The sequence below is a fragment of the Mya arenaria genome, chromosome 17 (genome assembly GCF_026914265.1).
Source record: "Mya arenaria isolate MELC-2E11 chromosome 17, ASM2691426v1".
Classification (NCBI taxonomy): domain Eukaryota; kingdom Metazoa; phylum Mollusca; class Bivalvia; order Myida; family Myidae; genus Mya; species Mya arenaria.
The window spans coordinates 37019083-37163261 of record NC_069138.1 but is presented as its reverse complement, the minus strand read 5'-3'; the positions used below and the strand labels follow the sequence as shown (position 1 = coordinate 37163261).

Sequence of the window (144179 nt, the reverse complement as noted above, 5' to 3'; positions counted from 1 at the left end):
TCATCTTTAAACTGCCTTTCGCATAAACTTTTCTGTGCATCATCTATTTGAGCAGAAGCAATGTCTAGATATTTTCTGCTAGGGTCAGAAAAAAGGAGTGGCCTTAGCAGGTAGCCGACCCTGCCGCGTCTTGTCATGAGTGGTATTTCTCCTTTTTCATTCGAAAGTTCAACCTGCTGATGTGCAACGTGTAACGATAACAACGCACAGAATTTCTTTTCTTCACAATTTTTCGACCTAAGCACAAATGCGCCTAAAGTCCCTGACTTAGGTTCTGTGTATATTTTATCGCCTACGGAGTGACAAAAATCCTTTTCACTGTTTATGAAGTGCATTTTGTAGTCAGCGACATCCAAACCGGCTTTCTGCAATTTCTTTCCTACAAGTGTTATTGCTTTTTTCTGATACTTGGGATTGACCTCATTTATATACACATTTACCTTACCTAGCGCCTGACCATATCCTTGAACATTGGAAATACCTTTCAAGGCTGACTTGACCTAGTATGAGTAAAGTTACATTACGTAATGTATAACACAGCTCATAAAAACAGCACAGTTCACACTATTAAATAATATAGATGAAACTTGCACATCGAGCATCCTGGTTTGTACAGTACGAAATATTCACTTCTTCAAGTTATGCTACTGACAGTCGAAACCCGTTGACTCAATATTACTGGGACCGGTCAAAATGTTTCTTGCCTCGCGAATGTCGAGCCAAAGGGGAAATCGTACAAATAATGAAATCAAATCGATCTTTTGACATACAGTTCAAACCAAAGATGACATCGAGCCAAGCGATATCGAGCCAACAGGTTGTATATAATATATGAGCTTATGCTTAGTACAACCGGTTCAATATTCCTCAACCGCATTTACCTTTTTGATATTCCCGCTTATATTCTCTTCTGGAAATGTAGGTTTTTCATCTTCAGGAACACCGTTGCGTGCATATAGCGCTTTCAATGAGCATAATTGTTGGTCGATCTGGGATTTCTGACTTGCTACTTTCTGAAAGAAAGTTCTTTCTATGCCTGTCAACAGAAGTCATATTTCATTAGTTTATATCATATATTATAGCTGTATATTTTATTAATACACTTAGCTTTTAACAGTTAAGTAGCAAAATTATTAGTACGTGAACTTGTATGTATATTCACGCAAAATACGAGTAAATACAAGGCTATAGTAAAATGAATTAAACGTTTATATTCCTTTAAAATACGTGTAATCTTATTAATTGTAATATATGAAAAAGCAGTCACAAGGTCTGATGTTTTCATACTTCGTAATTTGTATACTGTTCCGCTGGTGCTTGTTTTCGCACCGGATACTTCCTCTCGGTCCATATTTCTGCTTATACTGAGTCCTAGCTTTGTAAGTTCAGACTCGATAAACTCGTACGATCGCTTGTTTTCAGTATTTTCACATACTTGGCTCTTCAGCAAAACCAAAGCCTCTGTTTTCTTTTGAATTGCCTTCATGGCGATACGTTCTAGGAGATCGTCAAGTTTTTCAATAAATACATTAGTATCATTTGTGTTTGTAACATCAAAAACCATCTTATTGGAATTTTGAACGGAATCTTCGTGTAAGCCATAGAATAAACGTCCAACATTAGAACAGCGTTTGAACTGCTTCATTTGAATACTCTGTCTACTACCAATATATATCGTTGAAAAGGTAATTTCTTGGCTTAGACTCAAGGATCTACAACCACCGTCAACCTTTTGCCGGATAGTGTGAAAGATTTCCTTCAAATCCATTGTTGTGTGGTCAATCATGAATATCAATCGGACTGAGTCTGCAGAACTTGGTACGAATTCTCGATTGCCGTCAGCGATGTTTGTTATTCCCAAAGCAGACAGCAGCGAATCCGTTGTTTTGTTTGTTTCACGAACATCTGTGCACGCATGTATGTAAACTGAAAACCACTTGTGTATGTCTTTGTCAATTATCGTCGTCTCTGATGCAGAGCTATATTCTGACATAAACAAATGGTAGAAAATAATAAGCGTTCTGTGAAGTTTAACTGATTTATAAACATTTAAATGATGTTCTCTTTTCAAGTTAAAGGAGCATTTAACAATCAGTCAGGCTCATTTTTATATGTATCACCAGACAATATAATAGATAGAGAATGACAATACCATTCGACGAATCGGCAGAACGCAGCTGTCTGGTGTGTGATGTTTTCGGTTTCTTCCGTAAAGGCTCTGATTTGTCCGTGTTTCCATCTGTTATTTCCTTTCTCATCGAATTCAAATGATTGACGAAAAGGCTCAACTTAGCCTGTTCCCGTCTCAACCAGTTTACAAATTTTGAAATCATTCTCTCGTATAAATCAGACGAGGTGCTCATAGCATTGGTGCGTATCTATAGTAGCAGTAGTTGAATAATAATAATTATTATTATAAGTAGAAGTAGAAGTAGAAGTAGTAGTAGTAGTAGTAGTAGTAGTAGTAGTAGTAGTAGTAGTAGTAGTAGTAGTAGTAGTAGTAGTAAATTTGTTTCATATCCGAGTGTGTTTTTTTAATTGAACTATAGTTATTTCAAATGTTTCACATATGTGTATACCATTGACTTATTTCATCAGATATTACCGGTACAAAATGTAAAATGAGAACACCGTAAGTTTATACCTTCTGAATTGTCTCTAAAGCTTCTTTTGTAGCCTTCCTTTCTTTTAGGCAGTTGGTATCTGTAAGAAGTGATTCGAAAATGTGCAAGTTGCAGTTCATCTGCTCGTCTGTCATGTGTAGTGATGTTCTAAATGCCATGCCTCTTGAAACTGCCAGTGCCTGTAAAAATAAAAGTATTTTTTTAGAAATTCAATTGGAAATTAAACAGGAATTTGAGAAACACTGGACATCTCGCATTTTGTTTTTACCTGAACGTCATATTCCGATGTGGCCGAATGTTTTATACATGTATTAAAATCATTTGTTTAAATCGAAATTACAAAACAAAATCATACTATTATATGTTAATTGATAAACTTGCATAACAATTCCAATGTAATGTGTATTACTGACGTTATTTTCAATTTAAACATATATCTAATATTTTACATTCTACATAAATCTTAAATTACTGTACGAAATACGTAACATTATTTCTGCAAAAATGGATAGAAATATACGTATTAGAAAATTTTCACTCAAAAGTTACAATATGTAGCAGTTGCATATAAAAAAGTCAACACTTGCATTGCTTTACATCTGTTACCATATAACTTACCTTGATCAAACTATTTTCTGACTTTGTCGGATTGTGTTCAAGTACATTTTCAAACATCAGGCAATTCTGTATGACACTAACTATGCCATCGAAATCTGTTTCATCTACCGATTTTACATTTTTATATCCGTCAGGAGGGAGAAAACATTTTGCAATTTCCCAAGTGTTTTCGCACCACAATGAAGGATCTGTATTTTTTCAACGAAGGCGATTGAAAGCAATGGCGTTTGATAATATACTCCAAGATACCATTACAAAGTCGATTTGGACAAGTTTTTGGTCTTTTGACGTGGAATTTGCAAACTCCATTTTTTGTACCAACAAACGTCATACGTAGGTCATGGCATAAGGTCAACAATTGAACATTGTGAACAGCTTACAGACTTACGAAGATGGTTTTGTTTCACGACTTCATTTCTTGCAGATTCTTTGAAATCCAGCATTACATCCTCTGCAAAATCTGCTAAGCATCTTGTCGTAGCGTTTAGGCCAATAATGGTTTTGATCCAATTTTTTCTTCACTTTTCCTTAGCACTTTAACGTCAATATTCGATGTCATCATCAAATTTCCCTTTTAAAATAAAACAATAAACAGATACGTAAAATACATTAAACACTGTGTATGATTACCACCTTACATGAATTTTCTGTGAACACAAAAGCGAGCCATTTAGTAGTAATTGCATTGTTTAAAATGTTTTTGATATCGAAACAAATCCATTAATCTATGTTAAGTATTTCCACTTTTAAACGTTACATTATCAGAATGGATTGAAATTAAGAAAATCCAAGTGTACACGTCTCAAACGCCATTTTATAGTACACTTGTGATAGCTTCTAATGAAAATAAAAATCATTTTAAACTACTAACAGTGTGAGAATTATACCGTATCAGCAACCCTTATTTATAAGACATCATTACACTATGGCAAAGGTTCTCCGAATGTGTAACCTTGTAATTACTTATACTTCAAGAATATCAAATAATCAACTATGTATCTGCACATCCATGGATATTCAATACTCAAATAAGCATGTTGTCTCTTTCATGTTCAAAATTGTAAAAATCTTAATAAGTTGATTTAATTTCTCAGGTTCTTTATGGACAAAGTCCCTGTTGTTTGTTAAAATTTGTTTTAGTTAAATACTTATAAAAACGTGAGGTAAATTTCCTTATAATCAAACTGTTTTGGTTGTCACCTTTTTAACCGTCCAAGATAAAAAAGTTCAATGAGGGAGATTAATTCATAACATGTTAGTAAGTCATATATTGAAAATGATTGCAACATGTAAATGAATACGTTAATCCTTTATATGTCAATCATATACGTCGTTCTCTGCATAGTATAATTGTCCTGTTGATATATTGTTATGTTAATGTAATGCAAAACATCTGTAAAGTTTACGTGTTTAAATTTGTTCTGTTCTGATCTGTTTTAGCAATTAACCTTACATTCATTTTTTGTCAAAAGTGTGTCTTTTACGACGCATATAAAATAATAAATTTCACATAAAATATAACCTAAACAATTACGTACATATCAATCGTGGACATAAGGCAATAGAGGATATTTGTTTATTTCAGTGTAAGATCGTATTTTATTTCACGAGTGTCATAGAAAAACATATTTTCACGAGTGGCGAACCCCTTTTTGAAAAAGGGTGGGCTTTACGCCGCTACCCGTGGGGCGCCCCTCATGCATAATTAAAGCTGTCAACTTTTTTACTTTCGGTTTGCTGAGAAATAGTTCTCTGCTATTCATTCTTATAGCTTAATATTCGATCGTTTTTTATTGCAAAGCTTTATGAACAGTAAAAAATGAAGTATTATTAGTGCACAAATGTTCCAAAAAATAATGAAAACACTTTTTATTTTAACCAAATTACTACGCCGCTATTTATAGAATGAAAACTTGGAAGGTCAAATGTGTTAGCAAAACAAATGTGGATACTCATTGGATTTTAAATATTCTTCTTAGTTTAAGACTGCATATACGCGTGTTTTTATAGTAAGTTAATATACAGTCATCTTACTGTCAGAGACCAGTCTGTTTCGCTTTAAAATATTTGTTTTCCAGAAGAGTAAATGCCACGCTAGTTTGTTGACACATTTTGAGATGTGGGTGGGGTAAAAATATCGGATCTATCTGTAAATTGTTGTGTGAAAATATCAAATTGATATTTTCACTGTTGTTATTTCACTGTTAAAACCCCATATTTCATCTGAAAGCATGAAAGAAAGTAAATTCTTCTTTTACGCAGTATTCAAAGAACTATTTAAATTTAATCCACAATGCAAAAACCAACAGTGTTCTAGATTTTGGTTAAAGACGGTAAACTCGCGTAACAATATATCCACATTAAATTAGAAATCTAGTTTGATTGACAATTTTTAAACAACTATCCATCTTCTTACCGTTAAACAATGTCAATGCTTCTGAAATTTATCTACGTCATCATTTACGACGTTCTCTTATCTCCCGCCAGTCCTCCATTTAGATTCTTAATCATTGTTAGTAATGAGGTTTTAAACTTTAATACTATCATTTGATAAGGAGTGATGTGTCTCTACTGTATGTAATTAAAGTGACACTCCTATTCAAATTCAATAAATACGCATGTATAACAAACATCAATTTTGACTGATAAACCTTTAACTTCTTACTAAATTATGCATTTATGGAAAATATTAATTACTGATAACAAGATTCGAACTGTGTATTTAATAGCAGAAAGCGCAAAAATATTAAATGATTGGTGAATGCTAAAAGGAATACTGTTATCTACTATAGTCTCATAAGGTAAAAATATCGTGTTTTATGCTCATTTCTTTCCAATTATACTTGGTACCCTTCATAAGAACAATTGTTTTCGACATTTGTTCATCCTTTTTGGAATATCAAAACAATATTATTAAATGTGGTAAATCTTATTGGGGAGTAAGAGTGCATCTTTAAGTAAAAGGTCGTATAAAATTAATCATAATGTACCGTATAAGTCCGCCCAAACTTGTTGATTCATATCTATTATACATTTGCAGACATCAAAAGGGACCAAAAGGGTCAGTATTAGCGTACATTTTAATAGGATATCAACTGCTTATAGACATTTAATTCTTCTTTTAAGAGTATTATGCCATTGACAAATCCGAGCCAAACAAATTAAACTAGTTGTCTAACCGCTACACTAACCTAAATAATAATATTTGCGCTTTATGTAGCTATTTCGATATTCAAAGTGAGGAATTTGAGGAATTCCGAATTTCAAGACAATGACTGAAAAAAACTTGGAATACAACGTTATTATCTCTGATTGTTCTGTAAAACGCAGACTGAAGAATTCTTCTATTTTTGGAAAGATGCCATTTGCGCAAACGATGATATTTACATTTATGATGGCAATTTTAGATCATGGTTATGTTATTCCTTTTGAGACCGAAGCTCCATCATTTCAAATTCAAAACAATAAGTCAGCTTTGACAAATAGTGATTTTGTTGTATCTACTATATTTAGCTAATAGATAAAAGGTGCGCGAAGGAGGTTCAGTTCGAACCATACAATGTAAATCCTTTATCGATTGTTACCAATAATGCTTAAGAAAAACAACGTCTTATTTTAGATCTAAGTGTTCCACTTATACTTACGTTAAAAAGATAAGATTAAGTTCGAAGATTATAAAGAAACACTTGGGTATATTGTTCCAGGGGGATTTATGTACACATTTAATATAACCAGTTGATACCACCATTTTTCTATAAGGCCTAACCATCATAAATATTATTCAGTCCTTCCCTTTGGACTCAGCTCTGCTCCAAGATTATTCACTAAAGGGCTGCGCCCTCTCGTAAAGTATTTAAGAAATGCTGGTCTTAAAATAGTGATTTTCCTGGATGACGGTTTGGGAATAAACGCAGACTTTTGCAGTTCTCAGAGGGACTCCGATTTATTTTTGAAACTTTGTCGAAGTGTTGATTTTTAGCAAATTTAGACAAATTTAATTTAAAACCAGTGCTGATATTAGAGTGGCTAGGTTTTATCTGGAATCTCACTAAAGGTTGCTTTTAAATTCCGACTCGCAAAATTTCTAACGTAAAATAATACATAGCCTCCTCGTAGAATGGCTCAGTTGTCAGGAACAATTGATTCTATGGCTCCAGTTTTGGGCAATGTTGCTTTACTTAAACCTAAAACATTTTTTCGACGGATTGAAGCTAGATTAAGTTGGGACGCTAAGCTTGATAGTTGGAAGTGTTTTCACGGCATAGTGATTTGGAAAAAGGTTTTCTCAAAGGAATTTTCTAAGACTTTATTTCAAGTATATTTTCCAGCATCTGTGTTTTTTCAGATGTGTCTGCAGTAGCCAGGGCAGCTTTTGTTGAATATGATGGAGTTAAAGCTCATATGCATGGACTAAAACCGTGAAAGCTTAAAGTTCTACCTACAGGGAATTGTTAGCACTAAAGTACTCTTTGAACTGTTTTTAGATTAAACTCAAAAGTAAACGGGTCATTTGGAGCACCGGTAGCATAATTTGTGTAAGTCTTATCAAGAAAGGCAGTATGGTTCCATAATTGCATTGTCTAGCAGACCACATATTTGAAATTTAAGTGGATCACGGAATATCTTTGGAACCAAAATGGATTCCAAGAGACACGAATTGTATTGCTGATTTTAGTGGAATAATCGATAACGACGATTACGGTGTCTCACCAGATTTTTTTAATATTTTACTTTTTATAACTGTAATCGACTAGAAATTTGGTCAATTAGTATTAACTACGCGAACAATTGTTTTACTTAATTCACAGTCTACGGGTTCAAACTATGTATTGTTTGTTTTACCTTACTACGAGTGTGATCTTTGTATCACCACAATACATGTGTTGTTTGCAGACCTATATGAAACTAAGATCTGGAGTGCAGTCTGTCAGAAATCCTGTGTGTTTGCACCAGAGCTGTTCTCAGGAGTGTTAGACGTATGTAATAACGGGTGTGAAAGTTCAACTACTCTGAATTACAAGTTAGCATTCAAGACATCATTAAGTGGTGTGAGTATTGCACTTTGACTGCTCTCTGCCAGCATCGTTTGTTAAAGGTGCTGTTTTTTTTTATATATTTCACGTTTTTTAAAAGGACTCCAAATGCAGTAAATCAAAATTAAACAATATACTTTATGCAATAAAATGGTCGCATACTATTGCAAACGTAAAAAGCCCTTGTGATAATGATTGGCAAAAATTATGTTCGATCAGCATCTTAACTCGTTTGTAAAAAGTAACCGATAACATCAGACATTTTAAAACTCTTTTTGCAACGGTATACTTCTGCGGACAGTTTTCTTGCTGATTTGAGAATAAGCTGGTTATTCTTACTCATATTTGCTGGATTCTTACGTTTTTCAGAAATGCTTGTTTTAAAAAGGTCATTCATCTTAATATTTGATACACATTGTGACATATTTGTCACAAAATCTAAATCAGACGTTATTAAGTATGGGAAGCATGTAGTCATAGCTAGTACAGGAATATCCACACGTCAAGTAGGGATACTATAACGCTATTTGAAGTCAGCATACAATGATCCTTTGTCATCTGATTTTTTATTTCGACAAGTCCATCTTTGCAAATCACGTAAAATGCATGTTCTGGGACCAAATTCTGTAAAGCCACTTGCCTATTATACTTCCAGATATATGTTTAATGGGAAATATCTAGTTTAGGTTTTGATGCTTCTAAATTTGGACTATATGCATTTCGTTCTGGGGAAGCTACAACTGCAACTAACAACCAACCAAAATTTCAGATAAGCTATGACAAAGACATGGCAGGTGGAAATCAGTCTCGGCAAAAGATGGTTATGTTCAAGATATTCTTAAGGATAGATTGATCGTCTCTCAAATATTTAAACGTGTAAAATATATAGAAATATACCATGAGTAAAGCTAAGAAAATCGCACAATTGTTATTTGTTAATGTTTGAAAATTTGAAGGCTTGTGACTGATTTCACATAAAAAAAATAGTTTTCTTATTAGAATGTGACGTATCGATATGCATAAATTACTTTATGGTAATAAAGATTATAGCGGATTTAACTTCTTTAATGCAGTATATTAATTATTTGGGAAATATTATATACATTATAATATATATGTTTACATTGTTGTGGAAAGGCAAGCCAGAAAGTGTTTCGCTAAACAGTTACATATCAATAATTTGGCGAATTAAAAACCATTTCTGGTTCTGGTCTGCAAGGGGCTAATTAGGTTACGTGTTGTGCTTTACAAGTGGTGGAATACCAACCACAGTGCCATTTTGTGCAGTGATATGCAAATGGTGACTACTAACCATTTTGTGCTCTGCAAGTGGTGGAATATTAGTTACACTGTTAGTAGCTGAGGGGGGGGGGGGGGGGGTATGTGATATACACCCCCAGTGGTTTCATACCAGTGTAACAGTGTAACGAATATATCTCACCGAGTACTTTTAATAATTAGATTATATTAAGGTATAATATATTTGTTATAAAGATGACGCTTAAATATTGTCTCAAAATTATACTTTAAGAAATACAAAAAGTTTATGTAATCAAGTTTATTTAGAATAAATACTATAACAATGTAAACATAGTAATAAAATTGTTTAACAGCATATATAATTTCTCAGTAAGGTTACATTGAATTATAACTGTACAAGAAAGGTGTATCACAGTCAATAAATGTAATAATAAGAAAAACAACAACAGTTTAACAATTTACTGTTTTTAACACTTATGTTTTAACAATTTCTTGAAGGTAACTCCTCAGCCCAATTTAAGATTTCTTGTTGCATCGAAGCGTCTCTTCTGAATTTAATTTTAACCTTTTTTCGATAGATTCGTCACTTGTTGTGCTTGTAAAACGTTTTTTATTCGCCTTATTGTAACCAATGACTCATGTAAACAGTCGGTTTCACTCAACAGATTGCTTGAATAAAATGGATATTCATTAACGTGCATGAGTTAGCTCCCCTACAGTGAAAAGATAAGCCGAAAGAGAAGTTACAAATTTTTTTCGGCCGCCATTTTGTTACGTCTTCTGTGGAGTATGAAAGTTACAGGGGTAGTATGAAACATACTGGAAATTACAGGGGGTATGGATAATACACGTCGTGCACGTGACCGCTCTAGGCCAATCGGATAGCGTCATTCATGTAGGTGGTGAGATATTACAAAATACAATTTGTTGTGCCCTGCAAGTGGTGGAATACCAACCACATTATTTGGATACCAACCACTTTTTGTGCTCTGCAAGTGGTGTAATACCAACCACAGTGATGGGATACCAACCACTTTTTGTGCTCTGCAAGTGGTGTAATACCAACCACAGTGATGGGATACCAACCACTTTTTGTGCTCTGCAAGTGGTGTAATACCAACCACAGTGATGGGATACCAACCACTTTTTGTGTTATGCAAGTAGTGGAATACCAACCACAGTGATGGGATACCAACCACTTTTTGTGCTCTGCAAGTGGTGTAATACCAACTACAGTGATGGGATACCAACCACTTTTTGTGCTCTGCACGTGGTGTAATACCAACCAGAGTGATGGGATACCAACCACTTTTTGTGCTCTGCAAGTGGTGTAATACCAACCACAGTGATTCGTTCGTTTCATTTTACGACATAAGATATTCTACATATCTTCTATCGATGACTAGTTCTTATTTGTTAACTCGAAAATTGCCCCCAATAATACATTTTATTCCTAGTGTTGTGTTGGTTGTATGTTTGGGCGTTAGAAAGAATTTTGATAAGTGAATAATTGTTTTACTCACGAAAACAAAGTGAGTAAAAAGTATCATTCGCTCTCTAATTGTTTTTCTATTTCTACTGTATTGTTAAAGAAACCGGTTTGGTACAGCGGGAAATGTTTTAGGCAGGAAATGTTCTCGTGCTCTGTTTTATAAGCACCGTATATAAGGAACTTACGGGGCGTTGACCGTCACTCGAGATTTTATTGGCAGCTTGATATTTAGTTGCAAATTGTGAATGTTTTTTTTTTCTTTTCAGGGCTGTGAAAGATGTTCAGATGCTTTATGCTAACATATATTCCTGAACTAATCTTTAATTATTTTTTTAGAATCACGTACGTGTCTTGCAACGCGGTTTCAGTAAGATTGGTAACAATGAAAACCATATCCGATTTATTCAGATTTGAATATAATATTGTTTAAATATCGTAATAACACCGTACTGTACCGGTGTCGGAAATGATCAGACTTTACTCCATATCGGATTCCTAAGGGTCCGAAAATGACGGGCGCCGGCTCAAAATACGAAGGTTATCAAGACGGTAAACACCTTATTTTTAGTTTTGTGTTAGTTGTTTGTTTGGGCGTTGGAAAGAATTTTGTTCAGTGAATAATGTTTTAACACAAAATAGCGTACGTCGGATTGATTCGTTGTTTGGATTTTAGGAAAAGTGTAGTTCAACATTATACTTATATTTGTGATCAGTTATCGTTTGTTTCGGAAATTTAAACAAAACGTTCAGAAAAGGCAACGAGAGTTAGATGAAATAAATTTTGTTTGAAATATGATGAATAATATTTTGATGAAACTTTAAGCATTTAATTCGATCGTATGTTATAACGCTTTCAGTTTTTTGATATCTCGATCTTTTAATCTGAATGTCACCATTCTGTTTATATTTTTACATAGCGACAAGGGGAATCACTCCGTTTTCTACGTGATAAATCTCAGAACATATAAACATGATATATTCGCTTGGTATATGCAATTTCCTTAGCAGTGATATCCCTTGCTGTATATATTGTAATGCATAGAAAGGAAACATTTAAATAGATAAAAGCATTACGAGTAAACTATTTTATTTAGTTAAACGGGTATTAAGTTAAAGCAAATGTTTCAGTTTTAGTACGTAAAAAACTTCGAAGCTGACGAGCTAAATTGTAGAGCTTTGTTTAAGGATGGAGAATCGCAGTGTATCGCAATCGGGCTCCAACATTCCAAATGCTTGTCAATTAAACGTAGAGAATTTAAAATATTAACGATTGCTTTCTTTTCGAAATAAGTTTTCGAAAACCGATGGTCATATATCTTGCAAAACAATACTATAACAGCTTATGCTCAAATGCGTGTGCTTAAGGTCTAAATCGATAATAGTCAGTCTATCTAACGAGAGAAATGTTTTGCCTTAGGTGTACCTTATTATTGAAGATGACTGATATCGGCTTTACAATCAGTAATTGACATTCCAACAAAGATTCTAATTTACGATTTTATTTGTATTAAAAGACATTAAACACTATTCAATTTAAGAAGATATATTTAATTCCAATTAATAATCAGTTCAGTAAAACAATAACTATTCATCCAGTAAATGACCAGTGATTCGTTCCAAACCAAACAAGAAAAAGAATTTTGTTAACATTAGAATAAAACTCTCGTTTTGTATGTTTATGATTCAGATAATGATACATAAATATGGTTAAAGCGAAGTTTCGAATATATAAATGCTTAATTTAGAAGTTCAGTAAATGTTGCACAAAGATATAAATTACCGTTAAAAACCTAGTAAATGCGCCTGACATATAAATGTGTTGCTTCGCCCAATACGTGAAAACGTATAGCCTTTGTCTTTAAAATGGCATAGAGGGCGTGCAATATTCTGTGAAGCGCGTATCACCACAAGTATGTCAGCCAGAATGGTGTCACTTTACAGAAATGTTGTAAAGCATATGAAGTTGTCCGCCAAATGTTTTGAAAGTCGCTTCCCCAATATGTACAAAGATATGGCCCTTTTGAAATACGTTGCATATAAAAGGAACTACTTTTGTCGCGCATATCTCAAAGAGTGAGAGCCAGACTTCTAAAACTTATGTTTACCAGCATGTGAATATGTGCATCTTGGGTTTACTTTGTGGAAGTATGCCCCTTACACATAATTCAAAAATAGGCATAATTATACAGCACGGAATGTAGGGATACATACTGAATAGGTGACCAACAAACGAGGTTTCTTAACTTCATTCTACTAGCAGTACATACTGTTAGGCCGTAAAACTACCAGAGAAAAATACAAATCTAACGTCTAGGTCCAAGATAGAAATTGTGATCGCAGCAGCACTTAATCGATTAAGTTGCCCGTTTTTCAGGTTACACTCAACTTATAATTCCACAACAATACTAAGCAGTATGCGATATAGAATTTATAAAAAGCCAAAAACTTTTGCCAAAGTTAAGAAATACACTAAGAGTTCAAAAACGCGATTTTCGTAGCTGTTTAACCTCAGTTTAAACCTAAATGTGTAACTGTTGAAGAAATAAAGAAAATAAACCGTTTTGATTTCACTTTTTGCATTAATATTAGTTAAGACGGGGAGCCTACGATAGGTATTAATATGATGAAGTTTTTGGATTAAATTTTTAGGATATTGATTTCTGATTGTTTTCCTAAAACAAAAACAACTTTCTTTCTAAACATGATATGTGTTCAATAATGTAACGTCTATATAGACGTATTACCTCCTTGCGTGCCTCTCGTAGTCTTCAGTAATGTGACGTATGCTTTTAATTGTAAGAGTGGTTAATTACTAATAGAAAACAAGGACCCTGTTTATTCGTCCCAAAATTAGCCTCTAAATTTCTTAAATTCAGAAAAAAAATCCAAAACAAAAAAGCAATAATTATTGCTATTTTCGAATAATTTTTAATCAACTGATTGTAAACAAAGTGAAGATATATCGACCAATAATTGCAGCTTCGCCCTGAGATTGAACCCCCTAAATATAGCTTTGGAAAAAAACAGTTTCGGAACTAGCACGTATTCTGTAATGATAGATAGTTTGTTTAACTATGAAAATTTCTGACATAGCCTAAAGAAGTTGGACGGAGATAACCGAGTAGCTACGAATCGTAAACAGCATAAATGTTTATTGTTGACAAAGTTATATTAGCGCAGACCTGTTCATAGGTCCATTGTATTATCAACAAATAAAACATATTGACGATTAATCCTTTCTACCGTTCGGAATATTTACCTCTGCCTGGGGGAAGGATTATTATTGTTGTTGGTCCCAGCTTCTGTTGAACACAGAACTCCTAAATAATAAACTGTAAGTTGTATAAATTAGCTGTTGTTGATCTCAAAAATCATTTAAGACATCCCGGAAACAAGAAAACTTCAATGCTTTTCATCATTCTGATAGTCTTATAAGTCATTGTAATAACCATAATGTCTACATAAGTGTGCAAATATTTCGCTTTAATTATAAACTTCACCATAAATATATATTGAAAGAAAACTTGACACATACTTTTGCAGAGTAATTTGTAAGTGATTTTGGTCAATTTCATTAATAGGTCAATGGCTTTACCTTTTGTATAACCGGCACAATGTCAAGCAGAGTTCAATGTGTACACTAACGTTTGATTATAGGAGATACACATAGATATAGGATGAGGAAACAAATGTTTGTGGGGGGAAATGCCCTACATATCTTTTTGCAGTCTAAATTGATAGGTCAAGGGGCATAGTAATGGTCTAACTGCATAATGCACATACTTATTATATTGCTACATACTAAACATAAAGGTATTGTGGGCAATTATATATACTGTATTCAATACGACTTTGAATTGTTTTCTAACGCAATCGAGTCAATGGCGGTCAGTTTCTCTTTTTAAACTCGGCAGAAAAAAATGCAAATTTCCCGCATTCGACATGGACTCTGATGTAGCGCCCTGCAAATTGATCTACATTGCATGAATCTCTCTGAATCACCACTCTGCAATTGTGGATATATGTTTAACTGAAACGAATCGTTTTCTTAATTGATTACCACTTATAACAACAATATATTGAGAGGTACTTCGATAATCATTTATAGATATATTGGATTATGTTTATGTAGGTCTATTTAATTTATTTCAGTAAACTTAATTATTACTTTTGCTAACCTGCGTGAATAGAATTCATGTTAAGCTGTTGTGCCAATGAAACGAATCGTTTTAAGCTTTGACTGAGTTAAGTGGGTGTACTAGAGCAGGAAACGTTTATCAGACTGATAAACACTTCAGTAAGACCCACGCTGACAGCTTTAAGACCAAATATTGTTTATGTCAACATTATATTAAGACGTACTTCGACAATCCTTTAAATTATACAAATATATTATATTACATTCATGTAGGTCTATCTAATTTATTTCTTAAAAATCAATTTATACTAGAGCAGGTAACGTTTATCAGACTGATAATCACTTCAGTAAGACCCACGCTGACAGATTTAAAACCAAATATTTTATCTTCATGTTAACATTATGTTAAGAGGTACTTCGACAATCTTTTAGATTTTAAAAATATATCTTATTTTATTTTATAAAGGTCTATTTAATTTGTTTCAGTAAACTTAGTATATCTTTTAGCTTACCTGCGCCTGTAGAACTCATGTTGAGCTGTCGTGCCATCAAGTGTCCTTCGTCTGAAGACGAAAACTATTGGCTCTGACTTGCCGATTAAGTACTGAAGATTTTGCCGAACGCTTCTTTGCATAAACCTCTCTAAATTGTTTTGATTTCAAGTTGATATTTGTATGCGTAAAGTATTCTTTCCCGTTGGAAACATATACATGACTTTATAAACGTTCAAGATCAGTTTATAAATATTGATGAAAAGTGCATAAGAATTCATGAAATTTTCATTACTACAATTCATTAACTGTTCATGGAAAACGCATTGGTAAACGTACATGACATTTTGTAACAATTCATGAACTTTGGGAACAGTTAATGAATATTTCAAGACTTGTTATGCATGCATGAAACATGAAGGGAATATTCATAAACGTGTTCATGAACAGTTCATTTGAATCACACTGGTATCTAGAAGTGTTTATGAACTCTTCATTGATAGCTATACACTTCTTGATTCCAATTATGTTCTTGAAATATTTTGGAACAGTCATATAACACTTTATTATCAACATAAGTTCTACAAATGTTTTCAAAATGTTCTGAAGTCGAGTTTTATTACATTTGTAGAGATTTTAAAACAAATCTTTTATATCTTGGAACAGGAATATAACACTTAAGAACTAAATTTGAGATCTGTAACATTTGTAGAACTATTCAAGATTTTAAAATGATATATTTAACTCAATTATGATTAAGCTAATTCTGAATTATTCTCTGAGCTATTAAAACATTGCTAGAACCAAACACAAAATTTTATATATGCTATGATATATTGAAGGTAGATAGTTAATTTTGAATATAGGTTCAATAAGCCACCTGGCCCGTGAGAAAAAACAAAATACATGAATTAAGATTAACAAATAACATAGCAAGTGGCGCATGTAAGGATTGTTTAAATGTTACGAAAGTTCTTACAGGTAACGACGGACATGATTAGAGACAACGTAATACTTAAAGGAACAAGTCGACATCATAAACGGAGAAGTTGTTCATATACCTATAAATACCTACAGTGCCAACATAGTGCAACATAGAAATCTGAGAAAAGGGAACTTTTTACGCATTATACATTTGCACATTTCAAAGACAAGAATATCAATCTTCAATATATACAAGCCAATGAATAAATTTACCAATACATAAAATGAAATGTAACGCAACATAAAATAACAAAAAAAAAATGAAAAATAAAGGTGGTTTATCTTTGTAAACTTTTTCTAAATTTAATGTGTAGAAGTAATAAATTTGTTAAAATGTTAATGCCCCTCACTAAAGACCTGATTGCGTCGCATTGCAACGTTTATTTGTTGTTGTTTTTGTCAAGTTTATGAACCAGTTATGTAATTTATAAACATTTATTGTCTCATCTATTAAAGTATTATTATGATTGAACTTTGTGTTCATGAACTATTATTTCATAACCACCTTCGTGAATGAGAAAAAGTGTCATTTTAGGCTCAACGACAAGGACACTCCGAGTGGGCCTACATGTTAGTGGATATCTTATTAATCAACGAAAAACGAACGCATTTAGCATGTAGAATCGGCTTCTCTACCATAATTATTCCGAGGACATCTCCACGGGCCTACATTTTATCATATATTTATCACGTTTGAATTGTCAAAAGATATATGTTATAATAACTTCACTCAGCAGCTCAAGTTACAATAATAAACAATGGCTGATTTCACTCACGACAGTATCTGGTTGTTATCTAATGACATGATCAACAAAGGAATTGTCTGTTTTAATAGTCAGTACACTGACATCACTGATCTCAGTTTCGGGCAACGGTAAAAACATTTAGTAAACATACCCCCAGACACCCTACTAATACATTTAATACCTGATGGTCTAATGTTTATTTACGATATTTAAACAAGGCATCAAATAACCCTACAATCTATAAGATGTTGTTTTTCAATTATCCGTTGCAAGGGTAAATACAAAAAAACAGATGGCCTATGGTGTCTAGATACCAATCAGGAGAAGAGTCTAAAGACAAAAATCATTCTAGTTAAAATATTCAGCGTTCGCTTGTTATATTATGTATTATTCTTTTCCGAAACCTGTTTTGTAGCGAGTCCATGGAAATATTATCGACGATGTTTGTTCGACAGAATTAAAATGTTTGCATTCAGTTTTAAAAACAGGATCCGGCGTGATATGATTCCTTTTTAGAATAAAAGAACAAAAACATTATTAACTGATTATTAAATCAACTTATTATTATATATTATCAAGACAAGAAACCTATTTTTCTGTGAATTTTTTTGTGGTAAAGTTATAACTTTCGGTCTCCACATGATTTCCATGTAAAGTTCAACCCCAAATACCGCTTTGTTGCAAAATAGTGATTAAATGACCTATTAGTACGTAACGCGAATACTTTATTTACACTTATTCCCATTCTGACTTCTCCGAGACGGATAATTGTTTTGTTTTTCTTGTCACGCTTATGATTTCTTACCATACTGTAGTCGGAAAAAAGCACACGTCTTGTCAGTTGCTAATCGGGAAATAACTGGAATGATCGAATAATGGGTGGACATCATGTATCTCCGGTCAATATTTGTATTGTTGTTAATCGACGCATTCCCATACAGTTCCTCATTTGGCAGTGATGGACATTATCAATTTTGTGATTCTTCGGAAGCTACGAACACAACTGAATTAGCCTTATATTTAAACAACGTAAACAAATCAAATGTTTCGAATCCAAACGATTTAAGCGTGGTTTATAAAGAAATAATCATAAACTCTTCCCCGCCCCGATAATAATTGGTCATGATGTGGCACTGTTTTGCCTGTGTTTTTTGTCCATGAAGTGTTATTAAAGATTTATTTTTTATAACAAGGACGCCACAAGGCGGAGCAATACACACCAATGATAAGCAAGTCCTAATTGAAGCACCAATGGCAACGCTAAATGCCATTTGTTTTGATATTTTCCGAACTCTTAATTCCTATTTAATGTTATTGAACACGATGTTATACACAGCTTATTGGCCAACCTCTCTTTGCGAGACAAACCTCGCAAGTAATTTAAGACCGTGGAATAAAACAAAATGTAATAAGTTGTAATTTGTAGGTCTTAACATCAGAACATTGACACTGATGCAAGACAAAAAAGAAACTATCTTTAAATGAATTTTTAAGATATGTTTTATGTTATGAAAAATTGGCCATTACTTCTTTCCAATACATATAAGACCGTTTACCTTTACCCACAATTAACATTTTCGAAAGATACTTTATCTGTATGTTCTAATTAATGCTCTTAATAGTCCCTATCATATTGCAATATTGAATTAAATTATAACCCTCCTTTAAGACTGTATTGTTCTTAAACATAGCAGATAAAACTAGTTTTGTGATAACACGGACACGTTTGAAAAACTGATAATATTCAAATAAATGTTATGATTATAATGAGAGGCGTTCCTTTCCCAATCAAGGTTTCGACTAACGGTCTTAACATTATTACGGTTACACCAGATTGGTACCAAAAAAGTTTTTTCTGTAACGAAATCTCAAGACAATTATCTTATGGAATGTGTTACGCTTTCATATGATAATTGTTTTAAAAAGTACCAAAATTAAAAAAAAAAATATGTCTGTATGAGATCGAGTTCGAGCCCGTGTCGCCAAAATTGCAGTCCAGCGTCGTATCCACTGAGCTACTGCGGCTTACTCTTATTCGGTGACATAATTAAGCTATACACCTACCTCGGTAATATCACGAGATAACAACGACTAGCCAATCACGCATAAAGAATGAATTCTACCTGGTAGACATACCCAGTAATATATTTTAATGGAAAAATTCGAAATAACTGCTAAACTCAAATTAATTGTAATCTATGTGGTACTCCAGTTAGTAAATTTCAATGCATTGTACACATCGATGCAAATTTGATGTCAGTTTTCGACAATTTTTTTCGCTTTTTTATCATACGGCAGTCAGTCTATACAAATGTCATTATCTGTCACATGTATTACCTCATTACGTGAGATAGATAGAAATGTTTGCAATCTCGGATTGCATATTCGTGAGGATTGTTTCTATTATATGTACAATGCATTGACTGTGTCACCACCATTGATTTGGCCCAAGATTTGTCATTTTTTTACGTGAAATGAAAATTCCGAACTTTTGCGAATATTTACGATGTATTAGCCGGCTTATAAAATTCGCATATTGTACATTTCCAATATTGCCGAACCACGCAAAAGTTCAGTTTAGGGTGGTGTAGCAATGTGCCAGGGAATGGTAATAGTCTGCATATATTTCAGAAAGAAGAGAATCTCCGAAAACAATGGCTTCGTGCATTCAGATGACGGGGTCTTCGTGTTCAAGGGCCGGATGGCAAGATCCCTCGAAAAGCGGTTCTGCAAACGCACGGCAGGTGTGTTCTGAACATTTTGAGTTCACAATGTTCACAATGACTTTCAGAACTAAATAGAGTCTGGGTCTAGCATATAGATCTGTTTTGATAGTCGAAGCTATCCCCACACTAAGCAACATTGACAAAGGCCCAGCAAGACCGGTTGTGCGCAAACGAAATGTGAGAAGGGTATGTTTAATATTTTGTTCCATAAATATGTTTTTTTAATATGTTTCGTATAAGAATCAACGTATTTCAATAAATTAATAAATAATAAACTTCTCGGTTAGAAATCGCTGACCAATATTGTGTAATTAATACCATATAGTGTTCTAGTAAACGTATAAAATTCTCTTTTAAAAGACTTTTGAGGTTTTTAAGGACATACTATTTTAAAATAAGAACAGATAGACTACTTGTTGCTTCATAATAACATTTTTTATAAGTAAATTGCTGTATGAAATAAGATACTCACGTGATTAACGCTTTAGAAATTTCGAGAACATACTATTTTAAAATAAGAACAGATAGACTACTTGTTGCTTCATAATATCAATTTTTATAAGTAAAATTGCTGTATGAAATAAGATATTCAAGTGATTAACGCTTTAGAAATTTCGAGAAATTAGGACCTGTGGACTCCGAAAATGTTTTGGGTCATAAAATACTGTAAACAAAGCTTGCATGACACAGCATTTACTTGATACACAATTAAACATCGAACTGATATAAAATCACTCCAATATCTCTTGAAACATTGTTTAAAATTTGCCATTATTGCAACGTTAAAAATTTTATATGAAAAAGTACAGTAGTCGAAAGTCTAAACATAAACCCCGTTTCACTGCACAGGGTCAACGACAAAGACATAGAACACAAAGGCAAACAATCACAAACCAGAATTAAATTTTCATTCCCCCTTTACAATATATTTGGGTTATGTCCACGAACTTCACGAACAGCCCTCGTACGTAATCTATCATGCATACTTTGATCAAATTATCTTTTATCAGTTGAGTTTAAAACATGATAATGTTTGGATATGTGTTAGAAATAAATGAGGTTTAAGTTAGTTTTCTACTTATTTAACAATAAACTTCATTAAAATACTCTGACACACTGGATTAATGTATTCTCAGTGAAATGTTTCATATGTAACATATTTTGACTTCTCAATTACTAGACTTGAGATATTAATTATTTTGATACTTCTGTATATTTTTTTCAATGAATTTCTTCAATCGTGTATCTTTTGAATCAATGTTTGCCTAAAACTCGTAGTAAAATTGTGATTGAATTTTGTTTTTAAAATACGCGTTTGTGATCTTTCTGGTTAATGTGTTAAGAATTAGATGTAACCCAGGGAAAAAGGTTATTATTACCTGCGTTCATTACCTAATGCGAATGTTTTTGAGATATCATATTTTAACTGCGCAAATATACGACCTGAAAATTGATCGTTATCATCAAATACTTTGATATTATATAATGATAAACTGCAAACCAATGAATATGCGTTCGGACAGCAATCTTATCAAGATAATGGCACAGTTTCGTATGATTACGATTTAAATTTAATTCTAAGCGTCTGTCAGAAGTAAAATTGAAGATTTATCTTTTTAACCTAAATTAGCCAAATTGTTTACTTCCAGCCGCACTTTTATACAAAATACATATACATATCTAACTATAACAAAGAATAAATTGTTAAAAAAATCGATCATACGATATCTTTTTTGATAAACTTGTGACAAGTGTTAAATATTTTATTATATAGGTGTATAAATGTCTTCAGTTAAAAATAATGAACAGATTACCAAGTAAGGAAAGATATGGTGGATTGGTTCAGATACAATGTGAATCATACTGTTTAGATAAATATAAATATGATCATTTAAGACACTGAAAAACATACGCTGACAAAACGAATTTGACATTTGTATAAAGATTATGCAATGCTAATCAAGTTCAATCGAAATAGTTAAAAATGCATTCATATTAAATATATGGATCTACTTTTTAAAAAGTCGAGATAACGAACATTCGACACATCCGTTATGGATTACACAAAACAGATATTAAACCACAATAACATACACTTGTACATTGTAAGAAAACGGTATAGCACATATGAACACAACTTAAAATAGCACATTCGTTATGCCTGTTTGTGTTCTACATGCAGTATAGAGAAACTTCTGCGTCACGTAACTTTCAATGTTGTCGAATTTGCCGATGATGTCATCGGCGTCCTTGTGCGTTTCAATGAAATACAATAAATGTCTCTTTAATCAAAACTATACAAACAACTTTAATTATTCACACTTACCAATAATCCTCCATTTATGACAGGTTGTTATTATGACACACACGGTTATTTAGCGACATGCCAAAAACCGTCATGAATATTTTCGCAACTACAACTCGATCTACAGTTCGACATAGGAAACATAGAAAATGTGTGAAACTAGACCATAGGGACTGAAATAGGAGGTCAATAGCGAAAAATCGAGATAGAAAAATCGACAAAAGCAGATTTATTTTATATAGAAAAAGAAGGAATAAATTCTGGACCGGAGAAAAAACTCGACACAACCGGAAAGTCGAAATATCCGACGTCGACATAACGAGTTTGGACTGTAGACAGAAAATAACTAAATTTTAGTGGCATCAGCATATATTTCTTTTGTAAAAATACTTTCCAGTGGTAATGCAAACGGAATTGTGCTGATAATTGAAAACAAATATAATACAGTAAAATAACTAGATAAAATAAGTTCAATTTGCTAAACTCTTTATTTTTCCATTTAAAACATGTTGCAAACGACAAATGTCTTACTTTCGAAACATATTGTACATCAAAACTTAAACAAATTGTTTGGATATATGGCCTTTCCCCGGCAACGTTCTATTGTGGAAAGCCTTTAAGTAAATTAGTGTTTTTTTTCTTCTTACCAAATTTGCCGAACATTGATTTCAGATAGCTTTGAAACTGCTTTAGACTGATGAATATATAGACTTAATTGTCTTGATTGTATGTGGTAATGTTCGTTCTTCTGGATCTAATACAGAATTTCAAAATTGAATGTACATTTGATATTACGAGTAATAATAGTCTTGGAATAACCACGGTAGGTGGCGCGTGTGGAGAATTTTAAACTTTTTAAATGGAAAATATCGTTCACGTTATGGATTATCTACTTTTAAGACTTAATTTAAATGTTGTTTTTGTCTGTTTCAGGACATATTTTTGGATCTTAGAACAGGTGGTAGAAACCGTCAGAGACTGCATAAAATTGACTTGATATATTATGTATTTAACATAAATGACTTCATCTTAATTTGTTTTACAATCTTTTACTGAAACTGCCACTGCCATCGTTTCATGAAAAGGTTGGTACCCGTTCTCCTGAATGGTAATCTGTATAATAATTGTAGGAATTCATTAAAAACATGCTTTCATATACTGGAAGAATTCACAATAAAATGTAAAGTCGCCAGCAACCACTGGATCAATAACTAGACCACATTCGCGTACGTTAAAATATATTTGGATGTCCTTATAAAAGGTTGATTTCTAAAAATACAACAAAAATACACTATCACCTATGCAGTTTATTTTATGTCCGATTTTTAACCTGTGTTCAATACCAATGATAATCATCGCTATTGGAACATGCTTATCAAGTTGGGTATTCAATTTGGCTTTCAGAGATCGCGCAAGAAATGACGTCACAGATGAGGAGAGAAAACGAAAAAAGATATGAAGACAGCATGGCATCTGAGCCTCTTACAAAGAAACACAAAACGGTGTACATAAGAACACTGTGTTCTGCCAATTTATTCAATGGTATGGACATTCTTTTATTAACGAATGACTAATCATTAATTAATTATATTTACTTCTATTTTTAATTTAAATGTTTTGTTTAAATTTTAGAACATGGCAGTACATCGCGGACGATTACTATTGTAAAGGATATGCACAAGCGGTTTCCAGTGTATAAAAATGCATGCACTGATGTTTATGAGATTACCAAAACAACAGATAATTTGTTGTTTAGAATGGGATTATCAACTACTGTTAAGGGCAATGGTATGAAAAGGTCGGACTTTGCGAAAGCAGTTCGCTTGATATTTACATTTGACAACAATACACCAGATTTGACGGAACTCTTTGGGGGCATCCAGAAGGAAATTACCGCTGATTTTCAAGTCCCTGATCGCATCAACGAAAGTGAACATTCAAGCATATATATTGGTAGCAGAGAGAGTATTCAAATAAATGAGTTCATGCGCCATTCTAATGCTGGGGTTTTGTTATATGGCCTTCAACAAGGAAACCTTGAAGATTGCGACGAACTCATTGTTGATGTTACAAACACAAAAGACACAAAAGAGTTTTTTGAGACAGTTGACGATATCCTTGAACGTATCGCCGTTAGAGCACTTAAGCCAAAAGCAGATGCGTTACTTTTGCTACAGACCCAACTATTTGAAAATACTGAAAACGAGCAATCGTACGAGTTGCTTGAGTCTGAGCTTAGAAAGCTAGGATTCGGTATTAGCAGAAAAATATTCAAAGAGAACGGTTGGGATTCAAGAACCAGCAACAATAGCGCCGTTTACAATTTACGAAGTATGCGTTATTTCAAGATCTGCTGCTGTTTTCTTTATTATTATATTATAACATCGTTTTCAGTAGTAAATATTTAGGGATTATAAACACTTTGTGAAAAGGATACGGTTTTTGCTTCTAGTTAAGAATTAAATTACATTTCATAGTCTTATATCTTTATATTCGTACACAATGGTTGCGTAATTTTAAAAGATACCTTTTCTCATTTTAATTACTTTGGGGAGTATGCATCGTTTCCAATAATAGTTTTGTTCAGCTCAACTAGCTCAATTACAAAATATACCTCAAAGTTGCTGATTCTTTAAGATAAAAAGAGTTAACCAAATCATGTTATCATTTGCAGGCAAAGAAAAACATTTCTTACAACCTTTGGAAATTGATGAAGAAATATGTCGATTGAAAGCGCTATATGCACGAAGCGGTGTTCCGGACAATGAAAAGCCTACATTTCCTGAATGCAATAAAACATGGAGTATAGACACAGTAAATGCGTCATATCATAATAAATCTTGTTACGTTTATAATAAGGGTATCGTGAGCTGAGCTCAAAATAATACTCGCATTCGTTTAAAATGTCAAACTTTCGTTTAGTAAAAGGTAAGATATTTATCTGCTACGCATCATTTATTACAATTGAAGTAGTTTTCTAAACTTGGTAGCTAATGACGTGACCTATTTTACATTTGTTATTTTTCTATAGGTCAAATCAGCTCTGAAAGGATTTTCACATTTACAAGGATTGGGCAAAGGATTTGGGAAGTTGAATGTGTTTATGAATAATGTTAGTTCCGAGCAAAAAGAAGAAACGATTCAACTTGTCGGTAGAAAACTACAGAAAGTAGGTTTAGTTGCTACTGACTACAGAGTCCACTTCATATGCGATGTAACGCAATTTTGTCACTCCGCAGGAAGTTGTATTTACAAAACGCCTAGTTCCGGAACATTAGGCGCATTTGCGTTCAGGTCCCAAAACGGTCAAGAAAGGAAACTGTGTGCCTTATTATCGCTACACGTTGCTCAGAAGCAGGTGAATCAGGCGGATGAAAGTGGAACAATTTCACTTACAACCAAACACGGCAGAATCGGTTACTTGCTTAGGCCGCTCATTTTCCCTGACCATAGCAGAACACAACTAGACATTGCTTCTGCCCAGATAGATGATGCACAGATTAGATTATGCAACACGCAGTTTAAAGATGAACATGGATATGTTAGACTGTGTACACTGTTCGATTTCGAAAAGGACGATCTGCAATTCCTAGACGGCATGCTAGTTCATTTTTGGGGTGCCTCAACTTCGCCAGGACTTGGAAAAATAAAAGAACATAGTTTTCACCAGGAAAACGGTTTGCACATCATATTAGAAAACAGAGTAGAATTGTCGGAACCATTTTGCAAAAGCGGTGACAGTGGCTCGGTCGTTTGCGCTTTCTGCAGAAAGAAACGATTGCTCATAGCTTTGGGAATGGTTATTGGTGAATTCAAAGAAGGAAACGATTCTACAGGAAATCGGTATCTTGCACTTCAGCTACAAGCAGGCTTGAATCAACTGTCAACATTGCAAGAGGCAACTTACAGGCTTTGTACGGGGCATATGGACGACGTTTGAAAATGATGGTTTGGCACAATTGAAACTATGTTATTACAAATATCATAAGTTTGTCCAACAAGGCGGCTTTTGGCCTTGGCCACAGTCATCATTAACATCATAACTCAGTTGATCTAGGCAGTCATAGTGTTTCTTTATTATAAATCTTAAAATCCATTATTTCATAATTTTATCTAATATTTAAGTGGTTATTGAATTGCCCACACACGCACACATTCACACGCACACACACACACACACACACACACACACACACACACGCACACACACACGTCCCCTTTTCTTATTTATGTTTTTACTATATGGTTGTGTTGAAGAAAAAAAGTATTTCTTTACTATTAATGGTTCTATCAGAAAGATGAAAAATGGGGAGCTACAAGTAATTTTCTAAGAACTAGATAGTTCAAACGCCAAAAAAAGGCATGCTCGCAATAAGCGAAAGGTTGTTCAGGTGAACAAGATACAATCTTAAACGAATATCTTAAATATGACCTCCCTTATTTTTTGGGATACATTTTAGCAAGGTATTAACACAATGATATTTTTTCGTGATGGACGGAATGCTATATAGCACAATTATTTAAAATTGGTGTAAGTTTTCGACCAAACATGATAAAACATTCACTCTGTTAAGCGCATAAGGAAAATTACTTACTCTATTAATTAATAGCATACTTAATTCTTGGGCAAAACAGTACTTTTTATACATTTAATTTAAAGCAGCTTTTTGTATTATATTTACCTACTGGTTCATAAAATGATAGTTTCATTACTAGACTGATTATAATCATCGTTATTATCCTTGCTTAGGCGAGCTATGTCAGGTGGCTGTCTTTAAATGACTTTATCGTACTTTTTAAGAAAATGCATGTTTAACTTCGGCCATATATATTCGTTTGCAGGTGATGTCTTTTTCCGGGCGTTGAACACTTCAAACTACTTATTTAGTGTATGTGTTATTTTTTTTTTGCATGCTTCATTCATTTCAGGTTCATGCTTGCTATGATGAAGTAAACATGTTAATTTTGTAATGTTTGATAAATGGATGGACAAGTGTGATATTATAGCCGTATAAACTAGTTTTAGGCCCTAATAGACTATTGTTCAAAGGCGGCAATCCCTTCATTTATCGGAAAAAAATATTTGATGGTGTGTAATCTGTTATTGATAGTTTTACCTGTGAATGTGGTGTTGGTTCGTTGGTCTGTTTAATTCATTCTTTGAGTCCTTGTCTTTGCCGTAATACGTCGTTAATATTTGATTGTTCGGTTACTGGGGTTTCCCCTGTAGTGGTCATTGAATTATTATCTAGTCATGTTCATATACATTACATGACGTTTTTTTCCAAAATGCATTCTTCTCTACTCGACCAAAACAATGATGATACATTAAAACTTGTATTTATATAACATATTGTTTATAATGTATAAGTGTTTGTTATGTTTGTAATACAAGTCTATACTTGATCAGTAAATTTTGTTTGGCGTTTAGCATCCGTACTATGTTTCATTCTTTGTCTGATAAGAGAATATGGTTGCAACTTAATGATTGTTTAACCGAGATTGTATGATGAGTTTTATTTACATAACAAAATATTTGCATTTGTTTTAACAATTTAAATAACAAGGTTAATACCATACCAAATCCCAACATAACTTGCCGTAGACAATATATAGATTGTTCGATGGCTTTGATTAATATCAATCGTTCGTAAATGTCGTTTGAAAAGATTTATAAATGGCCAAACATGGTCTACTTTAAAACCTCATGTGCCCTATCAGAAACATCTCGTGCGCTGCTATTATGGGACAAGGTGGGTATGTACATGGTTTCGAATAGGCAAGGACGTTATAAGTTCTAAATCAATAGGCATATATTCGTCGTTCTCTTGTCTTTCTTTAAATGAACAGTTAAAGAATTGCGTATTTATTGAATGATTTTTCAAGTCCAACACACTTTCATTGTAATATTTATGGAAGTGCAAAATCTTGTTTTTCATTTTCTTCCGATTAGTTTTAAAAATGAAAACAAAGTGACTTAATGAATGGAAATATACACAGATCTCTTACAGCTTAACGTTTTAGGATGACGAATCTCAATTCAGTTAATTAATAGAAATGTAGAAAAATAACATGAATTGCAAGTGCGTGGATATCTTGTAATGAATTTATAAGCACTTAACTAATGTTTGTACGTCATAATGAATTGCATTTGACCAAACAATCAGTCCATTCTCAAAGCAACGGTTTTCTGGTTTGCTAATTCAAATGCTGTATCTCTTTTTAGGTGGCCAACCATTATTTAGGTGGAACTTAGATGCCATGCAATGATGCTTTTATTCCCTAAACGTTTAAGTACATCAATATGTCGATAAATTAACCAACATTTAACAGTGCGCCTTTTCCATGAATGTTTGACAGGGGTATTAAGGTGCATTCACATAAAACAATACAAAAGAGCAGCAGATAAATCAATTTGACATGTTACCTCAACACTAAATACGTCATTCGACAAGCTGAATACCAATGAATAAAGCTGTGTGAAGTTAGCTAAACATACGACATTGGACATTGGACATTCAAAATCGAATGTTGTGCTGGCACGACATTGGACATTGGACATTCAAAATCGAATGTTGTGCTGGCACGACATTGGACATTCTAAAGTGAAAGTCGTGCTAGCACGACATTGGACATTGGACATTCAAAATCGAATGTTGTGCTGGCACGACATTGGACATTGGACATTGGACATTCAAAAGTGAAAGTCGTGCTAGCACGACATTGGACATTGGACATTCAAAATCGAATGTTGTGCTGGCACGACATTGGACATTGGACATTCAAAAGTGAAAGTCGTGCTAGCACGACATTGGACATTGGACATTCAAAATCGAATGTTGTGCTGGCACGACATTGGACATTGGACATTCAAAAACGATTGTCGTGCCGGCACGACATTGGACATTGGACATTCATAACCGAATGTTGTGCTGGCATGACATTGGACATTGGACATTCAAAAGTGAAAGTCGTGCTAGCACGACATTGGACATTGGATATTCAAAATCGAATGTTGTGCTGGCACGACACTGGACATTGGACATTCAAAAGTGAAAGTCGTGCTAGCACGACATTGGACATTGGACATTCAAAATCGTATGTTGTGCTGGCACGACATTGGACATTGGACATTCAAAAGTGAAAGTCGTGCTAGCACGACATTGGACATTGGACATTCAAAATCGTATGTTGTGCTGGCACGACATTGGACATTGGACATTCAAAAGTGAAAGTCGTGCCGGCACGACATTGGACATTGGACATTCGAAATCGAATGTTGTGCTGGCACGACATTGGACATTGGACATTCAAAAGTGAAAGTCGTGCTAGCACGACATTGGACATTCAAAATCGAATGTTGTGCTGGCACGACATTGGACATTGGACATTCAAAAGTGAAAGTCGTGCTAGCACGACATTGGACATTCAAAATCGAATGTTGTGCTGGCACGACATTGGACATTGGACATTCAAAAGTGAAAGTCGTGCTAGCACGACATTGGACATTCAAAATCGAATGTTGTGCTGGCACGACATTGGACATTGGACATTCGAAAACGATTGTCGTGCCGGCACGACATTGGACATTCAAAATCGAATGTTGTGCTGACACGACATTGGACATTGGACATTCAAAAGTGAAAGTCGTGCTAGCACGACATTGGACATTGGACATTCAAAATCGAATGTTGTGCTGGCATGACATTGGACATTGGACATTCAAAATCGAGTGTTGTGCTGGCACGACATTGGACATTGGACATTCAAAAACGATTGTCGTGCTGGCACGACATTGGACATTGGACATTCAAAAAAGAAAGTCGTGCTAGCAGTTAGCACATTCAAATCAATGTATGACATGTTTTATGAATGAATGGTTTTTTTTACCGACTTGAAATTAGTTTTGATGGCATGCAATATTCGGATTTTTTGTTTGTTTGAGATATTGTCTTGAAATTATTTGAAAAGGGTCAGAGATCACAAAGCAATGAACCATTATAAAATTTATTAACACCAAGAGAGCATTGTCATGACCATTCCATCGCAATATTTGAAACTTAAGCATGATTCAGATATATATGATGTCACATATGCAGAGAAAGATTCAAATGAATATACTTATAAATGGTCGTGGATTATATGTAGACAAACAGTGATAATGCTTTCAAAATGGCATATTTTAATAAGCTTAATTGTTTAAACACCACTGCTACACATCTAGTACCATTTATAAAGGAAGTGAAGATAATTATATCCACAGTATATAATGACATATGGAAAATATAGACATGCATTGATGATTCCTACAAGTATAAATGTAATCGTCCGTACATCTTTTTTATCTGGTTTTACGTAAACACAAAAAAAATATTGTCAATGAGTCGATAAAGTAACCTATTCCTGCCTGTCGACTTGTTTTTTTATCGACTCAGTTAGTCGAACATGCTACGTCGTCTTCATTTGGTAAAGTTTATATGAAATAATTGTGTTCGATAAACCTTTTTGATATTTATAAGTCGACAGAATTACACAAAGCGTTTTATAATCAATCGCATCGACATTAAAGAATTCAAAATGACGTCTTCATCACATACGACATAAGTTCTTAAAGGTTTTACAGAATATACAATTTATACATGTAAAATGTGACACCAGAGCCATTGGAAATGACATCTTGGGAAGAACTGACAATGGTTCAAATATTGCGATGGAATCGTCATGACAATGCTCTCTTGGTGTTAATAAATTTTATAATGGTTCATTGCTTTGTGATCTCTGACCCTTTTCAAATAATTTCAAGACAATATCTCAAACAAACAAAAAATCCGAATATTGCATGCCATCAAAATTAATTTAAAGTCGGTAAAAAAAAACATTCATTCATAAAACATGTCACACATTGATTTGAATGTGCTAACTGCTAGCACGACTTTCACTTTTGAATGTCCAATGACAATGTCGTGTTAGCACAACATTCGATTTTGAATGTCCAATGTCCAATGTCGTGCCAGCACAACATTCGATTATGAATGTCCAATGTCCAATGTCCAATGTCGTGCCAGCACGACAATCGTTTTTGAATGTCCAATGTCAAATGTCGTGCCAGCACAACATTCGATTTTGAATGTCCAATGTCCAATGTCGTGCCAGCACAACTTTCGATTTTGAATGTCCAATGTCCAATGTCGTGCCAGCACAACATTCGATTTTGAATGTCAAATGTCCAATGTCGTGCTAGCACGACTTTCACTTTTGAATGTCCAATGTCCAATGTCGTGCCAGCACAACATTCGATTTTGAATGTCCAATGTCCAATGTCGTGCTAGCACGACTTTCACTTTTGAATGTCCAATGTCGTGCCAGCACAACATTCGATTTTGAATGTCCAATGTCCAATGTAATGCTAGCACGACTTTCACTTTTGAATGTCCAATGTCCAATGTCGTGCCAGCACAACATTCGATTTTGAATGTCCAATGTCCAATTTCGTGCTAGCACGACTTTCACTTTTGAATGTCCAATGTCCAATGTCGTGCCAGCACAACATTCGATTATGAATGTCCAATGTCCAATGTCGTGCCGGCACGACAATCGTTTTTGAATGTCCAATGTCCAATGTCGTGCCAGCACGACTTTCACTTTTGAATGTCCAATGTCCAATGTCGTCTTAGCACGACTTTCACTTTTGAATGTCCAATGTCGTGCCAGCACAACATTCGATTTTGAATGTCCAATGTCGTGCCAGCACGACTTTCACTTTTGAATGTCCGATGTCCAATGTCGTGCCAGCACAACATTCGATTTTGAATGTCCAATGTCCAATGTCGTGCTAGCACGACTTTCACTTTTGAATGTCCAATGTCCAATGTCGTGCCAGCACAACATTCGATTTTGAATGTCCAATGTCCAATGTCGTGTTAGCACGACTTTCACTTTTGAATGTCCAATGTCCAATGTCGTGCCAGCACAACATTTGATTATGAATGTCCAATGTCCAATGTCGTGCCGGCACGACAATCGTTTTTGAATGTCCAATGTCCAATGTCCTACCAGCACAACATTCGATTTCGAATGTCCAATGTCGTGCCAGCACGACTTTGACTTTTGAATGTCCAATGTCCAATGTCGTGCCGGCACAACATTCGATTTTGAATGTCCAATGTCCAATGTAATGCTAGCACGACTTTCACTTTTGAATGTCCAATGTCCAATGTCGTGCCAGCACAACATTCGATTTTGAATGTCCAATGTCCAATGTCGTGCTAGCACGACTTTCACTTTTGAATGTCCAATGTCCAATGTCGTGCCGGCACAACATTCGATTTTGAATGTCCAATGTCCAATGTAATGCTAGCACGACTTTCACTTTTGAATGTCCAATGTCCAATGTCGTGCCAGCACAACATTCGATTTTGAATGTCCAATGTCCAATGTCGTGCTAGCACGACTTTCACTTTTGAATGTCCAATGTCCAATGTCGTGCCAGCACAACATTCGATTATGAATGTCCAATGTCCAATGTCGTGCCGGCACGACAATCGTTTTTGAATGTCCAATGTCCAATGTCGTGCCAGCACGACTTTCATTTTTGAATGTCCAATGTCCAATGTCGTGCTAGCACGACTTTCACTTTTGAATGTCCAATGTCGTGCCAGCACAACATTCGATTTTGAATGTCCAATGTCCAATGTCGTGCTAGCACGACTTTCACTTTTGAATGTCCGATGTCCAATGTCGTGCCAGCACAACATTCGATTTTGAATGTCCAATGTCCAATGTCGTGCTAGCACGACTTTCACTTTTGAATGTCCAATGTCCAATGTCGTGCCAGCACAACATTCGATTTTGAATGTCCAATGTCAAATGTCGTGTTAGCACGACTTTCACTTTTGAATGTCCCATGTCCAATGTCGTGCTAGCACGACTTTCACTTTTGAATGTCCAATGTCGTGCCAGCACAACATTCGATTTTGAATGTCCAATGTCCAATGTCGTGCTAGCACGACTTTCACTTTTGAATGTCCAATGTCCAATGTCGTGCCAGCACAACATTCGATTTTGAATGTCCAATGTCCAATGTCGTGCTAGCACGACTTTCACTTTTGAATGTCCAATGTCCAATGTCGTGCCAGCACATCATTCGATTATGAATGTTCAATGTCCAATGTCGTGCCGGCACGACAATCGTTTTTGAATGTCCAATGTCCAATGTCGTGCCAGCACAACATTCGATTTTGAATGTCCATTGTCCAATGTCGTGCTAGCACGACTTTCACTTTTGAATGTCCAATGTCCAATGTCGTGCCAGCACAACATTCGATTTTGAATGTCCAATGTCCAATGTCGTGCTAGCACGACTTTCACTTTTGAATGTCCAATGTCCAATGTCTTGCCAGCACAACATTCGATTTTGAATGTCCAATGTCCAATGTCGTGCTAGCACGACTTTCACTTTTGAATGTCCAATGTCCAATGTCGTGCCAGCACAACATTCGATTTTGAATGTCCAATGTCCAATGTCGTGCTAGCACGACTTTCACTTTTGAATGTCCAATGTCCAATGTCGTGCCAGCACAACATTCGATTTTGAATGTCCAATGTCCAATGTCGTGCTAGCACGACTTTCACTTTTGAATGTCCAATGTCGTGCTAGCAGGACTTTCACTTTTGAATGTCCAATGTCCAATGTCGTGCCAGCACAACATTCGATTTTGAATGTCCAATGTCCAATGTCGTGCTAGCACGACTTTCACTTTTGAATGTCCAATGTCCAATGTCGTGCCAGCACAACATTCGATTTTGAATGTCCAATGTCCAATGTCGTGTTAGCACGACTTTCACTTTTGAATGTCCAATGTCCAATGTCGTGCCAGCACAACATTTGATTATGAATGTCCAATGTCCAATGTCGTGCCGGCACGACAATCGTTTTTGAATGTCCAATGTCCAATGTCGTGCCAGCACAACATTCGATTTTGAATGTCCAATGTCGTGCCAGCACGACTTTCACTTTTGAATGTCCAATGTCCAATGTCGTGCCGGCACAACATTCGATTTTGAATGTTCAATGTCCAATGTCGTGCTAGCACGACTTTCACTTTTGAATGTCCAATGTCCAATGTCGTGCCAGCACAACATTCGATTTTGAATGTCCAATGTCCAATGTCGTATGTTTAGCTAACTTCACACAGCTAATGAATAAAGGGATTGAAAAACGTTACATAGCTGTTCATCTGAAGAACTGATTTAATCGTTGGATGACCACAAAGAGCTCATTTAGTTTAATCAAATGTCGTGAGAAAAAATATTATCAAGATTTAAAATATTAGGAAGACTATCCCCTTTAAACGATTTCGATAATGCACCGAATCATACATTTAAAAAAAATCAATAACTATATTATAGAGTTACCTTTTTGAACATTTTCTCTTATATGAAGTTTAATTACCAGCTCTTGTGTCATAGTCATAAGATGGTACTCGCTGTAGTTTGTATTGAATGAGTGTGAGAAAAAAATAGTTATATTAACCTTTGCAAGATTTGTTGTTTACGTTTAATGTATCCGATGTACAATTAAGTTGGTCATTTCATCCAAGCATTCGCAATAATGTTAAATGTGACTTGCACCCACAAGCGTCTATCATATTGTAATTGTGGTACATTTGACAGTGCATTGTTTATTGAATACGTATGTGTGAAATAAATAACCAAACATAAATTACAGACACTATTATATTAGTGCAATTTGTAGTTTTGTTCTTCACTTAAACTTAAATCGGACAAGAACTGACTCATTTCACGACCAAAAGGGGATTGTTGTATCATTTTGTTTGGGATAATACTTACGTATTTCCCTTCACACATTAAACGTGTTCAAACATTAAGCAATACACTTCAAAAGTTCACAATATTTTATCTAGAATCGCACACATAACGTTGACAAAGTAGGTTCAGAACATATGTTGACCGAAATAAAATCACGTATCCTGAACAGCCAGCGCAGGTGCTCGTAGGGATTTCCCAGTTCATCAATAAGTCGATGCGCATTGGCTTTTTGTTAAATTTCAACAATAGTAGACAATAAACACTATTTGATTAATTTTGACCTTACCCCACGCTATTAATTATCTAACACGCAGTTCCTTTATATCGGGATCTTGGAAACCTGACCCGATTAGACTGGTATTTGTGCATTCTTAAAGATATGGCATAAAATAGAACATATCTAAACACATTACAATTCTTTTTTATGACGTTCTGCCAGCATTGATAGAGTTGATTCATAGTTAAATAGTACAATCAGTTATATCAATATTCTGTTTTGTATAATATGTACGTGTGAAATGTTTGGGGTTTTTATTCGTGTTCTTTTTATTTGTCATCTTTTTAATTTGTGTGCATTTCATTCTATGTACGTATATTGTTCATGGTCAAAGGATTATGATTTGCCGATATGACCTATAAAACTTGAAACTTGATATCACACAAAAACTTTGTTAACGGACAAAAGAGGACATGAAAAACTACATATTGGGTAATTTTGCGAATGCACTGCGTTCGAAAATAAGCTCTTCCTGCCATTCGTAAGAATATGAAAACAAAATGACAGAGATAAATAATTTAAATCATGTATTTGTTGTCAGCTGTATTATCCTCATTTGAGCATATGTCAAAATCAAATCGGTCAATCCACACGACAACATAACTCGGTTGGTGCATAAGTTTTTGCCGTTCGATACGGTGTACTGTCCTAGGTATTAGTAACTTTTTACACAATTTACCCGGCCATGGCAGTAGAATGTGAATGGTCACACGGTAGGGCACCCTTCAGATATGAGATTTTACTCAATAAATAACGTTCGAAACATTTTGCGTGCGAAGCGCCCAATAATTAAGTTTTCATACTAAAGCCATTTTAAATATTTTGTATGTAAACAGTGTTATGACTTTATTAAGAAATTCGTATTAAAGAACACAATCCACTGGGAAGTGTTATAGTAAATCACAAAATATATGTAAACCGTATTAAATATAACGCGAGCTATGTATCTAATACCATGCAAAATCCAAATAACAAAATCTTTAAAAGTTACAGTTAAGTCCCTTTGGTATATTGAAATTTATTCTTCAGAGTCCATTACCATAACGGACGATTAACCAGAAAAGCATAAACGTATATGCGTTCAAATATATTCGATATTATCAACATTTACTAGTATTTCAAATTACTTTTAAACTTCCCATGCAAGGACCAGATAATATGTTTTGAATTCAAAAACGCGTTTCTTTCACACAGAGATCACATGACCAGGGAAATCTGACTCCTCAACGATCATACTCTCGGTACATGAGATTAACCCCGTACCCTTCGGAGAGTTGGACCAATCAGAATTTTGAATGCAACGTGCGCTGACAAATCAACTTACTCGACGCCGCCAGAATGTGTGCGTGCGTGTGTGCGTGTGTGTGCGTGCGTGCGTGCGTGCGTGCGTGCGTGCGTGCGCGTGCGTGCGTGTGAGTGCGTACGTGTGACTGCGTGCGTGTAACTGCGTGCGTGTGAGTGCATGCATGTGAGTGCGTACTTGTGACTGCGTACGTGTGACTGCGTGCGTGTGGGTACGTGCGTGTGACTGCGTGCGTGTGAGTGCGTATGCGTGATAGTGCGTATGCGTGATGGTGCGTGCGTGCTTGGATACGTAATTGCCATTTTCTAACGAAACCAACGTCGTTTTAAATTAAAGTATGAATTAATTGTACTCTTTTTACGTCTTTATTGTATAAGAAACTGCATATAGAATGCCAGTTAAATGAATTATTGCATACATACTTCAGATTTCCAAGATTTTTTTTATTAAGTTTAACGGCTTAATTGAAATTACTACGCGATCTACTTAGTAGCAAAAAGGAAAGATTTCTGACATTATTAACCGTTCATATACATCCGAGGATCTCCGAGCTTTTTTTCGATGGGAAATGACCGAGGTGTTCCGATTATGTGTTTAGGACTCATAATAAAAAAGTATGGTAAAAGAGAGATGATTTAGCAATTTATTATGTTAGTGTTATGGTTCTTGTGTACTGCACTTGTATATATTGTCCTCTGTCTACATTTTAATATTCTTTAAATCCCATCCGATTTTAACTTATCCTCGAAACAAGGATGTGGCGGGCGGATGGACAGGCGGACTAACGGACGGACAATGCAGCAACTGTATGCTCTCCCATTTGGCAGAGATTTTGGAAATAATCATCTAATGTCTGCTTGGCCTTCATGCAGTGAAAGGGTTTTATTTTTTACATGGAAAAAGAAAATTGTATTTTAGTGTCGTAGCTTTTATTCCCCTTTCTCTCGGCGTCACATACATTATCATATTCTATTATTTTTAACGGTTTTGAAAATAATATACATACACGTGATCCACTCGACATTCCATGATGGGAGCTAATTAACTTCTTTCAATAATAACGTCAAGATTAGATTGGCCTTCAATCCTTATCTCCCTTACATTTGGATGTTATGTTCTCATATATATCAGCATGTCTACAAAAGAGTTTTCCTAAGGTTGTTATACGATGTGAGCATCATTTATTCAAATGTTGTTTATGATTTTATTGTAGAATCCTATACCAATAGTTAAGTAATGGATCGAGTGTTAAGAATTGGGGTAGTGAATATAAACTCTGGTGTTTATTGATTGTTTAATCACAATAAATTAATTATATATATTTCTTAATTGTTGCTCTTTGATGTCTTGTTTCTCGTTGATTTTCATTTTCACTTACAGGGAATTGTCTTATGTTACCCATACATATCACGGCACTTGTGTTTCACTCGCATTTCTAGGGAAAGATATCGTTTGTTCATCAAGCTATTGCATGTGTGAACGGTTTGTGGTGTTTATGTTCCTCATTCAGTTTCATAATGGGTTTCATATTGAACCTCGATACAGAGATTATTATTACCTGTTTGTTTACTAGGCTTGTCATTGCATTTTATTGTATTATATAACTCACACAAATCACCCATCTCGTTTTGCATTTGCCGTTCTAAGGCTGTACTCCTATCATCAAATGTTGATGAAGCTATGACATGTGTGGACTGTTTGTGGTGTTTGTGTCTCTTGTTCAGTGTCTTCATGACCCTTATCTTGTGTCTTTAAACAAAGATTATACTTAAGTGTATGTCTACTCACACAATACACTAAACTTGCATCTGTCTGACAGATCCAAGACGGTTATCCTGTCATTTATTGATTCAGCTATATTGATGCATACTTTTTGTGGTGTTCTTACGTTCGTGTATCTCGTTAAGTGTCTTTTGGTCCAAACCGTGTGCCTCCAAACATGATTCATATCTTGTGCCTCCAAACATGGTCCAAACCTTGTGCCTCCAAACATGGTCCAAACCTTGTGCCTCCAAACATGGTTCAAACCTTGTGCCTCCAAACATGGTTCAAACCTTGTGCCTCCAAACATGGTTCAAACCTTGTGCATCCAAACATGGTTCATACCTTGTGCCTCCAAACATGGTCCAAACCTTGTGCCTCCAAACATGGTTCAAACCTTGTGCCTCCAAACATGGTTCAAACCTTGTGCCTCCAAAAATGGTTCAAACCTTGTGCCTCCAAACATGGTCCAAACCTTGTGCCTCCAAACATGGTCCAAACCTTGTGCCTCCAAACATGGTTCAAACCTTGTGCCTCCAAACATGGTTCATACCTTGTGCCTCCAAACATGGTCCAAACCTTGTGCCTCCAAACATGGTTCAAACCTTGTGCCTCCAAACATGGTTCAAACCTTGTGCCTCCAAACATGGTTCAAACCTTGTGCCTCCAAACATAGTCCAAACCTTGTGCCTCCAAACATGGTTCAAACCTTGTGCCTCCAAACATGGTTCAAACCTTGTGCCTCCAAACATGGTTCAAACCTTGTGCCTCCAAACATGGTCCAAACCTTGTGCCTCCAAACATGGTCCAAACCTTGTGCCTCCAAACATGGTCCAAACCTTGTGCCTCCAAACATGGTTCATACCTTGTGCCTCCAAACGTGGTTCATACTTGAATTTTGGACTCTGGCCTTGTTCATGTAGTTTTCATTGTATTATATTTTCCCCACTGACCGATGTGAATAACGGTACCGTTTTACTACTTATAACCTGGTACAATATTGTTCTCGCTGTATTTTATGATTCAAATAAAATCTATTTATGTGTTACAACACATAATGGCCAAACGGCTGAAATTTATTTCAATGCAAACTTTACCTGTTATCGTACTTTTGAATAACTGTTTAATAACGTTACTGTAATTCGTATATCATATTAATGAAATCGTGGTTCAACATTTGGTCCTCATCTTCACACTTCAAGGTATCCAAAATATACATTTGGAAGGCGACTGATCCTAGACATTATGTTAGAGAAGGCGTTACCGTAAAATATAACTAGAAATAAAGTTTTTGTATTCTGCTGCAAAAGGCGATTTTCCAGGTATAAATAAATAGCTTTGGTACCCATGATGCTGAGTGGTTTATTTTAAATGATCTTATGTCACTTCTTTGAAAAGGATTAACATTTATAGTGGGCGTGCATCGGGTGCCGTACACATTCGCTAGTGTGTGAAAATAAAATATCGTAAATCTAATCAGAACTCCAAGTTTCTTCAAATGTCTTCATCTCCAAAATATAAATTATCTATGAATAAAGAATGTATGTTACACAATTGTTTGAACACAGTTCCGACATGGGCTTGAATGTGTGTGCGTATGGGATGTGTCGTCGGAGCATAAGTGTTGTTATATATATATAATTTTCATTTATTGTAATTCTGAACTGTGTCCTGTTTAAAGATGAAAATAACCAATGTTACGACCAACGTACAAAGTACATGAATGATACCTGTATACACGAATTTGTCTTTCTCGGAAACCGATTCAATTTATCCGAGTAATCGAGTACCCGAGTACTCGATCGGAAAATTGTCCGAGTACTCGAGTAACAATTTTACTACTCGTTGCCATCCCTTATATATATATTATTGGTAAGAGTTATATAAATATGGCATCAACGTACGAAATCACACATTTCATTCCATATGTTTCACGTTTTGAGATACAAATTGATATAAATTGCTAAATGTATATTCATTAAAGTGTTTTTCTTAATGAAATGATAAATTAAGGATGATTATATAAAGTATGCATTGTTAACAGCTAGTGACATTTGCATAAGATGTCCTCCTTGCGCCACTTGATTTATTACGAAGGTCCACCCACAATGGTAATGTGACGAACAGCGGTTGCGTTAAATAATTATGTAATAATGCGTTTAACATATGCCGATTTGATTAGGAAGGCACACAGCAGTTACGTTTAATGATTATGTAATTATGTTTAATAATATGCTGGTAATACCAGCCACAGTTGTTATATGACGAACAGCAGTTGCGTTTAATGATTATATGATAATACGTTCAACATACGCTGATATGGTCAGGAAGGTCCACCCACAATTGTTATGTGACGAAAAGCAATTGTGTTTAATAACTTTTTTGTAATTGTGCGTTCAACATATGCTGGTATGATCAGGAAGGTCCACCCACAATAGTTATGTGACGAAAAGCAATCGTGTTTAATAACTTTTTTGTAATTGCGCGTTCAACATATGCTGGTATGATCAGGAAGGTCCACCCACAAAAGTTATGTGACGAAAAGCAATCGTGTTTAATGACTTTTTTGTAATTGTGCGTTCAACATATGCTGGTATGATCAGGAAGGTCCACCCACAATAGTTATATGACGAACAGCAATCGTGTTTAATGACTTTTTTGTAATTGTGCGTTCAACATATGCTGGTATGATCAGGAAGGTCCACCCACAATAGTTATATGACGAACAGCAATCGTGTTTAATGACTTTTTTGTAATTGTGCGTTCAACATATGCTGGTATGATCAGGAAGGTCCACCCACAATAGTTATGTGACGAACAGCAATCGTGTTTAATGACTTTTTTGTAATTGTGCGTTCAACATATGCTGGTATGATCAGGAAGGTCCACCCACAATAGTTATATAACGAACAGCAATCGTGTTTAATGACTTTTTTTGTAATTGTGCGTTCAACATATGCTGGTATGATCAGGAAGGTCCACCCACAAAAGTTATGTGACGAACAGCAATCGTGTTTAATAACTTTTTTGTAATTGTGCGTTCAACATATGCTGGTATGATCAGGAAGGTCCACCCACAATAGTTATGTGACGAACAGCAATCGTGTTTAATGACTTTTTTGTAATTGTGCGTTCAACATATGCTGGTATGATCAGGAAGGTCCACCCACAAAAGTTATGTGACGAAAAGCAATCGTGTTTAATAACTTTTTTGTAATTGTGCGTTCAACATATGCTGGTATGATCAGGAAGGTCCACCCACAAAAGTTATATGACGAAAAGCAATTGTGTTTAATAACTTTTTTGTAATTGTGCGTTCAACATATGCTGGTATGATCAGGAAGGTCCACCCACAAAAGTTATGTGACGAAAAGCAATTGTGTTTAATAACTTTTTTGTAATTGTGCGTTCAACATATGCTTGTATGATCAGGAAGGTCCACCCACAAAAGTTATGTGACGAAAAGCAATTGTGTTTAATAACTTTTTTGTAATTGTGCGTTCAACATATGCTTGTATGATCAGGAAGGTCCACCCACAAAAGTTATGTGACGAAAAGCAATTGTGTTTAATAACTTTTTTGTAATTGTGCGTTCAACATATGCTTGTATGATCAGGAAGGTCCACCCACAAAAGTTATGTGACGAAAAGCAATTGTGTTTAATAACTTTTTTGTAATTGTGCGTTCAACATATGCTTGTATGATCAGGAAGGTCCACCCACAAAAGTTATGTGACGAAAAGCAATCGTGTTTAATAACTTTTTTGTAATTGTGCGTTCAACATATGCTGGTATGATCAGGAAGGTCCACCCACAATAGTTATATGACGAACAGCAATCGTGTTTAATAACTTTTTTTGTAATTGTGCGTTCAACATATGCTGGTATGATCAGGAAGGTCCACCCACAATAGTTATATGACGAACAGCAATCGTGTTTAATGACTTTTTTTGTAATTGTGCGTTCAACATATGCTGGTATGATCAGGAAGGTCCACCCACAAAAGTTATGTGACGAAAAGCAATCGTGTTTAATAACTTTTTTTGTAATTGTGCGTTCAACATATGCTGGTATGATCAGGAAGGTCCACCCACAAAAGTTATGTGACGAACAGCAATCGTGTTTAATGTCTTTTTTGTAATTGTGGGTTCAACATATGCTGGTATGATCAGGAAGGTCCACCCACAAAAGTTATGTGACGAACAGCAATCGTGTTTAATGTCTTTTTTGTAATTGTGCGTTCAACAAAAGGTGGGATGATTATGAGGCTTAACCCACAATAGTTATGTGACGAAGAGCAATTGTGTTTAACGACGTTTTGTAATTTTGCGTTCAATATAAACTGGTGGCAATGATTGTTAACAGCTAATGACATGTGCGCAAGATATCCTTCTGACCCCTCTTGCTTGATAAGGAAGGTCCACCCAAGATGCTTATGTGACGAAAACCAGTGTTAAATGATTTTGTAATTGCGTTAAACATGCTTGTTTAATAATTAGATAGCTACTTCATCATACGCTTTGATATGCATATTTTAACACTCATTTAAAATGTGCTTTTGTTCTAAATAATTTAGTGCATTAAGTAGAACCCTTTGTCTAGTATCATATGCGCAATTTTAAATTGTATTGAGATCAACTTGTTTTTCAAAACGCCATGACCACAAGGTGCCATCGTCGAACAGTAAATTGCCTAAGTGTGTAATAAAACAAAACGTTTATTTTCACTATATTTATAGCGAGTTAAATCTGTTTAACAGTTATGAAAACGATCTATTGCATGCGTTAATACGAACTGATATTACATTGTTGTCAAACTAAAACAATTTATCCAGGTAAATTCACTTTGGTATTTCTTCGTTTTCCTTGCCAAGCCTGTGGTATTAATTGGGGCTTTTTCCTTTCCGTATCTCCATTATGAATCTCTCGTTGATTTTTTCGGAAAATAACTATTCCTTAAGAACTGCTTGTGACAGCATATGCCAACACCAGGGTTATGCAAAGAAGCGTTCGAAACAGCATTTCTCCTCTTTAAGTTACCCTGTAATTTAAAGAACAACATTAAATTATATTAACAGAGATTTGGGCAAGCGATTCTAAATGTATGGTATATCAAATAATGCATGATATTATGTATTCTATAAAATATCACTAAGATGTCTAAACATGAATGAAAGTAACTACAAAAATAGTGACATTCTCCATAAACACTATTGACATAATACATTAATGTGATCTAAAAAGATTATAATGCAGGTGTAAAATGAATATATTACTTCGCTTAAATCAGTAGAATTAAGGTCTAGTTTTTCATTCACTTGTTATGAACAGTTAACAGTACATTGGCAAGAAAACGACAACATCAAATGTTTGTTCGATTTTGGTCATTATACATTGTATAAGAGTGTATATTGTTTGTTTCGTCTCTACTTCAACTCCCATATTGGAACGGTTACTGGAAGAAGAAGCAAAACCGTTCAACAACTATGATGCGGTATAACCACGTGCTAGTTGCGAACGTTGTCCCATTCGGAATACCTCGGCCATTCTCCATCGAAAACAACCGCGACTGTATATTGTCGGTTTACAATGTCAGAAATCTTTGCATTTATCTACGTTACCAGTAGATAGCGAAGTAATTTCAAACCAAATTCCTTTTGAAACTTTATTTGAAATTATCTGGTAAAAAGCCATTTAGGTATGACGGTAAAGTTGGAAGGTAGTTGGTAGTTGGGGATTCGAATATTCTACAACCTACTAGTTGCCAGTAGGGGATTCGAATATTCAACTACCTGCTAGTTGCCAGTTGGGAATTCGAAAAATCAGAGTTAAATGTTGATGTTGATATTAAGCTACTTGACTATTTCCAGTCGGTTATTCGCGAGTATCCAATTGGTAGTTGGGGAATCAGATTGTTTTCTTCTTATTTCATGGATAGAAGGTACACATGTACAAACAAACAAGCGAATTGTATGTTCATGCATCTACACATATGTTTCTTCTTGTAAAACACTGGTTTAATTCACCTGTATTCGTACATTCGCCAGTCGGATATTCGACCATTTCCAGTCGATTATTCGCGAATATTCAACTACCAACCAGTTAGTAGATGGGGACTACCAACTACCTTTCAACTTTACCGTCATCATTTAGGTCCTTATTACTTATTTTTATAGATATACTGAATTTTAGTTTAGAAACACAATCATGTATTTGGTAAATGCCATTAAACAGTTCGAGTGAAGAGTCCATATATTAAGTGCTAAACTTTCTTATGGAATAATATGTGTTGTATATTTAATAGGGATGGCAACGAGTACCCGAGTACTCGATCGAACGTCCGAGTACTCGAGTACCAAATCACTACTCGAGTACTCGGAAAAAAAATATTAAAAAATCACAAAATACACGATTTACAGACAAAATATCAGATCTGGTTAGTTGCCAAGAGGACAATTTACGGTCCCTCTAATCCCCGCTGTGTACACAATTGACCTCAATCAATTAGTTGACAGTTGTTGTGATAGTTGCAAACTGTCAAAAAAGACCCCTATTTCAAATTAGCACTGATGTCAATTAGCGAAGTTTTGATAGCGGTACTTTCACCTACACAATTATATTGTATACCAATTAGAGATCTTTCACCAAACAATGGACGCTTACGAGCGAAAAAGTATCGACCGTTAGTCGTTACGATAATTGATTGGCGTATTTTAACTATTTTTGCAATGATTATCACAATTGATTGGTTGATATTTTAAATCAAGCATTATGAATATTAATGAGTTAAACAACAATTACACAGTACGAAAAACTATAATTAAAAAAAATAATTGTAGAGTAAACAACTGAACTTCGTGTTGAATTTCGTTTACTATTTTTATGTATGCTATCAATTTTCGTTCATTGTAATTCTGATTGTTGTTCATTTCTGCAGCATACTTGTATAAAATGAAACGAATAAGACAAATTAAAAGCCTGAAACAACATTTGTTTTCTTTTTATATCATTTTTTGTTATAAATTATAACTTATAATACGTAATGAAAGTTTACTTTAAAGGTGAAAATGACCAATAATACGACCAACGCACAATATACGTCATTAACGATACATGTATACACAATATTGTCTTTGCGAACACTTTTTCAATTTTTCCGAGTAATCGAGTACCAGAGTACCCGATCGAACGATCGTCCGAGTACTCGAGTATTAATTTTACTACTCGTTGCCATCCCTAATATTTAAGGATTTACCAGAAGTCCCTTTGAAATCGGAATATAATTCTAACGTTACGTATTTTTTTAATTATATATACTAATTAAAAAAAATACGTAACGTTAGAAGGATAAGTTTATAAACGCATTAGATATTGTGTAATTGTTCTGTAAATTAGATATATTTCATGCTGGGGCAAAATTCAGCTGATGGTGGATTTTTGCCAGTAAGAAATTATATTAGTATACGATTGCCTGTGCATATATTATCTTTTGTCTCTTAAAAACTTTACAGTTGCGAATCTCGGCGTTGACCAATAATGGCTCGTGCTTGTCTGTGCATGCTCTTGCTGCTGAAGTAAGCCTTTACCAGTCAGTATGTGTTGACAAAAAGGCATTCCAGAAATCATCGCCAGCATTCGGTTCGCGACCTGGATCACCAGCATTCAGCTTGCCACCCGGATCACCAGCATTCGGCTTGCCAACCCTATCACCAGCATTCGGCTTGCCAACCCTATCACCAGCATTCGGCTTACCTCCTGAACCATCTGTTTCACCAGCATTGAGCTTGCAACTTGGATCACCAGCACTCCGCTTGCCAACTGTATCACAAGCATTCTGTGAAATGAAATATAAAGATCAACATTAAAAAAACATTCAAATTTGGTATATATCTCACCACAACTGCAAATATCACCGCGCGACCGTGACGTTTTATAAACACGTGTGAATTGTTCAGTCCGGCTGTTCTAGTTTTGGAGACATATTAGGACCTAGCGTTTGGTTGTGTGTATGGTTTTCCAATTGAATTATGACGTTACCAATGAGATACGAATAGTGTAAGCTAAACTCTGTCACAAGTGACAATAGATATATTAGTGATATATGCATGAAACCTTCTTCAATGCAACAACATGCAATCAACCCCGGGCTTCCCTTCCGCCTCAATAGCCATGAACTGACTCTTGTCCTAGTCAGTGTCAGGAAAGAAGTCGCTGTCAATGACTGCTCAGCCGGCGGGCACATGGGCATATACCCCTTCATCAGAAGACGGACAGCTCTGTCATTAAATCCTCCCTGGCTCTGCACACTGCTCTCCGATGATGAGGATGACCAACTCGCCGTAACGCTATGTGTACTATGTCCAGCATCCCCAAATGGCCCGACTGCATCTTCCTGTGGAGCCGCCTCCTCCCCCAAAACAATATCATCAACATACTCCAATTCTTGATCTTTTTCCCCTATATTTCTTTTCTGCCCTCTTTCCTCTTTAATTATCTTTACCCCCTGCTCAGCATAAGACTCCTCGCTTCTCTCTTTTTCCCTCGCTTGTCCATTGATCACTAACTCTTTTCCACATTCTGTCCTCCTTTCTTGACTTCTTCGCCCAGTTTTACAATCTTCATGTTTATTATGTTCTGCTCTTTTGTCGACAACCTTTCGCTAGTCCCTGTTTGGTGTTATCTCCCGTGACGCACTTTTTGAACTCTTCCGCAGCTCTTTATTAATTTCCATCCCGATCTTCATCCCGCTGCCATGCTGCCATCCGTTCTGTACGTTCATTTCTGTCGGGAAATGAATTAGCCCATTCCCTCATTGCCTTCCTGGCTTCATACGCGGCACGGGTACCATAATCTGTGATATACTATAGTAATTAGCTACCCTGATTTTAATCCTCTAGATGCTGCGCGAAGTAGAACGCATAAGCCCTGTAAAACCTGTCCTTGGGGAGTTTTCACCTCTGGCTGCACAACCTTCACATGGACCTCACAGTCTCCGATCCTGGAGATATACATTAAAATATTGTGTAATAACAGACTTACGGCCCATCTTATCAAAGATTGTACGACCAAATAAAGTAAGATAAAAAAACTTTAAGCTAAATATTTAATAAGTGTTAAAATCAGGTTGATAGGTTTACTTGCCAAAGCAAATATACTTTGCCTGAACTGACTACTAAAGTTCTTAGATTAGAATAAGATATCAAAACTACTGAGAAATATTAATTCGAAAAAGCGATCGTACAATAACTGTGCTGATAAGAGGGTCTCTTTATGCGCAATAATTATAAAATATTGTTCGTTTTACAGTTGTTCATAGACAAGCTTTTGATTCAGAGTTGAGCAGATAGATCACTACCGGGAAAATTAAGGTTATGTCTATACCTCAGACCAAAGAGACAGTTCCTCCAACTCTAGAAGTGTCCACTTCTCCTACGACTTTTGATTAGTATGTGCAATTTAATAGCACGATAAATTGTCAAGTTAAGATCGTAAATAGGACATTTAAACATGGTATCGGTAGGGTAGACTGTTTAAGGTTTTCGGAATTAAGATCTTTAGAAAAATATATATTATGGTATGATATATTATCGGGGTTATGATATTTGAAAATCCTTTAGAAGATGGTGCGCTAGATTGTCTGAGTTAAGATCGTGGATAATACTCTCTGACACGCTACGATAAATTATCGGGGTTAAGATTGTTGGTAAGACATTCTTACACGTTTCGATAGATTGTCGAGGTTAAGATCGTTGATTAGACGTCCTTACACGTTTCGATAGATTGTCGAGGTTAAGATCGTTGATAATACATTCTAACTTGTTTCGATAGATTGTCGAGGTTAAGGTTGTTGATAAGACATTGTTGAACGTTTCGATACATTGTCGAGGTTAAGATCGTTGATAAGACGTCCTTACACGTTACGATAGATTGTCGGGGTTAAGATCGTTGATAATACATTTTTGTCGTTAATAAGACATTGTTAAACGTTTCGATAAATTGTCGAGGTTATGATCGTTGATAAGACATTCTTAAACGTTTCGATAGATTGTCGGGGTTAAGATCGTTGATAAGACATTCTTTCACGTTTCGATAGTTGTCGAGGTTAAGATCGTTGATAAGACGTCCTTACACGTTTCGATAGATTGTCGGGGTTAAGATCGTTGATAATACATTCTAACTTGTTTCGATAGATTGTCGAGGTTAAGGTTGTTGATAAGACATTGTTGAACGTTTCGATACATTGTCGAGGTTAAGATCGTTGATAAGACGTCCTTACAAGTTACGATAGATTGTCGGGGTTAAGATCGTTGATAATACATTTTTGTCGTTAATAAGACATTGTTAAACGTTTCGATAAATTGTCGAGGTTATGATCGTTGATAAGACATTCTTAAACGTTTCGATAGATTGTCGGGGTTAAGATCGTTGATAAGACATTCTTTCACGTTTCGATAGTTGTCGAGGTTAAGATCGTTGATAAGACATTCTTTCACGTTTCGATAGATTGTCGGGGTTAAGATCGTTGATAAGACATTCTTTCACGTTTCGATAGATTGTCGAGGTTAAGATCGTTGATAATACATTCTTACACGTTCCGATAGATTGTCGAGGTAAAGATCGTTGATAATACATTCTTCCACGTTTCGATACATTGTCGAGGTAAATATCGTTGATAAGACATTCTTTCACGTTTCGATACGTTGTCGAGGATAAGGTCGTTGATAAGACATTCTTACACGTTTCGATATATTGTCGGGGTTAAGATCGTTGATAAGACATTCTTACACGTTTCGATAGATTGTCGGGGATAAGATCGTTGATAATACATTCTTACACGTTTCGATAGATTGTCGGGGTTAAGATCGTTGATAATACATTCTTAAACATTTCGATAGATTGTCGGGGTTAAGATCGTTGATAATACATTCTTACACGTTTCGATAGATTGTCGTGGTTAAGATCGTTGATAAGACATTCTTTCACGTTTCGATAGATTGTCGGGATTAAGATCGTTGATAATACATTCTTAAACGTTTCGATAGATTGTCGGGGTTAAGATCGTTGATAATACATTCTTTCACGTTTCGATAGATTGTCGAGGTTAAGATCGTTGATAATTCATTCTTACACGTTTCGATAGATTGTCGGGGTTAAGATCGTTGATAATACATTCTTCCACGTTTCGATACATTGTCGAGGAAAATATCGTTGATAAGACATTCTTTCACGTTTCGATAGATTGTCGAGGTTAAGATCGTTGATAAGACATTCTTACACGTTTCGATATATTGTCGGGGTTAAGATCGTTGATAAGACATTCTTACACGTTTCGATAGATTGTCGGGGTTAAGATCGTTGATAATACATTCTTACACGTTTCGATAGATTGTCGGGGTTAAGATCGTTGATAATACATTCTTAAACGTTTCGATAGATTGTCGGGGTTAAGATCGTTGATAATACATTCTTACACGTTTCGATAGATTGTCGGGGTTAAGATCGTTGATAATACATTCTTTCACGTTTCGATAGATTGTCGGGGTTAAGATCGTTGATAACACATTCTTAAACGTTTCGATAGATTGTCGGGGTTAAGATCGTTGATAATACATTCTTTCACGTTTCGATAGATTGTCGAGGTTAAGATCGTTGATAATTCATTCTTACACGTTTCGATAGATTGTCGGGGTTAAGATCGTTGATAATACATTCTTAAACGTTTCGATAGATTGTCGGGGTTAAGATCGTTGATAATACATTCTTTCACGTTTCGATAGATTGTCGAGGTTAAGATCGTTGATAATACATTCTTAAACGTTTCGATAGATTGTCGAGGTTAAGATCGTTGATAATACATTCTTTCACGTTTCGATAGATTTTCGAGGATAAGATCGTTGATAATACATTCTTTCACGTTTCGATAGATTTTCGAGGTTAAGATCGTTGATAAGACATTATTTCACGTTTCGATAGATTTTCGAGGTTAAGATCGTTGATAAGACATTCTTTCACGTTTCGATAGATTGTCGGGGTTAAGATCGTTGATAATACATTCTTACACGTTTAGACAGATTGTCGAGGTTAAGGTCGTTGATAATACATTCTTTCACGTTTCGATAGATTGTCGAGGTTAAGGTCGTTGATAATACATTCTTATACGTTTCGATATATTGTCGGGGTTAAGGTCGTTGATAATACATTCTTTCACGTTTCGATAGATTGTCGAGGTTAAGATCGTTGATAATTCATTCTTACACGTTTCGATAGATTGTCGGGGTTAAGAGCGTTGATAATACATTCTTTCACGTTTCGATAGATTGTCGGGGTTAAGATCGTTGATAATACATTCTTACACGTTTCGATAGATTGTCGGGGTTAAGATCGTTGATAATACATTCTTACACGTTTCGATAGATTGTCGGGGTTACGATCGTTGATAATACATTCTTACACGTTTCGATAGATTGTCGGGGTTACGATCGTTGATAATACATTCTTACACGTTTCGATAGATTGTCGAGGTTAAGATCGTTGATAATATATTCTTACACGTTTCGATAGATTGTCGAGGTTAAGATCGTTGATAATACATTCTTACACGTTTCGATAGATTGTCGGGGTTAAGATCGTTGATAATACATTCTTTCACGTTTCGATAGATTGTCGGGGTTAAGATCGTTAGTAATACATTCTTACACGTTCCGATAGATTGTCGGGGTTAAGATCGTTGATAAATACATTCTTACACGTTTCGATAGATTGTCGGGGTTAAGATCGTTGATAATACATTCTTACACGCTTCGATAGATTGTCGAGGATAAGGTCGTTGATAATTCATTCTTACACGTTTCGATAGATTGTCGGGGTTAAGATCGTTGATAATACATTCTTACACGTTTCGATAGATTGTCGGGGTTAAGATCGTTGATAATACATTCTTACACGTTTCGATAGTTTTTCGAGGTTAAGGTAGTTAATAAGACATTGTTAAACGTTTATCTATGAATATGAAAGATAGCCAATTGTCAGATGATATAAACATGCTTTGATCCACTGTCATGTGTGAATTAAAAGAAATAGGGCAAGTAACAATTAGTAGGCACTTCCGAATTGATGCAATATGCCCTTAGTATACCTGGTAACTTGAAAAGACATACTAACATGGTTCAAAACATTGCCTGGTAAAACAAACTTTTATGGTACGATAGAGTGTCGGGATCAAAATTATTGATAAGACGGTTTCATACTAAGAACACTTAGTCATAAGATTTACAATGAAACTTCAAAATATGTTATGATATGCTGCTAATTTTAAGTTACGTATTTGTACAATCAATTAGGAAAAGTCACTGATACATGTTCATGTGGATGAACATACCTTAATAATCATTAGAGTCATCATCAAGTGATTTAAATATTGATACAGATGGTTTTCATTAATATGGATATATCCAATTATTTCTACAATGCTTTATAACATAGAGAGACAAAAGGGACAATCCACCACCAAAACGTACTGTGAAATGAAATGTATAGATCAACATTAAAAAGGCACATACAAATTAATTATATATTACAGCACAACTGCGAATACCAAAGCGGTGCCGTGTCTTTTTAGAAACACGTTTAAATTGTTGAGTCTGGCTCACATTTCTAGTTTTAGAGATACATTGGGACCTAGCGTTGAGTTGTGTGTGTGGTTGTTAAATAATTGACAAAAACGTTAGCGCAATAATGCTTGAAACAGTATTGAAACAGATGAAAATAAACTGTCCAGTAGTTGAAAAGAACCACATTATGACTCACAGTAATCGATGTATTACAGTACGAAAAAAAACACTATATTATGTAATAACTTTCATCTTAATCAATTTTTCAAACAGCTGGGTTGCATACAATATTAAATCGGCACTAGTATTGTATATTGCGTATATCATGATCTATTCAATATCGGCACTAGTATTGTATATTGCGTATATCATGATCTATTCAATATCGGCACTAGTATTGTATATTGCGTATATCATGATCTATTCAATATCGGCACTAGTATTGTATATTGCGTATATCATGATCTATTCAATATCGGCACTAGTATTGTATATTGCGTATATCATGATCTATTCAATATCGGCACTAGTATTGTATATTGCGTATATCATGATCTATTCAATATCGGCACTAGTATTGTATATTGCGTATATCATGATCTATTCAATATCGGCACTAGTATTGTATATTGCGTATATCATGATCTATTCAATATCGGCACTAGTATTGTATATTGCGTATATCATGATCTATTCAATATCGGCACTAGTATTGTATATTGCGTATATCATGATCTATTCAATATTGCAAAGAATACCTCAGCAGTACACAGGCAACATGTGATAAAACGATATTAAGTATTTCGAATACAAGTGATATGTTTACTTTATCATTTTGTACTCGAAAAATTAAGCCCTTTCAAAAATTACTATTCTCTATGTCGGTCAAAAAAAAACCCACTGCTTTTGACCTCATTCCCAATACCAAAATGATGAAAGAACGTTTGCATTTAATATTCAAGGAAATGTTATATTCTGGCTGCGCACTTACTGTGGGCTCTTCTATTTTCTGTAGAAATATGAAAATAAACATCAGTATACACGTATACGAAGTACGCAAAAATGCCTAGAAACAGAACTTCGGTGCCTCTGATACACTCCGGACGTCTGATACACACCGCACCTCTGATACACTCCGGACGTCTGATACACACCGGACCTCTGATACACTCCGGACGTCTGATGCACTCCGGACGTCTGGTACACACCGGACCTCTGATACACTCCGGACCTCTGATACACTCCGGACCTCTGATACACACCGGACCTCTGATACACTCCGGACCTCTGATACACACCGGACCTCTGATACACTCCGGACGTCTGATACACACCGGACCTCTGATACACTCCGGACCTCTGATACACTCCGGACGTCTGATACACACAGGACCTCTGATACACTCCGGACGTCTGATGCACTCCGGACCTCTGATATACTTCGGACCTCTTATACACTCCGGACCTCTGATACACTCCGGACCTCTGATACACTCCGGACCTCTGATACACACCGGACCTCTGATACACTCCGGACCTCTGATACACTCCGGACGTCTGATACACACCGGACCTCTGATACACTCCGGACGTCTGATGCACTCCGGACGTCTGATACACACCGGACCTCTCATACACTCCGGACCTCTGATACACTGCGGACCTCTGATACACACCGGACCTCTGATACACACCGGACTTCTGATACATTCCGGACCTCTGATACACTTCGGACCTTTGATACATACCGGACCTCTGATACACACCGGACTTCTGATACATTTCGGACGTCTGATACACACCGGACCTCTGATACACTCCGGACCTCTGATACACTCAGGACCTCTGATACACTCCGGACGTCTGATACACACCGGACCTCTGATACACTCCGGACCTCTGATACACTCCGGACCTCTGATACACTCCGGACCTCTCACACATTCTGGACCTCTGATACACTCCGGACCTCTGATACACACCGGACCTCTGATACACTCCGAACCTCTGATACACTCCGGACCTCTCATACACTCCGGACCTCTCATACACAACGGACCTCGGATACACTCCGGACCTCTCATACACACCGGACCTCTGATACACTCCGGACGTCTGATACACACCGGACCTCCCATACACTCCGGACCTCTCATACACACCGGACCTCCCATACCCTCCGGACCTCTCATACACACCGGACCTCTGATACACACCGAACCTCTGATACACTCCGGACCTCTGATACACTCCGAACATTTCATACACTCCGGACCTCTGATTACTTTGATACCCTCCGAACAGCTCACACACTCCGGACGTGTGATACACACCGGACGTCTGATACACTCTGAACCGCTGATACACTCCGGACCTCTGATACACACCGGACCTCTGATACACTCCGGATACACTCCGGACCTCTGATACACACCAGACCTCTGATACACTCGGGACCTCTGATACACTCCGGACCTCTGATACACTCCGGACCTCTGATACACTCGGAACCTCTGATACACTCCGGACCTCTGATACACACCGGACCTCTGATACACTTCGGACCTCTGATACACTCCGGACCTCTGATACACTCCGGACCTCTAATACAATACGGAACTCTGATACACTCGGGACCTCTTATACACTCAAGACCTCTGGTACACTCCGGACCTCTGATACACACCGGACCTTTGATACACTTCGGACATAGAACCTTTGATACACTCCGGACCTCTGATACACTCCGGACCTCTGATACACTCCGGACCTCTGATACACTCCGGACCTCTGATACACTGCGGACCTCTGATACACACCGGACCTCTGATACACTTCGGACCTTTGATACACTCCGGACCTCTGATACACACCGGACTTCTGATACACTCGGGACCTTTGATACACTCCGGACCTCTGATACACTCCGGACCTCTGATACACTCGGAACCTCTGATACACACCGGACCTCTGATACACACCGGACCTCTGATACACTTCGGACCTCTGATACACTCCGGACCTCTGATACACTCCGGACCTCTAATACAACACGGAACTCTGATACACTCGGGACCTCTTATACACTCAAGACCTCTGGTACACTCCGGACCTCTGATACACACCGGACCTTTGATACACTTCGGACATAGAACCTCTGATACACTCCGGACCTCTGATACAATACGGACCTCTGATACACTCCGGACCTCTGATACACTCCGGACCTCTGATACACTCCGGACCTCTGATACACTGCGGACCTCTGATACACACCGGACCTCTGATACACTCCGGACCTCTGATACACTCAGGACCTCTGATACACTCAAGACCTCTCATACACTCCGGACCTCTCATACACTCCGGACCTCTCATACACTCCGGACCTCTGATACACTCCGGACCTCTGATACACTTCGGACCTCTCATACACTCCGGACCTCTCATACACTCCGGACCTCTCATACACTCCGGACCTCTCATACACTCCGGACCTCTCATACACTCGGGACGTCTGATACACTCGGGACCTCTGATACACTCCGGACCTCTGGCCCCGATTTCTCGAAACTTCTTAAGCTTAACAGGCTTAAGTAGCTTATTTCAATTACCCCAAAAACATACTTTAATTGATTTTTTATAATTGTAAAATGGTTAATTGTGATTTTCATAAAGATAACTTCTATCTTAAGTATAAAAACTCTTAAAGAAGTTAATATTAGGCAATTTATTAAAAACCAAAAATAATGAGATTAGCTTAATCCTGTTATAAGGGACTTAAGAAGTTTCGAGAAATTGGGGCCTGATACACTTCGGACCTCTGATACGCTCCGGACCTCTGATACACTCCGGACGTCTGATACACTCCGGACGTTTGATACACACCGGACCTCTGATACACTCCGGACCTCTCATACACTCCGGACCTCTCATACACTCCGGACCTCTGATACACTCCGGACCTCTGATACTCTCCGGACCTCTGATACACTCCGGACCTCTGATACACTCGGGACGTCTGATACACTCCGGACCTCTGATACACTCTGGACCTCTGATACACTCCGGACCTCTGATACACTCCGGACGTCTGATACACACTGGACCTCTGATACACTCCGGACCTCTGATACACACCGGACCTCTGATACATACCGGACCTCTGATACACACCGGACCTCCCAAACACTCCGGACCTCCCATACACGCCGGGCCTTTGATACACACCGGGCCTTTGATACACACCGGACCTATATTACACTTCGGATTTCTTGAAATACTACATAAACTGTATGCATTCACTAGAAACAAAAACATCTTAAACTATATCATATCTATCTTAGCCCCAAATTCAAAAACTCGGATATCTTAATTTGTTGTATTGAAGGAATTTGTCCGATTTCGAATTTGATTTCTGTATTTCATACATTTGCGTCGCAAATGCATCTTAATTATACGATTATATTTTTTTTTACTTTTGTTAACCGTAAAGCAGCATATTAACATCAAACCCAAACATGTTTTCTCCTTTAACATATGTTTCAAATGTAATTTCCGATTCTTTGCAATTATATTCACTTACTCTTTATCGTTCGTTAATACTAACATATTTGTGAATACAATTATGGCAGGATCAATATCATGAAGAGTATCGCTATCAATTCCCTTTTTGTTATGACTTTAAATATCATATTCCTCTCTCATGTATTGAAGCCAAATTGTCTACTTTTGTCAGTGTATTTCCGCTTCTAAATACACTAATACCTAAAAGCAAACACGTGACGACAAAAAAAAACTTGTCAATATCTTTCAATGTTGACAATGTTTCATCCGCTATTGTAAAATATGTTTATACGTTGGATATTATTTAAATAACCACATTCCCCTGCTGAAATATTTATTTAATGATAAATTCAATAATCGTTTTTAAACCATCATTTACCACGTCTAAATAACTTTGGCCACATGTAAAAATATTTAGTTTTCACATGCTTATACTTAAATGTGAACAGTTTGGAATAACAAATAATAATATTGAATTGAATTGAAACATAAAATTCCTCGGTAGGTAACTGACAATGACTGAATACACAGAGTACCCTGGTTCGAATCCTGCTTCAGGCAATTTATTTTTATCTTATGTTTTATGCTTATGTTAAGTTACTGTTTTGAAATCTTTATATTTGTTTGAAAACTTTCAGAAATGCTTCATATTTGATTATCCTAATGAGCATTTAAAGGAAGATCAGAGCTTGAATTTGAAACAATCAGAATTAGTTTCCTTTTTTCGAGTATACACACTCTATTTTAATCGCGTATACCCAGTAAAGCGCAATCCGGTTTCATTTTTGTCCTCAGATTGTGTAAGATGTTAAAACTGAAGTCAACCCGAAATTATATTTCAAAATTTAATATATAAAAATAAATCTCAATCGGATCAAGTCGTTCCTAGGCTTCAGAAACCAGCTGGGGTCACTGCTCGAGTCCCGAAGAGAATGGTTTACAGGCAGGTAAATTACTATAATATTCGCTTCTATAAAGACATAAAATATCTGAAAAAAGATGCAAAACCCTGCAGAAAGACCTTGAATCCTTTGAACAGAGAAAAATACCCGTGACAAATGCAGTTTCACCCCAAGAAGTACCAGGTTATCCATACATTCACCAATTTAAGATACAGACGTCGCCATTAGTATGATCAGCATGGTAGTGTCCTTCAGGCAGCCGATAGTGCCAAATATTGTGTTGCCCATATAAGCCAAGGTCTGTCTTTGCATATCCACAAGACTGGTAAGGCAAGTGTAACACTAGTATTGCTGGAAAAACATGTCAGATTGTACTCTGATCGTGCGTGAACGTACCCTCCACCAATTTGTGTTGCCGACCCTTAATTACTTTTGTGAAACATGGGATCTGCTGGAATGAGTCCAGTAAAGAGGTTTAAAATAATTGTTTGCAACAAGCACAATTAAAGACCGACTAAATAAAATACAACAGATATGTTAATTTCCTTATAAAATTCCATAATGTTTAAAATATTGCTTTTTTTAAATCAAGAAATAAATATAAACTCAAGCTGTGCCATGAGTTTGATCGTCGGCCACCACTGATATGGCACACAGACTCAACTCGTTGTCGTTGAGTACTGATATTGACACACAACACCTAAATACTCCGAGGAGCAGGTACATACGATATTTTAATAAATAGCTATGTTAAGTTCGTTTTTTTTTATAATTTTCTCCTATACATTTCCATTAGTCCCAAGAGTTGAACGTGAAATAAGTCTGCGCAGTTGAGTAAAGATCAGTAGCATTTTAAAGAATGCTTGTTCATAAACAATAACTCAATTTTAATCAATTTAAAAAACTCAACGTTCAGTCTTATTGTATCTAATTTTTGTTTATTTTTATTATATTTTACAACGATTGTGAAGAAAGTTATGATAACTTATAAGTCACTCTAGTTGGCACGATGTTATGCGAGTGTTCACCATAACCTGTTCTTCACTCCTATTTTTAACCTTTTAAACTACTAACAAATGTTTCCCTTCCCTTTATATTTGTATTTTGGCCTGAATTCTTTTAACTTCTACTAACAATCTTTGTGGCTTGACGCGCACAAAAATGTCTACGTCACTGTAAAGGGTTCGACTGTACAGGAAGAGAGATAGATATCACATACTTAAGTGCTTCTAGCGCTTTGACTTCAAACCTCATTACAGATATACAGTAAATGTAAGAATTTAACAAACATGTTGGAGAGAAAAATGAATGTATGTGAATACAGACCTTAAGTTAAGGTCCGTTGACTTGTGTTGTTTAAAACTCTATCTTAATCATTGCCATTTTTAAGTATTAAAATAAAATTATTCATGTCGTGCTGCAAATATGGCAGCGCCCAATGAGCAAAAGTTACGCAATCGACCACTGCACCGAATAATCTTGTTTTAAATAACATCTCAGATATTATTTTCAATTTTAGATATGCATAGAAAAAAACCTTTCAGTGCAAAGCAGAAGAAGAAGCAAATACAGGAGAAACGTAAGCGGAAACAAGGTAAAGAGTACACGCTTCATTTAACAGTCGAATTTCGGAAGTGGTTAATTTTCGGATATAACATATACTATTTATTTTTATAAAAAAAAATCAATGTGTGTGTGTTTACTTAGCTGAACATTTCTTAGCACAATAACAAACGACATGTCCATAAGGTTAGTATATTGGATGCCTTAAACCAATGTTAAACAGGCCTGAATTCAGAGAGCATTTGTGCAGGCTCTAGTCCATATAAACAGAGAGTCTTTGATGATTTTTGTGTTGTTGACTCTACGCGTCCATATCCCACTTGTTGTTTTCCCAGCCAAGAATGACAGATCCCAGCGCTGAGTATATTGAGCAGAAAGATAACGGTTAAAGATCTAAATTTGTGTTTCATAAAACACTTAACTTAAGTGTAATAAGAGAAAGGTATTGGCTAAAAATAACTTATAATGTTTAATTTGTGTTTTTATTTAACAATGCAGTGTTAAATATTGTGGAGTTACAGTAGAAGAATGTAAGTATCTATCATGTGTATTCAGTATGGATAGAAAAATCCGACCCGAGGGCACGTGCGTAAGCCAGTAACGAGGCTTGCCGAGTTACCGGCCACGCAGCGTGCCCGAGGGTCAGATTTTTCGATCCGGACTGGAAAAACATAATTGATATTTTTTCTTGCATATATATCTAACTTGATCAACTTGTGGAAAAAATGACGTTGAAAACCAACTTTTTGTACAATTACACCAAAAAGCGCGTGTGACGTTGTTTACCGACGTCATAGAGTGCAGTAACTCTGAATAACTAAAAATAGCGTTTTTTAACGATTATTTATGTTCAATTTTAATTAAAAGTCTTGCAAACAAACATTTTTGATTGCGCTTTATTGAAATAGCATAATATATTGTTCATAAACCATACAATAAATGAAATAAGAAGTGGCGCGTTGTTGCACGTGACTAATCTTACATGGGGTATGTAAGATGGGTTTTTCCAGCACTGGTCACACATCCGGTATGCAAGAATATATTTTACATCGTATGAATCAGTCGACTTGTGGCGTTTAGGGAACAAAATGAATATCCAAATGTTAAAAAAGTTCCCTATACGCGCATTATTGTGGCTAGTGCAGGCTCTAAACTGTTTTGATGTTTTTTGCACTGGTTTATAACAGGAAAGTCAAAGTCATACATAAGTATCCGTTAATGCTCATTATTGTGGCTAGACTCAAACCCACACTGAGCTAAATGTGCAGCTTGTTAAATACCAGCTTACTCAATAATTACGTACCAGCCATATAAGAATGGTGTCGGCCTGCGGAACTAGTGCTTCAGTCCTTGGTTTCATCCCTGCCTGATTGGGGCACACACCTTTTTTTCTCACGTTAGTGGTGTCAAGATTAATTCAGTAATGTCTGGAATGTATGAGGAAGAAATATTATGGAAGCTGTATGTGACTTTCAATCAATCCGAATGTAGGTATTCCGATCCTAAAAGTTGAAATGAGGAGTTAAGCTGTATTTATAAGGTACTTCAACTGCTAATAAGCTAAGGCTGTTTGGTTAGCTTTTAACAGTACAACTGTGCCATGACTTCCTGCAGAACAAGAGGTTCAGTCCTCAGTTGGGACACACACTTCTTTACACTGTGGACCTACCTGAATTTATTTGCAGATTCCGGCCCAGGCTATCTACGGGGTGACATAAAGGTACCAGTGTACGTTGATGATGAATCAAATGAAACTGTGGCCTCATCAGTATTAAAAGATGTTCAAAAAGTTAACGAGCAGCCAAAGCGCAACTTTGATGTTAACAGGTAATTTATTTGGTTTATTATGAAGCATAAAAACCATAATAAATTATTTTGAATGATAAAAGAATCAGAGCTACAGATCATGTTTGTAGTTTAACTGTACATTATATGTTATTTTGTAAAGTGTAATGTTCACCTTGGTGTTGGCTTCATTCAACTAAATGTTATGATGATCGTTCAATTCTTCTGTCTCATTGAAGAGCAAACATGCATTTTTTTACGATAGGATCAATCATAAAAGCAGAACTTAATTTAAATTGAAAACACCACACAGTGCTTACTTCCCTTTGCATTATATAATGTTTCGCTTGTCAAGGGAAATCACCGCATTGGAGTTGAAGTGATTCAACACCGGTTCAGCATTATCTTCAATTGGTCAAAACAGATTTTCTCGAAACAGACGTACACTGATCGTAGTAACGATACGCCCTTATAACAATTTATATTTGTACCAATACAGCTGTTTGCTTTTATATCTGTAGCTCTTAAGAATTACATTATCATGTTAAGAGATAAAAAAAATTAATACCAAACTCAATGGATTTTTATAATTGCTTGGTTTATTACAAAAGATGATGAATAGTGTGAGATGGATTCTTCCTTTGCTGCAGGTACCGGTTACATTTCTTTCAAGAAGATAAAGAAGTGGTCAAAGCCAGGAAAGAAAAGGCCTGGCAACCATACAAAAAGTTAGCTAAGGTAACCTTAAACTAAATCAAAATTATAAATGGCATTAATATATTAAGGTTAAAAGGGGCAGGGTGCTTTGGAAAAAAGGGCAAATTTTATCAGGTTTAAACATTTGCAGAACTGCCATATTTGAATTTGATAGAAATTTAATATGCTGGAAATTATGTTTAATGAAAATAATTTTAGGTTTCAACTGCCAAATATGAAATGTTATTACTTATGTGTTGTTGTTTTTTAAAATTTGATGATCATGACTGTGATCAACACTCACTTATATGAAGATAAAAGAGTAACAGCCCCGATAGCTCAGTGGAAGAGCGTTTACTATATCGTCTTTATCCCTTATACACATGTTTGGCCCAATAACAGAGGAATATTGCGGGCATATAGGGGACTTAAGACCGCAGGTGATTCCCAACAGGCAGGATTTTGACAGGCCCGGTGAGACCGCCACTCCTGAAATAGACTGGGCAGGATTTTTTTGCTCAGGATTTTCTATACACATCTGACTCCAAGGATTTTGAAAACAATTCTGCTGCTGATGAGTTTTACGACAACACAATTTGTAGTTTGTCTTGATCCCCTGGTAAACCCTGCATTTTTCGTCAGATTCAGAATACAGGATAAAAATCAACTCAACAATTCCTCAACCTATGGTCATCAAACTGATAACTCATCAATGCTTGCACCCATTGTCCTCAAACTTGACTTGGAGGTTGGGCCTGACTAGTAGCTGACCCTATTGATTTAAGGGATCATCGGGTCAAAGGTCAAGGTCACAGTGACCTTGAAGGCAAAAAGCTAATATGTGTGATAACTGGACAATGCCTGCACCCATGGCCCTCAAACTTGACATTTAGGTTGGGGATGACCAGTCATTCAATTTCATCTCATTCAATTGTCCTAATATTCCTGACAACATGACGCTCAGGGAGGCATAATGTTTGACAAAAATCTCTTGTTTAAAATGATAAGGACAAGGGGTCAAAGCAAAAAGGTTCTATGTGCTGCTTCATTTAATGTCACTTACAACCTATTAACCATTACACCTCAGAGTTACTTGTATCCAATCATTTATCCAATGAGGGTGTATTTTATAGGAGGAGCTGGAAATGGAGATAGCTTGCGACATTGGCACATCCATTGAAATTCCAAAACGGCCACCATGGAAATATGGTACCCCCAAACGACAATTAGAGGCAAATGAAGAAAGGTATTTTAGGGTAAGTACTGGAATGAAACATTTTTTTACTACCATTTTCCTTCAATTGTGACAAGTATGGGAAATTCCATTTTCAGAAACACCTTCAATGGAATTTCCTTTAATATCCACAGCAGAAGGAAATGGTAGAGACTAATTTTGTCAGTAAATTGAAATATATTATACACTCATGGTCGGATACCCCTGATATGCTACCGCACAGTGCTTCATTGTATACCGTTGGCTATTTGTAATCATGAATGAGGTAGTTTAATTGCGCTGCAAGAAACCAATGTAGAAATATGCTCAGACACTCATACTAATGTCTTTCTGAAAAAAAGCAAGAATTGAACTTGGTCTGCCAGATAATTGTAAAATGCGATGTCATTGGCAGAAGAAGTTTCTCCCCTGCTTCATGCATTTTCATTGCAACGAGATTGTGTCCGTCAATTTTCCATCGGTATGTATCATTGGGTGTAACAGAAGAAAGTACCCTATTTACCAATGATGATGTACACTGAGCCATCTTTATGTGTTGTAAACAATGTAGAATCAAGGTCAGGTGACTGATGACAGCAAAAGCTTTTCTTCTAAATGAAGTTTTGGATTCTTGCACACATATTTTATCATCAGAGAAAATGCTGGAAAAAACCCTGATGTTATGTATTTAAAGTTCAGAGGGACATTATTTTTTGGTATATCTGCTCAAGATAAAAGACAGTGAGCTGCTTGGATGATATTAAATATCAAAGCTAGATAGAGTATATATTATCAACATTACTTCACTAAAGGTTTTAAAAAAGAAGTTTCTCTGCTGCACATGATTTGTTTTACTGTTTGTTGTTGCTTAAAAGGAGTTCCATTCATGATTTTCAGGAGTACATAGAGAGGATATTTGAAGAACACAGCCAAGACAGTCTGAGTTACTTTGAGGTGAACTTGGAGACGTGGCGCCAATTGTGGAGGGTCCTTGAAATGTCTGATGTTTTCCTTATAATCACAGATATAAGGCATCCGGTATGTATCTCTGTGCGATGTTTGTTGGTTAATATAAGCATGCATATATTCCAAAGGTCCTAGAAAACAAGAGACTACAGATTTTAGTGCATTTTAGACATAGTGCAAAGTACAGGAACATGTTCTATACCGTTCTAAGGGATATTCACTGTTCTCCCATTATTGAGATGAGTTTAAAATTATAAATAAATAAATACACAGTTAAAGGGAAGTGACCAGTTTATGATACTCATTACTTTCCTTTACTCTTCTGAAAGCATCTTCCCTTGACCTCTTACACCAGTAATTGTTTCTACAAAGGGAATGAATTGGATCTGATTCATTTCTGGTATATTTGTCTTTATAATAAAGCTTTTAAAAACAGTGTGAAACAAATACTGTTATAAAGTTAAAGCATTATTATGTTTGTTAAAAAAGATGTATGCTTGTTTTTAGATGATGCACTTTCCACCAGCCTTGTACAAACACATCACACATGATCTGAACAAATCTGCCATAGTCGTGTTCAACAAGGTTGACTTAGCTCCACCCTCTCTTGTGGTTGCCTGGCAACACTTCTTCAAACAGAGGTTCCCATTGGTGGAAGTTGTCTGTTTCTCATCTTTCCCGAAGAATAAAGAGGATCTTCAGTCAATGACCACGGAAATAGGAAAAAGTATATCAACATGATTTAGACTTGTCAGTTTATATAAGATATCATTACTATTTAATATTTTCAAGGAAATTGACTTATTGTTTGCATGTCCGTTTTTTCAAAGAACAATAGATATTCTCATTGGCAGTTGTGGCGACTATGTTGTTTTTCGTGCACTGTTGGCTACAACCTACAAATATATGTATTCACATAAAACAGCAACGTAGGTATAATAACAATATACTTAAGTTAGGTGTATCAAATTTATTCAGTCCATTTAATCATGTATTACCGGGTACATATTTAATAAAAATAAAAATTAAGGTTTCTGTTATGCCAAAGATTGATTTGGTTATTATTTGTTAATTGTATATTTGTATAATATATTAACAAAACAATAATAGTAAGATATTTACCGCGACCTCGGTAAAGAATATACTTGAGTATGTACATAACATGGTAATTGAAAATGTGAATGAGGGGTCTATACTTCATGGGATCTTGAATTTGTGGATCACCCAACCCACGAAAACCACGAACATTAATGATTTCACAGTATTTCTTTTACATTTCAGTAATCAGCTAGCAATACCCTTTCAAATAATTCCGAAATTTAACATAATCATAAATGGCATGATAAGGTGACTAGCTAATTTGTACATAAGTGACACTCTTATTCAAAATTAATACATACACATGTTTAACAAACATAAATTTTGAGTGATTAACCTTTAACTTCTTATTAATTAATGCATTTATGGACAATAGTACTTACTGGTAACAAGATTGTAACCATGTATTTAATAGCTGAAAATGCAAAAATATTAAATGGTTGGTGAGTGCTTAAAGAATTACTGTAATCTACTATCGTCTCAAAACGTAGAAACACCGTGTTTTCTGCACATTTCTTTCAAATTAAACTCGTTATCCTTAATAAGAAACATTGTTTACATCATTTATGGTATTCATCTTTTTTGGTATATTAAAACATTGTATCAATTGTGGTAAATCTTATTTGGGAGTATTAGTGCAAACATTTGTTTGTGAACATTGTTCTTACTTGTAATTTTGAAGTGGTCAAGTGGTATAGGCTTATCACCCAAGAGGTTGTTGGTTGGGTCCCCCTCGTGTACTTCATATGGCCTCTCAAAATGGACACCAGTTCTGGTTTAACCCAAGAAATGGAGTGATTTGATTCCCCAACAGGGGTACTTTCTTATGGGCTCTCAAAAAGGACAACAGTACTTGTTTCTACCAGAGATATTGTCGGATTCTATAAGCTTTCATCATAATTGAGCTGAAAGAAATTAATATAGACTAAACTACTTAATTATTGTATTCAGTTGTGTTCAAGAAGAGAAGGAGGGGCACATACCGAGCCATGGGACCTCGGGAATTGTATGAAATGTGTCAGAATATTGTGGAGGATGAAGGTATGACAAACAAAACATTTGTATTCTCATCTTAACTTTAAGGACAAATATCCCTGATATTATGTTTTCTTCTATATCTTATGACCGTGTATGCATACTTTTTGATCTTCTAGATTGAACCGCATTCATAAAATGAAATTTTCTTAATGTGAATTTTTATGAATTTTTAACAATGGATATTTTAAATACCCTCTATTTTCCATTGAATTTATGTATTATTTGGATCTTTTTCCTGCTTATTTTCATATTTTTGATGTAGAAACATTGTTAGTTTTCCTTACTTACATTCAACTTTGGAAAATAGCTCATTGATCTCAGGGCTATTCCAGTAAAACATATAACCCCTGGGGGGGGGGGGGGGGAGGCAAATAATTCAAGTAGTAAATAGGTGGGTGTCTTGTTTTGCTTATTTGGACCCCACAAGGGTTTTTTCGCTTCTGTAAGGGGCATAATTTTAAAGTGCCTTCCCCCATGGGGTTATATGTTTAAATGGAATAGCCCTAATGTTTTTTGTTATCATATACCTGACTTTATACAAAGCTTCTTGTATCTTGTATTTCGAAAAAAAAAATAACCAAGTTATTTTTATTAAGATGTTTTATTAATACGGCCCCTTATAGGTTATATTTTTGGATTAAATTGTTTAAACGTCATTGGCATATAGCTATAGATAAACCAACTATGAGAGCCTGGAATATTTGTAAAATAGTTAATCCATGAGACAGTCCTAATTCCTTGTAGCAACATGGATATTTGGTTTTAATTGATTCATATTTTTAAACTGTTACAGATAACAATCAACATAACATTAATTTTACTTTCAAGAATTTTCACCATTTAACAGTTTATAACTATACTTATTAATTGATGTTTGTACAATGTAAGGGAGGTAAACACAAGTACATGTATTTTCTTTTGTGTTTTATCAAATAAATAATTATTTCAGTTTGATGCAAAGCATTCAGTAAAAAATGGAAACAACTGTGTCTTTGATTAAATCCACGTCTAACATTAGGTCTTCATGGCATTCGGTGTATACATAATGTTACATATTTTGCTGTATAGTACATGTGTATTTCAGTTGATCTGTCTAGCTGGGAAAAGAAGATACACCTAGATCAGACTGAAGCCTCTGGAATTGATGATGATACTGATGAGAGCGACCAGAGTGATGCACCAGATGAAGTGGAGCCAGAATTGGCTTATCAGCCCAGAGATAAATACAAGGATGGGGTGTTGACCATCGGCTGTGTTGGTTAGTGAATGTATAATAGATATTAAGATTTCTTGTTCTTATATTGTATCTGCCGTAGGAGTTTGGGGCAAAATTAAATTCATCTTGTTGAAAATAAGTTGTTGACACAATTTAAGTTTGTCTGCTTTTCGAAAAGAAAAGTTGAGATATTGGCATAGCCTTGGTGTCTTCATCATCATGGTTGGCGTCATTGTGCAAAATTTTTACCTGGGCCACAACTCAAAAACCATTATAGATACCATGCAAGAGATGATACGCACACACTTGTACATAGCAAGGCCCATAGCTCTTTCATAATTGTAGAGTTATGCCCCTCTTTCAACTGTAAAATATTGACAAGTGTTAGCTTTGTTGCAAGTTTTTTATAAACAATATAGTTTAGTGTGGTCAAAATGCTTCAGTGATTGTTTTGGGATTCCAGAATGTGGGGGAACTAGTAATAGGGAGACTACTGTAATAGCCTTTATTCTATTGTATGCTGTCTTAAAAAGCTGTTCTGCGTTTAAGAAATATATATACTCCGTTCTGTAAAAAAAAAAACGAAAAATAAATATTTTTTTTAGATAATGGTACATCATCAAAAAGTAACATATAGAATAAATGTCTGAATGAAACATCACAACAATTGGTATTTTCAGGTTATCCAAATGTTGGAAAATCCTCAATTATCAATGGACTGATGGGCAAAAAGGTAATTTCCCTCTTTGGTCATTTAAAATGTTACCATACTGATAATATTGGTTTGCCAGGAAACAGATAAAGGCAAATCCAGTGTGTGCCAAAACAGATTAAGACAAATCATGTGAGTGTTATGAAAAAATGATTAAACTGTGTGCAAATGTATAGAATTATAGAATGGTTATTTAAAATACTACAAAGCTTTTTTGTATAGAAGTAAATATTGAATATTCTGTTTTATTTTCTTTCCAAATCATTTTAGGTTGTAAGTGTATCAAAGACTCCAGGCCACACAAAGCACTTCCAGACAATATACCTCACCAAGACTGTCCGACTGTGTGACTGTCCAGGGCTTGTGTTTCCATCTCATGTAGATAAAAACCTTCAGGTCAGTAGAAGTTAAAGTGACTCCCTTATTCAAAATCAATACATACAGTTATATAACAAACATAAATTTTAAGTGATAAACCTTTAACTACTGACTAAATAATGCATTAGTGGAAAATATTACTTACTGATAACAAGATTGTAACCATGTATTTAATAGCTGAAAACACAAAAAATATTAAACGATTGGTGAGTGCTAAAAGATTTACTGTGATCTACTATAGTCTCCTAAGGTAGAATTACCATGTTTTCTGCACCTTGTTCTAAATGAAGCTCAGTATTCTTCTTAAAAACCTTTGTTTTCAACATGTATTCATCCTTTTTGGTATATCAAAACAATAGTATTAATTGTGGTAAATCTTATTTGGAGTAGGAGTGCATCTTTAATTATGGATCCTCTACTAGTCTGTCTGGTTTATGTTTATCTAACATCTATAGTGTTGTTGTTTTATAGTGTTTCTTTACGAAAGGCTCATAATGAGCCCTGCTTATAAATGAGATTTTTTTTTTAAACAATACACCCTGTGATAACTCAAGAAGTATGCAAGCTAGGTATATAAAACTTTGTGTACAAGTAGATATTGGTCATTGTGCAAATCGTTTCAAAATTTTGATCCTGTGGCAAGACTATTGCAGTTGACCTCTTGCAGGTGTGGATCTTCACTGAAAGATTCTTCAGGGTGACCCTTATGTAAAAAAAAATATTTTTATGCCCCCACAAAGTGGCGGCATATAGGGTTGCCCTTGTCCGTACGTACGTACGTACGTACGTACGTACGTACGTCCCGAAGATTGTTTCCGATCTAATTCTTGAAAACCGTTTGTCCAATCCTCACCAAACTTTAAACACATGTTTGTGACCATAATATCTTGATCAAGTTCGATAGTCATGGAAATCGCTTTAGTCATTTAGGAGTTACGGCCCTTTTTTGCCAAAAATTCCCGAAGATTGTTTCCGATCTAATTCTTGAAAACCGTTTGTCCAATCCTCACCAAACTTTAAACACATGTTTGTGACCATAATATCTTGATCAAGTTCGATAGTCATGGAAATCGCTTTAGTCATTTAGGAGTTACGGCCCTTTTTTGCCAAAAATACTTCAAAAATATATGTTTCCAATCTAATTCTTGAAAAGTATGTGTCCAATCCTCACCAAACTTTACATACATGATTGTGACCATAATATCTTGATCAAGTTCGATAGCCATGGAAATCGCTTTTGTCATTTAGGAGTTACGGCCCTTTATTTGCAAAAAAAAGACTTGAAAAATACGTCCCGAAGATTGTTTCCGATCTAATTCTTGAAAACTGTTTGTCCAATCCTCACCAAACTTTTAACACATGTTTGTGACCATAATATCTTGATCAAGTTCGATAGCCATGGAAATCGCTTTAATCATTTAGGAGTTAGGGCCCTCAGATTATCCTGAATAATCATTATGGCTTATTTTCTGTGACAAAAAATCGAAGTGGGGGCATCCGTGTCCTATGGACACATTTCTAGTTTATTTTTATAATGATATCTTATGTTTGCATTACTTTCAGATTCTTGGTGGCATATACCCAATATCCCAAGTGAGTGATCCGTTCTCAGTGGTAGGATACGTAGCAGAGAGACTGGACTTACCTAAACTTTTACGGCTAAAACCTGTTGATGAGGATGCTGACCCCCTGACCCACAAGTGGTCTGCTCTGGATATCTGTGAATGTAAATTATAATGTGCCTAACCATGTCTCAGTCACAGCAATGATATCTAGATCGTTCGAGAGTATAAAGTCACTAAAAGATATTGTTTTGTTTTTCAAGGATCTTGGGTTTATGCAACAAATTTTTTTCTGGCCTTTAACTATTGTTTGAGATTCATATTGAATGTGGGATAAATTCATTTTTCTCTTAGAGTCCAGCATTTCTTTTTGAATTTTTGTTTAGGCTTTGATCTACATGTTGATATTACAGTTGGAATAGCTTCAAGTAATGCTCTTACATTTTTCAAATTGATCCCTTAATTAAGATTTTCAGTTTAAGATATTATTATTTCAATGATATGTTTTGTATTGAATTGTTCTTAAAAATAACAATGATATTGAGTTTATGAATCTAGATTTTACTTTATTAAAAGGAGAAAATCTAGTAATTTAGTATCTTACCATTGTCTTATTTGTGAACCTTATTTTTACTACAGCAAAATTCTACTTATTTCTGATATGATAGATAAGAAGCATATTTTAGATAAATATGAAAAATTAATTGTTGTAAAGTAACATCAGTGTTTCTTTAAAATTGCAAATGATTGCATAACTAATTACAGATGGAATAATAGTACATTGCATGTATTTGCCTTTTCTCTGTTTAAAATATGCTATTCCTGGTCAATTACAACTAGGAGTAGGATAAATTGGTCCAAGATTACAACTATGTTTGACAAGAAATTGATTATCTGTTACAAGTAACAAGTTATGACATCTAAATGAAAGTATGTTAAAGTAAACTATTCATCAGTAATGATACATTTGATAAGTCATTCCTTTACAGCATGGGCCCAGAAGCGAGGATTTGTCACAGCAAAAGCAGCCCGTCTGGATGCATACAGATCTGCCAACCACCTGCTCAGAATAGCGCTTGAAGGGAGAATCTGTCTGTGTTTCTATCCAACCGGATATTGGAAAAACAAAGGTACTTTCAAATAAGATTATCAGCATACTACCATACATGAACATTTTTTTTTAAATGTTAAGATTTTTAGGACACTTAAAATGTCAAGTTCCTTGTATGGTGACTGACTTTTTTTTTTAATTAATCATAGTTTTACTATGGATTTATGTGAGTAGCACATGTACTGTACTGCTTTGGAATACTTCAAATAATTGAGGAAAATCCTTTCATATATTGAAAAGATTTGGTTTAAAACATATCCTGTTAACAGATACTTGGAAAACATATACTCACATAGACTAATATTTTGATTTTCTGATGTTAAAAAATCTGTACATTTCAGAAAAATGGGAAACTTGTGATGAAACAGTAGCTTTCATAGGACTTCAAAATTCTTACACCAAGAAGGCTAAGTCTACTAGTGACGCTGATGATGAAAGTGCAGAGTCATCTTCAGAAGAGGAGGAGGAGGAGGAAAATGAAGGGTCACAAGAAGGAAGACAATTAAAACCAAAGTTTGATACTGAATCAATTGTTTCCTCCAACCCATTTGCTTTATTGGTAGATGATTGAAACTTTGAATAAAGCAGTGTCAACGCTTTTCATACTTAATGTGTATTTGTGTTGTAAGCCTAGCAAGCTGGCCAGTTTATTTAGAATTTAGATGTATTTAAAATAGAAACAGGGAATCAATTGAGTGTCCTAAAATGCCACACCTAGTCGTATTTTTAAGAAAAAAATGGTGTTTTGTTTGTATATAATTTGTGTGTTCTACCTATGCTTTTATTTATGGCCAAATAGTAAAACTATATTTTTCGAAACATCTTGAGCATACAAGGTATAAGTTTTAACATTTTTTATCATTCGCAAAATTACTTGCTTGTACTTTACATAACAAAAAGTAGAAATATTTAACCAAAACAAAAATTGTGAGCTTAGCTTGATCCTGGTGTAAGAGTTTTCGAGAAATTAGGGCCAGGTTTTGTTTCTTGACTTTCATCTTAAGTCAACCCAATGTGGCATTGACAGTACCAGGTTTTTCATGTGCCATTATTGTTCTTGATGTATTTATTATTTTTAACTCGACTTTTCGAAGAATAACGAGGCTTTACTACTCGCCTCAGCATCGGCGTCCAGTTTTAAGGCAAGTTGGCCTTTTCACTTATAACTCCAATAAGCTTCATTCAATTGTCATAACAGTTCACAAAGTTGTTCAGGACCATCACACAATGACTTTGCATAACTCCATATTATCCTAAATGCAAATAATGGCCTCTGATTGACTTCGGGGGAGCTTAGGTTAAAGTTTTAGGGCACATTGTGTCAGGTAAAAGTTTTAGGGCAAGTTCAGATTTTTACTGATTACTTCTATACCGTTCATTCAGTTGACTTATTTCTTCACACAGTTGATTAGGGCTATCACACAATTTGGTTACGTTACTCAATAATAACCCTAAGTACAAAATATTGCTCTTGAGTGGCTATTTTTTACTATGTTATTTTTATTGCTTTTGACAGGCACATTTTTTATATTTTTTATTCACAAAGTAAAACCTGGTTATTATTATGGCCTATGCCGTTGTTAGGGTGGGCCCGCTTGAGAGCGGGGTCAAACTCACACATAGAATCAATCAATTATAGTTCCGTTTGACATATGGTGAACAAATTTGGTATACAAGAGCTTATGAAGACCTTTCATGAGATTGCTTTTGGCACCCATTTGGTCAAGGTTAAGGTCACTGTTAGTAAACAGAGAAAAATGATTGGTACTTAATAAATTTAGTTATGGAAAACGTATTGCAACCAAACTTGGTATATAGGAAGAGTTTATAGAGACTTTTTTTATTGTGTTTGGGCTCCATAAGTAAGTGTCAATGTCACTGTTTCTAAAAATAGAAGGTGGTTTGTACTGAATAGCTTTAGTAAGAATTGACATATTGAGACAAAATTTGGTATATAGGAAGAGTTTATGGGGATTTGTAATGGGATTGCGTTTGGGGCCCTTAGGTCAATGTCACTATTACTGAAAATAGTAAAACGGTTGGTACTGAATAACTTGAGTTAGGGTTTATATGTTGTAACCAAATCTGATTATTAGAATGACGTTCTTCGTTCTTGGGGCGGACTGACGAAATGGCAGCGTCAAACTCACCTATTGTATTGAATACAATTAGCTAGGTTTGACATATAGTAACAAAACTTGGTATGTAGGGAAAGTTTATGGAGGACTGTCATGGGATTGCATTTGGGGTCAATGTCAAGGTCACTGTTACAAAAGTAGAAAAAAGTTAAAACTGAATCTCACAACGAAGGCTTAAGTTCTTCTGTCAATCATTGAAAACTTGCTTTCGTCGCATTGCGGCGTTGGAGTCAAATAGTTAATTCAACCAGCCTAAAAAAAATGTTTGTTGTTCCTTTTTAATGTTGAATCTCTCTGTTCCTGCCACTGGAATAAACTAACGTTCTGTTAATTATATTGATTATTTTTTAAGTCATTTCACAGTTGTATGATGTTGTAGGAAGATTGGCGTTACTGCAAACCCGGATTATTAACCGGTGCTGTATGATTGTATCCATGTTATGTCTATGAAAACCGCGAGTAGGTTTTACTGTACACTTAAAGTATCGCGTACACATGAATAACCGCGTACACTTGAAATATCGCGCTCACTTGATATATCGCGTACTTTTGAATTACCGCGTACATTTAAAATATCGTATACACTTACTGCGTACACTTGAATATCCGCGAACTTATGAATCATCGTCTGTACTTGAAGTACCGCGTAGGCGTGAATTTTCGTGTTCACTTGAAGTACCGCGTAGGCGTAAATTATCATGATCACTTGAAGTACCGTGTAGGCGTGAATTATCGTCTACACTTGAATTATGGTGTACACTTGAATTGTCGTGTAAGTGTCGTGTACACTTAAATTATCGTACACTTGAATCGCTGCATACAATTCACTTGTATTACCACGTACACTTGATTTACCGCTTACACTTGAATCATTGTTAAGATAACATCAACATATTATTATATTGAAAAATTGTTTGACTTCGTTGTAGTCATATATAAACTTACCAATAAACCATTTATTTACAAATAAAACATAAATTACGTAAATTAGTTGTACATGTATGTTTAATCAGTTTCACAAAATGGATGTTAAATGATAAATAGACTTTGAAAGCTCTTTTGAAGCTTAGAATGTTTCATCATGAACAAACCAACAACTCTGTGACTTTATACTTATAAAATACTTACTGTAAACAAACGGGCAAGTGTACTTAGGTTACAACGTGCCGCGGCCCGGATTTTAGTTATGCCATGTTAGGTATTTATTTCCTTCTTGTTGTTTCATGGACATTTGATTAAGCGTTATTTTTTAATTACATGTAATGTTATTGTTGAGAGAAAAAATGGTTGTTTTCTTGTTATCAAAGTTTTTTTATGCAATAAAGCAGAATATATATTCTACTTGGTCGTTTCGTTTTATAAGCTTGTTTGGTTCCAGGAGAAAAAGGTCGATGTGCTTGATAGACTTAGTGTTATCAGCGTCGCCGTCTTGCAAAACTATTATAATTTTATAATCGTTGATATTTTGTCCTATTATAGCAAATGTGAAGTTAATACGACTCATCACGGTACGTTTTAAATTAAAATCTGAAATGACAGTTTAAATACTTCCGCAATGTTAAAATAAAGGTTACGGTAGGTTTTGTTCTCCTGATAAAAGATTAAATAATTGATCAAAACTTATTTTCCTACTGACATTAGGTCTACGAGCTCAATAGCGTATAATGCTAATTTATTCTTTTACATTAACTTATTTTACGCAAAAAGTGAATACTTCTATTCATCATCGTATTTCGATTTTCATACCATATAAATCCGTGCAAAAAACTCAACTTGAAATAAAACCTGCCTTTATACTTGATCAAATTAATATTTTATTCCAATATCGGTTTTATACTTGATTCATTGAAAGACGATCAAAGTCTATCTTTCTTTTTATTAAAAATCCACCATCCATGCAGCGTTCTATGAAGGTATGGTTTGACTTCTGTGTTTAAATGCAAATACTTTCATAAAGACGATTTATTGAATAGCAGAGATGTCGTATTAAAGTACATAGAAATGTAGTTTGTGCGTTTAAATTACTTATTTCAATATGGAAATAAATATTAAATCGTATCTATATCAACATTAACAAATGGACTTTCGTAAGTTTAAATTATATTTGCAGAAATTTAAAGAAAAAAACTTAATAACATGTTTATAAAATGATCATATATATGATAAGAATATAAATGATATGCGTCACATACTACTCGGCATATTTCGTGTTTGAAAACGTCATGAGATTAACACTTACAAGACATGATTAAATAGAACAAATGTGAAGAGAAGACATCTTAATACATCTTGATATTTATAAAGGAAATTGATTGTTTTACAATCCAAACTCGTTTTGTCGATGTCGTTGGGACCTATGAAAATACTTCGAGCTAACGAACATTCGACATATGCGAAATACAGATTTTTTTTATATACTTACTGTTATAAAATGGGTTTACTTTGCAGAGTATAGCCATGAGTAAACCAGCCAAATCGTATCAGTTCCAAGAGGACACGATCACATGTCCTCTTTGTTCCAAGAACTACACAAACCCTCGGTTGTTGCCATGTCTTCATTCGTTCTGCTCGGACTGCTTGAGCAACCATGTCCAAAATGGTGGACAGCAAACACAGAGTGAACAAAAACCTACAGCAGGACACGGTAAATCTACCCGTAAAGAAAGTCCAACGAAACAGGGGCACGCTGCTGAAACGTCTGGGAAAGCGGACCATCAAGGTAATACCCTAAAACCTGGCGATGCCAAAGGTAAGCCGGGTCAAAGAAGTAAGTCCCCACATGGTGGAAAATCACCGACCCAAGGTGCATCTCCAAAGCCGAGCAAGTCACCTCAACAAGGAAAGTCTGATTCGAAATCCGTTCCGCCCGGCAAAACACCAAGGGCTACTCAATTAACTAAGACAGCAGCGGGTGGACCTAAACCACAACACCTGTCTACTTCAACAGGACCGACGTATCAAACCGGAGCAAAAGGATTTCCATGTCCTTGTTGCAAGAAATTTGCTACAACCCCACAGCTACCGAAGACAAATCCTGATAGATGGGCTGAACTCTTCCCAGAGAATAATTTATTGGCAGATTTGGTAGACCTTCATTCGTTAAAACTTGGAACTAAATCTTGTGACCCATGTAGAAGGAACAAAAAGTCTGCCCAAGTTCATTCATATTGCAAAATTTGCAGGGATGCTTTGTGTGAACCGTGTGCCCTTACACACAAGGGTCTGCGATCTTGCAGGAATCATAAGGTTCTCAGCACCGCACAGTTTGCTGACGCGATTAATTCGTTAAAAGTTGAAGAAGAATTTTGTTCTCTGCATGATGGCAAGACTATGGAAAGATATTGTTACACACATTCGCAGTTATGTTGCTCGCAGTGTATTGTTGAAAACCATAAGCACTGTGAAAGAACGGTACCTGTCGCAGATGCCGCTACGAAAGCAAAGGAAGTGGGCGAGATATCGTCACTTGATACAGCGCTTCAGAAATACCGAGAGCACGTTGAAATTGTTCTTAAAGACCGATCAAATCTGATCAGGAAGCTTGACAATAAGAAAGGAAAACTGATGGATGAATTCATAAATGTGAAGAAGCATATCATATCTCAGCTAGAGAAGATGGAACGTGATTTGAAGACTATTCTTGATGCAACGCATAAACAGGAATCGAAAAAGATCAAACAGGAGGTTGATAAATGTCGAGATATACAGTCTGGTGTGGTGAATTCGAAGGAATTCCTGACGCTAGCTGATCAGCATGGTTCAAACTCGCAAGTAATCTCCACAATCGAGAAAGTTAAATCTGAGTGTGAGTATTATGAAGAAAGCATTGGAATTTTATGCTCCAGGATTCGTGCGGTCGATTACGATATCGCTTTGGATAATTCGCTTAAACAAATTATGACACGCTTGAACCAGTTTGGACGAATTGATGTCAACACCACACCGGCAAAGTTACCACCGCCTCCGAAACTTGCTGCAACATTGGGATTACAAAGCTTTACCACAAAAGCGAAAGCCGTCAAACCAACCTATACACTTGTTGGTAAAAACGCTAATGAGATAGGAGAATTTTGTGCCCGATCTGATGACGATTCAAATGACTGCTGGTTTACCGGCGCTCTTTTTCTTACCGATGGCCGAATTCTGCTTGCAGATCGGACAAACCGAAAGCTCAAATTATTCACAAGCAACTTCAATCCAATTACTGAACTAAGTCTGTCATCGAAACCATGGGATGTTACCAGAATCACAGAAAAAGAAGTAGCTGTTTCCCTCCCCGCAGAATGTCGCATCCAGTTTGTCTCTATAGATGGAAATTTCATGAGTCTTGTTCGTTCAATCGGCACAGATGAGCCATGCTTTGGTATCTGTCACACTGAAGGAAAGATTTTGACTGTAACTTACGATGGTGATCCACCGAATCTGAAAGTTCTCTCCATGGGTGGAAAAGAGCTGACCTATGTTTGCGTCGATGATGACGGTTTTACTCTCTTCTCCAAACCTGTTTACGTCGCATGCACACCCAAAGCATCACAGATCTACGTGTCCGATGAACGTCTTGGGTGCGTGGTGAACCTGAAGGAAACGGGAGAACTGAATTTCGCTTACTCTGCCATGGATTTGGGGAACGCAGCAGGAATAGCGTTAGATACCGACGGAAACATCTACGTTTGCGGTGCAACATCCAATAGTGTACACGTTGTATCACCGAACGGTGAGCGAGTGAAGGTGTTGATAACTGGGGAACACATCACGTATCCGCGAGCAATAGCGTTCGAACCACGAGAAAAGAAATTACTTGTCACGCAAGGGGACCAAGACATTGTTAAACTGTACAGTCTTGCATAACATATTGTACATCTCCATGCACTTACATGTAGCACTTTTTTAGTGTTCGATAGACCTTGTGCCATTAACATGATCTTCGTAATATGTTTGGCCATACGGTTTGAGTTGTAGTTTCCATTCGTTCGGAACTATTCGGCCATTTTCCATAGAAAACAATCTCGGATGTATTCCGGCACATATGTAGAAGTAGTTCGTAAAAGTTTAAACAAAATAAATAAATAAATGTAGTGTTTAAAGTATATTTTGTATTACAAAGTTTAAATTGATTGCCAGTGGAGTGTTTTGTTACATAAATGATTAATATTCCTTAGACTTAAGTCATAAAGTTTAACTGCTAAATTGAAATGACTATACGCGATCTACTTGCAGCGTAGTAAAATGTTAAGATTTCTGACATTGTGGATTGTTTTTTATGAAAAATGGCCGAGGTGTTCCGAATCATTTCCATTGTATTACTGTAATTCAAATTACGGTAAATATTGATATATTGTGTATGTATACACATGGGATTTTGGTGTCGTTACTGAAAATGAGTCATCTTTAGATTGTTCTTAATATGGTCGCTTTTCTTACTCATTATCGCAAAACGTTTATTTCAATAGTTTAAATGTTACTAGTGTTATATAAAAGTCATTATTAAAAATGTATTTCTTCGTATATCTTACACGTTTATATTTTAAACTCAGTTAGAAACAGTTGTTCTGTTTCATAGCAATTATTATGAGTTTGTGTATCATCCATACTAAAAATACTACAACGTTTATTCCATTTTACAAATAGAAAACATTCGTATTTGATTTACTCAAAAAATATGTATGTACAGTTAAACTGCGGTCGCTCGAACAGGCGGTCGTTCGAGAACCAGCGGTCCCTCGAGGCCGGAGCATGGTCCCGAACATTTTTCCTTCTATTCTCATATAAAATATACTGACGCTGCATCTTAACCGAAATAAGTCGAGGAGTCGAGCACGATAGCCGGTCCAAAAATGTATGTACTTAGAAAGAGATCATAATGACACTGGTAACTGGCCTCTTGAGGCCAAATTACATATTTACATGTTTAAAGTTCATGGAATTGAGTATAATAGTGTTAACGGTAACCAATGACGGCACATAGGCGTTTTATATGTAGTGGTGTTGCTTTTATATTGACGTTTCATTTTGTTATTTTCTAGCCCTTTGACGGTAAGCTCGACACAGTTGTCACAATGGCATCTCGATAAAAAGGCGTCCGACCGTCCATGCGTTCGTCCGCCAGTCCGTCCGTCCACCAGCCCAAACGACCGTCCTACTTAGGCTTGTCCTGATTTGAACTCAGAGAAATGTCAACCCTGAGAAAACAGCTTTTTGCATGCAAGAATGTCTTTAGGTCACACTCAAATGTCATTGGTCAAAATTCCTTTTATTTTGACTTGTCCGGGCTGTAATGTATTCATGCATTGCAATCATATATACATCAAAACAAATTAGCTCCGAATGTTCATATGTTGCTCCGAATGTTCATATGTTGCCATTGCATTCAAGGCCGAAAACGGCAACCTTTTTCAGAACTGTTTAATAACGCTGACAGACTCGACATTGTTGCCGTTTCGCCGACAAACATCTTATTGCGAATATTTTCACATCTGTTTTATTGAAATATTATTATTAAATACATTTTAAAAAAGTACACTATATTTACATCTTGACGTGTGCGTGTCTTTATTTACAGTATGATATAAAACGCGGTATATTTTACAAATATAATTTATTTCCTTTGAAAACATATGATAAAGCATATCTATATATTGTCTAGTGTAACGATAATGACCCGTAAGAACACACGTATCTACATTTAATATGGCAAATATTAAGATTCAAGATTCAACACATTGATTAAGAAATTTGAACACAAACGTATTCCTCATTACATGATCAAAACAATTAATGGAATTAATAAATAAATAAGTGACGCGCGGTTCTAGCAAGCAATGTGCCAACATTTCAAACAAAGCATAATTCATGAAAAAAATATTACCTACTTTTAACAGCTAGAACATACAGTCTGAGAGGAGAATTGTTTGTTGTAGTGTAAGATCGCAATTTCTCCCACCTCAGATAAGTAGATCCAATAATTTAACCATGCTAGATATTCTTATCTTGCCCACGGGCGAAGATAAAATGCCCGTATGGAACTCCTTTTTAACGGCCGTCACATTATAATTAACTCTCTTGTTGAAGACTGTCGTCGGTAGCATCATGGAAACCTTGTCGCAATATTTTGAACGCTAGTTAATTATTTCTCGCTTCAAATGTCACTATTAAACATTTTCACGCACATTTCAAGAAATCACTCTCCTCCGAACTATTTAAAGATCGAATTGACTGTTAACATAACCCGAATCACTTCGCGCATATCCATGACAACCACGTGCTATCGCATATCCATACGCAATTATTTTCACTAAGCACAAAAGAGTTCCAGCAAAAAATACATTTTTACTTAATTTTGTTAAACTGAGGTGGGAGAAAAAGCATCAACCATAGCCGCTCGTGTAAGATAGGTTCATCCCGACCCTCGCGCAGGGTGTTTTGCGGAAACTCGGTAAACTTCGTTTCCGCAAAACACCCTACACTCGGGTCGGAATGAACCTATCTTACACTCTCGGCCATAGAAGATACTTATAATATCTCGGCGAGTGAGCAACAAAATCTACATGTCGCTAGTGCATACGTCACCAGTGAAATATTTACTTATGATGTTGAAATAATATATGAAATATTTTACGATGTTACACAAAAATAAACCAGTTTTTATTTTATGCTTGAAAATATATTAAATGATAATTAATAGAAGTTCCAGAAAAGCGCACCAAATTTTGTCCGAAATTGTGTCCCAGCCTTGTGTTTTCGCTGAAGTTTGATATAAACGGGTTAAAATTTCGAAACAATCGAACCTATCATACTGATCTTTTTACAGTTTATAACAGTGAAATGGATATCACAAATTCGTATATCTTACAAAACATCAACCCTGTGTATATAAATCGTTTAGCCTAATAAATAGTATTATAAAGCTGTATCATAAGTTTTTCATTGAAAACTACTATGTCTTACAATGATGCTGGTTTGTTTTTAATAAGGCCAAAAAAATGTTTGTTTAGGGTAACCTTCCCAAAATTTCTAGGTAGGGATTTTTTTTTTTTATGATTTTTTTTCAAAATCTATCGTAAGTTCAGAGTGTTTTCTTGCGCATAGCAGTCATAACAATAATTATGATTAAAATCTGCATTTATCCGCCCTTCGTAACTCTCTATTCGCTAACGAATATTATTTTTGCTCAGAAACGGAAAAAAATAGTGAGGATCGGCGCATTTTTATAGGTAGGGTCGGGTTACCCGAAACGGACATATATTTTTTTAGGCCTAATCAGTTATAGGTTTGTAAACGGTTACCTGTCACACTACACTGCTTTATCTTGTACATCTATTAAACAAGCAAATCAAACAATGCAAGATTGTTGACAAAATAATTAATAAATTGTCAACGATAATTACGTATAGCTAAAGGCGCTATATGTGGTATGTATGCCTAGAGACCCGACAATTACATTTTGTTAATAATTAACAAAAACACTTAAGAATCCAATGTTACGTTATATTCATTATGGAACGTGGGAATTTTGTATATAAATTATTTTCATTCCAATGTTTAAAGCTGCACTCTCACAGATATATCGTTTTTACAACTTTTTTATTTTTTGTTTTGGAAAGAGCAAAATTTTGCGTAAATATCTGCAAACCAATGATAAAAGATTGCTGTCAAAAAATCAGATCGTAGATTTTCATATTTCCGTTCGAAAATTAATGTTTCATGGCTTAAACCGTTACTAACGGTTTAAAGAAAATGCATAAATCATGTTGTTTTTTTAACTTAAATATAAAAATCTGCGATCTAATTTTTTGTCAGCAATCTTATTTGAAAATTTATGTTTTATGGCTTATACCGTTACAAACGGCTTAAGAAAAATGCATAAAACATCAATTGTTGAACCCATATACAAATATCTACGATCTGATTTTTGTCAGTAGTCTTATATTACTGGTTTCCATGCATTTTCGCAAAATTTGGCCCGTTCCAAGACAAAAAAAATGTCAAAACGTTCAATCTGTGAGAGTGCAGCTATAAGAGTTTAGAATAACACATTAAAATTATGGAACGTGGGAATTGTGTATATAGCATTTCCACTCAAGCATTTAAGAAACAGCTAAAATAACTCAAATTCCCATCAAGTGGAGTTTATTTACTTTCTGTATCTTCATTAAGCTGTTTCATAAGTTCATCTATTAAGTCGATATTGTTTATGTTATTATTTTCATCATCTGGAATGGTTTCACCTTGGTCGTACATTCCAGGTTTGGTATCCTCTCTATTTAGTACATCATTGGCAAATGTACTCTCTCCTAAGTCTCGCCTGTCTTTCTCAGCATCTAAACCATTAGTATCATTGATATCCATTTTGTTAACGTTCGTGTTGGATACAGAACTAAAATGCTGCGATTCGACATTTAATTTGTCTAAATCCATTTGATTTTCTACAGTTGTCGGCACATCTAAGTCGTTTTTATTTACTTCCAAGTCTGACTCATCTCCAGTCATCTCATCAAAAATATGTTTAATTGTAGGTGGAGTAGAAAACTCGTCAGATGTTCCATCGTCCGCAACACCATTTATGTCGTTTACTTCTTCATCGGCATCGTCAAAGCCGTTATTTTCTTCTGAATCATGCTTCTGTGTTCCATCAATTCCTTCAAAAATGTCTTCTAGCCCCTCTGCTTTGTATTCGTCCTCAACTGTCGAGTTTTCACTCGGAAGAGCCGTTGTTGTTGAAATCCATAAATCGTCAATGTCTTCATTTGCATTTACAGCCAGCATTATATCATCATGAGTTAGAGGTATTGGTGTGCTCTTTGACTCAACGTGCTCAAAATACTCTTCATCTTTATAAACGTGTATTTCATTATCATTGACATTAACAATATCTAATTCATCCGCTTTTAATGCTTCGTTAACATATTCTTGTTGTAGTTGTGTTGCCTCCGATATTTCTTTATGGTAGTTCACAACTGAAGTTGTCAGTTTGATTGTAAGCCAAGCAGAAAGCATTGTTACAAGGATCACAACTGTCTTGTATTTAGCGGTAGTCCACCTTGTATTTCCTGAACGAAACCTGAAATATAAACAATTGATATGACATTCACGATTAACACATACCATAGGGTTTTAGCTTAAGAGTTATGGAATGGTACTGCACTCTGTCCTGTTTTGGTAGCACATGGTCTGTGCTCATGGAGACCTGCATGTGCACCCTTCTTCCGTCATAGAATTACATGCTTAAGACTGTCAAATACTGCTTCTTCTTTTTTTAACATTTCAAATAAGGTTATACATACATACACACATATACATATTTGGAGGTTGAAACCTAATGCTACTTTAATGCACCAGTCAATTGTAGCCACGCCCCCCCCCCCCCCCCAGATCCGGGGAATAGCGGGGACTTTGACTTTCGGTTCCAGCCAACCCCGGGTAAAATCTCCGCCCTGCGGGGACGAACAGTTGGTAAAATCCCCGCCAAATGCCCCCCGCACCCCAGGGTCCCTAGGTTAGGCCCATTCCCTACTATATTTTTGCGAACACAAAACCACCGCATTCTCCCGGCCTTGTGGGGTCATCTGGAAGGTAAAAACACGGCCCATTTCCCCTGCTATCCCCGAGGGGGCCGTGGTTACAATTGACTGGTGCATAATTAAACACAATTCCTAACGTTTTCATGTTTAAAGTGCTCTTGTCTCCCTAAGCAACCTGCTCCTTTTCAAAGCCTGACTGATTCCAACCTTTCCCTTTATAACATCTTCTATGTCTAGTTCATATTTTTTCAGATATTATGTTCTCAAAGATGTATTTGTGAACGTAAAGTAGCATATGGACTCTGATAAAGGCTACTTAGGATCAATTAGGCAAAAAATAAAACACAAAAATTAACCATTAAATAAATTGATAGATACATACTCGAATCAACGTACGGACGACCGAGCGAACGGACGAACGAACGAACAAAAAACAAATTAATGCATACAACTTAAGAATTAACAAATGGTATAACAAACAATTTGATATGATGTATTAAGGTATGAACAGCGCATGATAAATAATGATGGACTGGACAAATAAATAAATAAACAGATAAATATCATAAGTTATATATATTTGAGTTAATGAAGGAATGAATGAACGAACGAATGAATGACTGAATGAGAAAAATTAAAATAAAATGAAATACCTTCTTCTTTCCATGTTTGCCATTTTGTTTGTTTCTTATTTCAAAGCTTTGAATAAATGAAAGGTATGCACTACTTCATTTACTGATAACCATCTTTCAAGCAAATGACATAGCCAGAGGTAATATTGTATATAGTTCAATAGTATGTAATATTTTCAAATGTGCCTCAAACAGTTTACCATACATTAAAAAAAAACATTAGCTTAAAATTTAACATATCGCAAAAGGTATTTTTAAACATACAGTTCTATTAAATCTACGGGAGCAAGCCCAGTTGGTAAACACCAGGCGATCCGGTGCGGCAAGCCGGTTCACAAGCACTTGATTTCTGACTTGTGCCAATATTTACACATTATATAAGAACATCATTCACAAGCCAGCTTATGCAATTATATAAACAACATAAATAATCGTGAACGAGGTTCCATTACTTACTGACGGCGCAATATATAACACGTATTTCATAAATAAGGTTAAATTACTAATTGACGAAGCAATGTACAACATATTTGTTGACGGAGCATTATTTAACACATATGTTCATGAATGAGGTTTAATTGCTAATTGACGGAGGAATATATAACATGATAATATTTTTATCAATGAGGTTTAATAACATTAGCATAATTGTTCATTTTTTATCTCTATCTGACAACGCAATATAAAACATATATTCACAGTTTTATTACTTACTAGGTTTCGAAAAAAAAAACAGTTTTTGAACTTAGATATTTTCATACACTTATTCCATTCCCAATCAAAATCATGAATTATGTTTAAACATGGTTTTATTGATTTAACAAGTAAATGACTGACTGTAAATCGACTAAGAACATAAAATATAAAGCACCTAAATGAAGCACACCTCAATTTTCTTGGATAAATATGTTTGCAGTGGACCTACTCATAAGATTAAGGCACCAGCATCACAGAATTAGAGGTTATGTAACTGTTTGATAATTGGACAATTTTCAATTCGATAATCGGATCAAACAACATTTTTCGATTATCACACACAAACCACTCGTAAAAACAACATAAAAAGCAATTTGGCAATTCATCGTAAATACTCGAAAGACGTATCAAATGAGAATAAAAATAAATGTTCTTACGTTTCCCAGTATGTCCCAACATAGGGGATAACAAATAATAACTTCAAATTATAAATAACGTTTAGTTGTATGTATAGGTTAGAGTGTTTTTAAGTAATTTCTTCGTGAATAAGTTATTCCCAAAGAAATTACTTAATAAATTCTAATGACTTACAATCGGAATACCTCGGCCAGTATCCAATAGGAATTGTCTATCTCGAAGCTTGCCGGAGATGGCCGAGTTGTTAAGATCGATAGACTTAGTGTTAGCCCCTCCTTGCTCGTTTATATTCGATCATTATCCTAACGAGATCGGAAAGGGTCATCCATATGTCTCCGTTCGATGTGACAACCACTTCATCATTGCAGATTAATTATATGGGTTTCAGGAATTAATTTAACGCACGATGGCGTATATTTAATGAAACCGATTATTACATTACTGAATGAAGAGTAAAGGAGAAATTCATAAGTTGCCTGAGACTCACAGTGGCTTCTCAGTCTGAACAATTCCGTTGAAGTAAATTTTTCTTTTCTATCCGTTTTGTTCCAATACTTTTCAAGATGAAGTTTTCTTCTAATTTAATCATATTTTTCAAACATAAACTAACCGTCGCTGTTGTAATTGGTCTGTTTTCACTTATCTGGTGTAACTCTAAATCGGGCAGGAAATTCGCACTATGGAGTAGCAGAAAAATGATGACATCGTTTGCGAAAATTGTGGATTTTAATGCAATTTATAATAGAAAATGTTTTCTGGATAATCCGGAGATCATCGAGGACGTCATTCCTGATTTTGATTCGACCTGTGACGGATGTGAGACTATCGAATCTGTTGAAAATATTAAATGGAATGAAAAACAAGCGGAGTCAATACAAGAGAAAATCAACTATTTGATTTTAAATGAAATTCCTTTCATAGTTAATTCCAAAGCGGCAGTCGAGATGCAAAACGTCCACAGTTATGATGTTCCGAACTTTGTTAGCGATTTCGTATCTTCGGAAACACTTTCTATGTTTCACCCATGTCAATACAGGGGTAGTTTGAAATCACGCGCTCGGGACCTCTGGGACATGATGATGAAAATATCTAGACAGGAAGTGACGTCATATTACGCATTGTGGGAAAATTGCGAGGAAGAGACCATTAAAGCATTTAGGGCGTTTTACCAGAGACCCACATTCTTTGAACCAAATATTCAGTTAACATCGTCCAACTTTGCCATTATATGCTCTGATTTTGGTGCAAAGGTTTACAGGAAAATCGACATAGGCTCTCCATTCGTTGCTGTTTTGGTACACAGGGGAATATTGGATGTGCAGCTGAAACCTTTTGAAAATTGTTCAGAAATGTGCTCTACTCTGCATCTAAATGTCGGATTCGAGGAGACCCTGGTGTTTTCTTCAAATGTTTACAATTTATTTGTCAAGCCCAGCTGCATAGGAGATGAATCTTTAGCATTTATCGTTAGTGGTTATAAGGACTAGTTAAATTGAATAATAAGTTTATAGATATAATTAAACTATCTATTAGTTTATAAATATGTCTATAGCCGGATCAACACTTTAGAATATATGTGTACATGTAAAAAAACAATTCATGTTTATTTTGGCACCAAGATATATTCAATATTAAATGCAATAACTTGATCATTAATGCGACTGATTTCGTCATTTCCGGAATAGATTCTCAAGGAAATGTCGTGAAAAAGCTGAGCTCAGTTCCGTTTGTTAAGACTACGAACAGTGGTCAATAAAACTAGAAAATAATCGAATGAGGCATATAACAAAAGACATATTACAATAAGACGCCTTTCTAGTGACCTGTGTCACGTCTCGTTGGGTTGATGAATATGCATCCGTCTCGGTTATGCGGTCTCGATGGATATATACGTCTTTACGCGGCGAACTCAATTTACCTATGTTGTCAAGTTAATCAAATACATGCATACAGTCACCAGGTGATGCAGTGAAATGTCATAAACAGAATTGCAGTTTACTTATGTCAAATTTTAAAAGACGAGGATAGTGGTTGTTAATTTATATATGGATAGTGTTTGTATAGTATTGATGTTGATATAATACAACGGTGCATCTGCCATTGAAAAAATATATACTAGTAGTCTAAATGTGGATTGTGGTTTTGGCGTTGGATTGTTCCCTCCCGATAAAATGTTGGCTATTTTATCTCTGAAATGGTTTGATTGATTAATTCTTTGGCATATTTTTACCGATAATCACGTTTAAACAACAACTGTACTTTAACAAGTGTATACATGTAGAGCGAATATCGCATGCGCCTCATCTCCGCTATAATTCAGTTTGTGCACTGCAATAAATAGTTCAGAATAGTAGAATATATAAGAAAAATACCATTATTATTGCCGTAAAGTCGAGTAATTAAATGGATTGTAATTCTTTAATGTCCAAGATAATCTTTATGATAATGTTAAATTTAATAACGAACACCAACTCTGCAGTGATGATAAGATATCTAAGATATTAGTGCTGTGTAGCCTGTTTCAAGGGGATTAACCCGCTTAGTGACAGATTGAGTTGATGACCCTGATTTTGTCATAAACTGATGACGTAGTTCGCATTTCCGTATCGTTGTAAACAAAATTTTGTCTTGACAGGTTTGAAATTTAAAAACAAGTCACGTTTTTTTACCAAAATGTCTCAACAAGGAGCTGCTCTGCAGAGCTATAACAATGAACTTGTTAAATGTAAGTATATAATTTATTTTGAGACATTTTCATTGAAAATATTGTCTGGAAATCGTTTAAAATGCAGTCAATTTTTGACATTTTATTTTTTTTGTTTCCTTTGAAATTTGTTAATGACTAAATGATGAATTCGTAAAGAAACAGTACTTTATGATTCAACACCTTGGTTTCATAGAATGTGAAAGCCCCATTAGTTTAGGGTGATCTTTTTTTGCTCCAAATGAATTGAAAGCAACTTGTTTATGTCCACACACATTATAATAGTCTACACGTGGGTCAATACTAAACTGCTGACCGATTAGCTGACCATATAGAAATAGAAGAGAGTTGCTGACCAATTGCTGACCATATAGACAAAGAAGGAAAACAATTGAAAAAAAGTTTTGATGTTTAAGATCTTTCAAGACATATTATGTTAAATTTATTTTATATACTCCTTAAAAGTGTAAGAATAGACGGATAGTTGTCGGGGTTTTTTGGGGGGAAATTGCATTTCAATGAGTTATTTTTTTCTGGGTTGTTGAAAACATGTGAACAATATCACGGTTTTAATAACGATGTACAGTACAATTATTTGAAAGCAATATTTTTAATTGTTAATGTAGCTTTAAATGTTAGCTTCACTACCTGTGAAAAACTATCTGCACTACATCAAAGAACGATCAAAAGAATGGTGTTTGCCAAATCGGTATTGATAATTTTAATTAAGAACTTATTTCTCTTTAATCTGTTGTATGTTCTAAGTTATTTTGTGAATAATAAGGCAATCATAGGCAAACTGTTGCTAATGATTAAAGTTTGATAAGTATATATTTCATTTTCTTGGTCGAGAATATCACTTTCATAGTCGTTGCAAAATTAACTCCGAAATATTGCCGTATTTTTCATTATTTTTTCTGTAATTTGTGTGATTCCATTTGTAAAATTAAAAGGATTTTGTCTAGTGCAGTTTTGCGTGCTCATATAGTGAAATATTTTTTTAGCTGGACTTTGTGTTTTCAAATAGTTTCATTATGGCTTTGATTGTTGGACATTCGCAGGCGAAATACTTAGGCAATTTAACCAAGTGTCCCGTGTTTTCATACTCTGGATTTAAAGCGCGTGATTTCCTGGATAAAAGTTTGGAATTTTATCCGTTGGTGCCAAAGGAGTCGATAAGTGAGAAAGAAGATTATATTATATTTACTCAATATGCGTACAGGAAAACTCGACATTGAAAAGTTACTGACTAATTTCTTAGCTGACCAATATAACGTATAAGGAAATCCGATATTGGAAAGTTATGATACATTGTTAAGTTGTTGACTAAATACTTAATAAATTTGTTATGTAGGCATTATGTCATTGACAAATATTTTTACCTTTAACCCGATTGATGGCCTGATATTGTTAATAAATGAAAAAGTAATACGAGTTAAGGATTTGTAACAGACCAATTATTATCAAATTGATTTTGTTATTATAGCATTGAAACTTAGTTGTCTTGTTTACTTATTTTATATGCCGCTAACTATTACTCAATGATAGAGAGGAGTTCTTAAATCTTAGCTGACCAATATGTAACGAATAGGAAAACCCGGTATTGAAAAGTTACAGACCAATTTCTTAGCTGACCAATGTAACGTATAAGGAAACCCGATATTGCAAAGTTGTACTGTTTCTATATGGTCAGTCAACTTCACGGTTCACTGCATAGTGCTGACCAATGTAACGTATAGGAAAACTTGGTATTGAAAAGTTACTGACCAATTTCTTAGCTGACCAATGTAACGTATAGGGGAACTCGATATTGCAAAGTTGTACTGTTTCTATATGGTCAGTCAACTTCACGGTTCACTGCATAGTGCTGACCAATGTAACGTATAGGAAAACTCAAATTCTTAGCTGACCAATGTAAATATAAGGAAAATGGACTATGATATATTTATCATTTATATATATAAAACATTGATACTGCGATTTCTGCCATTGATATAATGCCGACGAGCACAGCGGAGAGCATACCCGGCAGTGATCTACCACTAAATGATTTCAAAAAACATCAAGCAGTCAGTCAGTCAATCAATCAATCAATCAATAGGTCAAAAAATAAATCCTTGTTTAACTGAATCTTTCATTATTCATTCATCAAGCACACTGTAACATATGCTTCGTTCACTTATTCACTAGCACACCCATTCAATCAATCACTCACTATCAATAACTCTTTCACTCACACAATCAATCTATCAATCAATCACTACTCACTAGCTCATTTACTCAAACAAAAATGGGCCATGGTAAGAGCGCCTCCACGTGGTGTGGCATGGATGTAGACAGTTTTTTTCTATCTTTTAATGATAAAAAGACATCTATCTGCAACGAAACGCTCTTGGAATAGCAAAAAAGAACAGTCGTCAATTCAATTAATCATTTCATATAACAGTAAAACATTTTAAACACTAAAAACAAACAAAACAAACAGAAAAAATACTTCTTTGTTCATATGGTCAGCAATTCGTCAGCAAATCTCTTCTATTCCTATATGGTCAGCTAATCGGTCAGCAGTTTAGCACGACCCCTACACGTGTCTTGCTTAGCTGCCTGGTTAGCTCAGTTGGTTAGAGTGCCATGTGCTTGTTTTCCAGCGGTCGTGGGTGGAAGCCCCACACTAGGTGCACATTTCCTCCCAGGTTTTCTTTTAGACATACATTAATGCAAGATTTATAATACTGAGGTTCATTTGAAATAAACAGGCGCTACCGGCTGGTCATTACCATGCAGAGCATGACCAGTGAGCCATTATACACACAAGTTTTAAAAACAATGGCACAAGCACTCTGAGGTGGGGATTCTTAGACCGATCCCAACTGGCACATACATGTTCATTAATGAATGAATTTGAAATTTGAAAAGACAATGTGATTTCAAATGTTGCAGTTTCAATGTTGTACTTAAGGTGTCTTTGAAAAAGAACTAATGGTTTGCATCTGGATCTCCTTGTATCTTTCTCTAGTTTTTCAACTATGCTAATATAACTGTAACTTGGAATCTTTTCTATCTCATGTCAGTATAAATGTCATACAAAAAAGTAAGTCATGATGACGTCATGGCAGAGTCAAGCCACAATGCAGAGCTCTTATGTGCCTGGGCAGACCTTTATGAACATTATCTAAGAAACAAGAATACATAAGGTTATAATTTGCAATGTTGATACAAAACTTTGACTGTACATTATTTTCAATGTTGAAATATCGTTGTTCAACTCTAAATAAGAAACAAGAACTCACAACGTTCAACAGTTGTAATTTCAATGTTTACAAAGGGTCCTGAAGCTCAGCATTGAATCTGCAGTGTTGTGTTTCAAAATTGAAATATCCTTTTTCAGGTTAGTTTGAATAAAATACATTTGTAAATAGCCTCATTTGACTGTTTGAGGCTTGCTTTACAGCTAATGTACATAAATATATTAGTGTTAACAAAGCAACAACATAAAAGCCCAAATAACTTACTTTTCCAGGTATCAACGACCTTTGTGGAAAGCGAGATGAGGTTCACAAGCAGATCCTTCAGGAAGAAGAAGAAAAACAAAAGCTACAGAATGACATCAGAATCCTCACAGAGCGGCTAGCAAAAGTGAATGAAAGTCTCAGTAAAAAAATGGCTTCACGAAATGAGTTTGACAGAACCATAGCTGAAACTGAAGGCGCCTACATGAAGGTTTGTTATACGTAATACACCAATACAAGCACTGGTCTGCAAGCAGATCTATCTGTAGTACCGTTAATATCTGATCATAACTTCCATGTTATAGCCTTTTAACACTAATTTTGCGAGGTTAAACATGGGTTTCTGTACTTTGAGAACTGACATGAAAACAAAAAGCATTGTTTGATACCCAGTTAAAACTTTTTAAAACATGAATTTAAGGTAAAGCCTGTCTTTAACAGGTATTAAAAGGTTTTTTAACCAATCATTTTAGAAGAAAAATGTATCGATCTGACATAAAATGAATTTAAAATAAAAGAGATACTAAAGCGTGTCTGAACTTAAGATACAAGGATTTTGATTACTTATCACGATGGAGTTGTCTTAGACTCTGCAATAGCATTGTAAGCATACAGGGAGTCTAAGAAAAGTGTACTAATGAATATCATAATACATAAATTGTTAATGGTCTTTTACTTTATTGGTGAATGCTCATTTCTATTTTAGATTCTGGAGAGTTCACAGACCCTACTAAACCTGTTAAAAAGAGAATCCCAGAGCTTACGAGAAAAAGGCACAGTGAAATCAAGCGGAACTGCCTTATCCTGATTGGCCAATTGAAAGCATTTATATAACTGTTAATTTGACATACTTTGTAAGGCACATTAACTGATTTTGAACAACCTTTATACATGTATTGAACCCAAAAGTCTCTTTATTCATGATTGGAGCTATTATCTCTGATCTCACGTCAGTTTAAAAAAAGAAAAGAATCCTCAGATAAAAAAAACAAACTTAAACAAAAAATTGCAATCCAAGGTCATTTATTTCTATATATAGTATTTCAAAGGATGTTTACATCTATTAAAATTTGTTTAAAGTTCCAGTGGGACTTCTCTCGACAAAAGTGAAATGTTTCTGTTGATGTTCCTAGTAAGGTTGTATTTGTGTACATTATTATCAATTGTCACTGAATGTTGATGTGTGTCCTCACTCACTATCCCTCCTTGTTTCTGTTTGTTGTTGTCCCAATGTTTTCACTTACAAAAAAACATTCTTAATGTTTTTGAATTTCTTGTTTTCAATGATTTCAACACTATTAAATGAAAAGAACTGAGAAGAATTATATTGTTTGAATTTTCTTAAATTTGAAATTAATTTTACAAATAATAAATTAAAACAAAACATTGAAAGAACAGAATTTTGGTTTCTGACATTTTAAGATTCATGATGAATTATTCAAAGCTTATACTGATTAAAGAAAATTTCCCTGTCTAAGTTGTAGCTTCTTACTGTACAGACTTGTAAATAATTTAAGACAATTCCCTAAGTTTTGGGGCCAAACCTATTGTGATACTTTGTAACCAGTGCAACTGTTCCTCAGTATAATTGTGGTTCTAAGTCATTGTACTGTTGGGGTTTGTTCGTTGTTTATTGTGGAAATGTAATCTTTCTGTCTATTTCAACTAAGTAAACACACATACTAGATGTACATGTAGACTTTAAGTGATTAGCAGATACATGCATGTTTGTCATGATATGTAGATTGTACGTCATATCAGACTAGTGCCTTACTGTTTCAAAAGATATGAACATACGAAGCAGTTTCCTGGCTTAGTACAAGACTTTTGTAATGCCTTGTATATCTATGTTGAGATATAACTGTCTTGCAATAAGCGCGCAGAAATAAATCTTTGTACCCTTTACTGTAAGGTATAATGAAGATAGTATGTTAGTGAATGTTATAAGAAAAGCCTATATGGTCACAAAATTTCTCTGATTTCGCTAAGTGCAGACACATTGGTGTTTCTTTCAGTATTCTCTAGACTTCATTCTCTCCACTGTCGACAGTGTTTTATATACATCCAATGAAATATGTTTGTGTACATGTTTATATAATTATTTTTTGCTTTGTATCGACCCAGTTTGTAGAAATAAACCAAAAACCATTACAGTGGACTTTCGAGCTGTTTTTTGTGCCTTTTCCTGAGAGCTTGACGGAGTCATCATAATGGCATAGTATAAATAAATGAATGCACTGAACACATGCAATGAATGGCACTCTCTTTTATACCAAGTCACTGCAGGAATGACAATTATACAATCAACATGACAAGAATGGGAGCCTCTCTCTGACTGTTCGCTTGTCTGAGGTTATTTGTCAGGCGGTCAAGGTAATTAATTGGATAATACAACCATGTGGTATTTTCATTCACAAAATGTAATCCCTTAATTGTGGAGTAACAACTAGCATCTTGTTTATTGTATTTTGGGAGGTCTGTGCATACATAACTAAGGTCGCACTAAAAAAAATCAGAATAACATGGCAACTCACCAATAAGATGGTGTTATGCAAATGATTTTTATCTGTACGCCATAAGGCAAACTCAGGGGTAAAATGGTCAAAATTGTGTATATTTTATACCGGTTTGTACTGTAATATTGTTATATGGGGACGGCTTTGAAATGTTAACAATGATGATGGTAATGCATTAGATATAGGTTATAGGTCAAGGTCATGCTTAAAGGTGAGAAGAATTAAGGTCAAAATCAATAACCAAAATTACTGATATGCATTCGAGACATTTTTCATTTTTTCCTGCCATGAAGCAGACATTTCTATGACAAATATTAATTATATCATCTTCTATCAAGTAGATTATTGATCAGATAAATTGTAGCAATTGACGAATTACTGTAAAAGATTGATGAAAATGTTACAGAAAGCTGCAGTGATTCTAATCCATGTGGTTCCATCTGATGTTTGTGTAAAATAAAATTTTAGTATTTGAACACAGGGTAAAGCGATATTAAATGCAAATGCCATACATCAGTTAACAAGTAGACTATGTGGATAAGCAATAGAGATTTAATGTTAATATTTAAACATTGTGTATGCTAAATTGCATAAAGTGCTCATATTGAATAATTGAATGTTGAAATTTCATTGTATTAAGGGTAAATTGTGGCCGATCTGTGTTCTAATGGTAACACACTAGACTGTCAATCCAGGGGTTGCTGGTTCAATTCCACGCCGCACCACTAAACAAATACTAATCATCTTTCGGGAAGATGTTAAGTGGGGACCCCGTGTGACAGTGCTATACACTGGAGCACGTTAAAGAAACCAGACATTCTGTCTGTGCACTATGCTCAAAAAAGCTAAAATGACAACAATCTTATGGAAGCACTCTCTGAATGGGCATAATTAAAGGCCCGAGTGCAAGTATAATTAAGTTTACACACTTATTTGGCTGCAAATAATTGCTATAACCAGTAAACATTGATACTTTTTATTTTGCAAGACCCCCATAATATTTGTATGATGACGAATATTACAATGAGAATATCAATGCAAAGTTTAACACAATATTCGAAACCAATATTATAAAATCAAACATGCCAAGGGATTGGGCCACAAGTTTTGCCAACATTAGTTATGACCCTCTCCCAAAACATCGCACTCTATTACCAAGAAAAAGTGTTTTATAAGCAAACATAAAGAGAGTATTATCTCAAGAATATTGCATTGTTGAAGTTGAAACATAAAAGACTAGAAATTGAAGAGATAGATGTGTGCCAGGAAGAAAGATCGAGAGAAGCTGGACTCCTGATACTGATTGTTAAATTAGTTAAAACTTTGGAGAGTCTGATACCTTTCCACAAGTAAGGTGTCCAAACGTTTTGGACATGCGTCGTATGTAATCTAATCCATGGGTCAGCAAAATGGAGACAGTTATATTGTATTCATTTTATTAAGTATGTAACCTTCTTTGACAGACAAAATATAATAAGTCTTGGCTTATAATAAAAAGAAAATATAAAATAAAAAAAATCATTTTTTATATCGTAACAAACATATTACATGTATCTATCAAAACCAACAGCAATAATATCACTACTGTTAACACATGTCATGATTGGAATATCATGGGTTAAGAACTGGCAAGCAATTTTTGCTTTAAAAAATGTATGAAAAATCATAGATATATAGAGTCATGTATGTTGAAATGTCAACTGGTTAGTTCTTATGTACATGTAGGTACATGTATAACAATGAACAAAAAGACAACCTACTGGTGTATAACAAAAAAGTGAAACATATAACAGTTTGAAGATTGAATACATAATCATTATGACCATAACTGATAGTCCATTCAAATTATGAGAATTATAATGTATCTTAACAATTTTATGGACATAGAAACTTTTAAAAAGACTCAATTTTACTGAGTCAGAAAAAATATCGAAAAATACGAGCTTGTGTGATATGTGAACAAAAGCATTGTAACAATAATAACACCTCATCACAAGTTCAAATACTAGTAAGAGCTTAAAGCGTTAGTTATAAGGTATTGAAAATTGAATATTTTAAGGGTTAATGTTACAAAAATCTGTTGAAATAATTATCTGCAAGATGCTGTTTGGCGTTTGTCAAAAGAAGAAGGCAACATAGAAATTTTAGAGTTTGAAAGTGCCAATAAAAATCTGTGAAGGTGTCCCTTTAAAATCGCTGAAATCAATACTTCACCATTGGAATGTTGATTTTTGTGAAATGTTGAGGCGATTGTTGAGAACTTTGTTTAAGTTAACAACGTGATTAACAACATCGTTGTCATCTATCAAACATAATTTTATGCTCATATATTTAAATATAAAAAAGCACACCTAGACAGTTGACTCAAATCTTGTTAGAAAAACAGCAGATCACAAGTGTTTTCATTAAAAAAAAATGCAGTAAAGATTTGAAAGTTGTTAACTTAAACAAAGTTCTGAACAATTGGCCATTTTTTCACTTAAGCATTATTGAATTTCAATCATAGACAAGGTCTTTTCTAGCAACCAGATGCTTTGCATTTTGCAGGTAAACCATTAAAACTATATTTATTCCTACATATTTATATGGTAAACAAAAACATCAAACACCAAAACAAAATTTCGATGTATATCAATAAATGTTTTATACAATATTACAAATTCATTTTTATAAGAAATTGAGAGTAAAATACATTTTGTGCATTAAACTAATAATATCACATAAAGATGATAAAACAGGCACATGATCAAAGTCATGTGAAATATCAACCTTCATAATACAATAAACAAAATATGTCATATGTTTTGTCAGAGCTGGTCGCCCACGATAACCTTTTTTATCACGATATGTTTGTACAACAAAATCCTTCTGATATAATACTTTGTAGGAAAAGCTAAATCATGAAAAATGCACAGTCAAACGTGAAAAAATAGTTATAACAATTATATAAATAACTTTGCTTGTCCTTTTTGGCTCATAGATGATTTGCGTTGGTTGCAAAATAATGTTCATTTTTTTTATCAACAATGAAGTAAAATGATCAGGAATTTATAATGGCTACATTATGAAGAAGTTCGAAAAATGAAAGTGTACTATACAAATGTTTATAGGTCTACAGAACATTATAATTCTAACAGTAGGGCTTCCATTAAGAATTTGAATCTGGAAGTATGAACTTCCTGTCCATCAATTTTGCATGTTTTTCACTGAAATGTGTAAGTTTAAGACTCCTGTATACAATATATTTTTCCACTATTTTTCCTCTAGTACCGGGTATGTTAAAAAATCCATTATAAATTATAAAATAATTTGCAACTTGATTTATATTAAACTTTAATGAATATTATAATAATTCATTTTACTTTAAGACTGATTGAAATTATGACCGAAAAAGTAATATTGGTAAAAGGTTTCGATATTTTAAACTTCCTAGCTTTCAACTTTGGAAGTTTTCTTCAAATTATAGAATTTTTTGTACTTCCAAGAATTCAATTTTAGAAGTTTGAACCCATTTCTAGGGAGTAATATACTTCCAAACTTCCTTTAACACAAGCCCCGACTGTTAGCCTAACAGTCTATCTGTAACAGAGATCACTACTGACTGAAATTCCCCATCTTGTGAAGAACTTAAATATCATAAATTTTACAACAAATGTTAGAAATGTGTTTAATTGAAGGAGTTTTAGGTTTCAACCACTAGATATATTAAGTTTTTGGTACTTAGAATCATATAAAAAGCTTTTTAAAAAAATAAAGGAAATATATGATTATCTAAAGCATTCAATTATAATAAGGCAGCAGGCCACACATGGTATTCTTCATTAGGGCAGAGGGGAGCTTCCAAAAAGGGCAGGGTGCAGCACCCTTCTATTTTTCATTAAATTAAACCCTAAATCCTGATAATTTAGTAAGAGATTTAGGCCTAGAGCAGTGTTAAGAGGCTTGGCCCATGTTGAAACTGTTCCTTATTAACAGATCCATTTCTATACATTACTATTTTTAAATGCAAATGTCCAAATGCAACAATCAAACTTTACATTTGTATGATTGTCTGACACTAAATGCTCTTATCCTCATTTCAGTATTAATCCGGAACTTTACCAACCTACCAGTAAACAACTGAATACTAAAAACAACTGACAACCTTTAAATGGAACTGTCTTATTTGAAACTGCGATGAATTTCTTCAACAATCTTGGAACTGATTCTATTAGAACTTAATAATGGGATTATAATTTATCATATTATTCTATTAAATCATCATGAAAATACTACCAAATTACTGTGAAGTAACATAGCTAAAAAAATGGCTGCTTCAGTTCATCACTCAAACCAACCATATGTATATGTAGGTTCATATTCTATCTTTTAAGTAAAGCTGTACCTAAGTCATTTATATATATAATATATATGTACACAACAGTCATGGTTTTAGTGCTGACCATGTACATACAACATGATGAAAACTGCACAGACAGTTGGACTACATGTTTGATTAACATGCTCTGAGGTTACCACCAAAAGTTCTACAATTTTTAATTCGTGGGTGGTTTTTCTGAATCTTGATAAGCTGGGTTAGCCTCGCCTGGCATTTTGCCAAGCGCTTTACTGGAGTCTTGCATGTTCACGTATTCCATGAACTGCATCCGCTTCTGATCTCGTTTCAACAGGAACATCGCGGGAATGAACAACACCGCCCCGGCTACGTACAACCCTGGGTATAGGATGTACAAAGCACCTGAAAATATACAACAGACTGGGTTTGTTAACTTTGAACATGAAATATAATGAAATGAGACATTCAAGTTTTAATTTGAGTAGAGAAGGTGTATAACATACAATGAAAGTTTTGTAGTATTTTTCATTTAACTTATATGTATAACTTATGCATATATATTGGTTCAAACGCTTATGCAGCATAAGCGTTTGAACCAATATAATATATATGGTAAAAGCTTAAACAAAATATAAAAAAAATATACCGTAAAAAATGTTGCAAACAAAAGCAATTTATTTTTGCTTTCTGCAATTTGTAACTTAAGGAATACAATCCCAAATAATAATCAAATCTAATAATGATTGCGTCTCTAAATTATGGAGGAAACAAAATAATGTCACTCCCTTCCTCTACCATCTATAAGTTCTACAATAGACACGCCCATATCACCATATCATTCTATTCCAACCAGTTATTAAGTGCTATAACATAGTTGGCCAATCCAAAATTATGTACTATAATATAAGAATAGTATCCCAATAACTAGAACTCCACAATTCATTTCAAGACACAAAGGAGGATTTCCCAAACTGAAAATTTTCCATACTTTTAGTTCTTGTCTATAGAGAATTTGGGAATTGTTTTAACAGACCAACTCAAATTTTACCAGACCTGTCTGGGGGGCCAAACAGGTTTGTGAATTCCACAATTCTATGCATTACCTCTTAATGACTGCGACTTGGTGTATCCACCATTTTCAAAAGCCTGCTGGATGGGCGGCACAAGAAGGGGCATATTTCCTCCGATGTTGCTGATGATGAAGAGATACACAGCCACTGCCGATGTTCGAATATTGCTCGGAATCATCTCTACCACAATTGCCAGCGTAATGCCGATCCACATCTCGCCTACAGGAAGTATTTAAATCAAACATTAGAACTTAATTCTAGTAACTGTATACCCCGGTATGTCTTATCATTAATATATTTTACAGAATTTTAATTGTGTCTCAAAGTTAAAGTAACGGGCTTAGGGTGTAAAGGTACATTTTTTTGTAAAGGACTTCCATACCAAAACATGTTTTTACATCCAGTTTGCATACAATGACAAATAAACAACATTAATCACGGCATTGGTAAAGTTCTTTCTTACCAAACAAGTATGTTGGGATCTGGCAGATATAAGCCCAAGGGGGACTCAAGAACAACGTCCCTGCTGCAAATGGTGCTGCCACCAGCTGAAGAAGTGGACAATCAATTATAGGAAATCATTAAATCTTTCAACAATAAGACCAGTTAGTTGTAATTTCATTAATGTAGGAAACTGAATGACTTTATGTATCAACATTTATCAAATGGGCAATAACGCAAATGATCTATATAATTTCACGTATATCTCTCATTTAATTCCAGAGAATCAACAAATACCCATTTCTGAGACATTGATTCTCAATTTTAATTGATATAAAGGTAACTTATTCAGTGTGTGTATACTCAGTGATAAATTGCTTCATAAATGCTACGTCATAATTTATCACGTAATAAACAAACACTGTTATTTAGCAACTAATATTTAGTCTCTTGTTAAAGATTTTATCTTTATATATTATATAATTGGAAAATAATTTACTTGAATTTTTTTTTTTTGAGATAACTTACCAGACTGAATATAACAACTACCACTCGAGCATATATTCCTCGCCCCTTGACCACCCTGTCAGAGATGAACCCACCAACCGCCACCCCGAGACTTCCACCAACTATGGGAATCCAGCCCATGTACTTTGCGATATCTTCTTTTGTCTGGCCAATACCGGTGAAATAAGGTTGGGTGTTGTAGGCAAATACATAGCCAGCTGTAAAAACCAACAAACATTGAAATTGTGTGAAACTAGTCTGGTACTGGTTTGTGTCATAAATCTATAGCAGCTATGGTTTATTAACAACGAGATTTTTGGCAGTGTAATTATTTCCAGTACCTCAGGATCGCATAAGTATGGTTAGCGATGGCTTAGTGGTTAGCGTATCAGACTCTGGATCTGGAGTGTCATGGGTTTGATCCCCAGTTTAGGCTTTGCTGATGATAGTCCTGGTTATCTCCAAGAAATGGTTAATGGTTCTATCACATGCACATAGCATTATTTCATATTTTAAAACTGTACATATTTTTGTGGCTAGAAATCCCTACAGGGCTTTTTCACTACAGATTTTATTCATCACTTGGATAAAAAGGCCAAATTCTTACACTTGTGCATAATTTCAAAATTTTGTCAGGCATCAAAATGTAACATTGTTGCCAAAGGCAGAATGAACGTCAGAGGCCCATTTCAATAAGGTATCTTAGTTGTGAACCTTTAAACCGCTTAAGAGTGATAGAAAGCTACCGACAGAATTTATGTAATATGTGTCCTGTATGTGACATTTTTGTTGAAAGCCTGTAAATTTACGATCATAAGCATTAATATAATCTTTGTTGAAACAGGGCACTGATACCTTGCAGTTGCAAAATTGTATGCATTTTGCAAAATAAATAAAGTAATCTGTTGTCTTACCAGCATTTCTTACAGATCCTGCTAATATAGCCAACATGAGGGATGGGGCAAGGAATGGCTTCAAAATGGTCCCGAGCCTCTGACATATCGACGCTTTTGGCTGTTCGCTCTGGGTGTCTTTTTGTTCTGACTGCATGGAAGCATTCTTTCTCTCTGGTTCCTTAACAGTAACGAAGATTAGCAACCCCATCAGGATGCCGGGAATTCCTGATATGAAAAAGGACCAGCGCCATCCCTGAAAAAGATCAGATGTTCTTGTGAAAGGATTGTACATGTGACATTAATTTTTATGATACTATAAAGATGGTTATATGAATCACTTCTGTGCACAAGAGAAGTGCACTTCGTTAATTGTTTAGTTAAATCTGAATATGAGATGTCATGGAGTCACTAATAAATTATCAATAATGATTAGATCCTGACTCTTTTGGAAGTAAAGCAGCCAATTTGTAAATAATACTCATAGCTTCGTAAACATTTAATTTGCTCCAATATGTGATTGAGTCAAATGACCATTGTTTATGTAACAAAAATAAACTAGTAATCGAATATTGACTTTATCCAATTCACCTTTAAATTAAAATAACATTCATAAACAAGTTTTTCAACAAATAAATCAGTGTTCAATTGTATACAAGGTAAGCTGTGCAAAGAAATGATTGAATGTTGTTTTCGCAACATCGCAAGCAAATGAAACGAGGACAAGCAAATCGGTGTTCAAAATACCTGAAATACTGGCAGGCAGAGGTTAAAAGAAAACTTCTTACATGTAAAGTGTACGACTGAAATGGTTTAGAGGGATACAGAAATAAGCAAGCAAAAGCCAACACTTGTCTGTTGCCACGTTTTAACCAAGGAAATAATAGGACAACTTTTTTCAAGGATATCTAGAGATTGCTTCTTTAAAAAAGCGCTAGTATCCCCTATTGTGTTGTTGTAGCTGAGAGAAAAAAAATCTTTAATTTGGACTGGAAATGAACCAACAGTGAAGTTTGGTTTATTCACCCGTATTAAATATTGAACATCTACTGTGACCTTGGCCTTTGACCTACTGAACTCAAAATCAATAGGGGTCATCTACTAGTCATGACCAACTAGCATACCAAGTTCCTGGGTGCAAGCGTTCTTTATTTATTGAGTGAAAACGAAGTGTGACGTACAGACTGACGGACTGACGGACAGGGCAAAAACAATATGTCTCCCCATGAATTGGGTGAGACATAATTGGATTGGTTACACAAATGTGTATCACCATGGTGAACATTTGTATTGATTTCCATGTTTATATCTTGAACTATGTTTAAAACTATGGCTAAATTTGTTTGCATGACAACCAGGCCACTGACGACACCAAGGATTTTATGATGCCTCAGGTTTTTTGTTTGAAAAAACAACTACATGTGTGACAAGCTAAGCATTAGCCTAGTGTAAACATGTAAGCAATTACCAATCCAGTATAGCAAGAAAAGATCACCAATCTAAACATTCTATCCTTTCATAAGACTTGGTGAACAGAAACAAGACCACAGAATGCAAATATTTGTTCGTCTGTGGCAGTAACGTTTTTCTTCCAAAAAATGTGCATAACTCAAAATTTATTGAAGTTACAGTTATGGGCTTTACTAAACAGGTCCATTTGCCTTTGTAAACTTGTGAACTTGTTTTATTTGAGTATCTTGTGCAGTTTTAGAGTTATAGCCTAGGTTAAACATTTTGCATGACAACAAAGAAGCCAATGCAATGCTTATTACTCTGAATGTAGCAAAAGCAGACGTGCTGAACATGCAATGGGCTGATTGTTCAGAATTTTTTAAAGTGAACACAATAATATTGCGAATGGCATCGTTGTTAACTATGAATGTTGAAATATTTAATGATGTGCTCAAATATTTAAATAAAACAAGTGCAACTGAAACAGAAGTCTCAGATTTTGTTAGAAATACTGCAGATCAAAAGTGCTTCCATTACTATAACCAGTGCAGTTACTATGTTAAAGTTTTCAACGATGATCTGAACAACATTGTTTACTCAAACAAAGTTCTGAACAATCGGCCCAATATTTTCAAAATTAGTCAATGCAGAACACTAACCTGTCCATTAATGTTGGCAGCTGTGATAAGGTTACCGAGGGCGTAGGACAAACTGTAACCCATGTATATTCCCCAGTTGTAAATTCCCAGGGCTGTTCCCCTCAGCTCTGTCGGGTAAATATCAGTCAACATGGACGCTACAAATGGTGTACAGCCAGCCTCACTAAAATTATGACAAATTATTTTTAACTTATTGATTACAGTCACATAAAGAACCAGTACTTCATGAAAGTAAGTATTTGTACATATTCTCAATTCTTTAAAAACAAGACCAAATTAAACATTGTAAACTGCACTGTCTGTAGATATATGTCAGCATGGATGCTACAACACAGAACAGCCTGCCTGTTTGCTGAATGTATGATTAATTAATCTAATTTTTAAATCAAATTCTCTGCAATATGAGCTTATTTTTGTTTTGAAACAACTTCAGCAATTGTAGCATCTGCCCATCTCTATACTGTACTGTTAATCAGCCTACATTGTATACCTCTGATTAATAGTTTAGAATGCTTGACAATGCATGCAAGCAATTTCTTCCTCACACATTGCACAAAATGTTGTATGTTGTCCTCAAGAATAAATATCTTCAGTTTATAAGAATGAACTTTAAATTCTTGACTCAATACTTTTGAAAATGAAAATGCAAGTTTATTTCAATTTCCTCACAAAATGAAATGTAGCTTTACACTATTTTACCTACCCAAACCCAAGTCCAAATCTGAGCAGGACAAGCTGCCAGTATTCCTTTATAAACCCTGTCAGAAGTGTCATCACAGACCAGAGTATAAGACACGCTCCCAACATCACCTTTCGGTTGTATTTGTCTGCAGCAAAACTGATGAATATTCCGGCAAACGTGTAAATGACAATGAATACAGGTCCTGCCACAATTTGGTACTCAAATCCTTGCCCATTGTAGTCCCACTTGCAGGGATTTATCGCTTCACTTCCGTTGCCATAGGTTTTGGCAAAGCAGCTGAAAATAATAAAAACATAATGTCAAAACATAAAAATGCATTGTCCATCAAATGTAAAAAAAAACTCAAGTAAGTATCTGTTTCAAACCAAAACAGTTGATGCTCATGTTAACAGTTTTAAAAGGCAGTCAATCAAGTTCATATTTGATTTTTTTTATACAACTTAACCTTACTTTATATTTTGCAAGGAAGTCATTAAGATCTTAAATTATACAAAAGTTTCATTAACACTGTAACATTCTGAATGAACTAGGGATGCAAACAAATGGCAAAATTGATATTCGAATATTCAGTAATTATTTTGATCGAATATTCGATAACCAAAATGAAGCTTTTAGAAGTTGTAGTAAACTATTTTTATTTACTTTAGTAATAGCCGGGGCTATAGTGTAAAATTAAGGGGACTGTTTATAGTACCCGACGATATGGCACTTAATGACAAATGAAATGAGTATAGTGTATTATCATCAAGTTTATGCATCTGGCATTAGGGGCCAATTGTTGTAAAAACAAAACAAACAGATCTATACACAACAACACAGTTGTAGGCAAAAGGTTTCTTAATTTTTTTATTCAACAAAAACATAGAATACGGATTTTGACCCATTTGAATTCCAAACGTTTAATAATTAAATATTCAAATAATCGTTTGCATCCCTATAGAATGAACATATTTACCAAGCAGACAGATATTTAGATATATCAAAAACATGAAATAACCAAACCTTTTGGTATCCTTGGCATCCTCACATTTTGCACCATTAGATATTGCATCATTACTAGAGTAGTTTGAGAGCAGCATGCAATCCATGTCCCCAAACTTCAGCTCCTGAGACATTGGCTTGATGGTGATGGCTAGCATGTAGCGGTCAAGCTGATTTAGGAGGTAGGTGATCAGGAATATGATCAGGGTGTAAACCTGATATATGCTTATCTTCTGCCAAAACATCTCTGAAATTGGGAGGATAAGATCTTACAGAAATGCTTCAATATCTGAGGGTATTATTGATCAATAACATTGTACCAAAAACCAAATTTCAACACTCACCAATTTAAGACTTACCATTCAAAATGAATAGCATAACTTTTGTGATAACATCAGGGCCACAACCTGATACCAATACTCATACCTTTTTCTCAATTAACCAAGGGACATCACTGAACAAATATTTTCAGCCTCCTTCCAGACTTCTTACACATATGCATATTAATTATCATCATTATTTGTAAAAGTGTGTAGTAATGAGAACAAGAGTGGTCTAGAGGTTTAAATGTTAGCCTCTCACCCAAGACGTTGTGGGTTCAATCCCCATGAGGAGTACTTTCTCATGGCGTCTCCAAACGGACCTGAGTGTGGTTCTTTAAATCATCAGCTTTTGCACAATCAGACTAACAGAAGTTATTATAAACTTAATGTACCAAGTTTCATGTTCATATCTTGAACTAATTTTTTCATTAAAGTTTTCCCACAACACCAACAACCATGAAAACAAAAAAACTTGTCAAGATGATGCCGGAGTTTATGATTACAACTCGACACTGTTTCTTTGAGAAAAAGACAAGCTTAAAATCATCAGCATCAATAATCTTGATGAGTAAATATCAAAATCTTACTGTTTTCTTCGTCTGATTCCTCGATGGACTTTTGAGACTGGTTCTTCAGTAACTGCTGTGTTTCACCAGATGCTGAAAGATTATTTCCTCTCATAATTCTTTAAAATGAAATACACTGTCACAATGTGCTTGAAACAAAATATAATAGTCACATATAAGATATGTTGTTGTTGTTGCTGCTCTTGTTGTAAAGTAAAATTTTAAAGCAACACTAAATGACACTGATTTTCAATTTAAAGTTGCACAAGTGGTCCTGTTATCTGATCATGTGAAATGCCTCTTCGGTTTTTTTTCAGGGAGATAAATTGTTTTGTGTACAGTTACAAAAAAAAATCTTCATAACGTGACATTTCATTGCATTATTTTTCCATTCAATTCCACAATTTATGTTCAAGTTTATTGCTCATTATTGCTAAACAATAGTTATAAAGTTAATAATTATTATACCTAGTTCATGTATATTTAATTTCATAAGAAGTCACATGTGAATATAGTTATGAAAATCAGTACACAATTCAATTTATGTTGGATAAAATTATCAAAGTTATCTTTATCATGAATTATAAAATGGTGTGACAAATGTATATCATTCAAAGTTTTAAATTTAAAATGTATTGACTGCAGCAATTTCTTAAGATAAATTTATGAATTAAATAAACTTATGAATACAAATGCAGTCATAATCAACCAATATTTAATCTCAAAATATATATGTAAAATTACTATATAAAATAAAAACATACCTTTTAGCGATGGGTATATATGTCTGTAGTGCAGATTATTTTATAATATGAATTTTAGAAATAAAAAAGATTATGTAATCTTGACCTACATGTAATGTAGGGCAGGACTTTCTGATAATTTTTATTAAAACCTCAGTAAAGGGGTCAAAACCATAGTTTTCCTAATAAATGCTCCATCAATTTCATTAAAAATAAAAAGTAAAACCTGTCATAAGATTATGGTGTGTAGTGTGTACTTCAAAGGCCAACAGAACATTCAATAATAAGATAATTTGTGTTTCTCAAAGAAAAGAAAAACTGGTATGTAAATCCCTTTTTTTCTAAGATGCAGTATCAAATTTAACAATATGTATAAATAAATACTCTAGGATGAATTACATCTTATCTTTTTTCATTTTCAAAATGTGTATTTTATATTCTTTCTTTCATTTAAGTGTCTATACACTATAGTACAGCCTTCTGGTATGTCTATACTCTATAGTACAGCCTTCTGGTATGTCTATACACTATAGTACAGCCTTCTGGAATGTCCATACACTATAGTACAGCCTTCTGGTATGTCTATACACTATAGAACAGCCTTCTGGTATGTCTATACACTATAGAACAGCCTTCTGGTATGTCCATACACTATAGTACAGCCTTCTGGTATGTCTATACACTATAGAACAGCCTTCTGGAATGTCCATACACTATAGTACAGCCTTCTGGTATGTCCATACACTATAGAACAGCCTTCTGGTATGTCTATACACTATAGTACAGCCTTCTCGTATGTCTATACACTATAGAACAGCCTTCTGGTATGTCCATACACTATAGAACAGCCTTCTGGTATGTCTATACACTATAGAACAGCCTTCTGGAATGTCCATACACTATAGAACAGCCTTCTGGTATGTCCATACACTATAGAACAGCCTTCTGGTATGTCTATACACTATAGAACAGCCTTCTGGAATGTCCATACACTATAGTACAGCCTTCTGGTATGTCTATACACTATAGAACAGCCTTCTGGTATGTCTATACACTATAGTACAGCCTTCTCGTATGTCTATACACTATAGCACAGCCTTCGAGTATGTCTATACACTATAGTAAAGCCTTTTGGTATGTCTATACACTATAGTACACCCTTCTGGTATGTCTATACACTATAGTACAGCCTTCTGGTATGTCTATACACTATAAAATATGACTACCAGTATTGTACAGCCTTCTGGTACTTGAGTCTTATTTTTTTTCAATTTCATCTACAGTGTAAGTACAAACTTATAGTAAAATTTCATTACTTGCAATATTTAAAAAATATATATAATAAAGAATGATCGATAAAGCAAAAATAAAATACTTACTTTCTTAGTGTTGAGCACCAAATACCTCTACACATATTAGCTAAGTGGGCATGTGTGAGCTTTTAAATAAACCAATCAGTGACAAAATAGAAATTTGGCAATTTTAACCTGCTTTATTGATTTTTGGTTGTTTAAGATCATTCTTTTAAATAATTTAATGTGAATTTCTCTGGCGATCCCATAGGCACAGGCATGAGCCTAAACACTAAGATGATACAAACTGAAGTGGCTGTCAATTGTCATGCTTTTAGGTCATAATTTTTTTTTCGTCTATTAACCCTTAGGCTGCTGATGGCGATTTTAAAGGCTTTGCAAACAGCTTGGAACCAGACCAGTCACCGAGTAACTCGGTGCCTGGTCAGGTTCCAAGCTGTTTGCCACTCAGTCAATATATCCCCAAAGTTTTAAGTAAAATGAAAGAAATTTAGAGTAAACCAGACGACATTTTTGAGCAGACGACAATTTACCCAGCATGCAAAGGGTTAAACCTCACAATCTCTCTTAAATAGCCTTCTTCTTTTATGTTAAATATGGTAAAGTAATAACTTTAGTGGCGCTCTTGCTCCAAAATGTCCACACAACCATACGATACAGAATTGTAGCAACCAAACTATTATGTACTGATTTAGCTATCCTAATAATAGTAGTTCTACTTTAATTAACACAATGTCTTAAAGTACCACACAAGAACATAAGGTGAGTTTGAAGTTTTCTTCTATTTCAATACTTTATATTTTTACATTCTTTATGAAGGTTTTAAATGTGCAGAATAAAGGTTGATGTCAGAATTATTATTCTTAGTTCTAATGCATTATCATTTTTAACACATTTGGCTTAAGTGATTAACAAAAAAAGCATATGATTTAGCTAAGTACAGATAAAGATATTTATCTGAGGAATTTGTGGCCATGTTGTTTTTAGATGGATAGATAAATAATCAATTGATAATTAATTAATTGAAAAATGAAAAATGATTAACGCTTATACTTTTCTATCTGTACCTTAATTATATGCTTGTTTTTACCTAATATAGTATCACTAAATTCAAACAAGTTTAACATAATAATGCATTAAAATAAAAATTTGGCATCGATCAATATTGTGTGCCTTTAATCTAATGAAATTAGCTCCTATAATTATCTTCCAAGTAATTTCCATTTGAACAACATTACCATATGGGAGTTACTTCATGCTTTCATTTGAATTATAAAATTTAAAAAATACATATATATATATTTTACATATCAGCCAAAATAAAATGAAATTTGTTCAAAAAATGTATTACATAGTAAAAGTTAAATTCTCATTGCTCATTTGATATTAAAACTTAATTATAGCTAAAATATCTGAAATACTTTTTGTCATTGATGTTATTGAATAAACATACTTTTATTCTAAAATCACTTTTAGATTTCTTTTAAACTGACTAGGAACATTTTATGAAATCAACTTAACCACTTAAGATGGTTTATGCATACTGGCCTCATGTTCTATATAAGTGTACCTTTAAACTGAACCTTATATCACATGTTGAACAGTGTGATGGATGTTAACAATCACTTATCAGGGGTAATAAATTGATTATAACTGTAGCCTACCAAGGCCAAACCAAATTGTGAGATGATATTGGGTTAAATGATGCACCTCTTTCCATCAAGGGAAGATATCTAAGTTGCCAAACAGGAAATGGGGCGTTTTTACCTCATTAATACAAAAATATACCAAAGACCACAATTTGGCTATTCCCCAATATTGAATAATGTTAATTATATTATTTTTTCCCCCAATTATTTTATATTTTGAATCCAGATATTTATCCTTTTTTTTATTTGATAATGGAATCTTTGTTTGTGCTGGTAAAATACTTGGGCCAAAGAATGTTTTTTGTTTCCACTCGCATCTAAAACAAATAATAGAGTTGGTAGATAGTTACAGTAGGTAGGTAGGGATGAATTTTTTTTTAATCAGGATTCTTAACCAAACCGACCTATATCAGGGTATATCGCTATTGTAGAAAATTTTAGATATAAAATGGTCAGACTTTAACATGTTCACTCATTAATGAACATTTTTAAGGATTTTTTAATAACGAAAATAAATCCACACTACAGCAAAAGAAAGTGTAGGGCAAGGTTGAAAAAATGGGTTTTTTATTAAAAAAACTCTTTTATCATCATGATGAAAAATACGTAAAACAAACAATAAACAGTGTATATTTGGCCCTTAGTGGTTCGACATAGTACTCTGAATGACCCGTTCAACTCATCTTATCTTTTAACAAGATAAACTGTAAGCTATGTTACATACTGTTTGATGCACTATTAAATGACCTTTAATCATCATCATGTCTCACAGCCTGTTATTTTTTTCAATCATGAATAAGACATTGGAATAGCATTCCATATTTAATTTTTAACTTGTATAAGAGTCATTGAATACAGGATAAGAAATCAGTGGCTGTATGTTGTGCCATGTTTGCTTAAGTCTAATGTTTAAGGCCTTCAAACAATCGGTAACGACAATTAGTGTCGGCAATGGAACTTTTTGCAAATGTTTCTTTAATGTTTCTTCTGATGACTTTCATAAATCTAGGCTACGTATTCTTTACTCTTAAAATGAGATGTAAAAAAAAGATATTTGCTAAATATGATGGATTTTCCAGTTGTTTAACAATACATTCTGTTAATTTGTGTTTCTTATACAAAAAATATAATTTTTCCAAATACTTGAAAATAAAACACAGCTGATTATTCATAGATAAATAGTTTAAAATTGTGTTTCTTTGGTACAATGACCAATATTTTAATTTAAATTTATGAAAATAAGAAAACAATGCATGTTATAAATGGCCTCTCACAAGATTCACATGGAAATTTCCTGTTTGTGACTTTAAAGCAACTGTGCACCAGATAATTTGCAAGAAAAAAAGAAAATTGTCGAAAACTGTCATAAACTTGGTATTAATGTGTACAATGCATTGAAACTTACTAACTGTGGTTTAGCAGTTATTTCAAATTTTTCCATTAAAAAAGATTAAAAGATATGTCTACCTAGTAGAATTCATTCCTTTTAATATGCGTGATTGGCTAGTCAGTGTTATCACGTGATATTACCGAGTTAGGTATATAGCTTAATTATGTCACCCGATTAGAGTAAGCTGTCGTAGCTCAGTGGATATGATGCTGGACTGCAATTTTGTCGACACGGTTTCGAACCCGGTCTCCGACACAATTTTACATTTTGGTACTCTTTTTTTTACAATTATGATATCAAAGCGTAACACATTCTATTAAATAATTGTCCTGAGATTCGTTACAGAAATAAATATTTGGGGTTGCCAATCTGGTGTACAGTCCCTTTAAGCCATAAAAAAGCATAGATATAATTCATATATGACAAATACATTTTTTTTTTGGAAATAAATGTCATAAATCTTAGTCTGCACAAGTTTGTAAAAATACATACCTGGAGCCACCATTACATCGTTGACATTGCTTTGTTCTTCGGTGGACGCCATTTTCTCTCTTTCTTCTGGTTACAATGGAGGGTTAGTAGCGAGATTCAAATATTTCTATAAGATTCCTAGTCCTGGAGATTCAGTGCTTGTCAATGAGTATTATTTCTAGCACATAAGTTCTTGTAGATTCACTGTCTCATTCATGTAGACTTGTACCCGCATTCCCTGAGTTTAGCTGTGAAAATAAAATATATGAATGATTAAATAAGAATTATCAACTTATACAAGAATAACGCATAAAGGTACAATCACAATCATTAAGCTAGACATTATGATATAAAAGCATCAATAAAAACAAACAAAAAAACTTGTCAAACTATGAACAGTTGTCTGGTTAGCATAGTAAAGCGTCCCAGGTTCGATTCCTGGCCTGACCATATTTGAGTTGGGTTGGTGGTCACCATGCCATTCACAAGTTGGTCTTCTCTGTTTCACCTAAACTACAAGATCACACTCTTGCACCAAATCATGTCAATGAGAAAGACTAAAGCAAAAGGTAAGTTAACGTTCTTCACAATCTTTGAAAAAAATGAGTTAAAATTTAAAAAATCAAGGTACAGCTACAAAATAGTATATGGTCATAAATGACTACCAACACAGTCATAAACATCTATGTAGCTGTTTAACCAAAAGAATAACTGACCGTCAGTCATATATCAGCAGGATACCATTTCCTCAGTCACAGTTCATTTAAGACATTACATATCCTCCACTACATCCATAGTACTTACACATTCTCTTTGGATGATATTTGAATTTTCAATGCATACTGTATTTCAAAGGCAACATTATTACAGAGCCCTGCAGCATATATTGATTTAAGATTATTGATATTGAAATGCCTATACAACAAAATTACTAATCATGTGATAAGGAACAGCTGAGCTGATCTTCTTCCTAGATCAATATAAATTATTTAAAATAATTCACCCAATTATGACTTTCCATAATGTTTGAAATGATATCTTTGTAATAATGAACACTAATTTCTTACTCAGTAGCTGGATGACTCTCGGCACAAGCTATTAACACAATGGCTTGATAGCTTTTACCAAGTGGCAGGATTTGCAACTTGAACCTTGGCTGTTTAACTTTGGTCAATCACTGCTTTCAGCTTCTGGACATTGTTGTTTTGTTGTCTTATCTGGTATCTGGCAAATGGGAGAAATGTTGAATCTCTGAAAAAAAAAATGATAAAAAATATTTCACAGGACAATAAAAAGGTTTAGACGCAATTAAATGGTGTAAGACGGGATACCGGGAACAATCAAATTTTTTACAGCTACTAGTACTACAGCTTTTATCTTAAATAAAAGTATCAAAACTCTGTTAAATAGAATATATAACACAGTTTATATTAAAAATAAAACATTGTGCTAAAATTCATCCTGTAATAAGGGACTTAAGATTGTTCAATAAACTGGGGCCAAAGTCTAAGCTATATTTCACCACAAACCATGTATGTGAAATATGTCAGACTTTCTGCATGAAACAAGGCTATGGTAATAAAAAGGATACATGTATGCTACAAGAAAAGGTACAAATTTGCAAAAGGAAGTGCAAATTGGAAAAATTTTCAAGTTTAACATCCAGTTATACATTTGGCAACTGAAAAGAGTTAGTTGTGGACAGAAGCACAATCATCAACACTTCAGTTCAATATGGAAAGGATTTGTGTCAAGCCACACAATGATTGGTAGAGAAGGGCAATTTGGACAAGAAGCAGTCACAGACTGCCAAATCACCCATCGAAATAAACACAGAAGAATCTTCAGTGTATGATACAAAAACAGGAGAAGTCATTAGAATATGCTTCAGAATATTTTTTTTTCATAATAATGAACAAAGAGTGATTATTTTAATTAACAGGTACTTAAAACAGAGTTATCATGTTTCATTGCTCTACTACTCATGGTTAAGGCTTGAAGTCCTTACCTAATTTAATTTTTGTCTATAAAAGTGCATTACTCCGAAAGTCTTTAAGGCTAAAAGACTTTTGGAGTCATGCACTTTTATAGACAAAAATTAAGTACAAATTTGAACAAAGGGCAATAACTCTAAAAACACCAATATGGTTCCTTAACATGCCTTTCTACTTAATAAGATATCTGATATAAGATCTGCATATGAAGTTTGAAATCAATATCCCAAAGAATGTTGGAGCTACACTCTGAAAAGGCAGCAATTGCAATACACATATACATGTATCAGTAGAAATCAAATGGTAATGTGGCATTATTATGGACAGGTTGAAATATTTGATAACATGCAAAAATATGGGCAAATTTGGATTACACGCTGCGCTTGTGCATATTGCACTGACTGTCTATTATTCAAGTTTCATTCAAGTCTTAATAATTTTTAAGTTATTCTCCAGACAAGGGTGTGACTGATGGATGGACAAGGCAGCAACAATTATATATTATGCTTTCCAATCATAAAAAATCTTAGTGAAACAGTATGTTGAGAGCAATTTGTAGCACAACTGCCATGATGGAAATTACTGCAACATATTGTTGCGAATGGAAAAAGAGTGGTATGAAATACAGATATTGATATCATATATTGGTTATATTAGCTACATCATTAAATGTATCCCTAAGGTATTTTTCAACAATTTGTATTTTATTTCTCAATTCTTTATTATTTTGCAGTTTCTCAGGCATTGAATATTTTATTCTTCTCTGCTTTCCAATTAATCCTAAGGCTTGTGTTCCCAGTGAACCATTTCAGACTAGCAATTGTTAAAATTGTCTTGGGGGAGGAGGACCCCAAAATCCCCCTTACCCTTAAACCAAATAAATTTTGGGTCTGTGGGAGGGGCAAGTGTACCGCCCTAGATGTTATATTTAGGATTCTACGATCTATTTAACCTTGTAGTCCCTGTGAGAGGTTCCTTATATGAAAGAATGTCAATTCAGATGGTAATTAATACAAGGCAGTCCAAAGGATGGCTATATTCCCCCCTCCATTGTTTTTTAGATCATTTTGTTTATCTCAATACTTACATAATGAAATTGATGAGATCCAGGAAAAATGTTTATGTTATCACAACAAAAGTTTCCATTAAGTAGGTCACTCAATGAGATCCATTTGTACCAAGTTATATGGTAATCCATAAATGCATAATAAGTTATAGCGCAGACAAAAGCTTGTGTACTTGACCTTTAAATGTTTTGTGTGACCTTGACCTTTGAGGTATAGACCCGGGTCATGGTCACTGCACATCATCTCAATGAGGACAACATTAATTTGTACCTAGTTATATGGAAATCCATCAATAAATAAGAAAGTTATAGCACGGACAAGAGCATGTGTACTCTGACCTTTAAATGTCTCAAGTGACCTTGACCTTTGAGGTATGGACATGAGTCAAGGTCACTGCACATGTTCTCTATGAGGACAAAATTTGTACCAAGTTTATAATACTGTAATCTATCAATGCATATGTAGGTTATAGAGAGGACATGAGCATGTGTACTCTGACCTTTAAAGCACAGATTGAACGTTTTGACAACTTTATTATTGTTTGTCTTGGCGTCTAATTTTTGCAAAAATCCATGGAAACCAGTGATATAAGACTGCTGACAAAAAATTAGATCGGAGATTTTTATATATAAGTTAAAAAAATAATGTTTAATGCATTTGTCTTAAACCTTAGTAACAGTTTAAGCCATAAAACATTAACTTTCGAACGGAAACAAGCAAATCTGCCATCTGATCTTTTGTCAGCAATCTTTTATCATTGGTTTGCAGAAATTTACACAAAAGTTTGCTCTTTCAAAGACAAAAAATAAAAAAAGTTGTAAAAATGGTTAATCTGTGAAAGTGCAGCATTATATGTCTTGTGTGACCTTGACCTTTGAGGTATGGACTTGGGTCAAGGTCACTGCATATTGTCTTAATGGGGACAACATTTGTACCAAGTTATATGGTAATCCATAAATGCATAAGTAAGTTATAGCCTGGACACAAAATGTTACGGACAATGTGCATTCCTATTATCCCCTCCCCACTCCATGGCGGGGATTAGTTAGAACACAGGGGTTTGAAATAGGTAAACTTTACAAAGCCCATTTTCCAACAGGTCTCTTGCCCTGGAATCGTTAAGGTCGAAAATTTTACTGCTACACATGTGGGAAACAAAACACATATTAATTTCAAACACATTAGAATTCAGAAGGAAACCTGATCAAAATTGACAAATTTTCGGAGCTCGACATAAAACCATGAAGGGAAATTCATTTCAATTCTTGTGTCCTTCACCATCCCTATTGAATAGTCCACCTAAATGGCCGTCTTTTGACAATTTTATGACAACTCAAGGCAATGGATAATAAGAAATGTCATTAAAATATAAAAAAAAAATTAGTTCCTCATTGCATGATGACTCACTATCATTTTATCGTTTATGACATATCATCAGCTGATTAAAAGAATAATACATTTTGAAGTTCAGGATATAAGAGATGTCAGATCACGAAATGAAACGAATTGAAAAATAAGTTAAAACTATATCAAATGCAAATGGTCGATGTCTTTAAACAACAACAATAACAGATAAAAGATGTATACGTATTATAAAATGTTACCTAACATCTGTATCCGGAAGTACTGTATTTGTTTTATCCGGTGAGACTGTAAATTTCACCCACGCCGGTTACTAAATCCATCAATGTTTTTATAGTTTTTTTTGTTGTATTTTTATAATGTTTCGTCATGCCATGCAGCCGTTGGTATGCAAAAGTGATAAGGTACCCTTATATGTGAACTTCGCTACTGAACGTTTTATATTTTTTGTTGAATCATAATGTTTACATAATTGTTGGAATTTCGGATATATGTTTTCGGATGGAAATAAGTAGGAAACTGCTGTATTTTTTAAGTTTAAACCCTTAATGCTAATTGTTGGAGCATTTAAGCCCACGAATGGTGATAAACTTTTCATGGTGAAAACCATTCTGACTATCAAATAACCCTTGTAACTAAGCCCGACCTGCACACCAGCAGTGTGTTCAGTACGGCGAGAGTTTACAAAACGCTCACAAACGTTTTGTTTTGTATCCCTGTTGCAACGCAGCCCATACACGTTAAAGGCGGGAAACCAAACAGCAAACATTCGCCGCAAACATCTTTACTGAACGCATTGCTGTGTCATTGACATTCTCTGAGTTTCTTCTGGAACTGTCATATATGTGTATTTGCTACAATTTTTTTTAATTAAAGCCATTGTTAAATTATGTTTTTAATTACCCTTGACAGCAGTGACAAATTGACAAGATCATTTTTACCAAGACCACTGATGTACATGTATGCTTTTTTTTTAAATTGTAAAAATGAATTATTCTAAAAACTATGTTGCTACTTACAGGTATCCATACCATTCTGTAAGGTTGCAAAGAGATTGTTGCCATGGAAACCATCACTCTCCAGATCGGAATGGGTCGTGCTGAGAAGACTGTATTGCCAGAAACCAAGGAAGGTGCCAGACTTCCAGGAAGTCACTTTTAAGAGTGGCAGGTATTATTTCTTGGTAAGCTACATGACATTCTATCAAGTCAATAATAGTGTTCTTGAATTTTGGGTCACTAGACTGTCCATGTGTAAAACAGCGAATACCTGAATTCTTGTTTCCAATTCCTATTTTAGTACAGGGTTTTTAATAAGTTGTGGTTGAACTGGACACAATAGAAAGTAAACCCCAAGCTACATCATGTAAAATGGTTGTGGGCATTTGACCCTTCATTTCCTGCATATTTAGGGCATCTTAGTACACATCTTTAACTGCATTTATAAAAAGTATACCTATTTATAAAGTTGACACAAGTTCTGTAGTTCATGAATATAACTGACATCAAAGTTTGATGCAAAGGCACATTGATATACAAAAAAATACAAAAACATATCAAACATAAACCTAGACTAAATATGAGAACCCTGTTCATAATAACAAAAGTAAATTGACTATTTTTAAACAGTCAGTATGGTAAAAAAATACTCTGTCATCCGTATTACCTGTATTATAATGTTATGTCATTACTAATATTTTTTTGTACTGTTTGAAAACTTATGGTATTCAACCCTATAACAATGCTCTGGATTTTTTTAATAAGGCCAAACATTTTAGAAGTAAATTCACTTTTTTTTATTTAAGGCGTAAAAAAAAAAATTGTGTGTTTCCGGTTACCCGGCCGTGTCTGTTCCGCGCCCGCCGACCGTAATTTTTTTACCCTACCCAAATATTCCTCAATGTCGTCAGACGCTTTAAACGTGTATTTTATTCATCCCGGAAAAATCGATAGAGCGTTTGAGCGCACTGAGTAGGAGTAAGCAGGCGACAGATAATGGCGTCTGCTATTCTGTCACTCAACATAAAGAAATGTCCCCATTACGAGGGCATTTGATGCTTAAGAAGTGTAAACCAAAGCCACCAAATAGGGCAGATTTGGCGAGAGTACCACCCCACTGGAAAGATCTTCAAAGCAGTGTCGATCACTGGCACTCGGCATGAATGTTTCGCTTTTAATGATAATAATTCCGATATAACGATGATAATTTTGAGGTATGTCAATATGGTTATAAGCGGAGTTAACTGTTTTGCAGAAAGCTGCATTGTTTTTTAAATGTATGAAAGCAACACATACCCTTTTTGTTTGAATTAATAACATATACTTGTGTTGGAATTGTGAAGTGTGAAATACTGTGCACAGCCTTATCAAGTAACTGGAGTTAGGGCTATATATCTTTGACAAAGCTGCATGAAAGCTAAATGTATATTTTACTGACTCTACATTTAATCCTTTAATAATAATATTTAACATTAAAAACACAATACAAAACATTCATAAATGGCATTTTATTTTTTCCCATAAAATTCCAATTAATTATTATGAATGTTTTGTATTTAATAATATGGGAAATGGAGCATTTGCTCCTCAGGAGCAAATGCTCAGTTTTCGATAATATTTGCAAGAGTGATCAAAATTAGAATACAATGCATTTTTTTTTAAATGTAGCATACATGGAGTCAAGGGTTAATGGATAAAATAAGCCTTTCTGATTTCACAGTGTTGGTTTATTGATAGTAATAAAGAAACAAAGAAATAAAAATACAAGTTGTTTGTTTTTAATATTGATCTTTTAGCAAGAAAAATGACAGGATAATAGTACTAATTTGGTGTTTCCACAGACGTCCTAACAGAAACTGACAAACATAAACATGTGCAGCATCTTGTTTCCTTTGGTTTGCTGTAATTACTTGTATGGGTCTTCATTTAAATATTGTACATGTATGGTCCTGAAAGTGCACCAATTAAATTATTATAATGTTATAAAATATTCAAAACATCGAAAAATGGCATCTTTAATGGCATCATATAGTAGTTGTCAAAGATATCAAATATGTGACGGTATAAAAAAAAAAAAAAAAAAAAGCCTGCCTACCGTCCCTATTTTTTTTGATCATGTAACCTGAAACACACATATTTTTTTTTTTTGGCCTAAGCTGCACTCTCACAGATTTACCATTTTTAGAACTTTTTTTTTTTTTGTCTTGGAAAGAGCAAATTTTTGCGTAAATATCTGCGAACCAATGATAAAATCTTGCTGACAAAAATTCAGATCGCAGATTTTCATTTATCCGTTTGAAGATTTTGGTTTTATGGCTTAAATCGTTACTAACGGTTTATGAAAAATGAATAAAACATCAATTTTTGAACTTCAATATAAAAATCTGCGATCTAAATTTTTGTCAGCAGTCTTATATAACTGGTTTCCATGCATTTTCGCAAAAAATGGTTCGTTCCAAGACAAAAAATTAAAAAAGTTGTCAAAACGTTCAATCTGTGAGAGGACAGCTTTAAATGATATTTCAGCTGCTTATTTACATAATTAAACAGCCAGAAAATACGTATTTTTTATTAAATGTCTATTTTACTGTCACCTGTTCATACATGTACATGGCTAGAAGTATACAAATCTATTGTAAATTATATATATATAAATTATCTAGGGTATTCATAATACTTCTTTTAGGCTTTGCCTGCTCTGTCCCTGTACCTGTGTTACTGGCAGATACAACGGAAACAATGGAAAGAAAACCTGATTGAGGAGTTGAAATCAAGGTTCAACACACTGCCTGTACCTCTTCCAGATGAGTAAGGTTCAATATCATCATCATCATCATCATCATCATCATCATCATCATCATCATCATCATCATCATCATCATCATCATCATCATCATCATCAACAACATCATCCACAACATCATCGTCATCATCATCGCCATCATCATCATCATCATCATCACCAACAACAACACAACCACCACCAACACCACCACCATTAACATCATTGTCATCATCATCATCATCATCATCATCATCATCATCATCATCATCATCATCATCATCATCATCATCATCATCATCATCATCCTCATTGTTGTTGTTAGTGTTGTTGCCATCATCATTGTTGTTGCCATCATCATTGCCACCACCACCATCAAATGCACACTATAAGCTTGTCACAGTTACCTGAAATCCCTTTATATGTTAAGAATTATCGTTTGACAATTAGACTTGTTTTAAAATGAGGTGTAAGCTAGATAAATAATGTTTTACAGTGATTAGCTTAAGCATTTGAACATGTTGTTACAAATTGGCTGTAAATATATAGGTTGGTTTAAACTCATACCTCTTACCTGTTATCTTAGTTTGGAAGAGTTGAATCACCCTGACATGGAGTTCAAGCCGATAAAGGTGCGCGGACAGTTTGACTACACCAGGGAGGTGTATCTCGGGCCTAGAACAGAATTCAGTGCTAGTCCAATACAACCAATGGCCCAGGAAAGAACATCCGGTGTACACGTGATTACTCCATTTAAAGTGGAGGGAAGAGAGTAAGTTTATTAATTATGTCCCCCCCATCCCCAACCCCCTTTAAATGGGGAGACATATTGTTTTGGCTCAAGTTGTCTGTCCATCTGTCTGTCTGTCACAATATGTTTCCACTCCATATATGTTGAACCACTTGAAGGATTTTGTATTTACTTGCCATGTGTCTGTCATATTGAAAGGATGCTCAAAGCGCATGTTTCATCTAGCTTGGTTTAGGGTCAAGGTCACACTTAGAGGTCAAAAGGCAGATGACTATACTTCGTGTCTGCTCCATATCTCTTGAACTGCTTGAAGGATTCTTAAATTATTATAACTACCTGCAAATGACCACATATTGGGACAATGTTCAGAGCGCATGTTACAACCAGCTCAGTGTAAGGTCAAGGTCACACTAGGTATTTTTGGTGTATGTCCCGCTATTCTTTTCTCTTTCCAAATGTCATAGATTTGCATGAGAGAAACATGTCATGAAACTAAATGAGACATCTACAAAAACAATTGTTATTACATTGTTTCCCCCCCCCCCCCCCCACCATTTTGGAATGCCGGAGCAGTGCCTTTCTTATTTTGGAACCCATTATTTTAATGGAAGTATTTGAAGAATCTTGTCAAGTGCCTAACTTTCTCATTTAAATTGTCTTAAATGACCTGTTATTATGATGCAACCTTGTGCGATTTCAATAATGCTGATAAATTGGTCACTGTCAGGGAATTTATTAGTATTTCCTAGCTCAATATTAAAGCTTTCTTTGAATTAAGCTTTTTATTGTATGAAAATAATCATATAGGCTGGACAAGTAATTGTTTCGGGGGAAAAAATTATCCCAAACCAGTACTGTGATACTTTTTGCATTTAATGTTGAGAACTTTTACTTTAGCTAATGTCCAATAAAGTATTTTCTCTTGTATTTCATACATCTTTATAACCAAACATGTACACATGAGTTTTTAATATTTTTGATTGATGTGAATTAATGTTTTCTATGTTTACAGTCTGACGATTTTGGTGAATAGGGGATGGTTAATACAAGGGCAATTTCAAAGTGAGGAGGGTCGGAAAAAAGGACAGGTATTATTATAATAGTTTCTTATGCATACATGTCATCTCTCCAAAGGAGTAGGGGAATCCCCCAGAAACCTTTTATTTATCACCGGGACTCATGGGGTTTTGGATCTTTATTTATGCAATTATTTCACATCCTAAACACAGGGTTTATTTTTATTAGCATGTTTATGGTATAATGCCCTTCCTGCCCTTAAGTTAATTGACAAACATATTCAGTTTTTGACAATATTTCCAAGTTCATTTTAGACTGATTACAAAAAGATTGTATCATTTACCTACTTTGAATAGGAAATCATAGATTTAATACCTGATTTTTCTCATCATTTTTTTCTGCTGCGTATGCTTTATCCAAATTTAGATCTGTTGTCAAATTTTGTAACTTGGAGGAAAGTAACGATTGAACCCCTATTACAGGATAACAAGGTTCTGATCATTATGAGAGGTAACTCCAAACTAAGTTAATTCTAAAATATAAAGGAAATTTTATTTAGGAAAATATGCCAATTTATGACAAAGTATGTTAGAGGCCCATATTTTTGTAATATAATACCCCCAGTCCGAAATATACGTTTTGCATTGAAGTAAGTAGTAATTACTAGGTTTCAGCTTTAGTGCAAGACTTTTATTTAGACCAACAATTCAACTTTGTCAATGTGGAGTTGAAAATCATGTGTTTCAGTAAAATCAGTATGCATAGTAATTCTATATGTAAGCTACTACAGGGGAGGGAATAAGATAAATATTACATATTAATTCAATAGTTTTCAAGCCATTCAGTTCTATCAGTGTTTTGATTGTATTATTCCTAATGTATTGGCCAAATGTCCTTTTGCCATTAAAAAACCCATCCCTGCCAAAATTTTCATTCATTAGGAAAAAACGTACCTGTTTTAAAATTACTCCAGAAATAGTTTTAAAGAAGGCCAAATTCAACAAATAATTACATGATGATGACTCACCCTGGAATAAAAAGGAAAAGTGAGTTAAAAAATTCATTTTCATGTACGCAAATTTTGTCACTGTGCAGTGGTTGAAATGAGCACAAGCCCGCAAGCCCTGCACTGGTAAAATGTCTTCCGGGCTCGCTCAAATTCTGAATTTTATATAGCAGGGCTTGTTCAAAAATATGATTCCATGCAATAATATAAGAATTCGGGCTTGTTCGTCCGAAAGTCTAATTTCAATGACTGCTGTGTCAAAATTCTTTCAGTGTGTTTAAAGCAATGCCATCTAAATTAAAAATATATATATTTTTCAGGTGAACACAACAGTGGAATTAATTGGTCAAGTGAGGCATGACCAAGTGGTTAGTATTGCTTTTTATGGTTATATTTTAATTAATAGTTTGGTAAACATACTGGCTTCTAAGCATTTAATGTGTTTATGTTTCATTGATGGTCATGAAGCTGTATAAACATAATTATAACAACACCCAGCATACATGCCATATTTTCTGGAGACCATTCAGGGGGATTTGTTCAAAAGTCTGAAAATTCAGGGGGATTTTGGTAGTATTCAGGGGGATTTTTTAGCAGATCTAATTCGGCAAAATTTCAAAGTATTTTAAGACGCAAGTACGAAAAAAAAACAAATTGCCATAATTTTGAAAGGCTCTCGAGGGGATAATGTCCACAATTTAAGGGGATTTTGGTCACATACCAGGGGGTTTTCATCATCGCCATGTAGCATTAAGGGCATGACACACATGCCAATTCACCTTGTTTACCCCTTTTTCCAGCACTTCATCTATATTTTTATGAGACACAACCATATTGCATAATAAAATCACTCACTTGCAAAATAGAATACTTCACAGAAAAATATGTTTCAGAGACAATTTAATGTGCTTACCTTCCTCTAAAATTGGATACAAAATCTGCTGCCTATGATCATAAATGATTTCTTGATGGGTCCCAGATTTTTTTTACAAATCCTTGCTTGTGGACATACATATTTATTTTGTTTTTTCAATGTCAAGATTGTTTTTATTTCATTTGATCAACTAGTGATTTCCTATTGTTTATTTCAGACAACCAATGTAGCATACATGATGATGGGCGACTTCAAGAAGCCCACAATGCAACAGGGACAAAAAGTGTATCTTGTACGAGACCTCAATCAACTAGCTGAGACGTGTGGAACATCTCCCGTTTTGCTGGATTATGTAGCAGGTGGGACTTTCACGATATGCTCAAGTGACATTGAAATTTAAATTGTAGAAAAACAAACTATTGTGTTAAAGCTCACCTGCGCACAAAGTGCTCAACTTGAGCTATTGTGATAGGTTGATAGTCGGTTGTCTGTCCGTTGTCAACATTTTCTTTCAAACAACTTCTCCTCCACCAAATTTTGTATGATTGGCACAATTTGTTTGCATGTTAAATTTTAGCAATTTAGTCATAATTGCTTTGTAACTAATGTTACATATGAAATCTTATGATAATTAAAGTTCTGTAAACCCTTGCTTTATCATTTATGTATATACAGGTAATTACTTTTCAGGGGAACTACCAATAAATGGTCCTAAAATTGTGACTCCGACAATTGAACTGCGGAACACACATTTGGAATATGCTGGCTTTTGGTGAGTAAAATGGACTTAACAATTTTTGGTCAATATCTCCCAACAAAATTGTAAAAAAAATAATTAATATTATATAATAGTGTTTCAAAGTTGTTCATAAAGAAAAGATGAGAAATGGGGTTCTTGGTTGGGCTTGACCAAAAGGCAGAAAGAATACATACAATTCAGACAAGTCCTGACCCAAGTTTCGCAGAAGTTTTTAAACATAACAAGCTTAAGTAGGTTATTTCTTTAAACTTAATTTCTTACTTTTAATCTTGATTTTACCAAATCTAAATCACTTATCGTAATTATAATAAAGGTAATTACCTTTTTTTAAAGTCCAAATGCTCTTATGACCAGTTGCTCAGCTGGTTCTTATTCAATCTAGGTTTATACTTAAAGTGACACCCTTATTCAAAATCAATACATACAAAAATGCACACATGTATAACAAACATAAATAATGCATTTATGGACACTATTAATTACTGATAACAAGATTGTAACCGTGTAGGTAATAGCTGAGAACATAAACATATTAAATGATTGGTGAGTGCTAAAAGATTAACTGTGATCTACTATCGTCTCATAAGGTAGAAATACCATGTTTTCTGCACCTTCCTTTCAAATTAAACTTGCTATCACTCAAAAGAACCATTGTTTTCGACATTTATTTATCCTTTTTGGCATATTACAACAATTGCATTAATTATGGTAAATCTTATTTGGGAGTAAGAGTGCAGCCTTAAATAGGTAATGGTAAAATTACAATGAGTATACTGTAATCCTGTTTAATTCTATAAACTCAGTTCAGGAAAGCCACCAGCCATTTAAGGTGCACAATACAGATGGATGCAAAAAATGAAATGTAAGCGATCAAAACCAAAAAGAAGCATTTGGTTTCTATACACATATAAGGGAGGGTGCAATATATTTTGCACTATTTTGACTTGGGAATTGGTGTCCATTTACCTCAATTAAAGATTTCACTCTTACTCCTAAATAAGATGTACCGAAAACAATGGTTCTTATCAAGGGTACTGTGTTTAATTTATAAAAAAGGTGCAGAAAATACAGTATTTTTACCTTTAGACTATAGGTCACAACTGTAAATCTTTTAGCACTCACCAGTCATTTAATATTAATGCATTTTCAGCTTTTAAATACAATCATGTTATAAGTAATTAATATTTTCCATAAATGCATTATTTAGTAAGTAGTGAAAGGTTTATCACTCAAAGTTTGTTTGTTAGACATGTGTATGTGTATTGATTTAAAATTAGAGTGTCTCTTAAAAAAATCTATTGATAATGGCAATTTTTTTTATCTGTACACAAATCATATAATTTGGGGGTTTTAACACTTAAATAAATTGAGTTCATCATAAAAAAATACAAATTGTTTTATGCAAAAGTAGTAAACTTAGCTTAATCCTGTTAAAGAAATTGAATCCTGGGCCTTTGGGCTATTCGGAATTCCAGTAAAACATATTACCCACTGGGGGAAAGCAATTATTTTTATTGTACTGTTATAAACTTTGTATTGAACACACTTTTTTACCCCATTTTGTTGTGTGTGTGTGTGTGGGGGGGGGGGGGGGGGAATGGCTTTCGTCCTGTCTTTAGTATTAGGCTTTGTTTTGTTTTTCAAGAGTCCATTTTGGGCCGAAATTCTCTAAGTAGGTTTAAGGAGTGTTTTTTTTCAATAATTTTGACTCCAAAAGGGTTAATTTGCTTCTGTAGGGTTGTATTATAATTATGCCCCCCTTCGAAGAAGAGGGGTATATTGCTTTGCACAGGCATGTCGGTCGGTCGGTCGGTCCGTCGGTAGACCAAAGCTTGTCCGAGTGATAACTCAACAATTCCTGGACGTATGGTCATCAAACTTCACATGAAGGTTGGGCCTGACCAGTAGATGACCCCTATTGATTTTGGGGGTCATCGGGTCAAAGGTCAAGGTCACAGTGACCTTTAATGGTAATTTTTTTTTAAAGCTTGTCCGAGTGATAACTCAACAATGCCTGCACCCATGGCCCTCAAACTTGACATGGAGGTTGGGCCTGACCAGTAGATGACCCCTATTGTTTTGGGGGGTCATCAGGCCAAAGGTCAAGGTCACAGTGACCTTGAATGGTAAAAGGTCGTCCGAGTGATAACTTGACAATGCCTGCACCCATGGCCCTCAAACTTGACTTGGAGGTTGGGCTGACCAGAAGCTGACCCCTATTGTTTTTGGGGCTCATCGGGTCAAAGGTCAAGTTCACAGTGACCTTGAATGGTAAAAGGTTGTCCGAGTGATAATTCGACAATGCCTGCACCCATGGCCCTCATAATTGAATTGGAGGTTGGGCCTGACCAGTAGAAGACCCCTATTGTTTTTGGGGGTCATCGGGCCAAAGGTCAAGGTAACAGTCACCTTGAATGGTTAAAGGTTTTCTGTGTGATAACTTGACAATGCCTGCACCCATGGCCCCCAAACTTGACTTGGAATTGGGCCTGACCAGTACATGACCCATTTTGTTTTTGGGGGTCATCTGGCCAAAGGTCAAGGTCACAGTGACCTTGAATGGTAAAAGGTTGTCCGAGTGATAATTCGACAATGCCTGCACCCATGGCCCTCAAACTTGACCTGGAGAATTGGCCTGACCAGGAGATGACCCCTATGGTTTTTAGGGGTCATTGGGCTAAAGGTCAAGGTCACAGTGACCTGGAATGGTAAAAGGTTATCCGAGTGATAACTCGACAATGCCTGCACCCATGGCCCTCAAACTTGACTTAGGGGTTGGGGCTGGCCAGAAGATGGTCCCTATTGATTTTAGGGGTCATTGGGCCAAAGGTCAAGGTGACAGTGACCTTGAATGATAAAAGGTTGTCCGAGTGATAACTCAACAATGCCTGCACCAATGGCCCTCAAACTTGACATGGAGGTTTGGCCTGACCAGTAGATTACCACTATTGATTTTAGGGGTCAAAGGTCAAGGTCACAGTGACCTTGAAAGCGAACTCGACAATTCCTGGACCTATGGTCATCAAACCTGACATGAAGGTTGGGCCTGCCCAGTAGATGACCCCTATCGACTTTGGGGGTCATCAGGCCAAGGTCAATGTCACAGTAACCTTTAACGCAAAAAAGTTAACAAATCTTCTCCCACTGATATCTCAACAATGCCTGAACCTATGATCATTAAACTTGACATGGATGTTAAGCCTGACCAGTAGATCACCCTTATTGATTTTAGGATTCATAGAGCTAAAGGTCAAGGTCACAGTGATCTTGAATGGTAAAAGGTTGTCCGAGTGATAACTCAACAATGCCTGAACCCATGGCCTTCAAACTTGACTTGGAGTTGCATCTGACTTGTAGATGACCCCTTATGATTTAAGGGGTCAAAGGTCAAGGTCACAGTGACCTTGAACGAAAAAAACTTGTCTGTGTGATAACTTGACAATGCCTGCACCCATGGCCCTCGAACTTGACATTTAGGTTTCTGGTGACCAGCTGATGACTCTGGATTTTGAGTTCATAGAGTCAAAGGTCATGGTCATAACACAATCTATCCTCACACTTTAATGGTCATAATCTTAAAACTGCCTTAATGGCAACAAATCAACTGTCATTTCGGTCCATGCATATTTCATTCAATTGTCCATATAATCCTGATAACATGGCGCTCAGGGGGGGCATAATGTTTGAAAAACATCTCTTGTTTAAAAGTGCCTTGACCAAGGTGGCTTATATATTGAAATGAACTAGCCATGAACACACATGGCTGGCTGTGAAATTTTATTATGGTTGAGTTTGAACAAGAGATGGTCTACTCTAATAATTACACATGTTTGGTTGTATTTACAGGTTCTGTGGTGCAGTTGTAACATTCATGTTCTGGGCAAAATACATGAGAAAACCACCAGAGGGAATAACAACCTTCAGGTCCAAGATCAAGTCCTATAAATAGTAACATTGTTGTCAATGGGGATCATTCTAGAAGTGTTGTTGAACCCATCTCCAGAAGACTGTTTTAAATGTCCTCTAAAGAACTTATATCGTGTCAAAGGTGAATAAATATGCTGTTTATGTATAGATTGTTTACTTGATAGTTACGGCAACAGAAGAAGGTATTTTCCCCATTTTCCCAAAAATCTTATTTTCGCGAAAGAACTTTATTTTTGCCAAAAACTAACCACATAATTGTCAAAAATGTTATTTTTACCAACCCTACTTTCAGATTTTTATTAAAATCTGATTTTCGCAAAAATAACTTGATCTTAGTAAAAACTTACTATATTTTGGTCAAAAATGTTTTTTTCGCCAAAACTAACTCTATTTTCATATTTCTTTCAAAATCTTATTTTCGCGAAAATAACTTTATTTTTGCCAAAAACTTACTATATTTTGGTCAAAAAAGTTATTTTCGCCAAAACTAACTCTGATTTCATATTTCTTTCAAAATCTTATTTTCTCGAAAATAACTATTTTCATCAAAAATAACCTTATTTTAGTCATAAAAGCTATTTCCGCGAAAATAGGTTATTTTCGTATTTTAGTCATACCGGATTATACAAGGAGAAGAAAAAAAAATAGGTGAATAATTATTAATGATTATTATTAATAAGTGTATTATTGAAATAAAAAATGTTCTGATGTGTGTTTAAAAATCACTCTATTGAAATTTTATTCCAACTAAGCTGAATGTGTATGCAATGAATTGACACATTTCGATGACGTTATTGCTGCAATCAAGTCACACATTTTATGTGTTCTATTACTAGCATTAGTGTGAAGGAAATTCCGCTGCGACGTGGGAGTCGATGTACGTTATAAACAAAATATTTTGTGTGATATTAGATAATAAAGTTCTTCATGAAACCATTGTTAAATATTTATATTTATTGATGCTAAAAATAAAATTTATTGGCTAAAAATATTGTCTTTGATTATTTAAGCAACCAGTTAACTATAAACATGTGTTTCTTAAAAGTCAATCTTTTCTCTTTAATCTTTTATGCATTAACTATGATCGCAATACTACGTAACAAATTGGCAATTTTAGTTACTGGGCATGTTTCTGGAATCAGAATCATTGCCAATGCACAAAGGACATATTTCATTTTTATCTCGTTTTTGTGTTGAGGAAAACACATACTCTATGTGGCCGAAATGGTATAATCGCGCGACTACTGTTGCCTCAATTGTCCCAATGCGTCGACATTTTGTAAAGAAGAAAAGTCTGCCCTCTTAGAGGCAAACCACTTATCTTTTTCGAGACTTCATCGACTGCAGACAATATATTATATTAGTTCAAAATCAAGTCACAAATAATTAAAATACTTTCTTAATGAGCGCACTTGGAAAACTGCCAAATTCTTAGTAAACGCATTTGCCATTGGCAGAAGTTATTATGATAAATGGACATGTTTCAAATTTAAATAATAACAACATATACCCTGTTGTATCTGATATGCTTATTAATGCTGACGGTGCCATATTAACGTATCAACTGTATTACTTGTAATGATTGAGATCATAAGTATACATTTCTAACTTTGCATGACGGTGACATATAGGTCCACGGGGCCGGATGTTCTCCTTTTGCCTTTCTTAATCCATTTACTGATGTATATAACACATGTCACAGTAGTAAAAAAAATACTTCCTTTCTTATTATATTATGTAATCATCCGAGGGAGCCCCATCCGTATCTTGCACGCGCCAGTGTATCAAACAAGTGACGTACCAGCTACATTATGTACAGTTTGGAAATGACTGCCACTAAAGCAACAATGATATACCGTAATGCACCAGTCAATTGTAACCTGTCCCTGTGGTGCGGGGGCATTTGGCGGGGATTTTACCAGCAGTTTGTGCGTGCAGGACGAGGATCTTACCCGGGCTTGGCTGGACCGAAAGTCAAAGTCCCCGCTATTCCCCGGACCTGGGGGGCCGTGGTTACAATCGACTGGTGCATAACAATAGTTAAAGCATCAGTATCCCATGGCCTGATTATCCTTTAATAAGGAATCATAACTTAAGAGTTGTCACTTTACTTGCTGATGCCTCCGAGGTGGTATTTGAAATATTATGAAAAGGTTAGTAAAAAAAATATACAATTAATTATACTTGTAGGCCAAAATTTGGGATGAAATAACACGAACTATAACACATGTAACGTGTTACTAGTATTTAAAAATCCTCACTTGCCTAAAAAGGGTACCAACCCGTACACGACCATCGATACTATTTTGACCTTACTAACCAGCACGTCGTAAGATTGCCTTTTCATGCCCGACTTCGAAGAAAAGGGGAAATATAGCTTTGCACATGTCGGTCCGTCGGTAGACTAAAGCTTGTCCGAGTAATAACTTGACAATTCTTGAACCTATTGTCATCAAACTTGGCATGAATGTTGAGCATGAGCAGTAGAAGACCCCTATTGATTTTTGGGGTCATCAGGTCAAGGTCACAGTGACATTTAACGTGAAAAGGTAGTTAAAGCTTGTCCGAGTGATAATTCATTAATGCCTGGACATATGGTCATCAAACTTGACATTGATGCTGGGCATGACCAGAAGTCGACCCTATCGATTTAGCGGTCATCGATCAAAGGTCAAGGTCACATTGATCTAGAATGCTAAAAGAGTGTCAGAGTGATAACTCGACAATGCCTGCACCAATGGCCGTTAAACTTGACTTAGGGGTTTGGCCTGACCAGTAGATAACCCCTATTGATTTTAGGGGCTATCAAATCAAAGCTCAAGGTCACAGTGACCTTGAAAGAAAACTCGACAATTCCTGGGCCTATGGTTATCAAACTTGACATGAATGTTCGGCCAGACCAGTAGATTATTGATTTTAGGGGTCAAAGGTCAAGGTCACAGTGACATTTAACGTGAAAAGATAGTCAAAGTTTGTCCGAGTGATAACTCATTAATGCCTGGACATATGGTCATAAAACCTGACATTGATGCTGGGCATCGCTATTTGTCGACTCTAACGATTAGGCGGTTATCGATCAAAGCAAAGGTAAAGGTCACAGTGACCTTGAATGCTAAAAGCGTGTCAGAGTGATAACTCTACAATGATTTAGGGGTTTGGCCTGACCAGTAGATAACCCCTATTGATTTTAGGGGCTATCGGTCAAAGGTCAAGGTCACAGTGACCTTGAAAGAAAACTCCACAAATCCTGGACCTATTGTCATCAAACCTAACATGAATGTTTGGCCAGACCAGTAGAGTATTGATTTTAGGGGTCATCGGGTCAAAGTTCAAGGTCACAATGACCTTTAACGCGAAAAGGTTGACAAAGCTTTTCCAAGTGATAACTCAACAATTCCTGGACCTATGGTCATCAACTATGGTCATCAAACATTATAAGGAGGATGGGCCTGGCCAGTAGGCGACCCGTATCGATTTAAGGGATAATCGGTCAAAGTTCAAGGTCACAAAAAGCTTTTCCAAGTGATAACTGGACAATGCTTGCACCCATGGCCCTCGAACTTGACATTTAGGTTGGGGGGTGACCAGTATATGACCCTTTTGGATTTTGAAGTCAATGAGTAAAAGGTCAAGGTCACAACTCGAGGAAACATGTTAATCTGCAAATATCATCTGAACTTGATTAAAAACTCTACGTACTATCCTAACACTGAATTGTCATAATCTTAAAACTGCCTCAAAGGCATTTAATGTCAATATCGAATCAGCTGTCATTCTATTAACAAAATATTCTTGACAAAATGGCGCTCGTGGGGGGGGGGTGTGTGTGCGTGCATGATGTTTGATAAAATCTCTTGTTTGTATTTTTGTATTACACTATATTTTTAAACAAACAAATTGGCTGGAAAGGTTACACTAGGTTTATTTGATTTTCAGACTACTCGCCCAGTAGTTATCTGAATTCCTTGGCCCTTAGATATGTTGTCGTATGAAAGTATATTTCCCCTATTTGCATATATTCAGACGTGACCTTGACCTTCAAGAAGTGACGCGTGTCATTCGAGTGAAACATCAAATAATGTGCCAAATACATGTGACATGGTTTTTGGAAATTACCAAATGCATAACAGATGTATAGCCTGGACACGACCACCTATTCTCTAGGCGCATATATGCACCCATTATTTTGACAAGGAAAATATCGTAATCATGAATAATTAATGAGGCAGTTCAATTGGTTCCGCAAAGTACCAGATGCCTTACGGTTGAAATATATTGAACCGGGTCCGCCTTTTCAGTACAATAATATTTGGTATAAGTCAAGACCACACGGCCACCGTCACAATGTCTTGATGACAAAGGCTCATTAAAGTAACTAGATGAAATGATTAATTATTACTTTAATGAGCCTTTGCCATGAGCCTTTGTCATCAACCCACTGTGGAGACGGAGGCTACTGACAATATTCGAGTGTAACATGCAAATATTGGAAGAATAGTTGTCTCTCCTGCCTCTTGCATATTCATTAAAACGAGATATTTTGTCAGTCAATTGTCCCACGGTATGTATAACGTGTAACGGAAGAATGTACCGTGATTGCCGAAGATGATATGCATCATTTCATAGTAAACAAGACGAATGTTGATGTTAGGCATCAAAGACGCGGCAAAAGCATTTCCCTCATTCAGTATACAGTCTACATCGACATCCGTTAATGATGACATGTGGTTGTGTTCGTAATTAAAAAAAAGCCAATACTGCAACCGGAGCCATAGCGGTACATTGCATGCCATTGTATGGAGAAAACAAAGTTTGCCCTTGGTGAAAATGTCCTAAAACACCTCTTACCATAGTGAGTTTTCGCCATTTCTTTCCCCGCAAAAGATGGAGGAGGATGCTGAATCGTTGTGTCACGTGAAAAATATCGATACCCAATTGGCTCAATAAAGTCATGTGACAATATATACAATTGTTAACATTCCGAATAAACACGGACATAGCCGAACTATGACGGTTTAATCAACTGTCTAGACCGTAGTTACTCGTTCGTCTCCGGAATGCGTAAATTATTTAGACTGGTACCTTGCATTATCACCGATAAAATTATTGGTGTCGGGTCGATTAAGACGAGATATCATTTCGGCATGATCCTTTTCGGTCTACTTTTATTCATTAATGTTTGTTTTAAATCGTGTGAATTACGCTTTGAACTTTCATTTTATATCAGTTAAATTTAAATTGTGTTAATTTCGTTATTGCGACTTATATTTGTTAGTAAAATCTTGTGAATTAAGCTTTGTACTTCCATTTTATATCACTTAAATTTAAAATAGTCAATTAATGTCGTGTTAAGGCACTTATATTTGTTATCAAATGCATAATTTAAACTATTATTCACAATATGCCCGTAAATTCTCACATGCTTATTTACTACCACAGCGTGTATATAAATTGTTTTCACCGAAAGTAAATTTCTAAAATAACGAACTTGTATGGCCGGCGACTGACTGGCGACCAGTCAATACAAAAACACAGAGAATAACTTTTTTTAATTTCCAGATTTAAACATTAGGCTTATTCGTTTTATATGACGTTTTGGAAGTTTTACACGCATCAAAACTATTATTGACGACAAATTTTAAGTAAAGTTGAATAAGAGTTGATATCATTAACAAATCTTCTTTTTTTAATAACTAAAATTTTATAGTGATGTTTATTTCAATATACCAAAATACGTTCTTTAACTTGATTTTGATACATGAATAATGGTTTATTGTAATAATCATAAAGATAATTCCTATTTAAAGTATGATTAAATGTCGATAAAAATAAAAAGATATTCCAATCTAAATCGAACACCGCCATTTCATTCCGCATCACACATTTCCTTCACTTAATATTCGGCAAACACAAAACACGTTGGACCCCCTGTGTAGGCGTTTTTTTCCAGCTGAAGAGTAAAGAACACATTTCGTTAAACGCGCTTAATAATGAAAATTTCGATACTAGCATATTATGGCGCGGTATTTGGTTCAATAATGAAATCGGCAGTTTGTTGACATTTGTATGCTCGATTTACAATATCTTGCAATACATTTTATTCATGCATTGTTTAACTCGTTGAATTAAGTGTTATTTACATTTCGTTTTCCATGCTTTTTGAATAGACATTGTCTGTATCTTATAACTGTATCTTATAACTGTACCCATAACTGATTTAGTTAAACCGAGGTTGGAGAAAAAGCATCTACCATAGCCGCTCGTGTAAGATAGGTTCATCCCAACCCTCGCGCAGGGTGTTTTGCGGAAACGTGGTCGGGATGAAACTATCTTACACGCTCGGCCATGGAATATACTTTTAATCTTAGTTGTGTCAATTGGGTCAAAAAGGGGATTATATTTTATTATTTTTTCGGGAGGTATAGAACTTGGTTTCAAAAAATAACATTTCGACACCGGATTCATGTGATGGTAAATAATATATGATACAACTTTTCGCTCGCCTTCAGAATGCGATTTTTGTTGTGTGTTTTTTTATCCGAATCGTTATTATTTTCACTCGCTTTGAAGAATTTCTAGCATAATCATTTTTTTATCTACTTATCTGAGGTGGGAGAAACCAGTATATACCCTTGGCATGTCACCGCATAGTCATGTTTTCTAAGCAACTGGAGTGGAAATAAATTCTATATGCCGTTTAAATACTTTTATTTTTCACTGCAAATACATTTAAGTATATTAAGAGAGTAATACCAACAGTATATTCAAACAAATTCTAGCAGCTCTAGCAGCTCGGGCTTATCTCCAGTCAGACATGTCGAGATCTTTAAAACATCACAAAGTACTGCGTTCCCAGGGAGCCGCCCACTAGTGCGCTCAAGTGGTTTCCGGCGTACAACAAACACTGTGAGGAGCCGGGAAGCAGCAAGAATGAACCACACTCCGGAAGTTTCAGACACTCCGCTCCACAAACCATCTGGGAACCAGTGGTCGCGTGACTTAATGGAGTAACTTCCGGTGATAGAGAGACGTCCGTAGCCGCCAGCTCGAAATGTTGGCCATATGTCAGTGGGCTTGAAATTTGGCATGTAAACGCATGTTTAAAGATTAATTGTTAATGGGATAGTCTGAAGCTTTGGCACAAAAACATAATTATTCATATCGTCGACAACTTTCCCGCTTTGGTTCAAACGGAATTTCCACAAAACTCTGATAAATTGTTCCTTCGCTTACTCAACTCTTTCACGAACGATTGAAACAGGTAGTAAAGCATATCTGTTTTAACTTCATATTGTACCTAAAATATATATTATTGGTGCTGGCCCAATCCCCACGAAACTTTGTAACAGGGAAGGACCTTAATATTGTTTAAGAAATTGGCGTCGTATAATACCTAATGCTGACTTATTCCGTTTGTCTCTGTTTCTCGATGAATTGAGTGTTACAGAATTGGTCGTATATTTATGACTGGTATCCGACTATCCATATTTAACAATTCTAAAACAGTTAACCAAGGTCCTAAACGCATGGGTGGCGTAGGATTCTCCTGTTGGCGATTTTATCCACCCAGATATGATCTCTTGGAAAAACTACATGTGTATATACATTAGTTTAGAACACTGTTATGGCATTTTGAATAAATGCCCTTTTTCATTCAATCAATGTGTTTGTTTTTCCTTTCGTCCATACAAGTTAGCCTTAGACTGGTTTTCATTCTACCTAACCTTGGTCAATATATAAATAACAACGATAATACCAACAAAACGTACCACAATCTGGAGGGTAACCACGAAGCTGAATGGCGTCAATTTCTATCCAAGAGTAATTACTCCAATTCACGTGCACTCTTATCTCCTTGGTCAATATACCAGTCACCTAGAATAAAAATCTTGAACATAAATCAATTCTAATGCATTTCTTAACGCTTTCCGGGTACATGTACATGGTAAGAAAATATATTGTTTCGCGTGTTTTGGTTCAAAAGCATACGTAGATCTCCCCTGACATGTTGCATACATGGGCGCTTAATGAATGTACAATGTATATAACGAAGCAAGTCAAGATACCACCCATATGAGGAAAAGGCGCACAATAGTGCGTTTAAAGCATCTGTCTTTATGGTACAAAGTATAACTGGTAATTAAGACACTAGTCTCGGTCGGTAGCGTTAATATTAAAGCTTTTCGATTCAATTTAAAATCTTATTAATCTTCAGTGATTGTCCTATATTTTCAGCCAATCAGGGAAGCTCGATTATCATTTCTGAAGACTCGTTACTTATTGCTGACGACGACTCTTCATGATTAAGTAAATTGCTATAACTGCGCATGCGCATATAGCCACGCCTACTGTTTGCATATGCAAAGACGCAGTATCAGTGATAAAAGTGGTTGATTTCTGGTGTCTGAATGTGTTCCATTCTGATTGAGTGTTTGTGAGGTTTGCTGTCGTATACATGTTTTTGTACGCGGATGAGTGTACTGAGGTTTAAGTGCACCTTCGAAAGGTGTGATATTCTTATTGGTACTAATTTATTGGTATATTTTCTTTGCAGAACGACAATAATTGGTCACAGGAATTTGACTCAGTACTCAGAGCTTTTCAAAAATGTACAGAATTTTTAGATTCAGACGGTGGTGAAAAAGAAAACGGAGATCAAAATTGACTTACCTGATTTTGGGCACGTCCGGAGTGCCGGTCCTTTCTCTATTGATAGTATAAGTGACCAGGTTTTTGTCCGAAATTGTTGTTTTTTGTCAGTTTTTGGTCATATAATGACTTAATACATCATTTTTTACCAAACACTGAGTCAAATTCCTGTGTAATTGGTGGGATTGGTTAGACTGGGTCCTGGGTTGGCTAATAAAAGAAGCTGTTGATTTGGCTGAAAAAGCTAGGGGTTGGCATGCTGCTGTCAATGAAAACTCGGACTCTAGAGAGGGTGTCTGAGACTTGAGACAAGTGAATCACGTTTTGATCGTGGTTTTCACAATGGCCAATCACGTTATGCATATCATCGACTGACAAACCTGTGCTGTGTTATGCCGAACATATACGTCACTTTAACTTATAATACTGACAGTACTTGTCAAGGTCAGTATCAAGTTCCCTTTCAGATACCGTATCAGACAGATGCCTATTAAGACTGTTTCAAACTTGACTAGTGCAGGGATGATTACATTCCGTTTTCGACAACTTGTTCTTTTTTTATACTTGTTTTTGTTAATGAAACCAATTGTGTGTGTGTTTGTTGTGTTTTCCCTTCCCCATAGAGCTACATGCAGCGTGGTGCTACGGAAACGTCGTTATATGCAAATTGCATATTGTTTTCTAGGGCGGTTAAAAGGTTTGTTTATACCGGAAACGGGTCGCCTTTCTTTTTGCTAAACTTGTATGTGAAATACCTCTGATGTTTGCTGCATTGAAATTTACCAAACTTACGTTAAGAGTTGGCCTATGGACGCGAACTTGTTCTGTATAATATGTTGCCGACGTTGACCATAAGGTGACCCAATTCTGGCCATCAAACGCTAGGATCCTTGATGTGAAGCCTGCATTATATGTCTCATAAACATCGACACCGGTGACCAACACTGGTTCAGCAAACATTACCTGCATCAAAGAGGTAAATATAGGTTAAGAATTATTTGAAACAAACAGTTGCTGTTTTTACATACATCGGATTATACATGTAGGAGTTCGGGCAAAGAAAATAGTTTCTTGACCTATTTAAAATATCTTGTTGAACAGATTCAATGGCTCTGTTACAGTTAAGTGGGTCAGATTGTTTAAGTGGTAGAGGTGCATGAGGTGAATGTTTGATCGCATATTCAGCGGCCTAGTGGCATGAAATTGGTGGCCTAGTGATCTGGTGGCAACAATGTAATAGGGTAGTTTTTCTTATGGCCACGACTATATTAACGGTCTAACTCAGCAGTTAGGGTTCAGTGTAGTTGATTAACACGTCGGAAGTCTTTAGGGGCTTTTATTACATGTATTATAAATCCACAGCTCTGAAAGTATATAAACATCAACTTAAGCATATCACACAAGAGTTAACAATTAATTCAGTATATTTTCTATAATACTTTGAGAAGCAATATTCCTCATAATTAATACTATTTTCTAGCGGCCATACTATTACATAATATAATCATATTAAAACAATACATACATCATATACAAAACAGGTACAAACATATTTCACATCACATTACATATAATCTAACTCACCAGCTGTAGGCCAAACTGCCTTTATATTCTCCCTGACACATACATTCAACTGGTGCCGCAATTCTAAAATCAGTGGATTTATTAATATTACTTATAATATTAACATGCAAGGTTGAATCACTATCTTGACCTTTTAGAAATATTATAACTATCATATTTCCAACTTACTAAATACTTAGATACAACTGCTCAAATGTAATTAAAACAATTACACTTCTTAATAAACAATATTCTAGAAATACTAGGTTCTAGAAGTATAACTAATAGACTAACCTTCAATATCTTTTCCCGCCAATTCCAACAATTACCGACAAAGTAAAATATGATGTGTTCGCCTTGAAAACAAAGAACCGAATGATCCAGTGTTCCCACCAAAAATGTCAATTTAGGGATTATAGTCACAGATGACCACACAGCAATTATATTTTAAAATTACTAAGAAAGACAACTCTGTACATAACATCAAAGCTGATTTGCTTGTTTTCTCCCTTGCATTACATCAAACTCAAAAATAAAATGTAATAATTATGAAACTTGGACTTTGTTACACATTTCCCTGTCTCCTGAAATGACGTCCCGTCATTGTCTAATCGTCACAAAAATAATTAAAAAAAAAATTAAAACAATAAAAAAATCAAATAACAACCAATATTTCCTGGCAATTAAATCTCAATTACACTCATGTCACTTAAGCCAAAAATTAATGAATATTATATCCAAAAACCCTAAACAAACAAAAAATGCCATACTTAGTTAGTACAACATACCAAAAAAATAAATTTCATGCCATCTTCCTCCCCTTCTACAAAAAAGTGTCCACACCAAATAACCAATTACTGGGTAGTAGGTTCATGAACAATAAGAATAAACATGATCAAAATTGTAATTAAAATATTCTCACATAGCAATCTTTATAAAAAAAATTAATACATCAAAATTATTTCATAACTTCTGTCACTAATCTCCTGGCAATTTCACTATCCATACTTCCCAATACCCCAGAACTCATGATAGATTGTAATGCCTGGAATCTGGCATCAAAAGGTCTATTCATTCCATACATCACATAGCCACTGTATTTTTCAGGCGCTCTTCTTTCCCTTTCTGATCTTCTGACTGGTGGATGCGGTAACTGTCTTTTTCTCTTCTTTGTGATTTCAGGAACTTCCTCAAGTGTTGTGTCTTCTGTTACAGGAAGTGTAGAGTCTGTTTCGTTGCTGAAATCGTCTTTAACAACCGTGTCACCTTGTTCCCATTCACCTGGACTCCCATCCATATTAGCACCTCCTGATGCTGCGTTGGCAACATCCTTTATTTCTTCTTCACCATCAACCTCTGTAGTGTTCTCTTCAATTTCCACCTGTTCTTTCTCCAGTTCAGACTGTAACTGAAGTACTTCACTTTTATTCCTGTCTTCATCATCTATGTTTAATACTTCTGTCCCAATTTCTGCCTCTGACTGATTTACTGGCGTACGGGCGTCCCCGTAAACATGTGTCTGTGGGACATAAATCACACCATCTTCATCATCATGGCTGTCGTTGGTGGTTCCACCCGATTCTTCTTCATCTCTAGATGCATCTTTTATCTTTCCTGTTTCCTCAATATTCTCATCTTGAACAAATTCATCCCTCACCCGATGGTTCACTGGGAATAGATGGTTCCGGTGTAGGGTCCTAATTCTCCCGGTACTGTTACCTTCTAGAGTATATACAGGTACTTCTCCTTTCTGCCCTCTAACTGTGTAAACCTCTTCCTCAAACTTGTCGCTTAATTTGTGTTTACCCTCTCCTCTAGCCAGAATCTTCACTAATACCTGATCTCCTTCTTCAATCTGTACACCTCTCACCTTCATATCATAGTATTTCTTTTGTCTTTGCTTTGCCTTTTCTACATGTTCATGGACAATATCTCTAGTCTTTTTCATGGTCTTTCTTAATTCTGCTATGTATTCTTCTTGAGTCTTTACTTTTTCTTCTTTCTCTTTCTCGACATCAAACATAACCTCAACAGGAAGACGTGGCTTCCTGCCAAACATGAGCTCATATGGTGAGACTTTTGTTGATTCATGAGGTGTGCTATTGTAGGCAAACACTAGGGAACTAATGTATTTTTTCCAATCCTTCTTCTGATCTTGTTCCAGTGTCCCCAGCATGCTTATTAGAGTCCTGTTGAACCTTTCTGGGCCTGCGTTTCCCTGGGGATGGTATACTGAAGTGTGACTCTTTTTCATGTTGGTAAGTTCACATAACTCTTTGATAAGTTGGCTTTCAAAGTTAGCACCTTGATCGGAGTGGAGTCTATGTGGAATTCCATAATTCACTATGAACTGATTATAAAATGCCTCAGCAGTAGTTTTGGCTGTCTGGTTACGTGTTGGTATGGCTAGTGCGTACTTTGTAAAATGGTCAGTGACAACTAATATGTTTGAGTATCCTCCCTTGGATGGTTCTAATGTCAAAAAATCGAAGCAAACAAGTTCTAAGGGGAAGGTCGTGTTCACACTTACTAATGGTGCACGTGTGTTTGTTGCAGACTTCCTCCTCAAACAACGATCACAGTTCTTCACAAAGTCTTCTATCTGCGCTGTCATACAAGGCCAAAAAAATCTTCTTCGTATGAGATTTGTTGTTCTGTCTATACCTGGATGGCCAACATATGTGTGCATACCTGTCAACACATCTCTTCTATAACACTCTGGTAACACTAATTGTTCGATCTTTTCATCATCTCTCTCTACCTCTCTGTACAGCACACCTCTTCTGATCTTGAAATGCTTCCAGTTCTTCTTCATGACTGTACCTTCTTTAGTAAAGTCATTTTCTAATCTAACTTTATCTATCACTGCAATTCTCCATTTTCCTATCAGGGAATCCTCAATTTGTTTCCTTCTAATCTCCCTTAACTCTACTTGGGCCATTGGGGTACTAGTGTCTTCAGTAATTTCTACTATGTTCATATTTATGGTGGGTAGAGTGTCTATGTATGGTGGTGTAAGGGTACTACAAATTGCTCTGACCGCATCTCTATCCAAATTCACAAGTTCTTCAACTGCATTCCCATCTTGTTTCATGACCTCAATCTTCTCATATGGATACCGACTTAATGCATCTGTGTCTCCATTTTTCGTTCCAGGTCTGTATCTGATTTCAAAATCATAATCTGCCAGTGCAGCTGCCCATCTCTGGCTTGTTGCATCAAGATTGGGTGAAGAGAGTATATGGGTCAGTGGGTTATTGTCGGTATATACTATGAAATGGTTTCCTGTTAAAGAATCTGAAAATTTTGAAGTTACTGCCCACTTCAACGCCAAAAATTCTAATCTGTAGGTGGAATAATTCTTCTCAGATTTACTAACTGCTCTGCTTGCATATGAAATAACTCTCTTTTTACCCTCTTGTTGTTGGTAAAGTACTGCTCCCAATCCAGTATTGCAAGCATCAGTGTGCAATTCAAATGGCTTACTAAAATCTGGGTATGCTAATATTGGAGGGGTGGTCAGTATCTCTTTCAAATCTTGAAATATCTTCTCTTCATTTTCTGTCCATTTCCAATTCTTCTGTTCTGCTTTCTTCTTTGGGCCTTTCTTGGAGGTGGGATGTGGAATCATCTCAGCTAAGGGACGGGTAATTTTTGAAAAATCTTTAATAAATCTTCTGTAATATCCCGCAAATGCCAAGAAACTGTGGAGCTCTTCTGGTGCGTTTGGTGATGGCCAGTTTTTAACTTTCTCAATCTTACTGGGATCAGTCTCAATTCCGTCTTTGCTAACTACATGACCAAGGAAGTTGACTCTCTCTCTGAAGAAGCTACATTTCTCAGGGGCTAATTTCAGATTGCATTCCTTTAATCTTGCTAAAACTTTATCCAAGCGTTCCAAATGTTCATCATAAGTTTTACTGAAGATAATTAGGTCATCTAAATATATTATACAGATGGACATGTTCATTTCACCTAGACATTCATTCATCAGTCTACTGTAACTGGCAGGGGCATTAGTTAATCCAAAAGGCATAAACTGATTTTCAAAGTGTCCCAGTGGTCCTACTGTGAAAGCAGTTCTCTCTATGTGTTCTTCCTCCATTGGTAGTTGATGGTATCCACTTTTCATGTCCATTGTAGTGAAGTAGCGTGCCCCGTGTAAGCAGTCAAACATCTCTTCTATCCTAGGCAGACCATAGGCATCTTTAACTGTCCGTTCATTTAGCATCCTGTAATCCACACATAGCCGTAATTTTCCATTTTTCTTTCTAACTAAGACTACTGGTGAAGCCCATGGTGACTTTGATGGCCGTATGATGCCACATGACAACAACTGTTCTAAATGTGATCTGACCTCTTCTACCATAGCAGGTGGTATTCGACGGTGCCTCTGCTTAAATGGTAAAGGATTTATCAATTCAATTCGGTGTTTGAAAAAATTGCATCTGCCTATGTCTGTATCACTAGTGCTGAATATATCACGATGGTGGAAAAGTAAGGTATTCAATTTCTGTTTCTGGTCTTCATTAAGTACATTATCTTCATCTATCTTCAATTCTTCAACTATCTTTCTTCTCTTCTGATCTATGTCTTCTTCTTCTATCTTATTTAAAACTTCATCAGTGACTGTTACTGGCTGTATCTCACATACAATTGCCTTTGGTGAAATATGAATAGGACAACTTGAATGATTAGAAATGGTAATAATAACTTCATTGGCATCTGTGTAAGAATAGTGTATGATGCTGGGTGTAACCTCCAAACCATCTGGTAGGCTGGCCTTATCAGTCCCACATACAATGGCTGCTGTAGGTTTATAGTCAATCTTCTTGTCAACGTAACCTTTAATATCCATGGTGTGATTCGGATTCAATGTCAACTTGTGTGGTAAAGCACATCTGATGATTCCTAATCTATTCTTATTCTGCTTCAATGTTCTTTCTCTAATCACTATAGTTCTAAAACAAGAGTACCAAGGGTATGTTAGCTTTGCTATTTGTAAATATCTTTCTCCAAATTTCTGTCTACAATCCTCTTGAAATTCTTGCAAAATGTTAGTTCCAATAATGACTGGTGTTGAACTGGAAAATTTTGTATCTGGTGATATCAAAAATAATGCTAATTGCTTCTTACATTCCGGAATGCCAATACCATTTACTTCAACTTCAATATATCCTGTGTATGGAAGCATAGATCCACCTGCACATTCAATATTTAAGATTTCAGTCACTGGTTTTAATTCAATATTTTTAAAATGTTCTTCAAAATATGATTGTGCAATAACACTTACTGAAGAACCTGTATCCAGTAAAGCATTTACTTCCTTTTCATTTATAATAACTATTGTTATGTTCGCTTCCCCTACTAATGCAGGACCCTCCTTAATGTTCTTTGTGCCCTGGTCCGGTCCATCACACAAGGCACCTACGCGTTTAAATTCTCTGTCTGTCCCGCCCGTGAGTAGGCTGCTGTACAGTCCTTTACATAATGATCATTGCCACCACACCTATGACAAGAGCCCCTATAATTCCCTGTCTGCTCCGTCCGAGGATATTCTGATATGCAGTCCTTCACATAATGGTCATGTCCACCACATCTGTGACAACACCCCCTGAAATTGTTTGCTCCTATTGGGCGTCCAGGTCTGTAAGTTCCTCTGCCTCTACCACTACCTCTGTGGAAGCTTCCTGACTGTCGTCTATATCTTCTGTTTCCAAAATAGCAGGGTTGATATTGTTGTTGTTCTGGACTATCCCCCTGCTGTTGTTGTTGCTGCTGCAAATGATCAATCTTTTTGTTG

At 35.2% G+C, this 144179-nt stretch overlaps 5 protein-coding genes across 7 annotated transcripts; 4 read left to right on the top strand and 1 right to left on the bottom strand.

Annotated features, from left to right (window-relative positions):
• Positions 1-58914: 58914 nt before the first annotated feature.
• Positions 58915-74479, top strand: LOC128224820 (guanine nucleotide-binding protein-like 1). 2 transcript variants are annotated; one of them, XM_052934886.1, is made up of 14 exons: positions 58915-58934; positions 59182-59256; positions 60911-61052; positions 61661-61748; positions 62840-62962; positions 63817-63957; positions 64393-64612; positions 65935-66024; positions 67106-67279; positions 67918-67970; positions 68220-68345; positions 69891-70053; positions 70879-71019; positions 71342-74479. In XM_052934886.1, the coding sequence occupies exons 2-14, from the start codon at positions 59184-59186 to the stop codon at positions 71569-71571; spliced, it is 1764 nt and encodes a 587-aa protein (XP_052790846.1). In that variant the 5' UTR covers positions 58915-58934; positions 59182-59183; the 3' UTR covers positions 71572-74479. The 2 variants fall into 2 exon arrangements, with proteins under 2 accessions (XP_052790846.1, XP_052790847.1); XM_052934887.1 differs by lacking the exon at positions 58915-58934 and adding an exon at positions 58952-58999.
• Positions 74480-75102: 623 nt separating this feature from the next.
• LOC128224546 (E3 ubiquitin-protein ligase TRIM9-like) lies at positions 75103-78619 on the top strand. The gene is made up of 2 exons (XM_052934420.1): positions 75103-75225; positions 75587-78619. Exon 2 carries the CDS (start codon positions 75596-75598, stop codon positions 77984-77986), a length of 2391 nt encoding a protein of 796 aa, XP_052790380.1. The 5' UTR covers positions 75103-75225; positions 75587-75595; the 3' UTR covers positions 77987-78619.
• Positions 78620-87997: 9378 nt separating this feature from the next.
• LOC128224206 (microtubule nucleation factor SSNA1-like) lies at positions 87998-93764 on the top strand. Its single transcript, XM_052933972.1, has 3 exons — positions 87998-88125; positions 91625-91824; positions 92320-93764. The coding sequence occupies exons 1-3, from the start codon at positions 88074-88076 to the stop codon at positions 92419-92421; spliced, it is 354 nt and encodes a 117-aa protein (XP_052789932.1). The 5' UTR covers positions 87998-88073; the 3' UTR covers positions 92422-93764.
• A 1789-nt stretch (positions 93765-95553) lies between these two features.
• On the bottom strand, positions 95554-116324 carry LOC128224071 (protein spinster homolog 1-like). The gene is made up of 12 exons (XM_052933710.1): positions 116292-116324; positions 112694-112877; positions 111648-111874; positions 106082-106153; positions 105193-105418; positions 104191-104466; positions 103488-103650; positions 101398-101632; positions 100505-100701; positions 99999-100083; positions 99569-99754; positions 95554-98867 (listed from the first exon to the last, which is right to left on the bottom strand). Exons 3-12 carry the CDS (start codon positions 111697-111699, stop codon positions 98665-98667), a joined length of 1695 nt encoding a protein of 564 aa, XP_052789670.1. The 5' UTR covers positions 111700-111874; positions 112694-112877; positions 116292-116324; the 3' UTR covers positions 95554-98664.
• An 8-nt stretch (positions 116325-116332) lies between these two features.
• LOC128224070 (surfeit locus protein 1-like) lies at positions 116333-129145 on the top strand. Of its 2 annotated transcripts, none has more exons than XM_052933708.1 (9): positions 116333-116453; positions 117071-117232; positions 119734-119855; positions 120416-120601; positions 121593-121668; positions 122924-122971; positions 123695-123836; positions 124168-124249; positions 128084-129145. In XM_052933708.1, the coding sequence occupies exons 1-9, from the start codon at positions 116409-116411 to the stop codon at positions 128184-128186; spliced, it is 966 nt and encodes a 321-aa protein (XP_052789668.1). In that variant the 5' UTR covers positions 116333-116408; the 3' UTR covers positions 128187-129145. The 2 variants fall into 2 exon arrangements, with proteins under 2 accessions (XP_052789668.1, XP_052789669.1); XM_052933709.1 differs by having other exon boundaries at positions 116346-116453; positions 117092-117232.
• Positions 129146-144179: the final 15034 nt, after the last annotated feature.

Excerpts from the sequence above, each read along its gene's own strand:
- LOC128224071 (XM_052933710.1), bottom strand. The coding sequence starts at position 111,699 with ATGGCGTCCACCGAAGAACAAAGCAATGTCAACGATGTAATGGTGGCT. Across the intron at positions 105,419-106,081 it reads GGAATCAGACGAAGAAAACA|AGATGTTTTGGCAGAAGATA; the intron begins GTAAGATTTTGA and ends TCCCAATTTCAG. Across the intron at positions 103,651-104,190 it reads AGATTTGGACTTGGGTTTGG|TGAGGCTGGCTGTACACCAT; the intron begins GTAGGTAAAATA and ends TCATAATTTTAG.
- LOC128224820 (XM_052934886.1), top strand. The coding sequence starts at position 59,184 with ATGCATAGAAAAAAACCTTTCAGTGCAAAGCAGAAGAAGAAGCAAATA. Across the intron at positions 61,749-62,839 it reads CATACAAAAAGTTAGCTAAG|GAGGAGCTGGAAATGGAGAT; the intron begins GTAACCTTAAAC and ends TGTATTTTATAG. Across the intron at positions 64,613-65,934 it reads GACCACGGAAATAGGAAAAA|TTGTGTTCAAGAAGAGAAGG; the intron begins GTATATCAACAT and ends TATTGTATTCAG.
- LOC128224070 (XM_052933708.1), top strand. The coding sequence starts at position 116,409 with ATGTTTCGTCATGCCATGCAGCCGTTGGTATGCAAAAGTGATAAG. Across the intron at positions 120,602-121,592 it reads TTTAAAGTGGAGGGAAGAGA|TCTGACGATTTTGGTGAATA; the intron begins GTAAGTTTATTA and ends CTATGTTTACAG. Across the intron at positions 124,250-128,083 it reads TTGGAATATGCTGGCTTTTG|GTTCTGTGGTGCAGTTGTAA; the intron begins GTGAGTAAAATG and ends TTGTATTTACAG.
- LOC128224206 (XM_052933972.1), top strand. The coding sequence starts at position 88,074 with ATGTCTCAACAAGGAGCTGCTCTGCAGAGCTATAACAATGAACTTGTT. Across the intron at positions 88,126-91,624 it reads TAACAATGAACTTGTTAAAT|GTATCAACGACCTTTGTGGA; the intron begins GTAAGTATATAA and ends TTACTTTTCCAG. Across the intron at positions 91,825-92,319 it reads CTGAAGGCGCCTACATGAAG|ATTCTGGAGAGTTCACAGAC; the intron begins GTTTGTTATACG and ends TTTCTATTTTAG.
- LOC128224546 (XM_052934420.1), top strand. The coding sequence starts at position 75,596 with ATGAGTAAACCAGCCAAATCGTATCAGTTCCAAGAGGACACGATCACA.